At 38.7% G+C, this 144,179-nt stretch overlaps 1 protein-coding gene across 2 annotated transcripts; it reads left to right on the top strand.

Moving 5' to 3' along the window:
* Positions 1–43,832: 43,832 nt before the first annotated feature.
* On the top strand, positions 43,833–130,760 carry RET (ret proto-oncogene). 2 transcript variants are annotated; one of them, XM_065638515.1, is made up of 21 exons: positions 43,833–43,889; positions 44,971–45,314; positions 91,868–92,119; positions 93,700–93,993; positions 94,475–94,716; positions 96,443–96,644; positions 97,104–97,303; positions 101,734–101,992; positions 103,323–103,448; positions 104,306–104,416; positions 108,196–108,315; positions 109,884–110,140; positions 111,282–111,429; positions 115,027–115,134; positions 116,669–116,883; positions 116,992–117,114; positions 120,033–120,103; positions 124,413–124,550; positions 126,439–126,538; positions 128,102–128,249; positions 130,174–130,760. In XM_065638515.1, the coding sequence occupies exons 2-21, from the start codon at positions 45,269–45,271 to the stop codon at positions 130,329–130,331; spliced, it is 3,318 nt and encodes a 1,105-aa protein (XP_065494587.1). In that variant the 5' UTR covers positions 43,833–43,889; positions 44,971–45,268; the 3' UTR covers positions 130,332–130,760. The 2 variants fall into 2 exon arrangements, with proteins under 2 accessions (XP_065494587.1, XP_065494586.1); XM_065638514.1 differs by having other exon boundaries at positions 43,889–43,927.
* Positions 130,761–144,179: the final 13,419 nt, after the last annotated feature.

The raw sequence follows: 144,179 nt of genomic DNA, 5'->3' as shown, positions 1-144,179 counted from the left end.
CAGCTTATCATTTCAAAATGGGCCCTCATAGAAGCGGCTGTTGTCAGATCCTTCTGTGAATTATGTGTTTTTCAGATTTGTCATTCTAATAATACTCCAGACAAATCTCAGAAATTCAACAAAGCAAAGAAGAAAATGGAATGTGGGCCATAAATAGGTCAAAATCTAAGTACCTTCAGCTTGCATTTTGGTTCATTTATCAAAGCAAAATCAATTGTTATTATTAGCCTATTACCATGATCCTTCCAGTGAGCTGGCTTCATTTTAATCGATATTTCTAATTAGGCTACATCAAATAAAGTTTTAAATTGTAGCAACCTAGCTCAATGTAGGCTAAACTTGTATGCCTATCTGTATCCATTCTTTTAATTCTGTCTTCACTAATAAGATATTTCTTTACAAACAAGTAATAAGCAGCTGTATTTCAAACAGATTTGCAGCAGTTATACATCAGAGTCAATAACAGACCACCTACTATGTTGAAATGCTGTTTGTCTTTTACTTGTATGAACTATATGCTTCAAAAAGCTCTGAAGCCGTCATGGAATTTTCAGGTCACAACAGAGAGAGACTGAGGACCAGTGCTCTGTGCCATGGTTTCCATTGGCTCCTTTTGACTTGTAAACTAAGTGTTCATGGAAGTGGACACAAATCCCCCATTTCCCATTCCTTGGCAGTTTCTTTTCATCTTGTAAGTATCTGTTCTGCTCCTTTGGGTTTTGTCTGATAGCCACCTAGCTCTGTGTGTCTGATTTCCCCCCATGAAATTGATGTTGCTGCTTTACATATGCAGTGCTAAAAGCAAAAGCAGAATTAGTCCGTACTTGGACTCTCTTGCCCTCATGTCCAAAGTAGGGATTTCATAGACTCTAAGAGAGCAACAAAAATGCACTTCTTTAAATTGTTGGGGTATTTATTTATTGCGGCTGCCTATTAGAAAGCTCTGCAGATGGTCCTCTGCTTCCCTCCCATTAATATAAATACAGTAACGGTGATACGGCTAAGAATAATTGTTTTCCTTCCCTGCAGGGATTTAGACACTTGTTAATCATGCAACAGCACTTTCCATAAGATGTCCTTTCCAGGACAATGATGTGGTTCTAGTTCAAACATTCACGACTCAGGAGTATTCAAGATCTCTATGCCTGTTCTGATTTATGACAGCAAGAGAAGGCTTACCTCCACTGTTTTTCCAAAGCACATGGATACGTGGGTGAGTGTTTGAACACGTTTATGTATGTGCACGTTTGTACATATAAATCAGAAGCCTTTCTTTGGCAGTCAATGAAAATAAGAGACGGTTGAGAGAAGTCTAATTCTGTTGACTGTGTATGGAAGTCATTTTGAACAGCGAGGCCAGCAGGAGCACACTTTGTACTGCATCTTTCCAAATAATTCTGTTGTAGTTTAATTGATGTGACTCTGGGGCCATATTTTGCATTTAAAAATAATTCTAATCCTTAGCCCATTTACTTATGTATAATAACTGGTCACCCGAACATTCCTCTTAGCAATGGACATATAAACTCAGAACAACCAAACCTTCCTTGACTCTGGTCTCCTAACTACACTTGTGCATGCTGTCATTTAAACATGAAGTTTCTGTGTTTTTCACTCTGACAGGCTATTTTGTCTGGTTTGAACCCCATACTTTCTCCAGTACATACTCTGAAGTCGGCCTCAGTTTTCAGTAATACTTTTAACATAAGGGCTGTTTAAAAAGCATAAAACCAAAGTGACCATTGCCCTAATGAAAACTGAAGTGCAAGTAACTATATCAAAATGTTGTTATCTTCACTTCTGTGCCAGTCATATGTGTGGCCAGCATATATTTGTGGAGTGCAAAGTGGAAAGTAGTTTTAGAACTGAAACAGGCAGAATCTCTAAATGTTTTGAGGCACATTTAGTTCTTTCTTCACAAAGTTTCTCCATTATCTTTCTTTCTAGGAGAATGTACAATCTAGCATACCCACACCCTAGATTAGGCAGATCTTGTGGAAGAAAATGTATGGAAAAAGTATATAATTAGAGACTTGATCACAATATATTTCTACACAGGACTAAATCCGAGTTACAAGTCATAATAGTTCTGGCATTTCCTAACTTTTCAACACACAATTTAGCATGTTTGTTTGTTTGGTTGGTTTGTTTTATTTTTTTGTATGTCTGATTGTGACTAGCTCTCATTTACATGGAATGCGTGTACTATGTGCGTATATAAGGGCACAACAATGAAAGTTTTCTGTTGTTCATCCCAGAACCATACATGGATAGAGAGAGTACTTGGCTACTAATGCACGTTTTGCAGGCAGCTCTTCAATTTGAAGCACACTGCTATTTGTGTGAGCTGAGCAAACTGACCTGCTTCACCTCTCTGGTGTCTCTTTCTTGGTCTATGCATTTCTGCTGCCTTTTTCCATGGCAAATACATAAACCGTTGAGAGAGGCACGGTGTTTCCATTAGCACAAGTGAGTTCCGTATCCTAATGGGCTGAAGTCCTTTAGACACCAGTGAAATGTACTAGGAAGACTATAATCTTTTGTAATAGATTTCTATGTATATGCTGAAATAGATGTATTGGAGTTAAGAATAATACGTATTCAAACACATGTACATTTTTATCCAACTGTAGTATACTCTTATTAGGACAAAAGGTTGAAGTAATTTTTGAATATTAATTCTGTCACAGGAGTCCTTTGAGTCAAAGAAATAATTATTCCACAGATGGTGAAACTGATGCTCTGGAATACTATGGTTGAGACTTTTGAAGTGTAAAGAAGTGAGATGCCCTTTTATCAGAGAATTTCAGCGGAATTTCCCTGTGGAATTCCTTTAGGCTCCGTTACAAATCTCATCTCAATAACAGGCCAATGATCACACAAAAGTTAATGGAGGAGCCGGAAGGAGAATCGGGTGTCTTTTCACCCAGATATCTTAATCTGAGACATAATTATTTGACGAGTTCTTCTGAGGCTATAATAAGCTTCACAAACTTTGAAGTCAGACAGACAGATAGTATGCATATTTAAGCACGTGAATACTTTTCACAATATCTTTGAAGGTACCTGTTTCTGTGCCTCCCGCCACCTCTTTCTTTTTGAATGTTTTAGAGGCTTTATTCAGTTCTCAATTAAGAATACTTCTCTACATGATATAAAACATTTCTGTTCTCTAGTGCCTACATTTAGTCTGGTACCATAAGTGTTACAGACATTTGTTAAGGATTGAGGTCTGTGATAGTGATTTTAGTGTTGGATGTATTTTAGAGCATTTTGTTCATCCATAGACATGAAATATCACACTTTCTCGTGTGATATAGTGTTCTGTAATTTAGAAAGTTTCAGTTAGTTTGGTGTATATTAATCTTAACACTCAGTACTCTAAACCAGAATAATTAAGAATGGTAAACTAAACATGCCCCCTGTAGAAGTTGGTAATGATTTTCTCTAAGCCATGTAAACACTATTCTGCATATTTCCAATATATTCCTTATGCTGTTCTGTGTATTTTAACTGAGAAGTTGTTGATTTGTTGTATACGCACCAGAATAGATCAAAAACTATCAAAATCCCCTGAAAATACTGGGGGGACTCTGGGAGACTCTGTGAGGACTGATTGAGCATATTCCACATAATTAAAGAGATAATGGGTACCAGCGTGTTCAGGCCTTAGCTTTTAATCCGAATTTCAATATTGTTGCACACACTTGGACTCCTTCCTCCCTTTTACTCTGCTGATGGGATGTGAGATGACTTTTGTGATACAGAAAAGCCATGGGGTTTCTGATAAGTATAACAACATATAGTCTTCTCTGTAGTGATATCCTAGCAGAGTAACACATCACTTGTAGATCAAAAAAAATGTTTTGCCACTGGTGGCTGGTAGTGTTTTCTGCAACAGCTTATCCCATTGACTCTTAGCCCTACATCAAGGGAGTTCCTTAGCACGTACAGTACAGGTGACTGAACCAAATGGAGACAACATAAAAGGCAGTATTTACTCACTAATTTTTTTTTTTAATGTGAGAAGCTGTTCATATTATAGCTGTGCAAAATAAATCACTTTTTTTTTTTAATATATAGATCTTACAACACATTCAGAGAGAAGTTAACACAACTTTTCCTAACTGATGTAGTTACAAAAAGGTCGTGGCATTGGGCAGATGTGGCAATAAAGGCAGCAGTACAAGCACCTTTTAAAAATAGGTTTAACATAGGACAAAAGACATTTGGTGAATCAATCTTTGTTCAGTTAACCATGTGCTAAAACTGGTGGCCTGTTGATGTACTTGTCACAGTAATCAAGACTAGGTATGTCATCAGCTGTCATGCACTTCACAGTGCACAGACATGCTACTGTGTGCACAATTGGAATCCTGTGTTTGTAAGAAAGCTTGGCAATAAGTAATATGGACTGAAGTTCATGTACGTGCTGGAGGGAGGAGCAGGGAGAGCAGCTAAAGTTTTAGTACCTCATGTGATGCATATTTCTGGGAAAATAGCAACACAGTCAATTCTGTAGCATTCCCATTCATGTCACAGCTGAATACAACAATGGCAAGGTGGGTGAAGTTTTATAAAGTTTAATTCTGCATCATAAACATAAAAATACTGCAAGCAGCACATAGACAATAATGTAATGCGTATTAATAAGAAAAACAGTTGCTATGATACATGAATATTCATTCACGCCTTTGCTCCTGAAGTTTTTCTTCTGGTCTTTGGGATGTTGATGCAATTTTAAGAGTATCCTTACTTTGGAAGAAAGCAATTTAAATGCAGATTTGTACGTTCATTAGTGGTTCAGGTTAATTAAAGGTCAATATTTTAGGAGGGATTAAGGAATACGTGTAGTTTCAATGGGATGAATCTCAAAAAGATTTTGGTGATTTATCCATTTCATGTGCATTTGTGCGTGCATATGAAGTATGGTACTTAAACATCTATTACAGAAAACAACACGCTGGGGATTTGGGTAATAGATCAATTTAATGTGTGAATAGGTTACATTCCTAACTATTAGTTGGGAAGGGTTAGTTGGTATGGGAAGGGGAATAAAGTAAATGGCCAAGAAAATTTATAGTGTTGCAATTCAACAAAAATATTGACTAGCAGATGAGGAACTCCATTTTTACAAACTCAATCAACACTGATTGTTTGATATTCAGTTAGTAGAGTGTCAGGGAGAAATAAGAGCTATGAGCCTGTGTGTGTGTGGGGAGAAGCAAGCTGGCAATTTTCTAGGAAAAAACCCAACCATACAAAAAAACCCAAACTCAACCAAAAACCCTAATGTAATTTTCCAGAAAATTCGAAGGCTTAATACTTAAAAGGCGGTAGAGACTGTGTATGTTTTGTTTTGTTTGTATTGCTGTATAGTTGCCTGACTGGAAATGATATTTCAACAAGCAACTGCTGTGTTTATTGGCTTATACTTTATTATGCTAATATTCTGCTAGTGTCCTGTATTTCCATAGTAATCATTTAATATTCCGTTCCACAAAACAGTAGGTCGCCGAGATCCATTTAGAGCTGTGAGTGCCGTGGCCAGAGGTCAGTGCTGGGGAAGCTCACCCAGCGCTGTGCAGGTGCCACTTGCGTCACAGCCGTTAAGCACGAAACTAAAATCAATTTCTCTGCATCTTTGCAAGCTGGCAAACACAGTAGTCACCTCAGCGGAAAAAGAGACACAACTTGCATACATGGTGTGTCTTTATAAAGAGCTGGGCAGAGTCTGAAAGAAGTTCTAAAGAGCCTGTAATTCTGGTTCTATTTCCAAAACCAGCTGTTATGTTGTCTCTGCTGCCACCATTCAGGACCTCTCTGCTGCATTTTTATATAGTGTTTGAAGTGACTTGCCAGTGACGGTCTGTTTGATAGATTTGCTTAATGCAGTAAGGTTTACAGTGGTATCCGAGAGAAAGTGTTTCAGAGTATGGACTTCTGACTCTGGATTTGAAATTATGAAGTGTGGCTCCCCCTTGGTATGCAATCCATCGTGACTCTATGCTTCCAGGCATTTCTGTGCTAGAGATCTTGCTCCGTCTCCTCTTTTGGAAAATTGCTTTTCCTTCTCTCAGTGGTGTCACAGAAGAGATGAACTCTTGGAAAGCTTTTCCTCCTGAACTTGACATGATTCATCAGAAGAAAAGTGTCACAGTGTCTTTCATTTAGTGAAAGGACACCTGAAAAATGGATGTATCAATTAAAAAAAAAAAATAAAATCAGTCATATGTCAGTTAATTGCCATAAAAATCTTGGTTACTTTTGAGTCAAAATCTAATTCATGGTGAATTGAGCAAAAGGGAAAAATAATCCTAAACTTGTTTGGCCCATGAGTGCAGTTTAAGTTACAGGTATAGGATTAAGTTTTGCTTGGTTCTTTACCCGAGTTAGTTGTTATTTATTTCTGCAGAGTTTTCACCTTGTCTTATCCATATTGCTTTTATTCATCAGTGATTCAAGCACAATAGTATAAGGCACTGAAATATCAGTGACAAGGGTCCACCTACCCGGATTATGTCACACAGGTTCCAAGTACTCACCTTTTAGCTCAAAAGCTCATTTGCTTTCAGGGCCGCAGGCTGAAGGCTTCATGCTTTGGTACAGCTATCTGGAGTGAGAAAGAAGTTGTAGTTTTCCCTGGAGACCCTCTCCCTTTTAGATAGTCCTTGGAGTGGAGAGGGATCCCTGGCTCTGAGGAGGGCTGAGGACCTGCTCCCGTGGTGCGACTCATAGCTCCTAGGCTCTGTAGGATGCCTGTGCCTGCCTCGGCTGCCGGGAAAGCATTTCTCTCTTCTCTAACCTGCTTTCTTGGTTCTGAATTGACCACTGGATCACTCTGGTCTTTGTTTCCTTCTGTCAAACTTGTTTGAGCAAGATGGCCACTACCAAGTGCTCTTAATTTGGCATTTTCTTTAGAAACTTTCAACATCCCTGGAAATAACATCTGTCAGGGAGGTGGCAAGCTGGGAATTGGGTGCCTGCCCAGCCATAGCGTAACAGGGCTGCAGGGCACAATTGACTAGAGTGAACAGGAACATTTCTGAGCCATTGATTCACAAGCTCACATAATGTGTGAAATTGAAAATGTAGCCTGTCAGAGGAAGCTAGCCACATATTTTTAGATTATCTTCCAAAAAACTACCCTTAACCATTGTTCAATAGAAAATGTTCTTTTTATTTTTTTGGAAACTATTTTGTGTTTGGTTGGTTCATTCTTTTTTAAAAATTATTTTTATTTTTTCCTACTGGTAAAGATTGTAGTTTTTCTTTTAAAAATCACTTTAGTAGGCCAGTTTTCTTTCCTGTCATGTAGCTATATGTTTAAGCAAATATACGCACACAGTTGTTTACATAAATGCTTTTCAGAAGCAGCACTAGAAAGTATTTTGCATTATAGCTCTGGATGGTAGGAATAAGCACTTGGCAGGACAAGAAAGAGTGCTGAGACCTATTTAACGTGTATCGTCACTAAGATAAATGAACATGTAACTACGTCTTTAGAAGTCTAATGCTCTTCCCATTTACTTTCATATTATCCTTATAAATATCAGTTAACTTCAGTACAATTATTTCTGATTAGCTTGTATGTGAACCAGCCCCAGAGACTGTCATAGATTCCTCTTCTGTAATTTTTCCCTCTTTTTGAAGAGTTACTACCACACCAGTACTATGTTTCCTACATGAGGTTTCCTAAGGGATCTGAAAAGTTTGTTGGAGCCTGCAGCATGTCTGCTTGAAGCAGTTTCTCACTCTCTGAATGGATTTGGATTTTTCTGTCTCATTTGCCAAAAAAATATATGAAATAAGGTGGATGGGCTAGCACAGCACAACCTTTCAGCACATCCACTCCCACTGAGCTGTGGCAATTACCTCTTGCAGGAAGCTTTTTGTCTTATTAGGTATGAAGTGGACATTAGCCATTCAGAAATTGTAATACTGCAGTCTCTTCTTTACCTATGGAGGAGAAAGTGATGGCTGGTCAGACACTGACTGCATTTTTGTGGTTTTGCAATCCTCTTTGAGTTTGGGAGGTTATCTTTTGTACTACGTGCTGGTCTTCTACCATAGCCATTTAGAAAATGAAGTTCAGCATTTTGGTTATTTTTCAGCATAAAACTGAAATAATGAATCTTAACCATAAGTTCTCTTTTTTCAGCTACATGTAGTTTAGAACTAGATGCTTCTATGTGTACAGATATGTACATACATTTCACAAACTACTGCTTAGTGCATCTGTCTCTCAAGGAAAATAAAACAGCTTTACTACATGTTTAGTGTCAGTTATGGTAATTACACAGGATATTTAGAATGTAGGGTTTTCTGTGAAGCTCACTAAAGAGATAGATCATTCCTGTAGGATTTGAGAATAAATACACAGATTTGAGAATAAAGTACGGTTAAAGACCTTCCACTTGTCTCTGAGACAATGAGAAATAAACTAGAGTTCTAACTTACTTGATGGTTTATGTAGTTGGCCAATGTAAAAGGAAACTAATAAACTGTGAGGTTGTTTTGGGAAGAATTAAAGAGCGAAGCAGATTATAAGCACATGTGGCTTCTCCTACCATCTTTTATGAGTTTCCCTACTTCTGATTGCTGAGGGCAAGTGTTTTTAAACTGTTAGGCTTGCAAATATTCTATATTCCCAGCAGCAAAGTAATTAACTACAAAAAAATAGAAAATTATGACGTAATGTCACATTTTTCCTTCAGTGCTTATCCAGGGCACACTAAAAGCAGTTTCTCAAGCATTGGGCCAATGCAGTTTGTGTCTAAAGTTTGGTCTGAAAAGCAAATATTGCTGTTTCATTAAAATTAAGGATTTTTTTAAATTAAAAAAAGATATTAAGAAAAAAGTCAAGAAAATATCCTTTAAATATACTCATTCATTCAACTACTGAACTTCTGTTTTAATGTATGTTAAATTAAGAAAAGGAGGAAGACCCTTTGGTGAGGAAAGTTGTGATGTTTCCTTCCTTACATTGAGTATCAGTTGTACTATTTTACACATGGAGGGAGAAAGGTTGTGGTTCCAAATCGATTTACTGCAGTTATAATCTTGATAGAAAATCAACTAGATACCAAAGGAGTTCCTTATAATTATTTTATTTAAACTCTATCTTCTAAATTTTTTTTGTGTAACTAAGCTGAAACTTATTTGTGCACATTTCTAGCCTGTAGCCTTCAGTGCTCCTGGACAGATTAGTCTTAGTATTATCTCTGTGTTTACAGTATTGCTGGTTCACGTAGTAATTTATGCTTTTTATAAATGACATAATTTTTGTTACTGCAGATAAGTAGATTTGCCTGGATTTTAAAATGTTCAAATTTTGCTTGAGAAGTTAAGAAATCATAGTAATTTTTATTATCTATCCACTTCCCAAGGATTATGACATTTTGCAGATGCAGAGCAAAACTGTTCCTTGCCTCAAATATCTTATAACTTGGGCGACTTTATTTTCAGATGTAAGCTTCTCTAGAAAATGTTGACATTGTTTTTCCAAGACAAAGTATTTTAAACTTGTGCTGCAAATTCAACTACGGGCTTTCTCAGAGCTAGCTGATTTCTAACGGTAAAAAAAAGAGGTGGCACAGGAACATGTGCAGCTTTTTTGTGTGTGTGTTTTATCATATTATCTATCTGAATAACACTTCTATTCAGGTGGTTAACAGGGCCTGTTAAGCCTTTGTTGATGGTTTAATATATGTATTGATTGCATCATCCTCGTATCCCATGGCGTTCCTCCTTGAAGGGCAGAGAGAGTCAAGTTCCAACAGTTTTACATGAAGAGTGTCTCATATACGTGAGAAGTCAGATAGAGGAGAGAGGCATGGGGGACCCTCACTAAGATACTCATTTTTTGTTGTTGCGATGATTCATGGATCTGTATGATCTCGCCCTTTTAGAGTACATGTCATTAATGAACATTGTCATGACACAAAATCAAAACTAATTTCATTTTGTAAGAGACACCCACAGCTGTGACTCTTGCTGTAAATATGATCATGTTGTTTTTCTGTCATAATGATGAGTAGACGTGTGTAATGTTAATAAGATAGTTAGCATTTCTAACAGTGATATGCGAGAAAGAGTTCAAGCTGTATTGTGTAAAGCTTAGAGATTATATAAATAGACTGATAGAGATATTTCTCGCTATTCATATTAAGACAGTTCACAAATCAGGTGCAGTGTCTTTTGCTTAATTTGAAACTGTTGGATTCAGTATTTTAAAAACCTAAAATCAGTATTATATATCATGAAGGAAGCCTACTACAAAGCTTTTCTACATCAGAGTAGGAGGACAGCTCTGAAACAAAAGTTCTGGACAAGATTTACCAGTTCACATCAGTTATTTTTTCAGTACTGTTGTAAAATAAAGACAGTGCTCTCTGCCATCTGTCACAACTGCAGGACAAGCAACTGAGAGGTTTAGAGGGACAGATCTTGTATCACCTACTACACTTGCATAAAATCACCACTGAAATATGATAAAGGGAATTTATCCCCCCAGTTCTCAAGGTAGTTTATCCATTTCTGAAATCTGCTGTCATCAATGGACGTATTATTACGTTAAAAATGAGCGACTGCTCCCAGGATACCACAGTCACAGCTAGCCATCACTTTTTTTGTTTGGTTTGATTTGTTTTTTTGTGATAAATCTACGTGGGAAAATCTTGTTGTTGCTGTGCAAAACTTGTTCTCACATGCTGCATGACAGTTGTTAATAGTAACTAAGTAATTTAGAGATTAATATAACACAGTCAAATCTGAATCTCCCTGTTCTTTCACTGGTGCTTTTTGATGACTAGTCTTGAACTCATACCTAAATTCGGCTATTTGGACTTCTCTCTAATAGAAGCAGATCCATTTTTCCTGCTTTTTTTCTTGAAGATGATGACTTTATTAATTTTTTGTGGTATTATTTTAATGGTTCTTTTTGTTTTTATTATTGTGATCTCTACTTCTGACCCCACAAATCAATGGCTTGGCACATAGGTCAGCTGTTAACTTGGCATTGTTTTGAATGTGTGTGCATTGTTTTGAATGTGTGTGCATTGTTGACATATCTACACATTACTCACCCAAGTCAGAAAGATTTTTTTGGTTCGCTCAAGCACCTTACGGCTTTGTGCCATGATATTTCATTTTTTTTTTAATAACAATATCAGCACTAGCTGAGCTACTCCATATTGTACCTTTAGAGTCATTCAGTTTGTCCCAGTGATGTGATCTCAAGTTTCAGTTTAGGAAGGCAAGCTCAGGAATTTGCTCTGTATTTAAATATTTAATTTTTAACCAAATTGTGACCTACATACTAAGAACATAATGCATTGAGAACCACATTTAACTTACTTGACTATTATATGTTTCTACTAAGAATAAGGTCATTTTCAGAAAGATTTTTTTTTCCCATACCAAAAAAGAGCTTACTTTAATTGACATTTAAAAACAAAGAATAATAGCGGGGGGAGTGGGGGCGGGGGGGGGAAGCCAAAAAAGAACCCCCCAACAGCAACAAAAAAACCCCCCTCATTTTACCTCTTCAGTAAATAGTCACCTTTTTGGTCCTTATGTGCTTTCTCATTTGCAGGTTAGTTTCTGTTCATTATCTAATTACAGAACATTTGTCCTCTTCCCTTAGTTGTATTCCACCCAAAAGGTTTAATTTCAAAACCATTATAACCATTCTCAGAACATGAAAATATGTCATTTCAACAGGTCAGTATCAACCATTCCAATCACAACCCCTTCATATTTTCAGGCTATTGATGCAAATAAAAACTAGCATAGTCTCCACTCCGCCATTAAAAAAAAGAAAACAAAATACTGGAAAGGAAAATTTTTATTGTATTTTCCTGAAACTGGTAAAGTTTAGAATTCTCTAATATAATAGAAGCAATCATTAAGGTCTTTTATCTGGACCACATAACATGGTTTTGTTAAGCAGTTTCACTTTCTCTTGAATGTGCTATGATGATCTTGACAAACAGGTTGCTGACTACCACGATTAAAGAGACACAAAGTAACTATTCAACTTCCAATATAAATAGTCTGCAATTATCCAGTAAGTTTATGAGATTCGAAAATTAACATTAAAGCAAATGTTCTGGATCTGAGGTTGTAATATTAGTGTAAATTAAAATGTACTGTTGATCTTTAAGTGCTTAAGAATTGGTTTTATAAGTCTAAGCTTTCGAATATGCCTAACAAATAATAGAGTAGGAAGAAAGAATGATAAGATGATAAGTGGCAGGCATAACGGTGTACAGAATGCTTAAACTTTCAAAATCAACTTTAAAAGTATGGTAGATGATGAAACGTGAAGGTAGACTACCATCGTGTAACTTTTTCAGCTCTGTACTGACCCTGTTCTATTAGACTGGCTTCTGGAAACTCTTAAATTTTAAGCCTGACTCTGATCATTATTTTGTTCATCTCAGGGGATAGATTACCTGTCTTCACATGTTGCTGCCTATAAACCATGAGGATGCAGACTGGGAAGCTGGGAGGCACAGTATAGTTACCATGTCCAGGCACCTCAGTGGAAAAAGAGATGCCCATCTCTCCTCCCACAGCTTGATCATTATTATTGTCCATGCACACCACCACCACCACCAAGCAGCACTCTCAGTAAAATAAGGGTGGTTTTCTATGCCTTTTATTGTCTTTAGTAGTTAGTGTTTGGGCAGATGCTCCTGAGAATGTTTAATATGTTACCACTGTTTATCCTAATTTCCAAGGCCAGCTTTTAGTGAGAAGGGGAGATGAGTCCCAACCTTCTAGTGGACTCAGCCTATACTCCACAGGAATCATTCCCATTTGTCAGAGCATGGTACCTGGATGTGGGCATTTTCCAGATTCCCTGGTCTTTCTTTCCCATCCGATTCATGTTTTGGAGATTACATTTGCTACTCATCAGAGCTTGATGGCAATTTTCAGAGAGAATTGAAAAAAACCTTAAATCCAGCAGAGCATATGGAAGGATTTGTATTGCCTTCAGTATAGGGACCAAGAATTGCCTACCACCCTCCCATTCTCCCACATTGCTGCATCATGACCTAAAGAATAAAGCGTGGAGCAAAGCAGCTCTGGCATTTTCCAGCAAGCTGCCAGCACCTCTGCCAGCAGTGTGCAGCCCCATCTGCGGTAAAAGCGCTTGCGCGGGCTCCTGGCCACAGTGGCCATCCTGCTCCTGGGAACCTAGCTGGCAGCCCCACCTTACGCGCAGCCACAAATTGTTCCTGAAACAGTTCCCAAGGCACTCCCGTTTTCATTCGGGACATATTGACTATTTAAAATTCTTTTAATTTAATCTTTTATCTCCCTCCTTGTTCGCTTTGCGTGGTGTAAAGGTGAATGAAGAAGTTTCAGTTCTAGCTAGCCTCAAGCACGTAGTGCTCTGTTTGAGGTGCTGCCTGCTCTGAGCCAAATGCACATTGCTTGTTGGTACTGGAGCTTGAACTTCAGAGGAAACAATTACCCTTGTTAAAAGAACTCTGTTTAATGTACAGTGCATAATGGGAGGACAACAGGGAGGATCATTTCACTTGTTAATGGACTACAATTAAACTTAAAGCCAATTTTTGTCCTCACTTCAACCAGTGTAATACAGGCCATGATTTTCCTCCTATGAATGAACGAAATGTGAAAGGTACAGTTCTGCAGCTGCTTTGTTTTCATGGAAAGTTTCCTCACAGTGAAGTACTGTGCAAGAAGCAGCTGCAGAATCAGGCCCTTTGTACACATGCGCTTGTAGTAATCTTAAAAGAAATAGAATAGGACCAGCAAAATGGCACTTGAGCTCAAAGAAAAATCCAGCGTCTTCCATCTGCTCCCTGCTCTTGCAGCTGCAGTGAATTATGATGTGCTGTCACATTTATAGGGTGATTTCATCAACAGATTTATTTAATTAATTTAAATTTAACTTTGTACAAAGGGTACGTGATAAAGTGGTGTAACTCTTTCCTCAGCCACTGCATCAACCAAGATTTATTTTAAGTATCCTCTGCCTCACTGTGTCCTCTCTTGTTCTTTTCAAGCTGCAGCCAACAGTGAGTTTGAAATAGTTGATTGGACATAAACCTGCTAACTACCAGTGCTGCCATGGAGCAGAACTGGCAACTTCAGTCTTGTGTTCTGATGCTAGAGTTAAAACAGCCATGTATTCTCTCTACCAAAAGAAATCTATCGTATTGATGTGTCTGTAGTGACTCTTGAATCTGCACAATGTTTCATGTAGAAGTATGGATGCGTCTCTGGTCAAATTGGTATGTGGGGTGTTAACAATTTTAAAAATATGCTTCTTGAATACCCTTCTTGGATATGATCTTGAAATGACATAGACTACCCTCTTTTATTTCGTTTGTGTGGAACAACGAAGTCTATGGGTGCTAATAGAGAAAATTGGTAGTAATACAAATCCCCACTTGTCTTGTGATTTGGTGTCATGCTAGCTGCAAAAATAAGAAATTCTTTCCTGGTGATGGTTTCAAGAATAACAGTCAATTTGCATTATGCTAATATATAATGCCAAAACAGGAAAATTAGGGCCTGGTTTTTGGTAGCAGCTGTATGCAGACATAGGAAGTCATGATTCCTGTGATTAAAAACTTCATATAAAGTAGATAAGACAAGTTAATAGAACAGAAGTATTGCAAATTGAATATATTCTAATATATATAGGTGTGTGCACATGACAAAGAGTGCAAGAGAAAGATGTTTATTTACTCTTCTTGGCTGGGTGGGCATAACTCTGAGAATCCAGAGAAAGTCACAATTTCAAATTTTTTTCTCTTAATGTTTCTCCAAGCCTTGCTTAAAATGGAGGCAAGGGTTATGCTGAGTAAATCCCAGTAAAAGACCAAGCACAGGTTAAGTAAGTCATTGTAAAATATCTATGTTTGTAATGCTTACTTTGTAGTGTTGATCATGCTACAGTTAGGAGCCAAAAGAATTTGGTGATTTTCATTTATGAGGAAATAAAAACGATTATTTTCAGTGGAAGAGAGAACGCAAGCAGTCAAAAAAGACTGCATATTTATTACAATGTGTACATAGAAGCGATCCGAGAATCTTTTGTATGCCCTTGAATAATGGACTAGGCTTTATGAAGCCAGAGATTGTGGAAATACTTTCTGTGTTTCATCTTCATTCATCTTGCTGTGTTTTTCAAAGTTCCGAAAAACATTCTGTCTTCTGAACTGTATTTTCTTGTTTTACTATCCCATAAATGAATATTTACTAAAAACAGTCTGTTTCTATGGAGTGAGACCACAGAAATAAAAGGTTTTTCACCAGTAGCAAAAGTAAAAGCTCTGTTAAAAATACATGTGCTCTATCTGAAAAGCTTCAACGTTCTGTACTGTTGGCTGCTCTAATTTTCACAATATTGAATAAAATCAATACAATGGGAAAAATGTTATTACAGAGACCAGGCTATTCTTGTGATCCTAGAATTCCAGGCAACATTCAAAAAACCAAAAATGGAGCAAAACTCTATAATTTAATGTGTTAGATAACCATAAAAGCAGTATTCACATGGTAGTTTGAAAAAAAAAAAAAAAAGTCAAAAAAGCATAGGAACTATCTTAATTTCAAAAGCAACTTGGGTAATTAGAAGTTGAAAATATCATTGAGATACAGGCTCACTCAGACTTTTTGGTAGTTTATTAACTTCAGAATCAAAAGATAGAGATGGGAGGGGAAAACAGCACATACTGTTCAGTAGTACAGGATCATGAGCAAAGATTAAGTTACACAGAAGATCTATTTTTGTAATAACACCCATTTCTAAATAATTTTTACCTAATGTCTACAACTAAATATACGTATTTGTGCCACGATCAAATAAGATTTGCTTTCTACATCAGTGTAGTTTGTTTATCTGATTTGAGTAAAATTTCCCCACAAAAAGAGTTTTTGTAATTCTTATGTTGCAATAGAAACACATCTAAAACCAGAGGTGGTTCCCTGTCACTACTGTATAGATTAACTGCTGTTCTTATTGAGCAATTCACCTTTTGATTATCCAGTAAGAACACTTACAGCTTGGCATGGATGCTGATGCCTTCCTTCTTCTCTCACTGTTTTCTGTGGTTTCTACACTAGATATTGCTTGTCGTGGACCTATGTCCTGGTTCTTCTCCCTGAGGGGATCATTTTGGCTACCCTAGCTGAGTGCATGTGAAGTCAAGGGTTCATTCTTGTCAAAAAAAAGATTCGTAAGTGCTTTCAAATCCAAAGCAGCATGCGAATTGCTAGTTATGAGGAAATATAATAGAAAATATTATGTTTAGCTAGAAGTTGCATCTATTAGTGTTGAATGGGGGGTTGATTTTTCTGATCATATCATACTTGCCAGATTCCTTCAGGGCCGTGTTTAGTCTTTTTTCAGTTTTGTGGGGGGTTTTTGTTGTTTTGGGTTGTGGTTGTGTTTTTGTGTGTGTGTGGTGGGGGGGTTGGTGTGTTTGTTTGTTTTCCCTTTTCTTGTTCCTGCTGATGTTAAAGTTGAAAACTAGCACCACCCACATCAATTCCAGACCAAACTGTGGTTTGCCTAGGAAGTGAAAATGAAATGCTTCTGAATCAGAAGTCTGATCTCCATATGAATTCTCTCAACATTACTATGAAGCTAACAAAAAATCATCCTCTCCTGTCAAAATTGGAATGTTTGAATTTCATATCCACTTTTTAGCTAGAGAAACATATATGGACTTGAGAGAGCATGCTGTTCACAGATATCAAGCTAATCCATCAGAGGTCTAACAAATCACCCTTTAAAAATAGCCTCAATACTATCCTTTAGTCTCTAATGAACTTTATATTATTATTATTATTTTGTTATTACTGTGCTTTTACTACTAGCAATAGTAGTCATCCGAGATGTCTTCATCAAGCTGGACATGATTTGGTTGATGAAGCTCGCCAGCAGAAGAGAAAGTGGCTAAATATTTTTTATTTATGCAATTCAAAATAGTCGTGAGACTTCTTGTGGACAAATCAAAATGTTCTCGGTTAGACATGTTTACAGATTCTAATTTTTTTATACTAAACCACTGGAAGAGCTTACAGAGAAAAACTCCTTCAAAGATTTCTCTATAGGGTTCATTACTTACTGTTTGATGGGGAAGGAATAATAAATTGCTTCCGCTTCAAACCAGAATGTTAGTGTAGCTATTCCAGCAGAAGACAAGACATATACATAGCTAAGAAAAATATCTAGAATTACTGCAGTGAATATTACTGAGAATCAGAAAATATTTGAAACCACTGCTCATTCATGAGTGCCGGCATCTAATTAGGTGGCAGATTAAGACCTTGGTCACAGTAAGATCTTCTAAGTTGAAGTAAACGATGCAATGTGTGCATACTATGCAACTTCTTGCCATCCTCCTCCGAAGTACATGTTGAAGAAAAGATTCTTGTGGATTACTACTTGAGCCCTCTAGTTCGCCTTTTCTAGCAGTACTTATCTCTTCAGAATCATCATTTGTGGTCATTCTGACCACCTGGGTTAGATTCCTTTTTCTACTACCAGAATTTTCCTGCCCCAGGTAGTGTTTATCGTGGTCTTCCTACTCCTCCTGCATTTTATGCCCCATAGCTTTCGCTTCAGTGTTTGCCCCTGTACTGTCTGATCACTCCATTTTCTTTCTGCACTCAAAAATCTCATCCCCTGTGCCATACGTTTTAATTCCTTGGCTGGTTATACATCAGCAGTGAAGGGACTATCATTTTCCCTGAGAAAAGTACAGCTTTAATGCTTTGTGGCCATCTGAGATAGTAATATCCTTCTGTGCACTTGCCTAGGCTGTATGCGTGGTGTACTTCAGCAAAAGGAGTCTGTGTAGCACAGGGATAACAGAAGCTTGCACTAACGATTTTGGTCATTTGAAGTAGATGAACAGGAGACCACAAGCAAAAATGGCCTTTAAGTAAAGTCTAGAGTAGACGCTGTGAAAATTGCAAACTGTACATTATTGGTAACTCTCGAGCATTCCAGCTGTATAAATCCTTGTACTTGTTTTTCAAAAGAAAGGCAAAACACACACTTTGTTTCTAGTGATTCATGCAGTCTTTGTCTTTCTTCACTTTCCCTGGCCTTCCTTTGACTTTTGTGTTTGAGTCTTTGGAAGAGTACAGAATAAAAGTCATCCAAAATTGTTAAGATTTGCCTGGATTCACATTAAATGATACAAAACGTTTGAGTTTAGCATCATTTCCACCCAAAATCATAAATCTGCTCACAGTCACTCAGCCTGGGATCATGGAGAAAGATTTTAAAGAGTCCAAGTGTTTGGATTTCATTACAAACAATATGTACAGTTTTTCTTTGTTTGTGTGGGTTTTTTGTTTGGTTGGTTTGTTTGTTTTTCCAAAAGCATGCATGAAACTGGGAAACTAGCTAAAAGACAAATCACAATTGAATCATGAAGTCACCAGAATAAGGACCTGAATTTTCCCTACTGATCATGAAAAAACATGCATGTAATGTTCACCACTGTTCTTTTTTCGGACAGAGCAAGTCATCTTGTGGTGCTCAAGATTAGAATTATAGCAGTCTATGTAGTCTATCAATGCAAAAAAGCAGACAATTTCAAGGCTTTCCGAAAGTAACCAAATACAGAAGGTACCTTGTAATGTAAAAAGTTGCCTAGTCTACCAGAAGGTCAGAAATGCACTGTAAGATATCAAATCAGGAGCAGTTGTCTGATAACTGAAAGAGGATAGTAGGTTAATGTGTGTTGGAGAAACACCCGCCTACAGAATTATTAGAAGGCATAAAAGCTGGAGTTCTTCTGCCTGAATGTTCATGTCTCTTGGATCAGTGTTGAGGTAAGCATTAAAGAAAGCATAACTCTAAAGGTTTCTGTCTGCTAAGAGTCATGCTGCCATTTTTAAAAATTAACTTTTTAATAAAATGACAGGACTCTGAAGGCCAAAATAGCTGATATCTTTTAAAAATGGGGAAAATATTAAACCCATGAATAGAATTTGAGAAATTGTCATGAAACTACAGCATTCTTACAGACATGCTCCATGCTCAAGATATATGACAGGACTCTGGGCACCTATGTGTAATATATCTTAAATGGCTTGATAGAAAGGTCTTGCTAAAAATACTGCTGTCTGTCTTCATAATTGAATGGTTCTAATATGTGCCTTTTAAAATGCTTATGTCCAGAAATTGTAGTAAGGCTACTGTACTTCTAGAAGTTCCTTAAATGAGTAAAAAAATCAGCTATTTTTAAGTGATATTGATTAGAACATGATATATTAATTCACAGTGTCCTCCAGAATTTTTATTTCTTTCATGAATAAAGGGGATTTCATTTAAGATATTGAATTTATTTTTTATTCTTTATGAAGCATAAGGGAATGCATTGCTTTTAATGGAGAGTTAACTAGTCTTAAGATTTTACAAGTTTCTTTGAAAAACTGTGTGTCTATGTACTATCTTCCAGTCCTTTACACTGGGTGTTTAAGAAAAATATTGGAAGAAGCTGGTTTTAAAGGTGAAGCAAAAATCAATAGGCAGCTACTTAGAGTATTGCAGTATGCAGATAAGCAGCTTTGCTAAGGCTGAACTTTGCACACCAACATCAATACAACTTGTAGAACAATGAACTTCAATGCAAATGCTGTGGAGGGAGAGAGGAAAAATACTTCTTATAAATGAAGCAGTAAAAGGTGTTAATGCATGTTGACAAGAACCTACTTGAGTTATTTACTGCGTTCAAATACTTTGCAAACGAATTCCTAGCAATAACTGCTTCAGAGAAGGTGGTAAGGAATTGATGTGGTCTGTTTGTGTGAAATGCAAACTTTTACCAACACAAAACTAAGATGTTGTGGAAGGCTTCGTTTCCACAGGCTGTATCAAGACAATAATAGATTACTTTTTAAAATTGTGTAGAACCTAAATGTCTATATACAAATAGATATTTTTACATGCGTATAAATAATATTTCAATGTAAAAGATTTGAAATATTTTGTGCATCATAGTTTCTTCACTGTGCACTATTAGGATTACATTGGCATGTGTCCTGAATAACTGCATTACACTTTTGAGTGCTGAAGGCATGAATAAGTTATTGGTTACACTAAAGAAAGGATGTGGTGAGGTGTAAGAGTTTTAAGTATCCACTCCTTATGCCTCGAGAAAATAATTCATTGCATACCTGGCTGTTTATTCAGCTTTCTAAAATGGAGTGGTGACAATGATCTAGCCTTCAGACTTTCCAAGCACTGAGTGGGGCCTCAATAGTAATTCCAGATGTAAAAGACAAATGCTTTTGTGAAAATCCTAACTTTCTGGGAAGGCTGGCTTCTAGGAAGTTCTTGGTCAATCCTTTGAAGAACTTCAAGTGATTGTCTGTCTTTATGCCTGTGTCTATGAGGTCTAATAGTCTGCCATACCTCTGGTTTCTTATTTTTCAGGAGCATCTGATAGTTGCCTTGCTGAGTTTTTCCTGCCTCTTAACGTGCACGTGGAGGATGTATATAATGCTGGAGACTGATTTGGGTCAGTCAAAAAAAGTTGTTAACATAGCCAGTGGCCCCTGAACTAGTTGTCCAAAAATTTGTCATTAGAAACCTTCTAGGGTCCTTGTGGCTGCTGCCTCCCTTCTCTGCACCTTGGACTGCATGTGTGGCGTTAGGTGGGCGCTGCAGGAGTTGTTGATTTGACCTTCCCTGATGTGTACATTGAAGATTTATTTTTAGTAAAAGCTGCCCACAAAGGTTTAGGTCCATAAACTGAAGCACCTCTGAATAACAAGATTTCTCCTTGTCCCCAAATTCTCCTGCTGCTTTATAATATGAGTACACACTAAGCGCTTTCTTACTCTTCAGATCCACTGTCAAAATCAGATGAGAAATCAGCCACAGCTTATAATTCCAAAAATTTATTTAGATCATAGGAAGTCCTGGACATTTTGGTAATGATGACATTTAAAATGTATAACTAGAAAATCTAAGGAAAAAAGTTAGACTTAGAATCATGAAACAGACAATATAAGCATGGGAAGCAATTACCTGGCGAGTATACGTCTTCGTTTGATTCCCAAAGTATTACAGACCCTATAAGAGAAAATATACCTTCTCAACTGTTACCTAGATCAATTACAAGCAGGAAAAGTAAATGTGTTTTTTTCATGAAAATGTAACAGCTAAACATTTTTACTGTTTATCAATTTCTACCTTTTAAGACTGTGAATATTAGAGCAGTGGGGAAAAAGTCGAATTGAATGTTCTTTTAACTAAAAACATAATGAAAAGTGACACTTCATTCTGGCATGAACAATTTCAGATACTCACATTTAAATGTTCAGAACAATTTAATCTAATATCTCATTTATAGATAATTGTAACTTTCTAAAGATTGCAGAATTTCATGCATTGATCTTGGCCCAGAACAGAAAAAAATCTTTTAGCAAGTAGTCTTCAGTATAAAAGAGAAAGCAAAAGGCTATGTTGCTGTAAGAAGCCTGAGATCACCTTTGTCAGTCCTTGCAGATCCTATAACGTCCCACGGCCTCAGAGAGCACGACAGACTTAGGGCTTTGTGCCCTGGTGCCTCCTGGATGTCCCCTGAAAGTTGCGCTTTGCCCAGAGTACTTTAATTATGCAAGCCCCAACCCAAAATGTTCGGTTTTTTCTTCTTTTATTGTTTGGAACAATTCCACATAAGACCTTTAAGATAAGATGACAGTATTACACAACAGCCAGCTACAATTTCAGGTATATCTTTTGGGAAATGATTAGAATACTGTGATACTTCTGAATCACACACATTAATCCTGCATGAAAGTCAGCAAGAATCAAGCTGTTCTTGTCGCTGTTCTGCCTTTGGTGGATACCGAAAAGTCTGTCCAAACTTTAATGCATTGAAGCTTTTCTTGTTTTGTGATTGTTTATAAAATTATGGGCTTATCAAGATCTGAAAGATCTGATATGGTTAAAATAGGCAACCAATTTTTCTCCTGCATTGGGAAAAGTAAATCTAAATGTTCACTGTAAATGATGGTGGCTTATCAGCATTTTCTGCTATCAATCCGATGGGATTTTTTTTTGTTTGTCATATCTCTGCCCTCTGCGACTAAAGTGATTTGTTTGTTTTCTGTCCTTTTGAGACTAATGTTGATTTGAAAAACTGGTAGAGTGGCCAGCCTTCCATTTATCTCAGGAAGGACGCTGAACTAAATCGTTACTCTGTTGCTGAAGTAAAAGAATTATGCAGGAGTTGCTCAACAGTGAGGATCCTAAATTTGTTCCCAGAACAGTTTGGCTTACTGAAAAATAACTGCTGCGTGAATAACCCTTGTTCCTCATCTCATATGCCACAATATCTACCCAAATAAGTGAAAGGCTGTTCTTTGGTGTATTTTAAGTGCTTATTAACATGAACCACTTAGAAAATAGGTTGTATATTTCCAAGGGAAGTCAGGAATAAATCACTCATCATTTTTGCTTAACCCCAAATCTCCTCTGGACACACTTGGAAAAACTCTACTTAACTGTATATTTGTTCAGGGATATCAACTTGTAATTTATGAAGCTGGGATGCCGAATGTGCTGTTTCTGCAGTAGATCATAACTCAAGACTCTGAGTACACAGCAGCATATACTGTTGATGCTCAGCCCCAAGAGAGGAGGTGGGCAAAACATTTGCAAATCTGATTTCCAGGACTGATTTCAGCAAAGAGGAATTCAAATAATCTATCAGTTTTCATGTCTTTTACAATAAGGATTGCTTCCCTTTTAATTCCCATATTCCTACAAGAGAAATGGGGCTTTATCTGCAAATTGCTGCATTCCATCCTTTCACATTTCCGTTTCTAAAGATATTTTTCCTTTCAGAATTTTCGTCTATGATGTTCGTGTGCGCAATATTATTTAATCCTAAGGAGGAGCTAAGTGGTTGATTTTCATAGTTTTAAGGTATGGATGTTGTTGTTTTGGGGCATCTACTTAACTTTGGACTAGCAAAGGAAATTTCAAAACTTTACATGCTCAACTCCTCTTTCTAAACTTACTGGGCAAATTTCTGTCAAATGCATATTTTGAATAACTACTTCATACTACGGGTGAGAATAAACAGCAAATACCCAATGATGTATTTTGCTTTATTAGGCTTTAGTGTTTGAAACCATTTGCTATATGGAAACAATGACTCGGGTAATGTAACAGGAATTACTAGTGGGTTATAGATGATGGTAAGCTCTTTTTATTCTATATTAATAAGAACTCAAATGACCTATGAGGCCTTTGACAAATGTATAAGCACAAGTTTAATGCTCTGAACTTCATGAAGAGTGGTCATTCACGTTTGACATATGAAGAAAACATTGAAATTGGGGGTTTCAGTGTCAGAGGATTAAAATTACTGCTTTTAATAGTGGAATATCTCCTCAGCTGTTTGGAAAATGGAAATATAAATATGTTAAATGTATTTGAAATATGTGTGCACATATTGAAAAGATGTGTTTCACAGTTTTATAATTAAATGCAAACCTAATACACAGACTTGGTTCACAAATACTGGTTTTTGCATATATCAGCAAGCCGAGTCAGATTTTGGAGAGATTTAACTAATTTATGCTTACATGTTTGAGGTTTTGAGGGTTGGTTTGGGGGAAGGAGTCAGAATATACTATCTGTTCATTCTTTTAAAATATGTGGTTTGAATACTTTAAATGTTTTAGGATGTAGGGCAAGTAATTTTAATTTTACTTTCCAGATTGCACTAAATAGCCTTTTCCATACTGTATTTGCTAAGTAAATTGTATCTGTGATAAATGTAGGCAACATGGAATGAAAAAATGCTCAGAATTCGAAACTTGTTCTGCAATGATTTCCCACCTAATCACCATTATGTTTTTTCGAGAACTGCCTCTGAAATGGAACTCCCTATATAGACAGTCACTTATATGCATTACTAACTCATATGGTACTTGTTTTCTGTGATTTTTGCAAGATAAGCAACTGGGGCAGGGCCATTGATGCTTGAATTTTATTCAAACCAATCAGGACAGAAAATGAAGGCATTATTAACATTCAAACTGCATTTTCACTTCCCACAGAAATGTTTTTTATTATTATAGCTAACTGTGTCAGCAGTCAGACTAGACATAGACTCATTGCCAATTAATATAAAAATTCCTTTCTCTGATTTCCTAGGAGAGAGCGATGGAACAGAATTGTTTTATTTTATTTCATGCTTTTCCTTTACCAGGCTTCACCTGATTGAGGTATCGGCTCTCTGTGGGTCACTGTACTTAAAAGTTATTAATTACTTTGCTTCAATCTATAATACCTAATTAAAGCTTAAAACAAAAATAAATTGGTTGTGTTTGGTAAAAATGTTGTCAGCCAGATGGGATTTTAGCAACATAATAGAGCCAATAGGTTTATTTTGTTCGTAGCGATACTGGATGACCTTGAAGTGTTCGTCTGGCCAATGTGGACTCTTTAAGATAAGAACCCAATCTCTTTTCTTCTCTTTACCTAGGTTAGGATTAACAGTTTGCGTTATCAAAAGGATATTAGCACATGACAAGCCTACAGATATTTCTTACGTTATTTTGCTTGCTGTCACTTGGAGCCAGCATGAAAGCACTGTCAGCAGAACTCGGGCATATTTGACTGCAGCTCTGGCTGTACAGAGGAGAAGGTAGCTTTATATTCACCCTCCAAGATTCGCTGTTGCGTTTCTTAAAGTCTCCTTTTGTGATTGAGCAAACAACACTGTTGTTTTGTTGTTCTGAGAGGCAGAATTTAGAAATGCAAGAGTTATTAGATTGGAAGAGCCATTTCCCTGCATTCTTAGAACAGAAAGCAACTAGATTAAGAGCTAGGCATTAAACTCTTCCAACCCTTCTCTCCTTTGCTGGAATGATTAAAGTCCAAAGGACTTTAGTATCATTTAAAACCAGCTGGGCAAGAAAAGCCTTTTCAAAATGCCACAAAGTATTCTGCCCTGTTCCAGACATCCGTGATAGCTGCTCTGCTATTTCTATACTTTTCAGTTGCCAGTCAGGACTAGCAGCACATGTTCTTTCCATAATAAAAACAAAAATCTTTTCAGTAATTAACTCTTGCATTTTAATCCCATATTTCACATGTATGCAACATACCATGATGCCCTAGCTTACATCCAGCTGTTTCTTTAAGATCAATTATCTGTGAAAAGAACCTGCTTTTGATATCCTAGAGAGATTTTTTACACCTTTTAAATAACATAGATGCTCTGTTTTCTTTTGAATAACCACTATGGCCTTGTGAGGTGCCTCCTGCCATCATCCTCCCTTCTGCAGTACAAAGGCAGTCCTTTAAAGGCAGCAGCTGGGCCAAAGTTTTCTCCCACTTATATAAAAACAAATGTTAAAAATGAATTTTAAAAAGGTCATTGTATAGGCTATGAGTGCCAATCTGATATAGATGTTACTCAAAACTGAATACAGACAAGTGCCCTTTTGGCTAAGATCAAATTTAGCTCTGGTTTGATATCTGATATATCTTACATCTAGCGTTTTCAAGGGTCATGCTTTAAAAAATGGTATGTAATTTCCATTAACTTTTTTTTTGCAATTGTATACTCTTAAAGACATAGGATCCAATTTTTGTAATGTCTTTAGGTGTACTTGTTCACTGGAAGTGGAACACTTTTACAATACACTCAAAATTTCGCCCCAAACTACTCCAGCACTCACCAGTCCTTAAAAAGTTGCATAGTAATATAGGTTGCTATCCTGCCGATTCTAAAAGACAAACCTTCTCCTTCTACGCTGCTATTTTCAGTGCGTATAATCTTCACACCCAGAGCACTGTGAAGATTTGGATTGTCAATACGTACCTTGCTGGTTGGAAAACGCTGTCTCCTGTTTCCTGGGATTGCTGATGCTCAGGAAGCAGGCTGAGCTGAGGTGCTAATAGGCACAGAGGAAATAAAAGGGAATAACAGGAGTTTAAAGAGGAAATGTACAGAGAGACAGAAAATGCATTAAAATCTCTTCTCATCCTCCAAGTCTCATGTTTCTGTCATGTGGAGCCTTTGCTGCATAGATTTGGCAGCCCCTTTAGTGGAACCCGTAGCTATCTGGCAAGAGTAGAGGCATAACGTCGATTTATCTCAGTCAAAGAAAGAGCCGGAGTTTACTGACGCATGAATTTGCAGTGTACCTTAAAGGGTAGGCATTGATATACAAGCAGAACTTCATGTTTATATTCCCATGGCATAAGAGAGATTTTCACGGATATTTTCTTAGAGGTTTTCTCTACAAACAATGTAATATTCAGCAGACATTCTTAACATGGCAAAGACCTACACAAGGAATGCAAGTCCATGCCTTCCTTGAACACCTGGCTAAGTTACTGAATATTAAATCTTGTCTGTGTACAAGGAAGCACTGAGAGAAGATGTACAGAGGAATATAAACCTAGGTATATATTTTTTACTTCTGCAAATTTTTCTTTGGGGCTGAGTACGTCGTCAGCTTTATTTTTCTAGAAAATACAAAGTTGGGAAATAATATAAACGTCATATACAAATTAAAGGCAAACAGCATCCAGCCAGTCCAGAAAAATGAAACTCCTGATTATGATCAATTTTTTAAATTATGAGATATTTGTGGTGGTTTAGCCTGTGCAAAATAGATCAATAAATTGAAAAGATGTTGTTCAGAGAAAGCTTAATCAGGTCAGGTTTGCAATTGCCTTTGACTCTGTAATTACATAACTCTGGATCCCTTCTCCCTGTCACATCCCCTCACAATTACTTTATTTCCCTTTAGTGTCACCATGTCATATCTTAAATTAGTTGATAATGACTTTTGTAGGGTCATATCTTGCATTTTATTACCTGGTACCAATTTTGATCTCAAGTGTGGACATCATAGTACTGTGTAACGTTAATAAATTCACTTTGAATTTAGAATCTCTAACTGTTTAATACTTGGCTTAGACAAAAGAGGAATTGCTGATCTGTTGGTTAGACTATGCTGCTGTTCTTCAGTGTCCTAACCTGAGTCATCAGGTAACAGCAGAAGAGATACAGGGGCTATAAAGCATTTGGTTTCGTTTAACATCTTGGATGCTACTGGGTTTTTTTATTTGATGCAAGATCTTTCCAACAGCTTACTTTAAAATGCATGTAGGTAAATTTTCTTAGTTGTATTCATTTTCCTCATGTCCATGCAGACAGTACTTCAACTTTCAAATACACCTCAACCAGGGAAAGAGTGATGGGCTAATGGAGAATATTATCCTCAGCCCATCTGAGAGTAGCAGAGGGCTTTGGTTATTTTAAGCCAATATTTTTGTCTGGAAATATTAAACCTGCTGTGAGAAAGTTGATTATTCCAGCAACTGGATGCCAGCACAGTGGCCAGCAATGTGGATCAAGGTGTCAGCAGAGCTGCGTGGCCAATTGCTTCCTGCGTGGCCGGAGCCCAGCGGCAGTGCTGTGGCTGACCAACAGCTCGAGCTGACGCTGATGTTACTCATATTCTGATTCCCAGCACTATACATCACGCTGTATCGACAGAGGGGTCAGTCCTCTGAAGGTGTTGTCATACGATAGGGGATGCTGACATTACCAGTGTTCCCCTAGCAGAAGGCAATATGCGGGTGCGAAGAAGGCTTAGAGAACATAAGCTTTGTACAAACATCGTGCTCTTTCTGCAGGTTAATCAGGTCTTTAATAAAAGACCGTGGAAATGTCAGCACTCTGAACAAATAAACCGGAATTGTAACTGAATGGTCATTCAAACAAAGAAATATAAACCCTTTTTTTATTAATGTTCTTCACACAGAGATGAAACGGATTAGAATTATAATTAGGAAATATATATTTTTCTAAATATTACCTATAAGATTCAGTACATACTTGAATATACATTATACTTTAATCTTACAGCTGTGATCACACTTTAAGGCCTGCAGTCCAAATTTTTTAAAACGAAAAATCTTGCTTGGTAAATAGATTAAATAAATGGAAGAATTAACTAATTAAGCAACCCTTGTATTGGATTAATTAAGATATGATAATGACAGGAAGAAATAAAAGATATTTTTTGTATCAAGGCAAAAAGCCAATCATGTATCATTTTAGTCAGAAATATAAAATGCTCTTTACCCAACCTTTTCTTGCAGATAGTGGTGAAATACAGCTATCTAGGGAAATATATTTTTCTGAATACTGGATGATGAGACTGAAGGGCGACTAATAATATCTGCTCTTAAAGATCCCATTATTGTATCTTGAATCCTAGATTAGATATAACCTATTATCTTTCTGGGTTGTATTATTCCTATGACAATCTTGAGGAGGGTTGGGGTGGGGGGCGGGTTACACATGTTGGGTTTTGTGGGGATTTTTAAACACGAAAATGCTGACAAGTTGGTTTGCTTACTTGCTCTTCTTATTACAGTTCTCTCTCTACTCTTAAAATACTGTAGTAAATTTTTCTCTGTTCTTTTTACCTGCAAAACATGATCAAAATAATGACAGATCTCCTAATCAGTGCAATGTAAATATTATACAAAGGAAAACTGTACCTTTTGCCTACTGCAGGTAGGTGGGAATACAGTTGGTAAAGCAAGATAGATGAAGCTGCAGCAAGGAAGATTTATATTTGGTATAAGGAAACACATCTTCTGTCTTCCAATATTGAGGATATAAAACATTGGAACAGAAAGCCTAGCCAGGTTCTGGAATTTCAATTTTTTAAAGGAATAGTTAGTTAGAAATGACAGTCATGTCTGATCTTTCTCTGGAACAGGGGAACAGACTGTGTAACCTTTGTAGAAGAATGAGTGTGGAAGGAATTGTGCATTACCTATGAAAGAGACTGATGAGAAAGTCAGTATGCACCTCATCCTTTTTCACCATATGGAATGGTATCTGCATTTTTTTTTTTCCTCTTTCATTTCATTGTTTCCAGGTGAAATGGAAGAGGTTTTCCTGAAAACATACCGTGGCTTTTGCCGATGTTTGATCATCATACCTGCAGAACCATGACCCCAGCCTTTGGATCCTCCCTGTACTCTCAGATTTGACTCTATTTGCGGTTCCCAGCTGGAGAGAAGGTTAAAATGAAGATTTAAACTTAGTGATGCAAGGTAAATTCTAGCTGACATTTAGTTTTGGCAAGGTTTCTCCTCTTTCTTATGCTGAGCAATAAACTCTGGTGTTTGGGCAGTTTTTGATGCAGGTGTGGTGTAGTGCCATTGTGTGGATTCAGGACAGGTAGAGAGAGGAGATAAGCTTGAAAGATAAAAGTAGGTGTGGGGCAGGTGTGCAGGTAGTTCACATCACCACAGCCAAAGAAATCAAGGGGTAATTCTAGATTATCAGCTTCTGAACAGTCAGTCCTCCAGATTTCTTGGATACTGAGCATCATTTAATCCAGACAATTGCAGAAGCAATAAAAGTATTTAATTGTAATCCAAAATTTGTCACTAGCAAAACAATAGATAAAGAACAAATCTGACAGCATTCTTCTCCTTTCCTAGATGCCTTTTTTTTCTTGCTTATCTATCGTGCCTATTGCAAATGCCAGTGCAGGTTGGTCTACTTGCAAGAAATTTTTGCTCTAACCATAGTAATAACCTAACTAAGCTCAGTAGCAGGAGTAGTGTTGATGATGCCAGGACAGTGGAATCCAGAATGAGACAGAAAAACACAGATACACAGAACAAACTATAGTATGAATATGGCTATGGCAGTAGGACTATAAACTGTTGTATATATGGAAGAAACTAAAGCTGTAGTGGGGCTTTTCAAGGAGTCCTCTGAACTAGACCATGTTTGGAGTCACTACTAAAGAGAAATACACAGATGAGATCACCAAGCAGGATCTGAATTGAAATATAGTGTGATGTATGGTGTTGCAATTGCCCATGTAAAACATGCTTTATTGTTTGTTATGTAGAAAATAGTAGTGCATACTTTGAAAATTTGTAATCAGTAAAAAAAATAATCTGGATTTCATGCAATAACAGATTAAGATCCCATAATGACTACATTGTTGGAATGGTATTCTACTATTGGGTAGCTGATCCAGCTTACTGATTTTAGACCAAAGCTTATTGAGCAGCATAAGAAAACTTTCATCATCATTAGTCTTTGCAGAAAGGTGTTAGAGTGTCTAACAGAGTTCCTGCTGGGTACTGTCCTTGTCACTGAACATATTATCCAGACGTTAATGCTAATAGCTTTGCCAGTGTGTTTATGAGAAAGGCCAAAATCTGAAGAGGCACAGACTAAACTAAATCCTTCCTTCCTTCCTTGTCAAGGCCTTGATACTGTATGTGGATAGGAAACCTAATATTACCTCTGCAGTGCCTGTCTCATGGATTAATAGCAGAATTTAGTCTCCCTGCATGTTAACATGCACTATTCTCTCAGCAGCAATAAATTCATATAAAAGTACCAGCAGTTCACCAAAAACATTGAGTTCTGTGCTCTCTTGATTCACCTCAGGTGCACTATGCCTGAGATTTCATATGAGTAAGTCTGCTTGATGACTAGTGCATGAGAAAAGGTATATTACTGCTTTAATTACTTATAAGGAAGGATCATGGGATGGTGATGTCATCATTTTAAGACTTGCTACATCTAAGTGCACTGCCAGGAAAAGGAAGGATAAATTATGATTTATGTACCTTGGACAAAATTCAGATAAAAACCACTTCAAAAATGTTAATTATTTGAGGTCAGTTTCTATTACATAGGATCTGTTCTTTAGAATTTCTTACAGGTTAATAGAGATGATTCAGGAGTGTTCACCCTGGGTTGGTTTGACAAGAAAAAGCAGCAACTGTGTGGGGGAGGGAAAAGAAAGAGACAAAGAGTGTGATTTATCGATGTACACTTTGCTATTTGTGACTAACAAAGAGATGGTTCACAAATGTCTCAAGACTCAAAGCTGTGATCTGTCAGAACTGCTGAGCTCGGGAAAGACTACCATTAAGTAAAAATAGATTGGTCAGCAGTTGCAGACTTATCTGTAAGCAGGTCACCCCACACTATCTATGTGCAACAGACAGATCATTTTGCTGGGTTAGGAGTAAGATAACTTTGTTTCAGTGTTGTCTGTTATCAGTCAATGGTTTTAATTAGTTACATGATTGACTAATAAAAATCCTCACTGATTTTTTTTTTTTTTTGTAATCTGCTAACACTTTATTATGAGGTGATTTTTCATTTGAACTAAAAAGTTTATTATGAAAATGCAGAGGGTTTTTATGATTTCTGAGAGAGTGAAGGAGTAAAACAGTGCAGAGGTAAAAAAGATATTAATGGTACTACTGATAATGTGATAAAAATTATTTGGAGGCTCTGTGAAGTAGGTGTGAGGGTACACACATTTCTTTGAAACCTACTGCCATTTGCCACGAATCAACATTTTTATAATGATGAAAGAGATAAGGTTTAATATTATAATACTTCTCTTATGCTTACTTAATAACACTGATTGTGTCATCATCCACAGATACTCTTATGTTTACTAAATAATAATGCTAACACTTATTTACAGTTTTCTTAGCACCTCAACTCAAACGCAGTTATATATACACACAAACATTCTCTCTGTTTCGAACACGTGAATTGTGTTATCGTGGGTAGTTATGTGCATGTGAATTTGCACATTTTCCATCTGAGGCAGGCTTTGCTGCAGCTAGCAGGACCCATCACAGTGAAGAACCGATGACATTGACTTGGCCCATAAGATCCTGATTAACCACACATGTATGTCATTATATCTTGTGGCAGTGTATGGAGTGGCAAGTATGCGAGATATATATATGGATATAGATATATAGATATCGGAAACAAGTTTGCAGAGTGCCTGGAAATACTGAAAGAGCAACAACCCAACTCGTATGGAGCAGTTAAGTTGCCGTTAATATTAGCAAGCTAAATGCATACTTAGAAAGTAACCTGTTAAACTAAGTCTTTCAAGGGGAATGGACTGAGCTGTACTACATGTAGACTTGTAGCACTCTTGGGTGCTGGGCTTTAAAGAGTGAGCCTTGAATAAAACAGAATCTAAGTAAATCAGATAAGTAAAGCAATTTCTCCTGGCATATGGACCAGGATTCAATCTTATTTTTCTTCATCTCGGTGGCTTATGCTGTTCTAACATTGAATACCTTTTTATTTTATGTTCCAGTGTCTGTTACTGGCCATGTTAGCTGTTTCTCTTGATTGAGAAAATGATCATGCTTACTTGTTTCTGTCTTGAGATGTGCATTTCATTAGACTAGTGACCCAGAACATTAACACAGTAGTGTGACTGAGATCCTCCAAAGATTATTGTCAGTTCATTCACAGGCCTAGCAATCTGATTAACTCCTGCAGCATCAGAAAGAATTACATCTTTATGATTTTCAAGGGATGGAGGCTTAAGGAGAAGACATCAAACTGGCTCAAGATGAAGCAGCCTGGTAACTGATTTTCAGCCTTGTCGAGTAGTGGGTGATTTGTGAGGACTGTGAGTCGCAGGGAAGGAGGAATGTACACAGCAAACTTAACCTGGGGCTCCCCGCCAACTTCCAGCAGCCAGGTGAAACTTTCCTTTGTCTCCTCCTGCCTGCCAAATACTGTGGTCCACTCAACAGGTCTGTAGATACTGACTTTGAGCTCTGTTCCCAGCTATGCTACTGACTCTGGGCAACTCACTTTATATCACAGTCCTCCTTTGTGGTCTCTAACAGCAAATGTATTTTTGACTGAATCCATTTTGAGGTGGGAAATATAATTCTGCGAACAGAGAGTAATGTGGTTAATGTTCATGAAACACTAAAAGCAATGGACATGTGAGTTATTTCCATGAACGATACCGTATTTGTATTACGGAAAGATAAATTATAAGCTTTTTCACTTAGTAACAAAAGCAAAATACATTGTTCTAATACTTGTAGTGAGCTCTTTCTCTGGCATCGAGATAGGAAGTAGTAGAAATGTTTTTGCCACAGCAACTATGTAAATGAGAAGTACTTTGCCTTTGCTAAAGCATTTGAACAGGCGAAACATTCTGCTTGGGAAATAAATTTCTTGACTCTGTTCCCTTTGCCTTTAAACTTGATTGTCACTCCTATCGCAAGTGCCGCAGGCTCTAACACCTGTGGCTGGCTTTAGATGCTGACTACATGGATTGCAGGCTGATGTGAGCCATATGTGAGCTGCTTGCCAATTTGTACAGGGTAAGGGGTGGCAGCAAAACCACTTTCCCTGGCTTGCTGAGCAGCTTGGAGCAACAAGGCCACTCTCATGGGCTCTGTCAGCAGGCTCTGGGCCGCTCTGTCACGGCTCTGTGACTTGCAGCCCGTCTGTAGCCACCCAGTTCTACAGTCTAGGAGACAACGTGGACCTGGGACTCTTAACTTCATCAGGAAGGCAGGCCCTATGCAGGTAAGAAGCCTGAAGTCAGTCCTGATGTTTCACTCAAAACTGGTGCTAGGAAGGTGGCTGTTGGACAGGATATTGGCAAGGACTGAGCTCATCCAGTTGAATGGCATTCACCATTTCGTTATTCCACAATGCATATCCTTAGTTCAGGTCCCTTCACTGTGCCTCACGTCAGCCTTAGTGGCCTTGTGTTTGTTGTATGCAGTCCTCAGGGAAGCACCTGAACAGTTGTTAGCAGAAGACTCATAAAGTGGAGAGGTACAATAAGATGTAGACAAGCAGAAAGAGTATCTTGAAGTTCATGGAGGAAGCTGGAAGTATGAAAAAGAAAAGTTCAGAGGACAATCTTTTAGTGTGATCACACAGTAGAGATATTTTGAGTTCCTATTCATGTAGGCTTTCGTAGCAATGTTAAGTCACACTGCCAAAGCTAAGGCCTGAATGATCTTTATGAAGTCACTGCAGGTTTCTCACGGCAGTAATCAATAGAAACTTATTTTCGGTCTTGTTTCAAGCATTTCCTGGGGGTGGGAAACTATTCTCAGGAGTTCTATCTTGCATGTATTCATGGGAAGTTGAAAGGGATAGACATGTTTCTGACCCAGGGACAATGGCATTTCAGGATGTATTTAAAAAGACTGGATTGGATTCACAATGAATACAGAACACACAATAACTTTGTCCAAAAACATCTAGCAGATAGTTTGATTCTTATTCTAGAGCAAGACTCCTAAAGTAACACAAACAAATTCAGGATCTGTGGAACACTATCAGGTGATGTTAAAGCCTTGAAATCCAAGATGGAAGATGCTCAAGGCAGTAGATCCTTTAAGATGATTTCTGGTTTGTGATTTTGGTGTTGTTGTTTTAATAGCTTAGAAGAAGCTATTAAATAGAAACTCATCAGCACAGAATATTATGTACCTCACGCTCTGATAGTATGGTTCCAGTTCATTTGTGCTAGACCCTTTTGTCATTTTCTGTCTATTTAAACTTCTTCAAGTCCCCCGTGACTTGGAAATTACTTCTGACAGAGCAGGCATTCTTGTTTTCAGTTTTCTACTGAACAAAATGTCAGCAGGTGACAACCAGTGTTACCTTAGTGTAGTTAACAAGGTTAAAGAGTCTTAATCTATGGCCTTTTCTTGTGAATATCTTATTATTCTGATACTGTTTCCTACTAGCCTCTTAGATGGTGGGTATTGAGGACCGTCAGCTTAATGTCTGATGTTCTACTTCCATGCGAACTGCTTAGTTTTGTGTCTTATCTGTGGAATCTACTTAAGAATTATTGTGTTAGGTGTGTAAAATAACAAAAGTGGATTCACCAAAGGCATTCTCCTGTCTGTCTTCTTAGAAGATCCTATCAAGCCAGTCTCAGGTGCACTAGCCCATGCTCTTCTGTGTTTTCTGGCCAGTGGTATAGAAAGGTATGTAAGCTTTGTTTCAGATTGGTAATTTTTCTGTGTGCCATCGATATATAATTTTTTGTTTAATTTGGTTTGACATTAAGCATCTTTTCAATGTAGACATACAGCACCCCTTGAAAAAAGGCAAGTACAACACCTCTACAATTTTCCTGATAGAGCTGGGATTGTGGTCAGCAGAGTGCAATTAAAAGTCCATTCAAAAAAATATTAAAATAGTTACTACTATACAGGGAGTCAAACTGTATTATATAGGGAGTCCTTGTCAGTTCAGGCTGCTTCTGTGGCCCCACCGCAACTTGGGGCCTCCCCCAGGAAAACGAGCCTGCCAGTGTGAACAGGGGCCGCATTCCCTGGCTGCCAAAGTCTATATCCTGCATGTCAACATCCCTACAACTCTGCTCTAGGATTTTATTTCTTACAGTCTCCGTCATCAGTAATTAAAGGGATTGCAGCTTTTTTTGTAAACCAGACATCCCTTTCATTCAGAGATGCCTCATGCAAAGCATTTGCTGAGGAACCAACATAAAAAAGACAAAACCACCTTCCCCATGGGAGCACTTCCTCAGTACATGTTGATGAAACATGTCAAGACTCTCTAAATTGACTTCTTAGGTTCACTGCACGGTTTCTCTTTCAATTGCAATCTTGTCCTGTCTGTGCCTTAGTTGTATATATTGTGTTACTCCTTCAACAGTTGATTTATTGGGGGAGAGACCAGCTGTGCCTAGTTTACATGAGATGTATTGTAGGAGGGCTGGAAAGGTCTGGTTTAACTTAGAAATATTGGAGCTGTAAAAATGTTGATTGCAAGTTGATAGAGGATTGATTTACCTGATTTCTGTTTACCTGGATCAGTCAAACCAGTTTCTCCCAGGTGTTAACTGAGTAATGTTCCAGTGTGGTAAGTGTAATGGAAAAAAAGATAATTTCAGATCGTAACTTGTTAATTTTGTTTGTTAGAGTTTAAGGAACTATAGCCAATATTTGAAAATTTTCTCTTCCAATTAATGAGTGGTGCGCCTGCTCCGTACCTATTGTGCTGCATCAAACACCACCTGTGTGGCCTTACTTGTGTTCACTGAGCTCTTAGTTAAATGTTGCTGTGCCTGCTAACAAACTGGAACAGCTGTGTTGATTGCTCTGAGTTACCGTGTAGTTGTGAGGTAGAAACAAGAAACTATTTCCTTCATATATGCTGCTTCAGAGGCATTCCAAGCAAGGCACATTTCTCTGAGCTAAAATACAGGATGGTCCACAGCTCAAACAAACAGACTTTAAGTAGCTGAACTGACTGTGCTAACTTTCAAAGAGAAGCTGCCTAGCCATTGATAATAGGAGACACATATATGACTGTCACCTCATCTTGTAATATGCATAAATTAAAAATATGAAGGTAACCTACTTTTGGTTATCTGCTTTAGGCATTGAAAGTTCCTCTTGTCTTTCTCCTCTGGGCTCTGATTCCTGCTCTTTAAGTTCATGGAAGTCAAGACACAAAGGAATAGTAGAATGAACTTCTAAGGGCTTATATTATTTCTATGCATGTGTGTAAAGGTAGGCATAATTTCACTAAACCAGGAACATTTTCTATCTGAAAACAGGAAGAATAAATATGAAACCGTCCTTGGTGATTTGATTTGCAACACCAAGACAAAAAATACTTACAATTTTATAATATTTTTATAATATATGTATTACAGACAGAGTCTAGTTTAAAGTTATCTTGTGCTGTTGTTGCTGTTTGTACTAGAGAAACTGCAGTCAGAGCCTTGTGCTAGATAAGGGGTCACTGTGATGGAGACCCTGTCTTCTCTCCCAAAACCACAACTTGTACAGTATTTTGTACTTTTATATACATGTGGCTTTTCTAAAAGAAATGGTAGGAAATGCTCTTCCAGTATATACTCTGAAAACCTGTCATGACCTGGCATTTTGAGTAGGGACCTGAGGGAAGAGAGGACTGGGTTTTTCCCATGTCCTTGAAAATCAATCCACATCTGCCTGTATGTTAAGCCTCTAACTAAAGGAACTTGCACAGTCAGCACTTTCTGAAGACTTTCTGCTAAAATCCCAGAGTGGTCCACTTGTCTGTAATGTGTTCTTCGCTCTACAGAGCCTTGGGGACATGCAGGATGTCAGAGGGTCAGGGACCTCTCGTCTTGAGGTGAATCTCTACTGGGCTGGCCATGACTTAGCATCTGTTTCTCCTTTTATTGGTCATGATGATTCTAAGAACTTTCTAGTCCTTTTTAAGCTCAAATTATGATCAAATTCCAAAGTTCAGTGGCAGACACAAATCATAGCACTTTCTCATTCCTTTTATGGTAGTTGTTGTTTTGGGGGTGGTTTTGTTTTTAAGGAAAACTAGGTTATACTAATATGCTTGGCATCTTGTATATGTATAATACAGAATGTCTAGCTACAGTAACTGGTCCAACAGATAGCTATTTTCATTTGAAATGGTTATTTTCAGCCATTTAAACTCTTGTGGTAACTTATGCAGCACTCAGTGTGGCTCTATATGATGCAATCCTGAAACTTTGATTTTTAAAAAAGATTTTAGGAAATTACATACTGGAAAAGATTAAACTCAAAGACAGTGTTATAGTATTAAGCACTCAAAATAGGAACAAAATTTAACTTTTCGATCTGAGTTCACCACCTTTGTGCAAAGGATTTGTTAGAGTATGTGTCATTGTATATTATTGCATTTACAGGACTCAGGCCCTACTCAGTGCACAGGAAAACCAAAGCAGAGTCCTCCGTTCATCACAGGTATATTATTTTGAGGTTACATCTTTGGGCTGGACCACAGGAATTTAAAAGTTCCGGCACTACTTCTGACACTGATTTCTAGCTGTTCCTGAATGAGACTTAGAAGGCATATTAGTGAGCAAATAAAAAATGTATGGGGCAATCTCCCTTCTCACATTTCCTCATAGGCAAGATCTTGATTTCATTTTTAATGTAATGTTCTTTAAATGTACAGACTGTGTACACTGTAATAGAAAAATACATCCTGTTAGATCGATAGAATGCCGGGGCCAACGTGCCTCTATAAACCATGGTGTGAATGAAGATGTGTGACCTGATTATCTGAGTGCTTTCTTTTATGACCATGATACCGTATATTTAAAGATACATTTTAGTATTAATCCAGATCTCTTGAATTAGCCTAGGATCATATTTCCTGGTTTCTAATGATTACAATTTAGTAACATATGGTGCTGAAAGTAAATCAGATTATGTAGATCATTTAACCCAATACAGGTTAACTTAGAGGTGAAGTCCCTTGTAAGTCCTGAATCTGATATTTTTATACTAATTCCTATAGTGACAAAATTAATTATTATTCCATTGAATGTGATCTTCTCTTCATTAATTTTATTGTGCCTTCATGCTTATATTCATAGCCGAATAATGGTCACGATTTTGTCATCTCCTCTCTGGCAGAATTAGACCTGATGATGCAAGAAACTGAAAACTATCAGGTTCCTCCTTGCAGTATTGGGGCAAATCCCTCAATAACATAAGTTATTGTAGCTTTACTCTGAACCTCTGAAAGTTTACAACAACCGAGGACCTTACCTGTTATTACCATAAAGCTGTTGTGTTACAAAGACGATATAAAAGATATGCCTTTTTAATTTTTTTTTTTTTCTTCTGGTACTAGATCATACATAGGAACAGCGGAGTCTAGCACTTCTGCTGCCAGTGGCTTCTTTTGTAGAAGACAGAATTATTTGAGTGTACATGCCTTGCACCTTTGGCCCTGGGCTCTGTAGAAGCTCTGTCATGGATTTTGTTCAATTTGTACGGGAACTCTGTAAGGTCCTGAGCCAGCAGCCACCATGCCTTTCCAAGCCCCCGGTTCCCACCGGTGTATCCTGTGAGGACTGAAGAATGTTGACTCTTGCAGAACCCCATCTGTGATTGTGGGTGACATTGCCAGTGACGCTATGGCAGGTACCAAAACCTACTGCGGGTTGCATGGCTGGAAACTCTCTCTTAACTCCCCCACGCAGAGATGTCTGTGCAAGGAGAGTGAGGCCTCTTCTCAGGAGCAGTGTGGCAAAGGTAAGACTGAAAAGATTTCAGAGCTTTGTTACTGAACTTAAAGCAAATCAGATTTTATACTGCTCAAGGAAGGTATGGTTTTGTCAGTCCAATTTAACTACATTTCATATTGAACCCAAATAATTTGTATATTTTGAGTTAGTTTCTCTACATTATTAGTTATTTTTTAAATTATCGTATTTGAAACTCCTTGGATTTTCTTGTCAGGTTTTAAACCTTTAGGGCATGCTGTGGTCATATTTTCAAGTTCTCAGCAGGCAAGTGTACTATTTAATGAAGAAATTTAAAAAACCTGAGGTTCACAAATATTTACTGGGCATTTAGAAAGTTATCATAGCTTTATCTGGCTGTTACTATTTTTATTCAAGTTGGTAATGGAGTATTTTCTAGGGTCATTTACATACTTCAGACATGGTTTTGGTGAGCTGCGAAACACGGTGGGTGGATCTGACTGTACATTTAACAGAATCACTCTCTAACACATTCACGTCCCCCAGGTCGCTGTAGAGGTACTTCAGCGGGCAGTGAGCAGGAAGCCTTGACCATAACCCGGGCTGTGTAAGTTTTTTATGAATAAGTAGGGAATTGAGGTTTCACATCTCTCAGGTGGACTATTATATTTAACACCAAATTCTAAGAAACAAGGATGAAAATAACCTTTTTATCATTATGATCATAGTAGTACATTATCTACTGGAAATGGACCTGGAGAAGAGTCAACAAAGGATGTTTTCTATTTTGTTAGCTGGTTTTAATTTATCAGCTGCCAGTTTCAATATAATTCTCTAACTGGTTGTACTGTAACTTCTGGAAAAATATCTACCCCCTACCATTCCAGTTCTGATGGGGGATGTGTAAATGTGCTTGTGCGTGTTCATAATGTTTCCAGGCAGATTCAAAATGTTTGTTTAAAAGCTAGAAAAATCTGGTCTTCAAAGTTCAGAAGAACTGTACTGCTCATACTGATGTGGAGAGATTTATCACACTCATGTCTGTTAATACCTTAGGGAAATTATTGCTTCTTGAATAATGGAATAAATATTGAGCCTCAATGCCAAAGTGCCTGTTGGTTACAACTGTTGGGATTATATTATAGCATGGGTCCAGGCAAAAAGGATCGTCCGTGCAAATGAGTTAGTACTGAGTCATCAGCCCTGATGCTGTCCCTGATGCTAGCTGGGGGACGTTCCAGCGGTGATGGAGTGGCAGCGGCTGGCACAGCTCTGCTGGATGCCCCGCACTGTGCACCTCACCCTGGTGATGCTGCGGACTCTCTTGCATGGGGCAGCACACGTCATCGTAGTGAGAAGTTCACATCCTGTTTTAATCACACTCCTGTAATCCAGCTGGTCCACAACAGTATACAAAATGAAGATCTGGATTTGGCTCTGAGTTTGGAAACTTATGCCTACTGGAAGTACAACAGTTGAGTGTTCGTGTGTATCATGGTGAACACATAGTCCATGTGCCTTTTAATGGGGAGCATTCATGGCACTCCCAGGACTATCCTTAGAACAATGATACAAGAACTGAGCTGTAGTTTTCTGTCAGTTTTGAGGGCTGAAGTAAACAGACAGGTGCAAGACAACATGACCTTCTTAGTGGAAATGAAACAAGAAAATACCTGCTATTCCCAAGTATTGGGAGAACTTGTTTCCTCTTTGTATGGAAACATTCTAGCATCATCATCCCATGCTTCATATCAACCTGCAGCAATAAAATCAAGCAGGTGAAAATTTCAGAAAAATCAATGGTTTGATGGTATCAGACATGGAGGTCTGTTCTGCCCCCCAAAAAACAGATGGCAATAATTTATTATCTCATTATGGTTTTGATACTTAAGTTTATGCTTTCAGTGAAATAATCCAATGGCCATTAGTCAGGCATTGTCTGGATTAATATATTTTCAAAAGCTCTGTATTATACTTTACAGTGACACAAGCTACCCTTTGTTGGAGGAACTCAGAATCTTATTGCCAAGAAGCAGCACTGGAGTCTGATGACGGCAGTCCCTGTGGCAGTCACCTCACAGGAGGGGCAGCTTTGTCAGGTCGCCAAAGGATTTCGGTTCTTCCTGGTCTCGCCTTGGCTCGTGATCTGCTGTTCTGCTTTCCTTTGCACAGCATCTTTACTTATGCCAGTCCCTTGTCACTGTTTTTGCAGTAATCCTGGTTTTGCCATGAATTCTATGTATTGAACAATGCTGAGCCCTTGTTTAAACTTCTTGTGATCAGGACAGTTAGTGGCATTCTTTCTCCACAAGAATGATTTATTTCCTCCTGACATGAAAGCAACATCTTCTTGGTTCTCTTATCTTGGTGCTGTGATGTAGACATCCCTAACATAGTTTTGCTGCTTTCTCATAGTAACAGGTGCTTCTGACCATTTCATAGCACTTTTGGATGAGTAATCCAGGAAAACATGCTGCTCTTTGCTCTTTCAATACTCTCAAATGGACAAAAAATAAATAGATGATGTGGATATTGTGCAGTTTAAATGTTAGCTTGTATGTAACAAGTGGGGAAGAAAGCAGTAGCCAAAAGGATAAGAAAATAAAGCCCATGGGTTGTGGAAAACCATGTATATAACAACTTGAATTAAGGATGCCAAACACATAACTTCTCTGTAATTGTCTTTGTCCTTTTACCATTAGATCTACCCCAGAAAGACTATCTATTCAGTGTCATCCTAGTCATAACTATGACCGACAATTTGATCACAAACTAGTGTTAAGTGTTAATAAGCACTTTCTATAATTTTAAAATCAATTTTTCTAACATGATCATCAATAGCACTTCAGATTCTGAGACTCTACAACAACCAATCTCATAGCATGGAGAAAAAAGTGTTTAAGTCCTGGACTGATCAACAATTGGATTTCAATCACAATGTTCTAGGAGGAGTTTTGTCTATGAAAATATTTCAGCGTTCGTGTGTGAATGTTTGGAAAACATGGAAAGGTGAAACAGTCCTTAAGTGTCCTTCCCTGATGCTAAATTAGCATGACCTAAGACTTCTGATGAAACCAAGAAACAGTTATCAATTAGTATCAGTTTCAGGAAGCATTATCATATCAAGACATCTCAGGGTGCCTTTATAAAAGAGAAAAAATACAATAATTTAATAGCTCAGTCTGCTGTGCCAAATGAATGACTCAAAGCAGAAAAAAAAAAAAAAGAGTATGAGCTATAGTTTCACAATTGCACCAGCCTACAGGAAAGCACCAATTAATTTCTAAAGCATTTTTGCTAGGAGAGTGATGGGACATGTCACCATAAAGCTTGAGCTTGTCTGGAGAATTAAGGACACCTAGGTTTTTGTTGCCCATTTACTAGCACTGATTTTCATTCAGTGTTCAAAAGGCCTTCAGACAAAGAAACCAAGTGAATGACATGAGTGTGTGTTTTATGCGTATTGGAGCAGAAGTTAGCTGTTGGAAGGAAGAGGTGGTTGTAGGCTTGTATTCCTCTAGTAACTTAAGGGCAGATGCTTTGCAGTCTGTGTGAGGCCTCTTTAGGGGTGTGGAAACAAGGCTGGGCAGGAAGTGTTTCTGGTTTTCCCCCTAAATTTTGAATTCTGAATGAAAATTTGAAATGTCTCCATTTTGATTGGCTTTTGCGGGGTTTCTTGAGATGCCACAGTTATTTTTGTCTTCCGTATGGTAGGCTATGTTCCTGGATGAACAACGTTTCCTTGGTATACCATCACTTTTCCTTGTTGAAGGCTTCCAGTACACTGGAGACTATAAAGGAGAACAGCTCCAGGAAGGGTGGTGACTACATTAACATTAGAGTGATGATCACAGCAGCTGGAACACCAAAGACACCAGTATTTAGTTCCTTTCCCATCCAAGTTGGCAACTTTTTTCCATGTGTGCTGTGCATAAGCTATAATCCCCTGAAAACATATAAATCTGCTTAACTTAAAAGCCAGGAAATCAAATGAAAAAAATTATTCTGGTGACCTTACTTCTGCTACTTGTATGACGAACATGATGGCATCTAAAACCAGTCTTAATGCACTGGAGCAGAGCCTGAAGTTGGCAGAAGAGTACAGCTTTGGCTTCAGTTCCTGAGATGCCAGAAGAGATTGGAAGTCCTTGAAATTCTTCCAAGAAGTCACTTTGTCCTGGATGGAAACTGGCATTTATCAGTGCAGATGATAGTGGTGTATAGATGGCATCAATATTGATTTGTATACTGTGCGAGCTTTTAAATATGATTTAAGATAAAGCTCAGCTTAACGTTAAGACATTTCTCCACAAAACATTGATTTAATGTTAATGTTTTTTATGTTCCTTTCTTTGCTGTAGCCTTTCCCTTGGTTTATGGAGACGTCCCAAATATGCGTCTTGGTTCCCTCTATTATCAGGCATTTGTGAAAGCCTCACAAACACTTGTGAACGCAAGTATTCAAACATTTAATTTATATTATCTGTCAGGCAGCTTCAAATGCAATCAATTTATGGTGGTCACTAGTGTTCATCTCAAATTCATTATTACCCCTTCAGGTGCTTGCACTTGTCTTATTGCTTTCCTAAGCCTGATGAAGAACATAGGAATGTTTGATGGAGATCTAACAAAAGTTAAAATAGGCTGGCTCTTTTATCAGTTCTGTAAGGTCACTTCTTTTATGTTGCCTCTTACAGTGTTGGGTATTTTAAGCAGAGTATTTACTGGACTAGAGAGAGAATTTCCTGTTTGATTTGTGTTGAAGTAATGTATGGCAGTTCTTGCTAAGTGAACTTCCACTGAGTATCATTCTGCTGTGTGTGTCTCCTTGCTCTTGCTTGGGCGTTTCAAAGTGGCTGAGCAAGATCAGAGCTGTAGCTGCTGATCTGTGTCTGAATCCTGACGTCTAGATCGCCAGAGCAGCGCGGCTGTGTGGAGGCGACACCAGCTTTGGGGAGGGAAGGGGAGCAACTACATCCTCAGCAGGTCGAAGTGGCCTGGGAAGAGAGGTGAACAGAAAGGGACAGGGTTTTCCCTCAGCCGAGAGGTCGGTGTGCCTCTGCGGGCGGGCGGGGGCCGCTGTCTGGCGCTGGGGAGCGCGGAGCTTGCGCGGGGGCGGCGGGGGCTGCGGGGCTGCGCCCGCCCCGTCCCGGGGCTTCGCGGCGGGGTCCTCCCGGCTGCCGCAGCCGGGCAGAGCGGGGCTGGGGACCGCGGCGAGGGGCGAGTGCCGGCCCTGCGGCGAGGGTTTGCCGGGCGGAGGCAGGTCCGGCAGCGCCGCACCAAATGTGCTGGGCGGTGTTTGCTAGCGGCGGCGTTTTCGGACGGCTTTTCCCAGCGAGCCTGACCTGTTGTTAAAGCGTAGTTTTGGTCTGGCTTGGCCAGATTGCCTTTTTTTTTTTTTTTTTTTTTTAATCGCTCCGCTTGCGGTTTTGAAGTGGCGTTTCGCCGCTAAGCGGGATGCTTGCGTTCCGGGTTACTTTGGTTGCCTGCCAGGTAGAGCTCATCTCTTACAGCATCCTCCTACCATCAAGCAAAAATTGTCTCCTCTCCCAAGGATTAATTATTCAACACGTTTAATGTGTTTGGGGCGGGGGGGGGAGGCGGCCACTTGGATACATCCTGGTGCCGCAGCGCCTGTCCCTGCTTTGTCTCGCACCTGGTGTGTTTGCGCGGCTCGCGGGTCTTCCTTTCCCCCCGGCCGCCTCCTCCTCCCGCCCGCGCCCCGCTACCTCCCTGTGGGGGCTGGGGGACTCGGGCCGCTGCACCGGCACCCCGCGGGAGGCGGCTCCGCGCTGCCGCTCCGAGCCGCCCGGCGCCCCGCACCTTGTCCGCGGGGATGCTCGGGGCGGAGCCGCCGCCGCGCCCCCTCCGCTCCCCTGCGCGGCGGCTCCGCGGGCGGGGCGGGGGCTGCCGCCGGGCGGGGCGGCCCCGAGTGGCCCGGGTAGCGCGCACCGGCAGCCGGGCGCGGAGGAGGGGCCGGGGGCTGGCCCGAGCCGGGTGGTGCCGCCGCCCGGGCAGCGCGGGGGGCTTAGCGGCAGGCGCGGCGCGGCAGAGCGGGGCTTCGCCTGTGACTTCGGCTTCTCCCCGCAGAGCCCGAGGGGCGCCGGCACCGCTGGGAGCACAAGGGCGCGTTTTCCCGGCCGGTGGCAACGGGGCGGGACCCGGGAGGACCGACGGAAGGAACCGGCGGAGCGGCATCTCGAAGAAGCATCCCGGCGCTGTCCGTCCCGTCCCTGCTCGGCTTGGTGCGTCCCATCGCGGCCCGCTGCCGCCGCCCTGGGCCATGGGCCGGCCCGACTGAGAGCCCGCGGGGGCCCGCAGCGCGCCCGGTGCCGCCCGGAGCGCCGGCGGCCGAGGCGGGGCCGCAGGAGTCCCGGCGCGGGGGAAGATGCCCTCGGCGGGGCGGACGGCGGGATTTCTCCTCCTCTGCGGGGGTAAGTACCGCCGAGACCAGCCTCGCGGGACGTTTGCCGGGCTTTGGTGATGGATGACACCGGCGGCTGGGTCCGGCTTAGAAAATCTTTCTCAAAATACAAACAAGATATAAATAACCTTAATACTTTTTCTTTGCTTTTTAAGTTCTAAGGTTAAGTCAGAACAGATGTGAGTCTCCTTGTTCTTTAAATTTATGATGTGAAAGGGAAGAATATATTCAAGTGTATTCCTATTTCAAGTTTCTAAAACATTATTCCTTCTCCGTTGTCCCCTTCCCAGAGCTTTTTGCATCATCAAATTAGATGGGGTTTGGATTGATAAATGAAAATGACCAAAAATATGAAAAGTTATTGGATCGTAACTTAGATGATACTATCCACAGATGTCAAGTTTCTAAAGCAAACAGAAAATCCATTCTCTCTCTTTTTCTTCCATATGGCTTTGTTTGCCAATGCATTTCTGATGTTTACATGAATAAATCAAAGTTGTTGTTTGCTCCAGAATACAGTACAACCTTGCACGCCAAAAATGTATTTATGAAAAAAAGCAAATCCCAAACCAGACCGATAGTTCATTAGTTTGTATAACAGAGAGTAAAGTGCAATATTAACTCTGTACTTGTGATTATCCGTAAACAGTGCAACTTGTTCCTTCTTGTTATTGTTTCAAGTTTATTGTTATTAGTTCACACTGGCTTAAACTACTCTCTCTAACTTGCAGAGACTATGAAGTATCTATTTTATTTTATTTTTTCTTTAGTATGCTAAAATACTTCAAGTTGTCGTTATTCTTTCTCTTCCTAGTACATTATTGTTAAGGCCTGATCTTACATAAAAACTCACTGGTACTCAAACATAGGATGTTTGAGAATAAAATATGTGGATTATACTACATCTAACCACTTATTTAAAAACAAACAAACAAAAGTCCCCAAACAAACAACAAGAACAACAAAAAGTGAACACACAAACCCCAGAATGGATTGTATCCCGGTTCATTTCACTCTCCAGAAGAATTAGCCATACTTTTATTGCTAATGGATGATCTATCACGCCTACTTTGCTTTTATCTTTGGCAAATCCATTTCCTTTAATGTTTTTGGCAGAATTGGGAGAAATGTAATTTACCTAAGTTGTTCAGTTTGAAGGTTATGTTTTCATTAGCCAAAATGAGTCACATGCATTTGCTTGAAAATTATTTTCAGTGATTTCCATTTAAGCTGGACAGATGCTTACTGTTATTAATGCCGTGATGCCCCAGAATGTTGTGTGTACTGAACTAATGGGTGCTTGGAAATCCTGAGCCGCTTTCTCGTACTTTTTTTTTTTTTTCCATTGTTTCCGTTTCAGTTGGGCTATTATTTGGTTTTACTTTTAGTTGTATAACTTTATATGAATTTCACTCTGAAAGTAATAGATGGGAAAGGGAATTGTCTCTGTGTGTTCTCCCCACTCAAGATAGATATCTAAAGCCTCCTCCTTTAAGTATCAGACCTAGGTTGTTAGAAATCAGTTTGAAAGACTTTTTATTATTAAATGTGACCATAAATTGTTAACTCTTGGATCTGTCCATAGCTTGGAGGAATATTATAGGAGTTGATTTATTTGAGCAGGATAGACTGCCAAGTAGACTTTTTTTTTAATACCACTTGCTTATACTTAAAATTGCAAATAGTAATTTTGTTTATGTTCTCAGCTTTGACTGGTGAGCTTAATATTTGATTTCCTTTAATTTTTAGTAAAACTATGGGGAAGAAAAGTTGTATACATCTAGAATCACACTTTAGGGTAATTGTATTCATAGTTATTTCCAGAAGTCTAGCATATTAGCAATGTCATATGGGTGTCTGTTGCTGGAGAATCACTGTTTCACGTTGTTTAGATGTGTGACACTAATTCCTATTTATGTAATAAAAGCTGAGTTGACAACAGGGGTAAGGTAGTCGTTATGTCTTGGAGGTACTAGCAAAATCCCTGCGTGCATAAGAGTCCCTGTTTAGAAACAGAGCTACCTGATGTGTGATGCTGCAGTTCACTGGCAGGAGGAGGAACGCAGTGAAACTTCAGTGGGGCTCTGTCCCAGGGGAAAGCCAGACATTGTTCAATGGGAACTGCGTCGAGCTCTTGCTGGGTGTCGTGAAGGAGTCTCTCTCACCCGGGCAAGACCTTGCCATAGAGGATTCACCACCCAAAGTTAACATGCAGTGATACGCTCCTGTCGGTGCATCTTTGATTTATCTAATGGTGGGTTTTGAAAGCTTAAAACTGCAGTGGTTCTTGAAACACGTGTTCAGAACTAACCCAAAGGTTATCTCTAACGTAGAAAGAGATTGCCTTTTACCGAGTGAGCTGGGTTAATCAATCTGGTGAGTGTGCTGTTAGCTGAAGGGGTTAGATCTGGTTGTTTTGTATTGGTAGGCTTCCAAAAGCACACTGGAGCACTTGTTCTGGAGCAGAAAGGCTGCAGCCTTGCTGCTTTTGCACCGTAAGCAGTGCGTGAACCTCCTGCAGGCACTGGTATCAACGTGCCGCAGCCTAGAAAGAGAGAAAGTAAAAGGAATGTTTCTTCTCAAATTAAACATTCTTTTTCATCAATATCAATTAAAAGAAATGCAGATTTTTATTATGGAGTGTGCACATGTATTTTTCAAAAGTTTTACATCTTGTCAGTGGTAGGGCTTTAGGGTGTTTATTTGCACACCATGCTGCATGGCTGTTTGGCACTGGAGTTTTGATTCATTTCTAAAAGCTCATTGATATAGGAGAAGAACGTTGTTCAGTTAAGTATAGAAAAGAGTGCCTATGGGAAAGACTTAGGAGGATTGTCTTATCTGGAAAATAATTTTTGTTATTAAAGGGAATACTTTTGAATAGATAATTGGTTTTCAGTTAAAATAAATTTTGTAAGTATTACAGTATGCATATTTTGTAAAATCAGAAGAGAAACCTGCTTCTACATGGAAATAATAAGAGATGCTACTTTAACAAATGTGCTCTTGAATATAGACTATTCGAACTTTTTTCTTTTTTTATTGACTGTGGCATGAAACTACTGATGAACATATTAGTTCTGATATTCATTTAAGCAGGGCGTCAATTCTTACAGTGCATTTTCGTGCTGCTATGGTTACTGTTAATGTTTTATTTTCACTAGTTACAATTTACAAGTCCTGGCTCAACTCATGCATCCAGATCAAGGACAGACCAGAAACCAACTGTGTAAATATTGACATTCTTCTCAAAGTTTATATATTTTGTGTAATATTTGTATTTCATGATAGAAATGGATGTTTTCCCTAAGAAAAGAACACCTATGTGATTCTTCAAAAAAAGATGATCCCCTGTACACAAACATCTTTAGATTAAAACAGTGCTAATGAGACCAAATGGCGGGGCACAGACCATGACTTGAGTCAGGGACCAGGCTAAAGACAGACATAAATATCTTTGCATACCTGTTATTTTGGCAGTGTTCTGGTTCGACAACATGTGATTTTCATTTTATTTCATTAGATTATAACCCTGGCTGTAGGGCAAGGACAAAGGGAATCTGTGGAGACAGGTGAGAGGCACTTCATTAGATCCTATGTGTCTTGTTTAGAGAGGGTCTGAGTGTTATTCTGAGGTAAAATTCAAATCTTGCTGATCTTACTGGTTGTAAAAAGGGTATTAATTACGACAGTTTGGTTCTCTCCTACTTTGTTGTTTTTCTCTGCCCAGATATTCAGCATCTCATGCACTGGCTCTTCCCCAGGCAGCTCACAGCCCTGCTGGGGCCAGTGCTTCCCCTCGCACCGCTCACCTGCTCGCTCCTGAGCCGGGACGCGCAGACCCATCGCGGGGCTCATCCCAGTGCTCCTGCAAACCCCCAGGGAAGGTACCTGGACCTTCTGGGGCCCTCCCGTCTCAGTGTCTCTCCTCACTTTATTCCTATTCCCAGGTCCTTCACCTTCCAGTTCCTCAACAAATGAACTTTTGCACTGAAGTTCACGACCTGCAGCATTTTCCATTTCACAGAAAGTAATGTACCGTGTTGTTTTTTTTTTTAACTTGTGCCCATAGGATCTGTATTTGTGTTATATTTAATTCCCTTTACTTCTCATCATTATTTTTGCTGTATCTTCCATATCTTGGATGCCTGTCCTTTGCTTATCTGCCTGTCTTCTCATGGTATGTGTCAGGGGAATATTCAGTATTGGTTTGATTAGTTCTGCCAGTCAGCTTGTTGGTCTTCAGCTTCATTCATGAGTTTTGTTACTATCATACATTATAAAGGAAATTTATGAAGATTACAAAAAGCCAGCATTTTAATGCTGAAAAAATCATGCATTAGGCTTTGATTAACAGACAAGATTTCTTATAATATTAACATAAGCAATCAGTTTGTATGACAGCAGCGGTACAGCACCTGTAAACAAGATGTACACTCAGTAGCATGCCCATGTTTAGTTTTCCATCTATATGTCGTATTATAGTCTTTGAGTGTTTTGTGTGTTGTTGGTTTTTTTTTTTTAACGTAGCTGAAACAACAGACACGACTGGTGTGAAAACCTGTATTTTATTAATCTCGGTTTCTTCCCCTCTCCCCCAGTTTGGCCCCTGGCAGGAGGGAAAGGATTTCCTTGCTTGCTGCTGTACTTGCATTCTTGGCACCGCTACTCAGGCTGGTAACGAGGCGAGTACTAATTCTGGGCTTTTTAGAATTCGAACTGAGGTAACTGGTTTGAGGGAAACCAAATAGTAGCTCTCTACTCAGTACCTCATTTGGCAACTGTACTGTTGCAACATGTCGTGTATTTAAAGGAGATATACTAACAGTAAACAAGAATTCATAGCTCCTGCTCTTCCTAGGCTGCTGTCTTCCCCATGGTGCAAAGTAGCAAACACAAATGTGCCGTGGGTTGGCAAAAATCCATGCTATAGGAGCTCAGTGTTTTCTAGAGGGCCTTTTTGTGTAAAGGTCACTTAGAGTCCGTCTGCGGTGAGGAGAAGGTATGCTTTATTCACGGTTGGCATCCTTCAGCTTTCCCGCAGAACTGAGAGTGGTGCCAGCTGGTGATTGACTGGAATTGTCTCTTGGTTTTGAAACGTAATGATCTGCCCGACACTTCTTCTTGGGTGTTTGTGTTTCTGTTAGTGATGTTGCAAAACTTTACCACAAGTGCTGATTCCGTATCTGAACAAGGTGTATGTTAAGAACATGCCCTTTCGGGATTGAGGCACATTCATGGCACAGAGTCTGTTCTTGGCTGTTTTTACTTTTGTTTGGTTTGGCAGAATCAGAGCTTAAAAATTCACCAAATTATTCAAAAGAAGCTTTGGAATTGTTTATTTGCCAGATGATTTTTTTTTTAACTGTCTATTACATTTTTGGAAAGCAAACAACTGAAGCATTGCAAGGATAAATAAAGCAATTACCGTAGGAGAAGGATAGATTTGAGGTTTGCATATTAGTTTGGTTAGATCAGGATTCAAGCTCAGTTAACAGCTGTGCTACAGATTTGCTCGTTGTCTCACACTCTCTCTTAGTTTTCTGTAAAATAGTACCATCAGGAACATTCGCCTTTGCATGTCATATGTTGATTGCGTATCACATAACCCCATACTGGAGCTTACACAAAGTGGGGAAAATACGCTGGAAAACTTTACAGAATCTCTAGAGTGATGATGCATCAAGAATAAAACAACATCAGAGAAGCTGTTTGTAGAACAAGATCTGTTTAGAGGCTTTATTTTTACAATGGCATCTTGTCCTTCATCAGTAAGGTATATTGGCCACTTCCACAATGTTTTGGTAAAGTCATGAGCCTTTTGACAACTTTTATGTAGATACGTTGCTACTTATTAACATTATTAAGAAAGTTTTTGTTAATAAAATAGTAAGTCAGCTGAGATGTGAACAGTCAGGTGGATTTTGCTCCTTTTGGAGATCTGTTGTTTTTAAAAGGACAACAAAGGTATCTAAAGCCATCTTATTCATCAGGCGTTTTATCTCCTCTCCCCCCTGCCAGAAGAGCACAAAATTGTTTTCTTAAAGATTACTTTATAAAAATAACTGAATAGTTTCAGATTTCTGCATCTTGACATGGGACCATAAACATAGCAGGCACATTTTTACCTAGAAGAGGTGCTCCTTAAATCTGCGGAAATGAAGATGATCATCAGCGCTTTAGAGTTTACGGGAAAATTACAGCGATTGCTGTGAAAAAAGGGAATTGGAAACTTTGCTGGGATAAGACTGCCAAAAATGTTTTTTGACTGAATTACATTAGAAATTTGCCTAACAAAATCAGGTGATTGTAAAAAAAAAAAAAAAAGGGTCTATTACTCCTAATGGTTGTCTAATGGCTTTTCTGTGTATGCATTTAGGAAACTAATTAAACGTTATATTTAACTGATACATACGAAGTTGCTTGTGTTGCTGGAATGGGTGGGGTTTTTTTCATGTCCATTATGGCTTTCTTCTAAGTGAGACAAATTTATCTCTCAGATAATAAAATTAAATCTGGGCTTTTCCCCTAATTCAGAGACACCAAGTTTTCTGATATGGACAATTCCATTATCTTTTCTTTTCACATGTCACTGAATTAGAACAGGCATCCCGTAGTCCTGTCAGTGCATTCCAAAGCTGACCTGGAGATGAGACTAAATCTCCTGGGAGCTTAAGGACACAGAGAAGTTTGTCTGGTTTTGTGAGGAGTAGATGCATAATTTTGGGTAGTTCTTTACCCCACTGTTCCTACATCAAGAGCTGAGACTTTCAGATTGTTCCCTCTAATGAGGATATTGCAGAGCAGCTCCCTTTGGCTCCCTTAAGAGGGTCCTTCTGCACTGATTAGCTTATGGATTTTTTTTGCCTTTGTTGGTATGGTGGCCTTCCATATCCTATTATCTAAAGTAGACATTGAAAAGTACTTCTGTGCAAAGAGAAATGAGGATGTAAGAAATATGAGGCCGACTTTGGCCTTTTCAAACAATTGCTGGAGGAAATCCCATGGGCAAGGCTGCTTGAAGGTAAAGGGGCCCAAGATAGTTGGTTAACATTCAGGGACTGCTTCTACCAAGCTCAAGATCAGTGCATCCCGATGCACAGGAAGTCAAGGAGGGGAGCCAGGAGACCTGCGTGGTTAAACAGGGAACTGCTGGGCAAACTCAAGTGGAAGAGGAGGGTTTACAAATCATGGAAGGAGGGGCTGGCCACTTGGGAAGAATATAAGGCTGTTGTCAGAGGATGTAGGGAGGCAAGTAGGAAAGCTAAGGCCTCCTTAGAGTTAAACCTGGCGAGAGGGGTCAAGGACAACAGGAAGAGCTTCTTCAAATACATGGCAGATAAAACTAACAGCAGAGGCAATGTAGGCCCACTGATGAACGGGGTGGGTGCCCTGGTGACAGAAGATACAGAGAAGGCAGAATTACTGAATGCTTTCTTTGTCTCTGTCTACTCTGCCGGAGGCTGTCCTGAGGAGCCCCGTACCCTTGAGGCCCCAGAGGAAGGCCGGGCAATGGAGGAGTTTGTCTTAGTTGATGAGGACTGGGTTAGGGACCAGTTAAGCAATCTGGACATCCATAAATCCATGGGTCCAGATGGGATGCACCCGTGGGTGCTGAGGGAGCTGGCTGAAGTCATTGCTGGACCGCTCTCCATCATCTTTGCCAAGTCTTGGGAAATGGGAGAGGTGCCTGAGGACTGGAGGAAAGCAAATGTCACTCCGGTCTTCAAAAAGGGCAAGAAGGAGGACCCGGGCAACTATAGACTGGTCAGCCTCACCTCCATCCCTGGGAAAGTGATGGAACACCTTATCCTTGGTGCCATCCTAAGACGTATCAAGGATAAGAGGGTCATCAGGGACAGTCAGCATGGCTTCACCAAGGGGAAGTCGTGTTTGACCAACCTCATAGCCTTTTATGAAGACGTAACAAGGTGGAGTGACGATGGCAAAGCAGTGGATGTGGTCTACCTTGACTTCAGCAAAGCATTTGACACCGTCTCCCACAGCATCCTCACGGCTAAACTGAGGAAGTGTGGACTGGATGATCGGGTAGTGAGGTGGACTGCAAACTGGCTGAAGGAGAGAAGCCAGAGAGTTGTGATCAATGGGGCGGAGTCTGGTTGGAGGCCTGTATCTAGTGGAGTGCCTCAAGGGTCAGGTCTGGGACCAATACTGTTCAATATATTCATCAATGACTTGGATGAGGGAATTGAGTGTACTATCAGCAAGTTTGCTGGTGACACCAAGCTGGGAGGAGTGGCTGACACGCCAGAGGGCTGTGCTGCCATCCAGTGAGATCTGGACAGGCTAGAGAGTTGGGCGGGGAAAAATTTAATGAAATATAACAAGGGGAAATGTAGAGTCTTGCATCTGGGCAGGAACAACCCCAGGTTCCAGTACAGGTTGGGGAATGACCTATTAGAGAGCAGTGTAGGGGAAAGGGACCTGGGGGTCCCGGTGGACAGCAGGATGACCATGAGCCAGCACTGTGCCCTCGTGGCCAAGAAGGCCAATGGCATCCTGGGGTGTATTAGAAGGGGTGTGATTAGTAGGTCGAGAGAGGTTCTCCTTCCCCTCTACTCTGCCCTGGTGAGACCTCATCTGGAATATTGTGTCCAGTTCTGGGCCCCTCAGTTCAAGAAGGACAGGGAACTGCTGGAGAGAGTCCAGCGCAGGGCCACAAAGATGATGAAGGGAGTGGAGCATCTCCCTTATGAGGAAAGGCTGAGGGAGCTGGGTCTCTTTAGCTTGGAGAAGAGGAGACTGAGGGGTGGCCTCGTCAATGTTTATAAATATATAAAGGGTGGGTGTCACGAGGATGGAGCCAGGCTCTTCTAGGTGACAACCAACAGTAAGACAAGGGGTAACGGGTTCAAGCTGGAACACAAGAGGTTCCACTTAAATCTGAGAAGAAACTTCTTCTCAGTGAGGGTGACGGAACACTGGAACAGGCTGCCCAGGGGGGTTGTGTATTCTCCTCCTCTGGAGACATTCAAAACCCGCCTGGACGCCTTCCTGTGTAACCTCACCTAGGTGTTCCTGCTCTGGCAGGGGGATTGGACTGGATGATCTTTCGAGGTCCCTTCCAATCCCTAACATTCTGTGATTCTGTGATGAGTAGTTTACAAACTGTTAGTGAGAATGGATTTGTTTGTCTTCTCCACGCCCACCACTGTGTTCCTCAAAAATTACCTATCAGGTTGAAAGTAGCTCTTTGTGTTGCTGCTGCGTGTTTGAGTGAAGGACACTGACCACCAATGTGCCTGCAGTTCCGCAGAGCAGTGGTGAGGAGAGGGGGATAAAGAATTTGGATTAATACAGATAAAATGGGACAAAGTCAAAGGCTATGGCTTACTGAAATTTAGTCCACAACAGTCATCTATGGCTTTAAACAGCTGACTTTTTCCGTTAAATAAATTATGTCTATTTGTATGGGAATACCCGCTACAGAATAATTAATACTTACATTTATGATAGTTGATAATCTCAAAGCAGGAGAGGCTTTGAACTGTGCATGTACTCCAAGGCTGCAATCAGGCTTTCTTTTTCAAGAATAAAATCAGACACTGGCAAATTCTATGAAAATATTTCTAAATTATATTGCCATTGCTTTGTGGTCTGCAAGACAAAAGGGTGGTGTTGGTGAAATCTAAATAACAGGGAGGCGAAAGGAGAGGATACAAAAATCTCATCAGGGAAAGGTTTAAAGTTTTTATTTTACTAGAAAAGGGAGGAGTAAAAATTCAAACTGGGAGCAGGAGAATGAGAGTGGATTTGAGTGGAGGACTTTGGCTATTTTGATTCTGTCATGTGAAATCACACTGTGATAACGGAGAAGTTCTGATAGGACCTTTGGAGAAAGTATCCAATGCTTATTATTCACAAAAAAAAAGTGCTGCTTTGATGCCTCCAGTATGAAGAACATCACTTTGTAAAGCACTTTAGTGGAGCCTTCTCACATCTCTGAGTACTTAGGCATATGCTTAGGTTTATCCCATATTAGCGAAGAATTTTAGGCTGGGACGGCTGAGTAAAAGCGCTCTAAAGAATCATGCACAAGTTCCCAACGTTAAAACTATGTTAGTACATTCAGGTGGCAAATTTCTCTGTTACCCTTTGCTGTGCTGTTCCCCTTTCCTGGTGTGTATCCAGACTAGCGATTGTCGTGGCTCCGAAATGTGGGTTGTGCTGTTGTGTGAGAAACACGTTACAAGTAAGTGTAACATCTCAAACTTCTTTTGCTGCCTGCAAAACACAAAGATCCATCTAATTTGGAGGCAGCACATTTTATTGCTCAGAGGTAGGTGAGATTAGCTTGCCTTGAGCTCTGTGTTGCCTTAGTTTACAATATCTGGGCTTGTATGTTTAGAGCTAATTTGGATCTCTTTGTCCTGCCGTGTCACCGGAGGGTTAGGCACAAAGCTCCTGACCACTTTCTCAATGCGATTAATACACCCATTTGAGATACTTTTCACTGACAGCATGAACAAAGTTCTCTCTCTCTCTCTGTGTGTATGTATTGATTTATTTAACCGGATAGTTTTACCGAGAAGCCGTCTTAATAGTCTAACTTCCCTGAGTTAGACCAGGGAAGAGCTGCCCTTAAACCTTCCCATAGGCCTGTAGTTTCCTTGAACTAAAGACGTTTGGCAACAGTTTCTGGTGCTCTCGTACCTGGGATCACTTGTGCTGCTTTTGAGCTATGAGTTATATGCTTGGTACCCAATTTGTATTTTGATAGTCGAAGTGTCTTTGGAAGGAAATACAGTAACAAATATAAAGAAATCATGATTGCCTCTTATTGCTTTAGAGCAATTCAGAGTAGAGGTTTCTCTGGCTGAGCCTGTGGATGTCATTGAAATAAAAAGGACTGAGGAAGATTATTTCTGTACAGTGGCTCATCCCAATCCTAATTATAAAAAAAAAAAAAGGCAATGAGAGTGTTTAAATTTGGGGTTTGAACATATAAGTTTTAAAGTAATGAGGGGGGAACAATATGGCTGTAATATAAATTTTATTGCACATTTCAATGCAGCATTGCTGACATGCTCTGAATGAGAAAGCATTTTAAACAGTTTTATTGCTTTGATAAACTCGTGCCTTTGTGAAGATCAGACTTGTCCTAAATTGCTTTGCTAAGGATTTTTTGAATAGTGAGCAAGTTTATAATATGAATTTTCCAGATTATTTTCTGTTTTAAAAAAAAGAGAGAAAATAATCAAAATATTTAAAATTAATTTCTCTAAATTCAACAGCAAGCAAGATCATCTTAAGAGATGGGGATAGGTCACTCAAAAACCTCTGTAAGAAGGGAAACATTTATAAAACTACTTTTGTCTCATAATATTGAGGCATTTAAGTGAGCTTGTTATTGTTGGGGAAAGGGTCTTTAACTCTTTTTCTTCTTAGATTTTAATCTAAAATAAAATTTTAAATAAAAATTGAAGCAAAAGTTTCGGGGCAGAAAATACCTAAAGAAAATAATTAAGAATAGAAAGCCCAAAGTTTTACTTCTTGCCTTTTTTTTTTTTTTTAATTGTTCGGCTGCCATGGGCTCTATATTTGTTTGTATTTTTACAAATTTTCCAGTACTCCATTAAAGCCTCATCTCTTGGCGTCATGCAGTTAGGTGGGATTTTTTCACTTGATTAAAAAAGTTCTGTCCTTTGTCTCAGCACAGGAAATCTTGCTATTATGGCATAGAAATCTTAAGTACCTGACAATTAGAAAACAAATTAGAAGAAGCTATACAAGCCTCTACTTTAGCCTTTCAGAATTTCTTTGTCCACAACACAACTTCTAGGAGACAATAAGGGAAAGACACGTTATTTAAATGTTTATGTTGGTAATCACAAGCTGAACTTAGCTTGAATGTAGTACTTACATATGGCAAAGTAATAAGGAGACTAGTAACAAGGACTTGACCAAATGTGTTAGTGTGTTTTGTTTGTTGTTGTTTTGTTCTTTCTGTTAGTCCTTGGTGGTAGTGATAATGTAAGAATTACTACATGGAATCACACTAAAAGTCCGTCTGGTCCAGCAGCCTATTTCCTGATGATAACCGACAGTATCCAGTTCTGAATGGTGCATTTTAGCCTTCATAACTCTTGGAATGCGAAGGATAATAACAAGAAGTTTAGGAAATACTGTTTTTAGAGAAAAATAGAAACATTTGGCAATATTTATTCATAACGACAACTGAGAAAACACAGTTCAAATTTTTCAGTTTATGCAAAAGTATTATAAAGATGGATGTAATAGTGAAAATGGAGCAATGGTGGAAACGACACCTGAGACTTGTATCACAGCAAGTAAGAATCAGGAAACATTTTGGTAACAGAGCTACAGGAATCAGTTGTGTGCCGTCACTGTGGGATTTCTATCACTGGAAGTAGCTGAAAAACAGGTGGGACAGCAGTCTATTGGTGTGGGTTATGTATAATGGGTCCTACCTTCAGTGAGTTGATGACCTGTGTTGGAAACTTTTGACTTCATCTTCCTATGGTTTTGTGCTTAGTGTGCAAGAAATAGGACAAATGGAGCCTTTGTATGTCTGCCGAAGTTAATGCCTGCCGTTTGATCAATCAGGGCTCTTTAAGAGATCGTGATAACAAGTCTGTGGTCAATGCAACTTGAGAGTTGATATCAAAATACTTATATTGTTAGTCATCAACAGCTGAATAGACAGGAGCTAGATGCCTTTGATGTCAAGATGAGCTTCTGGAGTTTCTGGTTTCCAGAATATCCCCAGGGATATATTTGCTATATGGTGGCCTTTGTCTTTTAAAAAATCAAGTTCTAATACCATGCTCGGCATTCTCAAATCGCAGGCAATGAGTTGGGGACCTCACACTGGCACTGAGCATTTCCAGTTAGGGCCTCGAAAAAGTCTATGTACGTATGACCTGACCTTGTCACCCAGAAGAATAGAGACAGTGCTGTTTTCTTCAGACAGAAAAGGAAATGCATTGGAGGGGTAATATTTATTGAAGTAGACACAGGATTTGAGGATCCATTTTCTTAAGACTTAAACTGGATTTATGGTTTGGTAGGCAGTTCTTATTAAATGAGAATTTAATGACAGCAGAAAGACCATGAAAAAATCAGCACTGGGATTATAACTCTGCTGTCAGTATTTTCCACCATGAATCCTAAATTACAATTGCCAGGACCATTTATCTGTCTCTGACTTCTGCTGCTGATAGCTCTCCTCTAGTTTTCGTTTTTATCAATGCAATGCTTTGTTAGATTTTAATCTTTGAAGAACTGTAGCTTGCATTTCTTCATTGTTGGTTTTGCTTCACAGTTAGTATCTTTCACTGCAATAATGCTTTCATTGTAATTCCACAACATTTTCGTAAGTGTTTATGTTTAAATGTGCTTAGTTTAAAGTGAGGTTTGAGGCATGAGTTACTTAACTGCTGTTGGTTTGCAGCACTGATCTCGTGGAAGGAACTGATAAGTTGTTTTACAGATAAAAACTGTGGGGGAAAACAGTGCAATCCTATAATGTTATTCCATTTCCTATTTGTTGGAGAACATTTTCTGTTACCCTGTATGTGCCAGCATGGCATGACAATAGGTTGTATCCCATTCTGAATGCAAGACAGAGGTAGGAAATCACTATGAAGAAGAAACAGACTATTATTCCTCCTTTCCAAGGACTGAATTCAACCCTAGTTAGTCTTGATTTAAAGCAGAATTGTTACCTTGACACCTTTTCTGGCATTTGGACAGAAACCTTCAAACGTGTGGAGCTACCATTGAAAACTAAATTACATTGGGCTACCTGATCACCGTTCCAAACATCCTGAAAAAGAGCGCAGACACTACCACAGCATCTGTGATTCTTCAGACGTGTGATTTTTGTCTGGGAGGAATGTTTTGTTTGGATTTTTTTTTCCACATCTAGCTTTTGAATAGCTTGTGAGTACCATCAGTCTCACAATAGAAAAAAAACCTTAAGCCTTAACTATTTTTTCATTAATTAAAAAGATAGGAAGGAGCATTATCATTACAGAGTTGACTTGGAGAAACTGCAGAACACCTCCTCTTTCCCTTCTCACAAGAGATACCTCCTTTTAGCAACACTGATTACGACTGCCCTTAGATATCACTAGATAATAGATGCAGATACAGTCATATGTCATCGAGTATATTGCCTAAACTGTTAACAACACTGAAGTTATTTGTGCAAAGATCTACCTGTACCTTTTTTTTTGTTGGAAGTCCATATGTAGCCAGGGTTGACCAGAGCCCCCAAATGTGGTGCTGCTTAGAAAGAATGAGCTTTAAAAAAAACAAGTTGTCAATGAAATAAGAAATTAAAAATAAAAAAAAAAAAAAAGAAAATATAAGAAATTAATTCAGGTACCACACTCCAGCTTCTGCTTCTGTCTTACTAGCTTGGAAAAGTTCCAGCCAAGTTAGTGTTAAAATGCATGTTTCTTTTCTTTTGCTAATGTCAGATCTACTTAATGAGGGAAAACAGACCAAACTGTAGAGGAAATTGGGAAACTGTCAATGCTGCAGAACGGACAAGATTTTACTATAATGGTTCTCCAGTGCATTTAATGGGGTCATAGTCTTTTCTAGCTTCACTTAAAGAAGAATGTGTTTTCCCCTAGATTTCAGGTGACCTGTAGACTGCAAAATAATTAAGACAATAATGAAATTGCCACTATTAATTATAGCGGGGTGTTTTTTTCCTTTTCAACTTGCTATAGTTGTTCCTGAGGAGCGCATTGCGACTAGTTTCCATTCCATCTGCCAGGGTAACTTTTCCCATCATCAAGTGATGAAAGCCAAATTCAATTTGGTGACAACTTCCAGAGTTTGCACATTACTTTGGAATAAAAGTTGTAAAAGGGGAGGGTTTGCTCCGTTTATGTCAATGAGACATTAACACTAAAGACTTAAAAAGCCATTTAAATGTGGCCATTGGCAGCTCTCTCATTGCTGATTGTTTTAGCAGAACTGTCTGGATAAACAAGTTATCAATTTGGATTGTTGTGGGAAACAAATGGCCAGAGTTAGGTGAATATTTAGCAGGGTCTTCAAGCCCTTGGCAAAGACCATCTAGCAATCATATCAATGGAGTAAGACACAGAAATTTTGCAGCGTCTCTCTTTTTTAAATATCTATGGTTGTTTTTCAATAACGAGATGTTTTATGGTAATAGATGAAGTGGGAGGTTGCAGACTGACATGAAATGAGTACACTAGAAATTAAATACACCACATGGACTGTTTTGCTGATTTTATCTCACTAAATAATATTACTGCTATTTTGAAAATGCTGGAGGAGAATCAGCGCATTTAAGGTGCTTTGCATTTGGAGGAGTCTGGATTTCTCATTATAAAATTAAGTGTCAACTTGTTGTCAAGTACACGGAGAAATATCTGCAAGTTTATTTGGTTTTACTGTTTCTTAAGTTATGGTTTAGTTCAATACCTGATCCAGAGATGTTGGTGGTCTTTATGTCAGTGTTCTGTGTAGTGCCTCCAGCAGCTGAATATCCACGGGAAAAAGTGTTGCACTTTTATCACTGGTTCTGATGTGTGGGCTTCATCCTACTGATGGTCTGTCAACCATAGTAAAGATCCAAGGAGCCATATTAAACGACTATTTCAGTAGTGCTTGCAATTAAATCCTTGATAATAAACGTGTGTATTGTTGTAAAAGAGAGGATGAGGATCGAGGGACATATAGGGATACAAAATGGGTTCCCAGCATTTTATAGGTGACGATATTCCATTACAAAATTTTTGTTAGTTTCGAATGCAGAGCTGCCCCTCCTCTTTTTTTGTTTTGTTTTATTTTTTGGTTTTTGTTATTATTTTCTTTTGTGGGGGGAGTGTGTTGGGTTTGTGTGGAAAAAACTTGTGTACATATTTAAGATCAAGAATAACAAGCTAATTGAAGAAAAAAATTCAAAGCAAACAAAAACTTCTGACTATCAAATGATTTGAGGGCATTTGTTTGCTGCTATTCTTAAGGCACAAAAAAAGGGCTGTAAAGTAGCTTTCTGAAATAACCGGCATTTTCATTATAGGAGGCTTAAAATAGATTTAAAACCAAATTTAGAATCAAGCTTTCTTCCAAATAGTACAGGTTTTCTGGTCTGGCTGCAGCCATCAGGTTACTTGTTTTGTTTAAATAGGAAATCTGTAAAGTAAGGATTAATCCGATTGATCTGCGAGGTGAGGATCTCCTCTTTGTACTCTTAGGCCTGTCAGATCTGGACCAGGACAGTTGTGGGCACTGATGTCATACAAATATATTATATTTTACCAACGGTTGGTTAACACCTATTCCTGTCAGCAAAGCTGCATACATTTGTTGAGTGAGAAAGTGAGAAACCACCATTTCTCGTCATACTGTCACATCTCCCAACAGCTGTGGTATTAAGCCCCGCTTCACTTGATACGCCGAATGAGTGAGGCTGTTTTAATGTCTTCTGTTTTTATAGTTAACTGGGCTTTGAAATAGTCTCCTAAATCATCCTTGCCAATAGTATTAACTACCCCTTTGCTGGTAGTCAGGGATTATTCTACAGTAAGTTAAAGGGTAACTCATCTTCTTTTGTGATGACAGGAAACACGGAGGGATGTAAAAGATAATGGCTAATTCAAAGCAGATCACTTCACTCTGCTTCTGGAAATTCATCAACTCTGTTCAAACACAGATCTGAAATTTTTGCAACAAACTTTGAAAGCTCTTTCCCTTTCGCTGCTTCAGTAAATTGTTATCTGGAGGAGGATGATGCAGATGCCCTTGAATTATGATGCCTTTCATTACGAAGCAGGGAATTGCACATTAGCCTGGCACTCAGAAGCCTGAAGGATTCAGCCACTGTGCTTTTTCTGCTTCAAAAAAGGCAAAGGAGGGAGGCAAACAAAGTAAGTGATGTGGTATTAAGGAAAGGTCTTTATCCTTCCTTCTCCTTTTGCAGAAACAACCCCTGAAAATACATCATTTAGCAATGTACTTGTGCAGAGATGAGTCATCCCAGCTGAGCGGCTGGACCAGGTAGTGAGGCGACAGGGGCAGGTGGAGCAGCGGAACAGCAGGTGAATTGATCCTTGAGTAAACACCTGTTTGCTTTTTCTATTTTTTTTTTTTTTTTTAAAAGACAGCTGCTGTGAAGGAACAAGAAAATCTAATGTAATAACAAGCCATAGAAGGATATTTCAGAAAGGTAATTTTTTTAGAAACAAGCTGTATCTAGCTCTCCTCATCTGACAGTTCCATCCGTACTTCCTTGTTCATCACCTGGAGTTGCTTATGATCCGCAAAGGCTGGTTGTTTTGTTTGACAGGCAGATTGTTGCTGTTGTCGTTAGCTGCTTCAGAGAAATGATGTTATTTACTGCGGATGTGGGGGTAGATCAAGAAAACATTCCTGCTAAGTTTGGACCCGGTCTGGATCAAGAGCATTACTCCTTGGTTTGCTGTGCTTTTCTGAAGCAAGGCACCTTGCAAGACCTAGAGTGAAGTGTGTGAAAATTCAGAATCAGACTGCTTGCTCATGGGGAAGCATAGTGGTGAAAAGAGTGCTTTTACATGGGAGCAACCCACTCCAAATGCTCCTAAGAACCTCAGAAACCCTAAAAAGAACCACCTGTTCTGAGAGGCTCTGTTTAAAGACAGGCAAAGACCAGATTCCTCTATTACAACCACTCTTAATCTTTGAGTATAGAAGTAATTTACTCAGGTAGCTTTTAGGTATGACAGTCACGAACACTATAAAAATTATGGAATAGTTTGGTTTTGCTAGCTTATGATTATAATTACTCACAACTCTTGATATGTATTGTACTGTGAACCATTTTTAATTTCCTGAGAACAGTGCAACTTAAGATACCTTTCTTCATCAGGCTATTTGATTTATTAGAAAACTGCTAGATCCCTGTATTGAAAACTCTGTTAATAATTGTTGCGTATCATTCTCACTGTGGAAAAGAGAAAAATGTGGTAGCTTGTGTGTGTTAAAATGTGAATGTACATTTTAACATGCTATACATCTCTATCAGCTCTGTCAAAGATAAGCAAAGCAAATTTTCAATGCCATCCCTCAATAGTCATTGTAAAGCAGAGTAGGAGTTGTCTTACTAAAGTGGTCTTTCTTCCAATACTACCACATGCAAAAGAGATTTATTGAAAATAGAGAAAAAACCACTAATGAAATAAACAGATGTACAGTGAAAACCATTATCACAGTATAGCTACGCTGTTTAAAAAACGCCTTATGGAAAACAATACAATACGCCAGCAAGGCTGCTTTTATCTTCCAGTATTTTATTTACACGCTAATCAACAGTGTTCTTGATAACATTAATCTTGTTACGATAGATGTATTTCTATTACAAGTACATTTTCCTAAATGAATTAATTTGTTTTACTTATTCCTTACAAAGTCAATATGTTACTTGAGAATCAGGAAGTTCTTTGATGCCTCTATGTTAAATGATAAGGAACAAATAGATAAATAAATGAACTAGTAGGAAATACGATACCCATCCACCAAAAAGAGTTTAAGTTTTTTCCAAACATTGTGACAGGCTCTGCTGCCTTTCAAGGGCTTGGATCTATCCTTATGACTCACCCCCTAAAAAAAAAAACCCACCTCTGAATGTTTTCATCCACAAACTTATAATCTGTTTTATGATTAATCAGGAAAGGATATTTTTCACAAAGTTGGCTATTGTCTGAAAAGTTTATAGCTGTTTCATAAAACAAGTAAATGGTATATTTTTGTTGCAAGGCTGTACTTGTTTTTTCCAGATAGTACGCTTGCGTGCATCTGACTTGTAGTATGGTTCAGACGTCTTTTATTGGCAGCTTTTGTGATTTATGGCTTGCTGAGTGACATTTTATTTCTTATTCAAGGTAGTAACAGCTCACATTCTTCAATTAATCACTTTTATAAGTAAAAGTGATGCACTGGATATTTATAGAGCAATTTTCAGGCCAGGGTCTTTGAGATACTCAAATTAACATGAAAACCATGTGGACAAACACAACCTGGCGCATGCAGATATGTATGACTCAGAGACGATTAAAGAAGGAGGCTGTAGCTGTAATGTCTTGACTAGCATTTGTGACTTCTAATACACTGCTAATATGGGCCCATTTTTTCAAACAGAGGTGTTCAAAGGGAACTTAAGGTCTGTTATGAATTTTCCCCTTGCGATAGAAATGAAATAACTTTGGATAGGATCAAGCTTTGTGTATTTCAGCGGCAAAACTCTCATTAAGTTCAATTTCACCTTTTGTGTTGGTTTTGAGACCCTGTCAGAATTCAATTTGGCACAGAGCAAGTAGTAAATTCATTGAGGAAATACAGGGTTTTAGAAACCATGATTGCTTTTGTCGTCCCATGTATGCAACCTGGCAGGACAAGTGTCTGTGCCCAAAGACGCTGTCGTTCATATGCCTGTGTTCGTGATTAGATTTAATTTCTTAACAAAGACATTAAGTGTGGTTTAGGGAAAATACTGTGGTGTCAGATGATTAGTGGTGGCATGAAAAGACATGCCCTTACTGGAAATCAAGTGCTTTCGTCTGATTTTAAGGCATACCATGATGAATATGATGCTGCTAATTTGCATTTTTTGCTCTTAGCGTTAGAAGAAGAGGAACGCTTAAGAGCCATGTGAATATAAATGCCTTAGAAAGAAAACTGACATAGGTATCCGAAAGGAGGTTTGTTCATACTTTGGAAAATAATAAGAACTTTATTGCCAGAACTTTTGCGTATCAGCATTCTTTACGTGGAAAAGAATAACCTTCATGATCTCATGGGATTCTGGCTGCTGAGGGGGCATCACACTGGCTTGTCAAAAAGTGCTTGACAGGCTGCAGTGGACCAAATGTCAGATAAGGAGTCGGGAAAAATGGTTTCCTTGTCATTTCAGTTCTTGGCCAAATCTCTTCCATTTCACCCTTTTTTTCCTCCTCCAGTTTATGGCAATAGAGATCCAATATTGTAGAAGCTCTCTGTGGTCTGCGAATGGAAAAGTACTCTTAGTTCTAGTAACTAAATATTACAGTTTTCTTGTTTGCTATTTGCAAGCATTGTTGTCAATTTTTAACCATTTCAGTATACAGCTTAGTGGAAAACCTTGTCTTTGTTTCTCTTAGAGAGATATTTCTTATCGATTTAATCGTGTGAGAGACTGCAACGTTGTAGGAATGGTGGAAAAAGAGAAATGCTGTTAATTCACTCCTTGGTTGGTTTAAGTAGGATTCTCTCTTGGGTATTTCTTCCATTCGGAAGAATCAGGCAGTACTTGTGTCTGTTGTAATATGATGTTTGTTTAAAGGCAGAATTCCAAATACATTTGTTGGCTTTTCTCCTGAAACATGACTAACAAGGACATGGATACCTTAGAGAGCTAAATATCCTGCAGTCTGGTTTGCTACTGATGTGCATACATAATTTCCACTGACAGTAATGGGAGTTACATGTGTATTGAAAGCAAAACAGACCCTTAAAAAATGTTGGTCGAGTAATAAAAGCTAGTTTAAAGAGAGTGGAAGCAGGGAGTGGAAGGGTGACATTTTTTTAAACTTGGTTTCTCTTTAACTTATCCTCGCTCAACTAATGTTAGTTTAATATTATTTTTATGGATCCACTCCTGATTTATTATGGCATGAGAGGTAAGATGAGATCCATGTGGAATAGGTAAGCAGAAGATGACTTTAAAATATACTTATTCTAAAGAGAATGAGAGAGAAAACTAAAGAGGCTGGAAAAGGTTTCCCGTTCCCTGCTCCCAAAAGAATTACAAGTTTTCCCATGTAGCGGTTGTACAGTAGAAGAGTCTGCAGTGCTGGTGCACTGCTAAATGTCTTTTTCGCAGCAGCAGATAGCGGTGCTGGGTCCGTAGTGCTGAGGCTCTGTGCGTAGCGGGGCTGCACAGAGCCCCCGCAGCCCTGGGCTGCTGGCACCGGTGTTCCCCAGCCTGACCGCCGGGAAGGAGCGTGAGCATCCTTGGGCACCCCGGCTGTGCGCCTCGCTCCAGGACGGGGCCTTGCTCTGCCTCTCTAGGTCACAAATGAAAACTCAAAGCAGTAGCATCCAGCATCCAAAATGTAAAACTGTCTATCCTGGTGTATTGTTGTGAGCTTTACTGTCCTTCGCACAGTAGATGCTATTTTGAACTCTAAACAAGAAACGTAACTGCCATGGATGCTGTCAGGATTTTGAGTGTTTCCCTCACGCTTCAAATGCGAAGGGAGAAGCAAATTCCTGGATAGTTAGACCTGGCAATCTGTGGTGTATCCCCTAATTAAATTCTCTTCTACCAGCGTGTTTTCATTGTTAATCAATGGACATTTGTCCTCAGAGGAAACTGACCCTGGGGAGAATAAGAAAGGATAAAACCGTTGAGAAATCTAAATGTTATACAAAAGGCATAAAAATCAAATTGTCCTTTTTCAAAATAGCTGAACACCATGGCATCATAATAAAAGGAGTGCTAGAATATGTTCTCCTAATAAACCTCAGTAAAACTTCTAAAAATAACTACACAGTTATATTCTAAGTTGATTAGCAGTAATTGAACTGACTTAATGTAGTTGGATGATGTCATGTATAATATTCCTCTAAAGTAATTTCTGTAGACAAGCCATTTGAAGTCCTCTTGCAGCCAGCATAAACATCTTCATGTTGCTAAACTAAGGCACTCAGCGGGAGAGCTCTGACATCTGCCTGGTTTATCTTGTTTCTTTGAGCTACTCTGGCTTGCCTGTAAGAAGCAGCTTCGCAGTGACAAATATCTTGTCCTTGTTTTAGTGAAAATGTGGAAACTACATAATTGTACAAAAATTTAGACCTATTAGTTGTAGAGTGACAATAGAATAATAAATATTAAAGATGGAAAGGACCTTTGCAAGTGTCTGGTCTCAGAGTTTCCCTGCAGTATGCATTTCCACCATTCTGTCCAAATTGGTTCAACCTGTCCCAGCGATGGGGTTCTGTTCCACAGTCTAATTCATCTCACTAGCAGGAAGCTTGGAAAACGATTTTCCTAAGTTTTGGTCTTGTTTTTTACATCTGCTTATACATTTTCTTCTATATCTGCTCTTGTATTTTTACAACCTTTAAAAGCTTGTAGTTGGTTAATGCAGGTGGTATCTTATTCCAGAATTTTTGTGGCTTGGATTGTTGCTTTTGTGGAAATGGTTTTGTAGGGTTGTGTGGGGTTTGTGTTTGTTTTGATTTGTTTTCTGAGGGTTGAGACATCCATAACTGATTTAATTATTTAGCGTGTGGTACAGGGTATAAATGGAGTTTATACAGAAGGAAATTGCTGGGTCCTTGCTCTCAGGTTTTGCTATTTACTGACATAGATTGCTTTAATTTAGAAGCACCTCTAAGTTTTTCTTCATCAGCTCTCTGTGTTACTGACAGTTTTCTTCTTTCTACCATGGGGTATCAGTCATTATGATTGGGGCACCAGTATGTCAATTACTGAATATTTGTTTTGCTGATATGGTGGAGAAATTCAATTATCGGAGATTTGCAGCCGCTACTCTGTCCTTTACCCCATCTAAAGGTCAGGACCAATACCTTGTGAGAAAATTTCATAATTTTGCTGATTTATTTCTGAAACCACAGAATTTGTTTGTTTGTTTGTTTTCCAGAATGATTGGTCAGTGATTCAGTAAAGGATCAATGTGCAAATCCTGTCAGAAATTTGCACTAACCTCCTGCAACTGTCCAAGTGCCAAAGACACTGTTACTTACAATGCTGCCCTTAATCAAGAAGCCTGGTAAGGCCAGGGCCGTAGCTTCTGTTCTTGTATTATTAAATATCGACAGCTAATAGCGTGCTTAGTTAGTACTAGTTGATTCTTTAAATGATAGCTTATGGGGGGAGAACACATCCTGTGGATGAGGGGAAGAGTCATTAACTTCCTCTCAATTAATGACATTTTAGGAGCAGGCTGCAGCATGCCCATATTTTGCCCCCTTCCCTGTTAGCTGGGGAGGAAAACATTTCCTTTTTCTCTCATACGTGTTTTGCCAACTGTCCTGGGTTGTCTGCCCAGAGCACTGAGCAGTTCCGTGTTCCCAGAAGGTTTGCAACATGTTTTTCTGGCTCCTGCTGGAGCAAGGACTTCGCTGGCTGGACAGGTATCTTTTGTAAAACCTCTGTTCTCTGTGCACTCGAGTGACATGTCGGTTGTGACCTTCTACAGAATCAGATGAATGTCTTATAGGTTTGAGAGTTGCTGGTGAAAGCTGTTGTCTTCCTAGGAGTGGAATGTAAGCAGGACAAGGACTGAGAGATTTTGGAGTCTTTCTGTCCCTTAAAGACAAGTCTTGGTCATATAAATCAGAATCGAACCTATAGCATTTTCAGAGAGGCTGACAATGCCATTTTTATTTGCAACAGTGCACTCTCTATTCATCAAGGAAATGACCACAGAAATGTGTACCCAGCTGTCTCCATATCAGTAGCATCTATGCATAGCAGCTGCTGATGTTTGCAATGATCATTTCCAATCAGATCCTTCTTATTTTGCTGGATAAGCATCAAAAAAATCGGTTAAGAACTTGGAACTCAAGGACACCTAAGAGCCAAACTCAGTACTGTTTCAGTTACACCACTGCTGCCTTGCCTTAATCCATGAAAGGCAGTATTGGATGATGTTCCCTACATGATAGGGAGCTGAGCAGTACGTCCTGCAGTCCTTGTCCTTGAGTGTCTCCTGCTGTAGCCCTGATCTCAGGTCACAGAGACCAAGGGAGCATCTGGGGCCCCTCAGCACCCTGCAGACCCCAGGTTACTTCCACGCACTGAGTGGGAACAGGGTGCCCACATCTCCAGCTTCTCAGGGGGTGCCTGCGGCGCTCAGGGCAGAGCGTGCCTTGGCCGTTAGCAGATACCATCTGAGCAAAGTCCTGCTCTAACGCTCTGATTTTTTGTTAGTTTAAAATATTTTTTATCTGCTTTCATAAAGAGACTTAAAAAAAAAAACTTTTTGTACAATTTTACAAGAATCACAGCAAGAGAAGAGATGATACTGTGGCCAGGGCTTTAATCTATAATTTATTAGTCCTCAGTTAAATGAGCTGCCTGTGACAAAGCAGGGTGTGTGGTTTTGGTTAAGTCCCGTGGGTCCACTGGTATGCAGTATATTAGGACTGTCAATGCAAAGTACTTTTAGAGAGGAACTTTGTAGTTGGATCATAACCCCCCTTACTACTTCCAGCTCCTCTTTGCAAAGGAAATTATATCCTTAAAGGCACAGATTGTAGATGGATTACGTCTGTACTGAAAACACATCTGTGTTAGAGATTTTGCCTGATGGACATAGTTTTGCTAGCAAACCCTATTTAGATATGGTCCTTAAGCTCTCTGTGCCCCAGTTATCCAGGTGTAAAATGGAGATATTCTTGACAACTCAAGGAGGCACTGGGAATACATTTAAACATGGTGAGACTACTTAGTACTACAGTGACAGGGAGGGATTCTCTGATGAGAAGGTATTATTTCATGTTTCTGTTTTTAAGGGCTTGGGAACACTAATCCACACAGAAACCACACTCTCTAATTTGTGTTCATTATTCTATGAAAACCTGCTGCAAGGGAGAAACCTTTTGCATCTTAGAATAGCTTATAGTTGTTGTAGAACTGCACATTCAAACTGTCCTGTGCTTTTCTCTTTGGGCAAGTAAATATTTATCAACCTAGTGCTGGAAATGCTTTTTCTTGTCCTAAGTCAGATGTTCTGAAAAGAGCATGAGGTCTCTAAAAAGGGATGAAAGAAATATGTTTGGGATTTTAAAACTTTGTTTACACTACCAAACAAATATGAATGCATAAACAAACACGACGACTTTTTTTTCTTACTGTTCATGTGTTATTAAACCATAGGAGTACTCATCCAGTTGGCATGAAAAGTATTTGATGATTTTATGCTGTTGGGGGTCAGGCAGGAGGAATTGTGGACTGGGAGATCTTGGACAGTGAGATCCTTTGTTGATGTTTTGGTCCTCAAAGTGGCAGTACCCCATCGGACACTTGTCAGAAACCTTATTCCTTCAGAAACCTGAAAGCCATCTTTCAATGAATGCTGCTTCTTTGAGAACAGAACTAACATACTGAATACTTACAGGAGATTCTTGGGCCAGGAACGACATTAAAGCTCAGATTTACCTTTTTTCCAAACACCTAACAATGTACACAACCAAAGGAAACGGAAATTATCTAGCCGACAGTGCAGTATGATCCAGGAGGCCCCTCTAAGTGGGTGGTTTTTCAACCAGTTTTTAGAGCTCCCGGTCCAGGCTTTGCTTCCCCAGCTGTTGAAGCCTCCTCTGTTAGATCGGTGACGTGGAACAGCGATCAGTGCAGCGGGCTTCTCGTTTGCGTGGTTTCTGGGCAGGAGGTAGATTCCTTTATTTCTAAGTGCTGATAAAATCAGGACTCCATCGCCGGGCTCCCAGCCTGCGTCCTGTGACAGCCATGTATTAGTGGGACACCTTCATTTTCTAAGGTGTTCTTAGGTTGACACTAGAATGTGTCCAGTGCACCTCACATATCTTCTTGACAAAAATCCTAATAAACTACTCATTTACTTTGACCCTTTTTTCCCCCCCCCATTATTAATATCTAACCAATAGCAACAGATTATTTTAGTAATTCAGTTTCACTGTTGGTTGGTTTTGTTGTTTTGTTTTGGCATTTTTTCCCCCAGTTCTGTGAACAACTGTAGTATTTGTCCTTACATGGAAAAATGGCAAACTTGTAGTCATTACAAATTTACTTCAGTGATCAAAACCTAAAAAAAAGGGAAAAGTTCAGCAGAATGTGTCTCATGTTTTTAAGAATGTATAGGAAAACACAGAAAGAAAAATTGGGGAACAGTTATATTGAAGTAGTACATACTAATTAGGCAGAGAGACACTTTTCTATTTATGTGGACTAGGTGATGGTTTGTATTTGCAACCGCCTAACAATACAGCAGTATTTTTTGTATGATACCCTGCTAAAACTGTAATCTTTGCAGCCACCTAAAAGGTTTAGGGAAAGAGCAAATTCATTGAGTAGCATGCAGAATGTAGCACTTGCCTGCACAATCTGATATTGTAGTATAATTGAAGATTGATTTAATGATATTTTCCTCATAAGAAACGTTCAGGAAAGCAGTTTCCCGTTTTTTCCTAGTTTGTTGTCCAGGAAAACGGAATTGGAATGAATTCTGTTAAAGTTATTGGAAAAATCAGGGCTGCTCTCCTCCTGAAAAGAATAATGGCAAATTTCATTGGGACATCTGTTTGGTTATTTGAAAAAAAAAAAAAAAAAGGCATTAAGTTCACTTTATTTTTTTCAGAATGGTTATTTAAAATATTATTTGATTGAAAATAAATATTTTGGATTTTAATTAAAAATACATCCAGTGCTTTTCTGGGTGCACATGTACATGCAGGGTAATAAAAGGTCATGGATGTCTTATTTAGCTGTTCCTTTGTGACACAGTTTTATTCCATTCATGGGAGAAGAAATAGAGAAAATGTAATAATAAATCAAACTTTATTGTGGTTAATGCCTTAAACATTGGAAATCATCTGGAATCTGTGATCAAATTACCATCCCACTATTATCATTATTTTAAGTACCCATTTGCTGTTTCCATATAAATAATGATGAGCAATAGGGAACCGGTATGTTACTTAGCACGTTTGTTAGCAATTTTTCCTTTCACTGGGACTAAAAAAAAAAGTGTGTGTGTGGGAGGAGTTGAATGTCTGGATGTAATGCTGACTTGGATTAAGTTAATAATGTTATTTCCATTTGGAATGTTTCAAGGAGTGAAACACAGACCCAAACTAAACTATATGTAAATTCAGCCTTTTTTAAGGCTGAAGCAAAACAGGGTCAAGATTTTTTCATTTCTCTCTCTTGAATTGTGGTAATTTCATGAAATTGCTCTGCAGCTGATCTGGGCAGGAAACCAAACCTCTCAGTCTGAAGTCTGATCCAGATCTGTAACTCTGAGAGCAAATTTGTGTACATGTAGTCAGTATCACCTCTTCACTCATTCCAAACATTTTTAATTAAGGCATCTTTTTTAGCTCACTTGTAATTTCAGAAGTTTATTCCTACTAGTTTGCTAATCCGCCTCCGTATCTTGCCCTTACCAGATTTTTGTCGCAAATTACGCTTAATATAAAAGTATACTAAATCATTTGAAGTATTATAAATTTCATGTAATCTGACCAGCCAGAATAATTTTAGATTCTTAGAACGTGTTTTCAAAAACCGCTTCACAAAAAAACCCCTAACAATCTCCAAACCTGCGATAGTTTGGAGCGGAGGTCTCTGTATATTGTAGAGACAGTGTTATCGGACCGTAATACAGATAGTTCTGTAATACAGAAATTATAAGAGTGCAGTCAACCTACTAAAATATTCTGTGAATTCCTCCTTGGAGGTTTGCTGAACACTTCTACTTTAAGGTGAGAAAGGCGTGCGGTAGTTGTGTAGCCTGACTTTTGAACAGTCTGTGGTTGCAGTTTCCCTGAATGAATTTCTGCTTTTCAAGGCTCATTGTTATGGTGGAGTTTGTTTTAGAGGAACTACTAGTTTAGATTTTTAAATAGTCATGATGGACAATTTACATTATACCCAGATAAGGCTTTCCATTGTTATTTTTGTGCTAAAAGTTTTAATCTTATTTCTCTAGCTGTGCACACCCCGTTGTTGTATGTGCTTAATCTTGGTTTACTAGTTTCCAGTATTTTGTTGTCTTGTAGTTTGTGATGGTTTCTGTTGAGTTATCCATTAATACATCTTTGACATAAAAGCACATTCATAGTTTTTCAGTGCAGCTGACTGGTTAAATGTTTCATTTCCTCCATGTGCTGCTTTGTAGGTATCCAAACAGACTGTAGAGTAGAGGATTTGGGTATTTTGTCTTGTCGTTCGAAGTACAAGAGCTGTACTTCGCTCATTAGGAGCATGAGGCTTGGGTTTGCAGATTAACCAGCTGCACTGCCTTCATTCATGTGGTCACAACCTTCCAAATTCACCCCATCATGAGAGGAAGAATTAATTATAGTCCTAATTGACTGTTTCCTTGGATATAAGCAGGAAGGAACTGCTAGGAGGCAAAGTGATTAATCAGTTAAACTAGTTACATCAATCAAATGTGTGAGAAAGTTCATCATCCCAAAGGCAGAACAAAATAATGTCACAATACAGAAGCCATCAACCCTTTCACTGGGGTTTTGCTGTGGTTCTTTTTGTTAGCTTTCAGAGGAATTGCAAAAAAATAAAAATAAAAATACATGCAGTTGACCCAGCCTGTGCTTGGCAATCTGTCTGGATTATCATGGAAAAGGTAACACAGCAATCTGTTCTCTTATCAGACATTGCATGTAGTCCTCATTAGAAGACCACAGCATACGTTTTCCATGCAGATGGCCAAGTCATATGTATCTCCCAAACAAATAACTCAGCGACGCTATCTCATCAACCCTGTCAGTTGTGCCAACAAACTGGAGTCTCTTGGTTGCTGCTGCAGGGAAGTGTTGCCCAGAAAGCTTGAGCCTGGGAAACCACAAAGCATGAACTCGCAGCTGGCAGTGCCTCGTAGTGCTCCGTGTGCTTCCCACAGCTGCTGGCCTGGCCTGGCCCAGGGAACGTGTGGCAACTGAAAAACTTCTGGAGAATCCCCTTGAACCATGATCATCGTCAGTTCAGGATATTTTGGCTTATTGTATTGTAATAGACTGGGTCGTAGGCAGGAGCTTGGAAAGAAGAGTTGTTTTCCTGGCTTTGGCTAGGGAGAAAAGAAAGGATGGGTAACCACTCTTCTCACTTGCGCTGGAGTGCCTTGGTACAGGGCTGGGCTCCACACAGCTGGGTTGTCCATACAACCTTTCTTCTGGGCAGAGTTGATTTAAACCCAGCTTGCTCCTCTGGTCATATGCAGTTCCGCAGCGCGTTGGCACAGCTGAGGTGGTGGTGCGGGAGGGGCAAAGATGAAATGTGGGTAGGAACTGCTTTTGCTGGCATTGTCAATAGCAGCACAGGTCTGTGGCACTGAGTTTCCAGAGCCTCGAGGCGCAAGCTCAACACAGAGCATCTCCGTAACTTTCTTGACATCAGGGGAGCCACTCATGTGCCTATATTTGGCCACATGAACTGTGTTTCCAGGACTGGAAACATCGTAGTGGTGCATTATTTTGGGAAACAATCCAGTTTCACTCACTTTTATCTGTCAATTAACTAGAAGCCCAGTTCAGATGGAAATAGAAGGCTTTCTGCTTGCCTGAGCTCTGGAGCACTGCAGGTATCAATCTTGTGACAATTCAAAGAAAACTTGGGAAGCCGTGTAGGAGTTTAGGAGTGGTATGAAACTATAAGAAAAATAAGGCTTCTATAAAGTTAACATTGGAAAAACTAATGATGATTTTATAAGGTTCACTGGATGTAGTCATGTATTCAGATATAAAATCTGTGCACACTAAATGAATGCTCTATCTAAAACCAGCATATGAGCAGTTACGCTCAATAGCTCTTGATTGTAGCCAAAAGATTAGGGTTCAAAGTCTATGTGTATCTGTATTAGGACTTTTGTTTGATTTCCCCAGATGTGTATTCATGCTTATGAATGAGCATGTACTAATACGTAGTCTAGTCTGTGGGTAACCAATATGAAATCTAAGTGTGAGATAGAAATGGTTTAAATCAGAATAGAAATATGAGCAGTATCAATCTTGTCCTTGCTTTGTTTCCATAATTTAAATGTCAGTCTATGTACTGATGGATGTGCTGAATGTTAGCGAGCAGCTTCATTTATGAACTTTCCAGGGTAAATTAATTGTTTTAGAAAACAGGGTATTCTGCATCAGCAAGAAGAAACAGATTTAATCCAGATTGCTCTAGAAGAAACATGATAACAGTTTAAAGAAGCAATTTTTTTTTTCTGATTATAATTAAGATCTATGCATTGCTGTTTGTATTAGCATATATATTTATTAAGTGTGGATTTTATTTATATATGTCTGCTTTTATAAATATCAAATCCATAGCTGCATTACAAAGTTGCTACTTCTCATATTTTAGCATGATGCTACCACATCTTTGGCAGATGGTTCTCATTTTGTAAAATGAAACATTTCTAGGAAGGTCATCTTTCACTTGTGTACAACTTTTAAAATTTTCTTGAGTCAAAAGCAAAATCTAGGAAATAATATTGAGACTGTAAATGCCTGTGTGATTAAAATGTCTTTGGGCTAGCATTCTTTCGGTCTCAGCATAAAATAAATTATCTTAAGTAACCGGGCAACTGGCTTGGGTGGTCCTGCTTGAGCAAGGGGTTTGGCCCAGATAATCTCCAGAGGTCACTTCCAACCTCAACCATTCTGTGATTCCGTTGTGCTGTAATGCACTGTTTTTCAAAAATCTATAGCAGAAGAGAACGATTTCTGAATAAGTGCCATCTGTTTGTGCCTTCTCAATTTTCCTTTAAAAGTGGGAAAGATATTGATAATTGGATATGCTTGAGAGACAGACAAGGTGTCTCAAAAATGGAACCATGTACCATGACTGGGGTAATGCTGAGGAAACGGAAATATAGTCTGCAGGTGAGAAAGCCACTTTACTCTGGATCCGAGCCCTGTGGCTACGGAAGTTGCCCATTCTATTTTGGACCTCAGCCTTATGACCATAGAGGTCTGCTGTATAACTCTACTCGCTGTCTGTTGCTCCAGAAGAGAGTTATATTTTGCTCATACAGCTGTATAAGTTGATTTACTCTGCCTTTATTCAGAGAAAAGTGAATTAAACCCATAATGAATAAATCTAATTTTAAAATTACATTGTTGGTCATCACCGCAGCAGCATGTGAGATCCCTTCTGAGGTTCACCAATCCAATGTATGAAGTGCAATGCAAAATAAAAGATATGCAGCTAGGCATTCCCATTTTGAGAAAGCAATGTGATCTTTGTAAAAAGTGGTATTTTAGCAAAATTGGGTCAGCCAAAGAGCTTCGAGTTGGCTAGGTCCATAACATCTTTATGGCATCCAATAAAAAATAGTGGGTTTAGTGATATGTAGACTGACTGACTCCACTGAGCTTTTTGGTGAAGTAGCATTCATTGAAATGGATGAGGATCATTGAAGAATTACAGTCGATATGCTGCATTAATTTTGGTTTAAAAGGGAATATTGTCCAACCTTAAAAACAAAATATTACTGAATTACAGCTACAGAGAAACACATTAAACACATTAAACTCTTAGGATAGTGCTAATAGTCCAAATACTATTTTGAACCTAAATTCTGGACAAAGAAGTTTAAAGCAACATATAACATTACTCAGGGAGTAGGCACTGAGATTTTAAGTATGTTTTCCTTAGTATAAGTTCTTGAAACGTAGCACTTCCTCATTCTTCATTTTTTCATTTTCTCATGGACTGAACATTTTTATGGTGAAGTCCCCAAGCATACATCTTTCTCTCCTGAGGTGTAACTCGTACTCTCACACATTTATGTCTTTGTGAATACACTAAAATTTGTCTTCTTATGCTGCCTGCAAGTATTTGCAAAGTGTTACTTCTGGTCTCAAACCTGGTGAAGTCTATGGGGTTCTTGACCTCAGCCAGTTTGGATGAGGCCAGTGATTGTATTAAAAATACATGTTTTTGCAAGGTGTGCTTGCACTTTCAGTTGATCTGAGTCTATAGTTTGGTACAGGCTCAGCATTATTTACACAGCAGCATTGTTTACTGATGTGCATTTAACCTGCGGTGTCCGAGGAGGAGAGCTGAAGGGCTCTCTGTCCAGGCTTTGCACTGCGAGGTTTGGGCAGGCTCGGCACAGCAGTGCCAGCGGTGCCATCTCTCAGCCTCTGCCTTCCATCCACCCTTCACAAACTGTTTCCAATCTAAGAGCCAAGACTGCTGATGAAAAACACCTGATCCTTAAAGCTCAAAGCATTTAAGGCAACTTGTGAGCCCACTGTGCATCCTTTAATGAGACAGTTGGCAGCCTGTGTTTTCAAGGTTCTCCTCTTCCAGCAAGACTGCTGAGATAGTGGGCTTGAAAATTAGTCAAAAGCATTGGCAAATAGCAGGTCTACTTTTAGGATTATTACTCTCATATATTGTTACCCAAATTTCCATCTTAAGTTTGACACTAACTATAGCCTACGTAACTAAACATCTGATGCCTGTTAGTTTTTTGTCTTTCTGAAACGCTCTGTTCTGTACACAAGTATGTAAGTGTATGTGGAAGGCCACGCAGTGAGGGAGGTAAATTGCGTTTGCATCACAGGGAATGGGACTATGGGCTGAGTGCTCCCTGCACCCTTGACTTTTCATAGTGTAAAAATGTTGTATGTGTGATGCTATCCCTAACAATGTTAGTGGGGAGGACACCTTTGGAGCAGATCAGATAGTCTTCACCTAAATTGCTTCCCACAATTGTCTCATCTCAGTGGACTACTGTATTTGCAGCATTAAATGGAACCGATAGGCCGAAATACTTGGATCCATGTTGAGTACCTCCAGAGGAATGGGCAGAGGGGCGTGAGGGTGCCCAGTTTCACTGGCAGTTACTTTGTACCAGAAACCAAGGGTTTTTTCAATTGTACATTGTGTTCCAATTGCACAGGTCGATTGAGTTAGCTAGCTGAGGAAGGTCTTCTCCAGTGCGTGGAAAAATATGGGAGTTCAGACCCTTTCTAATAAGACATAAAAACCAGGGAATAATGACTGGAAACAACAGTGCCTTCAGACTGGTTCATGCAAGCCTAAAGCCAGAATCTTATCTTGTTCCTTGAAATCAATGTTTATTAAATTGGTAATTGCTTTAGAAGTGGCTTAATATGCTAGGGACTGATACTTATTTATTTTCCTCCTGACCACTTTCAACCTTACCAGCCGGTGTATGGGAGCTCACAGTGAGTGCCAGCGGAACTTGTCAATATTCATTCCAGACCAGAGCAACAGGAAAGCCACAAAATCTTATATTTTTAAGCACTTCTGCCATCACTTTTCTCACACTGAAGTCTCATTAGAAAAGTGAGCAGTTGTCCAGTACATTTTGCTGTGCTTCACTCAGAAGTGCATCAGCAAAAGAAGTGTGCACCAAATTTGTGTAAAAACTGACACCTGTGGTTGGTTAATGGTCTGGGTAATAGCATTAGTGTTCATCAGAGAACCTCTGAGACATGAAGATTGGTTTATACATTGGACCTCTTATCCTGCAGCCTGAAACTAGGAGAATATTATTCAATGAAGTTCCTAGGTACCTGGCTTAGTCGATTGTTATATGCATTTTGCATCATACATGTAGCAGTAGTGTTTAGAGTCAATGTTGATCCACGTTAAAACTGAATTTCTTATTTTCAGTAAGGCCTGGGTTACCTAACAATGCTTTAGGTCACTTTTTTTTTTTCCAAAAGAATAATCTCTGGAGTTTTGCTCAGGTTTGAATACAAAGATATACAGATAACATGTTGTTATGGACATTTCATTGTTACAGAGATCATGTCGTATTCCCCTCTTATTCTTTTTTTTTTTTTTAATTGCAACTGCAAATTGGAACATTGATCTGTAATTTCCTAATCCAGCCTTTTTTAATCCCATGTAGTATGAGAATCCCAGGAGTTTAGTTCAGCGGGCTGGTTTTTTTTTACATTTCTTTCTGTCGCACTGACTTCACAAATTCTGGGAAAGTTAGTCTTGAGTCCTGAACCTGGCAGCAGAGGAGATTTATGAAAGGAAGAGTACACCCTACTGTGAGTATTTTATTGTCAGCTGTAGAATAGAAAGCAATCTGACAGTTATAAAGGTTCGTATGTCGTGGTCTTGTTTTGGCATGAAATGCAGTAGTTATCATTAATGATAAAATCGGAATAAATAAGTGTATGCCTTAAGTTTGAGCTCTGTTAAGTGTTTACAACAAAAAATACTAAGCCAGGCAGCTCTTTATTCCTGCTCCACGGAAGCTCTATTTCATGAATAGCACTCATGGAAAAGTCAATGCACTTGAGTCTTAGCCATGACATAAACCCCTGCTTGGTTTGTTGATGCCGGTGTGTTTGTGGTGGTGGTTTTCTTTGTTTGTTTGTTTTTAAGGCGCAGGTAAGAGTTTCTGAGCAGAGACACTAAGGCTAAAATTTTGAGTTTACGTTTCTGTGGTATTAAATTAAAATCTGAACTTCTATTTTCATTATGCATTATAGTCTTTTCACCTGTGAATATTACTGTCTCGATAAGGAAAGAGGGGAAGCAGCGGAAATTAGTTTTTTTGCTGACACTTGAATTTAAAACATGAGGTCTTGGTGAAATGATGCAGCAAGCACCTTTGTGGAGGAGCTGAAAAATCAAAATGCCTTGATAAAATGTGCATGGAGATAGTGTGCTGGAACAAGACCTGATTACTTTGCAACTGGAGATGGCACTGGAGGTGTTTTCAGCTCATAAACAGAGCAGAAAGCATCAGAGAAGAAGCATCAATTTCACTGTCTGAGAAAAATGTAAATGTATAAACTTTGTACTTCGATATTCTTTTTGGGTCGGGTTGCCCAGGGGCTAGTTGCTGCACAACGACAGTACTTTGACTGTGGGACTGTCACTTACACTCTGTTGATACATCAAAAACGTGTGATTGGAATGACTCCTCTGGTAGTCTTCCAATTCAGAATAAATGACAACATCAAGGACTATTTATGTGCATCAGTGCAACCCAGGACTCAGTACAGACCTCAATGTAGTAGAAATTGCTAGCAATTAAAGGCATAGATGATCAGAAGTTACCCAGCAGAAATGCTGCTGCTTTCTGATTAGTGAAACCTTTATCAAAAGTGACTGACTGAGAGATCTGAAGGAATTGCCTTCTCTTCTATTGGCAGTAGAGGATATAAACAGAGGGCAAAGATTTAACTTTCTTGTAAAAACATATTTGAAGTTAAAGTGTTGAAATAGCTATGAAATATGTTAAGCAAATTCAGTCTTTAATAATCTGCGGAGGATTGTTTTGTGTCTGTGATGCTTTGGCAGCCTGTGGTTGGTTGGTGTGCCCTGTAGCCAGGGACTGGGCCAGAACCCAGAAATTCGCTTAAAAGAAACAAAACTTCTGTGAACTCCTGTTATGGCCCCTGCTATTCCAGGTTTTATTGCTGCTTTTATTACTGTTTCTTTTTGACTGCTCTAGTTCATTCCTATAGCTTGTCAGGAGTACAAGATAGTTCATGTCTGTCTTAAAGCTAGTGGGGAGGAGCTGTCTAGAAAAGCCGTCAGTGTCAAATGCATATTATTAGTCTTATGTCAGCCTGTTCCCAAGCCTTGTCAATACAATGTCTGCCATTTTGCTGACAACATTTATGCTTTAAGACAACAGCATCATGAGTAGCTACTGTGCAGTAATGACTAAAAGTCCCCAAAGGAAAAGCTCTTCTGTTTTACTGAACAATGATGTTCACAGCTGGGATGGGGGGTTTATTTATTTTTTTTTTTTTAAATGATGGCAGGTGTAATATAGATTTCTATGAAAATATTTTAAAAGCAGGTCTGTATTGTAAGAGCACTTAAGAAAACGTATCATTTGCCAGGGCGTCTTAAGGCATTAGAGGTTCAAATGCAGATATGTTACAATAGTATTTTAAGTCTTCTCATAGATTTTCATTTGAAGCATATACATTTATTCCTTAGGAGATGAATAAATTTTAAAAACAAACAAACAAAAAACCCCAACCAAAATAGCAAGACCTTATCTCCTGCATTTCACTTCATTGATCACATAAAATATAATAAACTGCACCTTAAATATAATAATCTAAACCAAAACGCTTTGTTAATTCATGACAAAACTTTAAATAAACAAATAAGCTCACAATTACACTGAGATTTCACTTCCTGGATTGAAAAATTGAATTGCGGGCTCATAGCTCCCTTGAGTGTTTGAAAAGAGAATAGCAGCTCTTAATAATAGAGCACTTTCCTGTTAGAGGTGGATGTTCATGTCGTTATCATTTTTCTGGCAAATTTTCAACCACCAGCAGCAAAAATTTTCATTGATGGCCTCCTACTGTAAGGCAGTAATGGTACCGCTGTCTCTTTCTTTCATGAACTGCCAGAACTGGAGAAAATGAGGGAAGCTGGAGATACCAGATACAGATAAAAACCAATTCAGGCTGAGCTATTTACTATGTCACTATGCAAGGTCTAGCAGGTTAATTTTTACACATCCGCACTAAATACAGAAAATAGGTTTTCCAGTGCAACAGTGGAGGATACAAAATGAAAATTGATCAAGATGTGCTAAAGTCATCCACTCCCTAGAAAACAGCAGGGTGCCACTTGTGCCCTTTCTGTGAAAATCAGACTCCTCTTGCCATGACTCGGGTAGAGAAACTGCTCTTGTTGATCAAGAAGAACTGGACATTGTGCAATTATTCCAAACTGATACTGTGTTACCATTTGGTCAAGGGTTACCGTTTTGTTAAGTTTTGCAATCCAGTGCTGATGAGAGGGACAAAAAGCTGTTTGTGAGAAATATTGGTACATATTTAACCTGAGCGTGTTTGCCCTATGGAGATGGCCTAGGTGTAGGAAATCGATGCAGGTGTTTGTGGTCATTAGCATCAGAATTGCACTGAGCTGTCAGAAAGTGATCCCTGATGTCTGACTCTGTCTGCTTATAATTGACAGGAAGGCTTGTACTTGTTTTAATGATGCAGAATCAAGTGCAGCTGGGGCAAAGGAAATAAGGAAACTCGAGCTAAAGTAGTAATGGAACACAGGAGTTTGTGTACATACAAATCTTTGTCATAACAGTTAATTGTTTTCCATTTATTTTCATGACTTGAGATTGTGAAATTTTAGTACTTTATTACAGAAGCAGCATGCTGATCTAAATCCGTATCTTAATGTACAAAATGCATTGTGATACCGATGTCCTTTTGACTAAGATAATGAATTCAAACTTGTCTTTACCTTTAAAGATCCTTTCATCTTATCAAGTATGCTGAACAATTTCTGTGGATGAGTGTCTCATGATGTGGTTTTATTTTTTGTGAGATATAAATATATTTAGTTGCCAAAACCTTGTTCTCCAAATCACTGCTATAATGTTTACCTTGCATATGAGCTCAGCACTGTTGGAGTAAATAGATGTGAAAGTTAATTGAAGTATAACAAGAGTTTAGAGCACTTGTATGTCACTATTAATTGAGGATTTTATGGTTTTGAGATTTACAACTGGTGTGTCAGTTTTAGCACAGAACAGTGATACACATGTTGCTGATCTTCTCTGGCTTCTCATGTATCACAGTTTCTGCATATATGTAATATATAATATTCTATAATAAAGCAGAGAGAGAGCGTACACAGAGGGTGAATAGAAAAATAGGTTTTATGTAAAAATTAGAAATAAACCAGCAGATTGAGTCCACTTTTTTGTCATCTCTTGTCATAAAATGCAGAATAATTCTGCTTGCCAGTGATATGTGCAGCACAAATGTATCTCAAATGTGTTGGGTTGTCAGGGTTCATTGCAACTAGTGAAAGAAAATGACTAAAAAGAAATGGTAGATCAGGGTGACCCAGCAGTTGCAGAGCCTGTCTGCGACAGAGCTGCAAGTTTTATAAATGCGGTATTGCAACACTCTCAGTTTTGCCTTTTTTCTTGATCATCTCAGCCCCTTTGTACAAACCTCTATAATACAGAAGAGAGAGAATTGTTTAAAATGTAAGACGAACCTTTGATTACTTGAATCTCTTATTTGTATGTCTTCAGCAGTGCTAGGTTAGCCCCTAGCCCTATCTAGTTCCTGCTGGAGGGGATATGTTGAGAGAATACATGTTGTGAACCATTATTATTCCAATTTACCTTTAAAACCATAATGAAAAATGGTACACGGAATTGTACAAGATGTTTCCAGTGATATGGACATACTTATAGCAATCACTTCAGAGATGCTTCCTGGTTTCTGATGCTGAAACTGTGAAACCTTTATCTATCTCCAAAGATTTAGCTACTATTTTTAAAAATAAATTTCATTTATTCTTAGTGTTCCTTTTGCTTTAGACAGATTCACACTGAATAAGGTTCTATCAATATTTCTTTTATGTTTACAACTATTGGCTTTATGATGCTGCAGATGACTGTTGAGCTGAGATGTATGGAAAGCCTCTTCTATATGGACATCGTAGTGTAACTTTTTCCTTTTGCTTCTGCATAAACAGTCCAGGTAGTCCTGATGGTTGTTTTAGCTGCACTATTTAAAGAAATTGCTGAAAATACAGTTCTATGCGTGTATATTTTCACAAATTCATAATCCAGTTGGGTTTTTTTTAGCATCTTGTTTTAATCTTCATACATACCTAGGTGTGTATGCGTACACACACACCCTCTCTGCCTTCACAAGTTTTAAGTGAAGATTTTTACTTGTCAGCTACTGTAAGCAATCCTGAACAAAGTCTCAAGCTTTGCAGCTTTTAGCATGGGCTCTGTAAGATCATTTCTCTGATGTTTGTAAACTCAGGATTAGTTGTCAAAGCAAAATACAGAGAGGTCATTGGAAATACAGAAGTATGGAACATGATCAATTGTGTCTGTACAGAGCTGAATTGGAGTGGCATAAAAAGGAAACATCATATTATCTTTTTTTGTTGTCGTTGTACGCTCCCTTGTAAACACCCTACATTTGGCCCAGATGTGGATTAATTCTATTAAACATTTATTAGTGTACTTTGTGCTGCAATACAATAGTCAGTCAGTTTCCTTGTCTTACATTTCAGCTCTGTGCTCATACAAAGCAAAATTATGTCCAGTTATTCTTGAGCATTAAGCCATACTTTGAAAGTGAAGGAGTATTTAATCACACAAATCAGGAGGAGGGACAGAATCAGGATCTGAAGAATTTGCAGAAACTCCTGCGATCTTTTACAGAAGCTTTCTATGCACATTAATTTCTATGAGAGATGGCTTAAGTTTCAGTGACACTACTATTTGGAACAATGAAGCATCAAAAACTTAACTTCTTGCTAAAGTGAAAAAAAAAAAAAAATCATAAGAAAGCAAGAGAACAGAAGCTGCCAGCCTTTTTGGACTTACAGAAGTTCAAAAGTGAGTTTGTACAACTAACTGGAAGTACAGACTCTGAAAGGAAAGTGCAGGCACAGGTTTGACCTGGGTCTGAACTGGGCATCAGTGAACTAGTAGTAGAGCTTTAGTAGGAACTTTGTCCCATTCTCTGGTAGGTACCGTGCTGCATGGATTTTTCCATTCTTGAATTGAGAGAAAAATGAAAATCTTGACAGTTCTCATAAATACATTTTTTTTTTTTAATTTACAAATTTAGGTTCTGTCTTTAATCTTGACTTTTAAAGAATTCATCTTCAAAATCCCTGATACAGGAAGCTAACTTTCTTTTTGTCTGATACATCTTTTGGCTTTACCAGGTCTGTCTTACTAATGTCTTGTGGAATTCATTCTCATTTTCCTTAATAGCAGGTTAATACAGGTGGTTGACTGAGATTTTTGTCTGATATTTGTATCTACTTAATTTCTATGTTTTCAGTCTAAAATTCAGGATTGTTTTCAATATGAGCACAGGAATCTGGTGAGGAAAATCACAAGAGAGGCAATTAACTTAAAGCAGACCAGTTTAACAGGTCTGGAATATATTCTAGTTAAGTATTGTTCCTGCTTACCGTCACTTTGTAAGGACCTGTTCCCTCTGGGAGTATCAAATTCTGTAAAATATATGTATTCCACTGACACTGCTGCTATTGAAATTCATTCTATCATTCTCTAACAATGGTGCTACGTTTAAATGTGCACAACAAGTGAAACTTAGTAATTATCCAGCTCCATAAAGTCTGGACATACTTTCAGAAAATCCTGTATGAATCTACGGTGATCCTACCCCAATCCACTCTAACCTAGGGTCCAGAGGAGCAGCTTTATAAAAAATGAATTAATTTAATTTTCACTTTAGTACAGTTTCTTATCACATCTGTTACAATTTTTGTATTGATCAGCTTAAAAGTAACACACCTAAAAATAAATAATGTCATGCCACTGAGTCATGTTAATGGCTCGCTAGTTACTTAAGCATATGCCAGTTACTTGTATTTGTCATTCTTCTGGTGACTCTGAAACGCACTGGGAGTTATACTCAGGGCACTGATGCTGCAGCCTGAGCTCCATGAGCTGATGGCAGAATTTGACTCAACTTCTCTGTATAAAACCAGGAGAAATTTCATTCTCCCCTGCGCGGGGGCCGTGCACCCAGCACAGCCGGGGGCTGGCACACCCCAGTGCCGGGGTGTGCAGACACCAGGAGGGGAGCACAGCAGAGCCGGGGTCCCTCCAGCGCTCGTGTCCCCATCTGGCGCAGGCTGTCTCCTGCTGCGACCAGCTGAGCGCCGTGGAGAGAGACGACGGGTGAGCGGTGCTGCCTGGCACCAGCTCTTCCCCAGCCTGCAGTTTCTGACAGGGGATTTCTCACCCTGGCTTGAAACAGGAACGTGTCAGCTTGTGCTCTGCTGTGAGCCGTGGGCACCGGCTGAGCCCAGAGCAGTTCCTCGTTGACGGGTCCCTTTCGGAGATGTTCAAATAGCTTTTCAGCCTGCTTTGTTTAATCCAGGCTTATGTTTTGCCTCGGTGCATATTAGTTCTTTGAGTGGTTATCTCTGGTGATGTGCAGCCAGGTCTATTGGAAATAGTTCTTCTTCTGTGATTACCTTTTAAATGAGTCCCAGTGTAATGATGGATAGTGCAGTGAGGAGTTCTTAATTTAAAATCCTGCTGCTGAACTGAAGGAGAGGTTGGAGCGATTCCCTGTGTAATGTGTAGATTGTTCTCACTGTTAAATTGTCTCTGACTGAAGAAACATTTATCTAAATGCTAGTAAAAACATTTTTATTCTTAGGGGATGAATCAACCTGTGTTAAATGGTGGATATTGTCTTAAATACCTTGCAGGGTGTTGAATCCACATAGTGTTGTTTCCAGCTATGCTGTTCCATGCTACGTTTCCATTAAGTGACAGTGTTATTTCTAAATTACTGACTTTTTGGTTTATGAGGGCGAGTTTATTTCTTAATTCTGTAGGGGCTAGAAGGGCATTAAGTGGGCAAGTCCTTTAATTTAAAATAAACAAGTGCATTGCTGCTCTTGCTCTCTGAGTCATACATTGGCTATATTAATACTAGTAATGGAACATAATGGCTACTCATCAAAAGTAAAGATAATTATTTCAGGAACACAAAATTAACCTTGGCAAATAAATTCTTGTTGAAATCTGATGCTGTGCAACAAATGGGAGATTATTAACAGCAAACTCCCATGTTTGTCTCCTATGTCATTAAATCCTGTATGTTACAATGATAGGGCTATCGTTGCATTAAAAGCAGACCCTTTTTCTCGGAGATCAATGTCAAATCTTGATTAAGGATTTTGATTGCATGAGGGCTGTTCTATTCATAATAAATTGTTGTGTTGTCCTCCAAAATTCTAGGGAGCTCTGAGCAAATGTTGTCAGATGTAGGTTTAGGTGTATATTACTTGCTGAATGAAAACCAACCCTCATTCCATTTCCGTTTTGCTGACTTTTTTTTTTTTTAAATTATGTTTTCTTAAAAACACAAACCAATCCTTGTGTTTTTAAATGCATGTTCACCCGGCAGGCACCGTGAGATCTGTGAAGGCTTTCATCTACTGGAAAAAAAGTGTAACTTACAACATGAAGTGGTAAAAAGAATGTGGAAGGTAGCAAATGCATTCAGGCTAGAGAGACAATTTTCAGATTACTTGAGTAATGAAACCCAAAATAACTTTAGAGAGATATGTTAGATTTCAGTTATTTGTAAGTCTTTAAATCAAGAGTGAGCCTTTTGTTCAAATCCACGGTGTAACTCAAGCCACGCAACGGTCATTTAAGCTTTGAGTTTTCACTATGAACTACATAAGACACCTACTTACTTAGCTTGAGGCAAATGGTTTTGCTGAAGGGAGAGCCTTGAACTGGAGCAGTGCTCCGCTTTCACTATTTCCACGGGTTTAGCTATTAGGTTCTTGGTCCCAGGTTCAAGAGCGAGCTGCTGTGTTTTACTGACTGGCAGCTCACTGGCTGCTGCAACCTGCACCGGCTCCTCTTCAGAAGAGGGTGTTGTGGATTGGTCTCGTGTCTTGTTCTCTCTTCTCCCCATCTCCAGTGTGCTTTGAGACTCTGCAAGTGTTCCACGTAGAGCTCAGATGGTTTTCCAGTTATCTAAGCACATCCTTTCACCAAGCAAATCTTGTGACTGGGATAATTCGCTTTAAAACAGGTTTTCTAAAGTCTGCAGTTGTACCTCGAAAGATAGTTGCAAACATGGTTTGAGAGAATTTCTTACAGTGAAGTCTTCTTCTACAGTAATAAAAAATGTCATGACATTTCATTTTGTGACTAAAAATTTAAAATATGTTTTTCATCACGGTGGTTCATGGTAAGAGTATGATGTTGCTATAGTCAGTTCAACAGTTTCCATCAAGATTCCACCAATGCTATTCAAGATGGTAGTGGCAAGCTTAAAAAGCACTAGAACTGTGTAAAGTTTTCTACAACAAATTTTGTAAAAAAAAAAAAAAAAAAATCAGATTGTGTCAAAAAAGGCATTATTTACCTAATCATTCATGACTGAAAAATGCCACATGAAAAATTGCCTTATTTCAAAAGGCAATCATGAAGACTCCAAAGTATATATAATCTCATTTCTCCACTCTCGTTTTATCTGCCTTCTCTCCCTGAACTGGAAAACCGCTGTCATAACTGTATCTATTTCCTTTAGGAGCTATTAGTCGGTGGCATTACATCCGCTTAAACGTGATCACTTTTCTCTTTTATATGTTACTGATATGCTATTATCACATAATATTGCTCATCGATCAGAGATTGCCGTGTTTTCTGTGCTGGTTGTAGAATAGAGGAAAGCTGAAGCATCCTCTAAAAAAAAATTCAGAAATTCAAAAATATTTCGATAACTCTCTCTGTATATAATGTGTATATTATGTTACTCTTATATGTTGCAGAGCACAACCTTATTGTGGTGTATTTCAAGAGTGTAGTGTGAAATGTTTGTCTGCTTTTAATTTCTAAGCAAAAGCACTTTAACCATTGGTTTTGAGCGTAACCATCTCAATTCCTCTTTATTTAAATGGCAGATTCAATAAAAACTCCATCTGGCTTCCATAGGAAGCTTGCACAAGTCTTTGGAAATTGATTTTTCTTTTTTTTCCCAGGACACAAAGAACTGTAGCCAGGATTAGAACCTCTTCCTCCTGCGGCATACTTGCCAGATGGCAAGTTTATTGAATCTGGTTTTAACTTACTAGGGCTTAAAGGAATGAACGCAGCTCAGAGAAGTGGGTGCTACATTTGTACTTCAAAGGTCTCCTTCAAAATCAGCCTCCAGAGATTTATATGCAGAGTGTGGTTGTGACCTGGGCAGTCTGTAGCTTACCTCTCGTCTCCTTCAGTGCTTGAAATGGGGTTAGAGAGTGACACAAACCACTTTACAAAATCCCAGTAATTTGAAGATCAGCCCCACCAGGTGAATCTTGTTACATGGCTAAATCAAATATATATAGAGATTTTTTTTAAAAAATTTACCATCTAATTTTCTACAATGTTGTGCAGTCTCTTCGCTTGAATACTTGTTGTCTAAGTAAAGCGTGAAAGTATGTCATATCCACTGGTGTCACATAAAACTATCCTTAGGTGTTGCGCTTAATACAGAAGTATGCTCTGAACTAAAAACTTAATGCTTTTGATGGACAGAATTCCTTTTCATCAGCTTTTAGGATTGAATCAGGGAGAAAAAGGTCATGCTTCTACTTAAATTTCTTGGAGCAGCTTTCCCTCATTTTTTAAAGTAGCTTTTATATTTGTGAAGAACATTTCAGGTTAATTAGCGATGCAAACTCTGAATTATTTTATGAAGGAATCCTTCTATTTTCAAAACACAAATCATTGGTTTGCATTTCTGTTATCTACAGAGAAATCAAATTCTTATATTACAGTATTTTTTTTCTGAGAATGGATAAGACCGTTCCTGTGAACTGATGCCAAAGGACTTCAGAGTCTGTAGCATAAATGCAATCTGGTTTTTTTTCAAATGCAGAGCAGTTAGGAAGCTGAGCTCTGCTGAGGTGTAGTTACATGCAAAGTTTCAGACATTTGGCAATGTGTATAATAATTATTTATGTGTTTTGTTAAACACGACTGTGTATATACTGACATGCAGTGTGGTCCCAGATTTGTAAAGCAAAGCATAAAAGATTAACACATTTGTTTAAGACAAGGAAATAACGTAATTACAACTCAAAATACCCTGTTACTCCTTTTCCAGTTTCACACTTTATACATTCATACTGTTTATATATACTCTACTTTCTAGATGCTCCTTTTACTGGAGGCGATTTAATGTCTGTGCTATGGTGCTGGTTCTTGCACCATGTGATGTGTCGGTGATGCTGAACACACAGCATCACTCGCATTAGGACTGTTCACCCCGGTCTTAGACATAAGGAAATAAGTAAAGATTCCTCTGTCCTGTCGCTAATGTTGTATAAGCCTCATTTGTATGCATCAGTGGGTTAAAAGTCATTTTTTGACCTTAAGCAGTGAATTTTCAATGTTGAATTTCTCATGCTGAAGTTTTCATAATTCTAGAATCAAGGTTTTACAGAAAATACCTCAAGGAAATCTATTTGCTTGCACTGGGACTGGCCTTGCTCTTTGGTTATCACCTTATCCCTCTTGTTAACGAACCAGTTTGTTAGGACTTCTAGCGATGCGTATTAACCTGCATGTTCAGGTTTTCCTGCACTTCAAAAAAGACAGAGACATTGGAAAAATGTTTGAAGTTTATTACTAATGTTCAGGAATCTAAATTACAAAAAAGATGATAGCACCAGAGTCAAAAGTAATAGTTTTCTTCCAGGCAGAGGACATCAGGAGTTAATGCTTTTCTAAAGCTCTCAAAAAAATTATTGTTGGCTTCCCTTAGAATTAATTACTTTGGAGCAAATTCACCTACTGTTACTTTACCACTTTATACATTGCAAAGTGTATGTATGAAAAATAATGGGCCTTTTTAAATCTCATGGCTGGAATTGCATCCAGGGGTACTGGTGATATCATTAATTATTGCAAAGTACAGTGGTTTCTGTGGTATTTCCAAATTAAATTAGAGATCCCCTGTTTACAGTTTGTTTGCACTCCTCTCCATTCAATAGAACAGTGTATGGATCCAATAATAAAAAAAATTAGTATGTGCTATAGCCTTATGCTATTTTGAAGATGTTTTGGCATTACATCTCTAATTTTACTGCTGTATTACCATCCTTTCCATTTGTATCTGGCTTGATTTAAGCTAAGATAGTCTTGTATTAGTAACATATGGAAATAATTATTTTTTCATTTGTTCAGCAGATGTGTGAGCCTTTTATATGCCTTACTCCTTATCAAATTAGATTAAATGATGCAAAATTCTGCAATATGCAAGTATTCTTTTGTATGAGATCAACTTCTGGCTGTCAGTACAGGTGAAGTACAAGAGTGACAGTTGGAGTATTTCAGTGTGTGTGCATGCAAAGAGCATCACTTCGTACCTTCCGTGCTTATCGAGCATTCCACTGTGATCATGTTTGCAAACAGTAGAATTGGAAGGGAAGAAGTGGGAAGAGGTAGAGAGGCCATTGCAAAGTGACCTGGTAAGATAAGGTCAGCAGAAGAAACAGGCGTGAAGGGGCGGTTGAGTCCTGCTAAATGTAAATGTATTGTCAGAGGGGAAGAAGATTGGAGAACAATGGGTTAGTCACAGCCATTGTATTAAAAAGAAAGGTACATTTCCCTCCCCGCTTCAGGCAGGTCAATTCTCAGCTTTCCCATCTGTCATATTTAAAATACCTACGAGACTTTCATATCAATTTCGTTCAAACCACTCTCATTTTCTGTACCAAAAGTATCATGCAGGCCTGTTCAGAAAGGAAGGGAGCCACTGAAGACTCCTATGTAAGAGAGGTTTTATGTAATCCAAGGAAAAGTGTGTGAGCCATTGATACATTTCTGTGTTTTCTCACAACAGAGAGTGTGTTTAGGCTTTTAAAGTGTGTGATTTCATCAAAGGTTTTTGCCTTCTTTGAATATCATCTGTGAGACAATGGAATTACAGCTGAGAGCTCCAGATATGAACTTAACTAAAATCTGGCAAGCAGAGCTTCACTAAGTGTTCTGCTCAAGCTGGGTCATGTTTACAGCAAAGTAGTTTTGCTTTCAAAAAGCAGATGATTTTATAACTTGAACATAAATTATAGGCCAAATTTTTGGTGGCTCTGTCCCTGGCTTGGGTGCAGTAAAAACCACATTGATTTCCACTAGACGAGGGATCTGCCTTTTTCCACGTCTTTTTTTAATGCTTCTTTAATCCTTAGAGAATGAAGCCTTTGCTTCTTTGGAAATGCATCTCTTAAGAAAATGCCAGTGCAAAAATAATTTAACTGGGAGCACCTCTCCCCTTGTGTGCCTTCCTTTGCAGTGGCCTTTGGCCTCTACTTCCCCAGGAAAGAGTACTCGGAGAACGTCTACGTTGATCAGCCGGCAGGCACGCCGCTCCTGCGCATCCATGCCTTGAGGGATTCACATGGGGAAGTGGCCCACTTCCATCTGTGCCAGAATCTCGTCATTTCTCGGGCAAGATCCCACGAAAATAATTGGTTTCAAATCAGAGAAAAAACAGGACTTCTCTACCTCAGCAAAAGTCTGGACAGAGAAGACTTTAACATGCTGTGTAAGTATGAGAAGACTAGCTTTTCTTGTTGGTGTCCGTTGTTAAAGTATATTCATATAATGAGATTTATCCATCAGCATATGAGCATCAAATTTAGAAAAAACCACATCTACCCTTTTAAAACGAGGAAGCAGACCCAACAAAACCCACAGCAAATGCAGGGACTCATATGCCAAAGCAAACACTGGCCTGGAACAGATCCACATGCTCACCCTGTGGACTCCAATACAGTGGGTCAGTTGCATTACTTGAAATGTGTTGTTTTTTGGTTTTTTGGGGTTTTTTTTGCATTTAACACCTGTATAAGTCACAGCTTTACATAGAGATTTGCCATTTGCGAATTAAACCAATTCTGCTGTGTTAATGTTGGGTGCTTAGTGCCCAGGCCAATGCAGTTAGTTTAGTTCAAACTTTATATAATGATCCTGAAACTCTGGTAATGTGGATTCACAAAGTACATTTGTATTGTAACAACAAACAGCTCTTGGAAGAAATGGTTAAGTGTGCCTCTCACCCTCTCTTGAGATTTGGCTTTGTTAGAGTAGCTTACTATTGAAGTACAGAAATGAATTATCTCAGGTTTTTTTTCCCCTTCTTTTATGATCTAGCAGTAAATTGGTTTTGGTGATTTTGATCTATGAGGAAATTAGGTATCATTAGATGGTGGAGGAGGAAATGGGTGAGGAGTTAATGGCATACCGCTGTGATCAGTTGCAGAAATTCTGCTGTTGGAGAGTCTGTAGTAACTGTCTTGGGTTTGTAAGAGCCATATATCAACACTACCCTTTGACTTGGGTGCATTGATGTTTGAATGTTCAACTTCAGACACTTACTGCTTTATTTTTTTAAGTGCTAAGTCCTTGATGTCTCACCCGTTTTAGCTGCATTTTGGGTACTTTGTGTTCATGAATATCAGCCATTCTTTCTTTGTTCAGTTACAAATAGCTATCCAGAACTTGAGTGTCTTGTTTTGTTCATGTGGATCAAAGTGACCTAGAGCATCTTTTCAAGTGAATTAGATCTATTACAGAGATGCTATCATTCTGTCTGTAGTCAAACCAAGGTAATCAAGATAATTAAGGCTTGAGGCTGTATTAGTAGATGCCACAGGTTGATTTTAACTTCTGTGTTATCTTTCGAGCAGCTCTTTATATTTTGAAATGATGAAGCAATTTGTCCTCTAAATGTAAATAATTTGGCCTGTGTTCTCCACTGATACAAACTACTGGAATGCTGTGACTTAAATGTCAGTTAGTAGCTGTCATGGGTCTGTCCTCAATATTTGTTGCCATTTTCTGCACTCTTTTTCCCTGCTGCCACCGTGCTCTAGTCTCTCCAAAAAACAGTCCTATCAAAAAGCTGATTTCTAACAGTGACCTGTTTTATGTTAGTATCTTACAGACAGAATGTTGATATTGTTCTTTGAGGTTCTACAATGTAAAGTTGCTGGTGACACCCACAGTTTTTTGGATTATATATAGTTGTTTTCTGGAGTAATGGACTGGAGCACAAAACGGGTAAAAGAAACATTAGCTTGTCTTTTATAAAATATTTATTCTGGCTTGTTTTTTTCTCTGAAGCTGTAGGAAACTGGATGCCGTTATCAAAGCTGATGCTGTATGTCTTCCTTTCATCCCACCCTTTCCAAGAGAAGGAATGTGACTCTGCTACGCGCACCACAGTTTTCCTCTCCTTAATCAATGCTACTGCCCCAGCTTGCAGTTCCCTGACAGCAAGGCAGCTTTGCTTCACAGAAATGGATCTCTCCTTTCACATCAAAGAGAATAAACCACCTGGCACATTTCATCAGCTCCAGTTGCCCTCAGTTCATCATCTATGTCAGAATCTCAGCATTTCCTATAAACTGCTGGCAGGTAAAACTGGAACTGAACCACTCGCGTACCAACAATAAACAGTTGCACTGTTAAGATCTCTTGTGTAGTAGATCTTCTAAACTGATCCTATGAAGGGATCTATGAAGGGATCCTTGCAAATGTGAACTGAGCCTGAAGATTTTACCTTTGAGATATACAGAGAGGATGGGAAGAAGGAGTATCTCTTTCCCTAAGGAAAAGATTTGTTTTAGAAGTCTGCACCTGCTAAGAGCAGATTGGGAATATCCTGAGCTTTAAATCGTGCTGCTTCCAGATTGTAGATTCTTCCCATCAATTCCATGTTTTCTGCTTGCCCTAATATAGCCCCACAACTTCTGTTTCACTTCTGAGTCTGCCTTTTATCATGCAGTCATGACGTCCAAATGGATTTACTTGATTGCAAGAGTATTCAAATAAAAAACCTGTCAGAGTCCTATAACGGGAAGTGATTGCCCCTTTTTATACTGTGTCTGTTTTTCAGCTGAAGGTATGCCCTTTCGCTACAATGAGAACACCACTGGTGTGAGTGTGACGCAGCGCTTGGATCGAGAAGAGAGAGAGAGATACGAACTGATTGCCAAATGTACAGTGAGAGAGGGCTTCCGGGAAATGCAGGTGGAGGTGCCCTTTCTGGTGAATGTGTTAGATGAAGATGACTCTCCTCCCTTCCTTCCCAATGGCACTGATACTGCAGATGCTGTCGTGGAGTTCAACAGGAAAGAGGTAACGTTCTCCTTTATCTAGTCCCTGAAGCAGGAGTGCAGCGGTGGGAGGCATGATGACTGGGAAACACAATGCTCTGGGTAATGGGTCACAACATCAAGCACATGGCCACGCGGTGCCCTTCAGAGCTGTGGTTGTAAAATGTTGAGTATGTAGAATTCCTTCCCCTGACGAGTTCTATCTTATTCAGACTCCAAATTAACAAGAGTTTGGGTTAGGAATTAAACAGTGTAAGGAAATGTGAGCATTTCCTGAGGTCAGGATGGACCATTGCTGAGACTCACTGTATCTCCCCATATCTCCCCAACCCCTGTATTTGTTATAGATTTGCTTTGCCCAGCTGACTAAAATTGCATGTTATTAGAGTAAACATATGAGTGTGTCCTTCCCATATATGCAAATATATAAGATATCAGAACTACATGCAGAACATTTATTAGGATGCTGTAAGCAGTAGCAGAAAGTTAGGAGAAGTGGTTGTCTTCTGCCAACAAACATTGCACCTGCAAAGGTGTTTAAGTTTCCAGTGTCAGCCTGTTAAGGGAGCTCCAGGGTCTTGCTTTAATTGTGCCCTCCCACTTTTGTCTTACTGCCCCAAGGTGATCTGTCAAGAGTTCTGAACCTCCGGGTATTTTTGTGTGAGATCCCTGCACACGTGCACCCCTTGCTTCAGAAGCCAAGTACACAGGTGGGCTCTTTGGCTCTTCCCACTGGAGCAACAACCCTTTATAAGACAATGGTATAGAGAAGACACTGTTTTGGGGGCTTAAATGATACCTTTTTCGTGAGAGTACTTCTGTTTCATAACAGCAACATCCTTTTTTTTGGTAGTCAAATTTCCCTTCAAATAATATTTTGCTCATTTTTGTGTCTGGAAGGGAAAAGAATGATTTTGGGAGTTTGCTGCCACCTCCCGACTAGAACAAGTATTGACAAGACACCTATGAACACATCACAATGGCCTGGGTATAAAGGAATTCCTTTTTACTGTCGAAAATTTTGAGATTTAGGAGTTTATTTAGCTCTGGATGATAGAAAATGAATGTCTCATAAAACTGTTTAAAGTAAAATATTCCCTTTGAAATTACATGCCTGCAAAGCATTCAGAACATGGTGAATTTTGCTTCCAATTTGCAGTGTGAAAAAAACATATTTGGAAACTTTCAGTCTTTTCTAGTAAATGAACAAACTTTAAACAACCAAATGGCTAATAAAAATCTTAAAGGCCTTGTGGCCTCAGTGTACAGGTACAGAACAGCAGTCTAGTAGACTAAGCAGAAGACAGACAACCTGGCCACTTCTGTCATTTGGGTAAGAAGTTTGACCCATCTGAACGTACTTCTTGGCTTCCAAGTGCGCATATTACTTATCTGCCTTTTTAAGTAGTGTCGTAGAATAACATTGATTTTAAAGAATGAAAAAAAATCCAGCACTGTGCATGTGCACTCATTTCCTACTTCAAAAGTATAGCATAGTATAGTATTTAGATACAGACTCAAATGATTATATGGCAAGTTCTTTTTCACTGCCATCTTCTTTTGAGCTTCTAACTCAGATTCAAATGGGTGTGAAATTGTGGTAACCTGAAGCTTAAAATGAATTTGAATGAAAGTGGGCTTGAGTGAAAGTTGTGAGATTTTATTTGACCAATATTTCAATCTCCCAAGCACGTCAGAGGAAGAATGCTTCAGGTCATTCAGCAATGTCATTTAATATTTCCTTCTAGGGCACTGTCCTTGCAACGCTAACTGTATATGATGCAGACACGACACCTATTTATCCCCTTGAGAGCAGCAGAAAGAAATACACAGGAACCATCATTACCGATGATCCCTGGATAAGTGAAACATTTCGGGTAGAGCACATCTTTGATGAAATCCACTTCAGCCCAAATGGCAGCCAAGTGAGGGGAACTCAACATGAATACAGTAAGGTCACTTTCTTCAAATAAAGGAGAAGTTGCTTGTTAGTAATTGACAAGTAAGCTCTTGAACTTTTCCCAACATTTTGTAAATATTGATCCAAAGAAAGCTGAGAAATTTCAGGTTAAACAAATGCTGAGTTTTAAACATGAACCGGAAAACTGGAGTTTGTGGCACCTCTGGGATAGGGACTGTACAGGATGATGTTGCGTATACTGATAAGAGGTTCTAATGGTGGGGTTCTCAGCACGGTAGGTAGAAGGGAAGAAGACCTCTCCAAACACCTTGAATTAGAGCATAACTCCATAGGAGCATGTTTTCATATTTAACTCATCTTCTGTTTCCTGTTGGGAATAACTGTGATATGTATAATCTTGATATGTATAATTTTGTTGGGATTGCAGTATCAAAATATACGTTCGCAGATAGCATGAGTCATTAATAGGGTAATCTTTTCCTTTGCAGAACTGGTACTGAATAAAAGTATTTCAGTCACAGAGCATCGTTCCTTCCAGTTGGATGTTTTGGTGAATGACACAGAATTTCATGGCCCAGAAAGATCAGTGATGCTTCATTTCAATGTCTCCATCCTGCCTGTCAGCATTCAGTTTCCAAATGTGACTTACCAGTTCACGGTGAACAGAAACGCCGAACGTTTTGCACAAGTAAGAACTGTGTTAATTATACTTTCACTGTCTGTTAGAGGCAGAACCTAGTAGATAGATCACTGGGGAGAGATGTGGTAAAGGATTGGTGGCTGCTGTTTTAAGTAGAATCAATGAAAAATGTGATATCAGTATGACTCTTGCTGGATGCAGTGGATAGCAGGTAGACTGGACACTAGCTCTCCCATCACATGATAAAAGAAGAGGGGCTACACATGGGAGTACTAATAGAAATAGAGACTGGAGGACTTGCAACCAGGAGTTGCTCAGGCATAAGTAACTGGAAAAATATTAAGGGCAAAAAAAGAAATTTGTTCCAGATATTGGAGTCCCAGCTCTACAAATTCCAGCATGTTAATGGATTTTCTCTAGATAATGGCTAGTTGCTAATTAATGTGTTTCCTAATTTAACCCTCGTTTTAGCTTAATCACTACCATTGCCATTAATAATGCCTTCCAGAAACACTTTCCAACAGGTTGACATTAATCAGGAGAAAATTACAATGTAATTCCTTCGGAACACGTACATTAATAAGGAACTAGTTCAATATAATTAATGTTATGAAAGTGAATATTAAAAACATCAGTGATGAGCCATTTTGGGAGAGCTGCTGGAAAGTATACCTCATAACTAAATAAAGCTATAAAACTGCCCCTGTATTTGTAGCAGAGAGGACTGAGACTAAAGTATGATCATCTCAATTGCAGAGAAAATCAATTCATTAGAAGACTTCTAAGGAAGAATTCAGTTTTATTAATCTTTAAGCCTCTGGCTAATTGTAAAAAGAAAGTAAAAGGGAAGTTAGATATATTGCGTGTTCTTATATTTAATCTGATAAAATGCACTGTGGCCTGATAGCTCTTCAGAGTATGGAACGGGCCTTACACAACCAATTACAATGCTACTATATAGTCAAGGGACATTTTACCCGTAGTCTGCATGGAATATCACAAATAAGAAAAAGATACCAAGTGTGCTCACACAGCGGGCTCCCTGCAAAAAGCTACTTCACATTTTGTGATGCCTTGTGGCTGCAACTTTGAAATTTGCAGACCATTAGAAACTTCAGAACACATTCTGTGCCTTTTGTGCAGATCGCAATATTTTTTGATGTTAGGTTGGGATTTTTTTATAGCATCACATTGTGAAAGCTCTGTTCTCAGTGGCGTAAAAACCTCATGCCTGGAGATAGGGTGAAATCAGTGAGCTTCCCCCTAAAAGTAGTAGCAGCACAGGTATGCAAGATACTCATAGTCTAGCTCTTAGCATCTAGAAACAGTCCCCAACTGTATGTATGTCACAACATTACTGTGACTGTAAAAGCGTGGAAACTTAACTGTTAGGGGTGTATGAATATATATGAATTTATTTATTTTTATGTGTGTGTATATATTTGTATATATATACACACAGATTTTACATATGGGTGTATGCATGTAATAATATTATGAACTAATTAATTAATTCCAAATTAAATTTGGTTAAACCATGTTTATCTGTGCATGTGCTGGATTGCCTGAATGCATTTGTTTAAAGTCTAGGTGTATCTGGTTTTCTAGTTCCAGAATGCAAAACCAAAACAAAACCAAACAAAAAATAGTTAACTTTTAAACTTTTAAAGCTGCTAATTTTGCACGTTCTCAGGACAGTCAAACATCTGAAAGGGAATTTTAGGGTTTCTGGAAACAAGGACGCTTCCTACTAACGATGTGGTTTCACTGGGTGGCAGTAGTAGCCGGGAAAACTGTTCTGGCAAGAAGGATTCCAAGTCTGTGGGAAGAGATCTCTCTTTGTGGTGCCTAAACACGAATTCACAAAGAGATTTTGTTCTGGTTCTTGACCAGCAAAATGCAAAACTCAAACTGGCTCTGGAGCTGGTCTCGATCAGTTAGTGTCATCCACTTACTTCTGAGGTTGGGTTTGAATTTACAGTGTGCTCAGGTTGGAGCACAATTCAACAGAAGGAGCTTAGTCCCCAGCACTTCACATTATTAAAGTCGTCTGCATAGTTAGCTGTGATGTGCCAGAGCAGTGAGGAAAAGTACTGGGCCCAATCAATATGAAGGCTGAACTGTCTCTTGCCATAAGGAAAACACAAGAATGTGAAGAAATTATTAACTGCTGGGCTGATGCCATTTGTCTATTTGAGCAGCTAAATGAATTGAATAACAGAAGCATGGCCTGACGGTACAGGCTTGCCCAGTGGCATTTAACTTATCAAAGGACTTAAAGCTCTATTGACATTTACTGAGACAAATGATGAATAACATTGGCTGAGATTTTTAGAGAGGTTATATGTCCAAATGTCCCTGGAATTCAGTGAAGAGGAACATTATCATTATCCAGACTTTATTAAACTCTGGAGCTCAAAAGATGGATTTTTCCATTCTTATTTCTGATAATGGTTTTTCTGTGTTAACTATTGCGTGTCTTTCAAAAAGCACCCCTGTAGGTTCTTCCCATGTATGTTGGTGTTAATCCTGATTACCAGCCTCTTTTTCACCCTCCTCATGAGAAAGAGGAGCTGGTTCCTTCTCCCTCCTTGCCCTGGTGCTGTGCTCTGCTGCATCCGAGAGCTATGCTGGCTCCAGAGCCTGCAGTGCAGAGCCAAGTTACAAGCTTGGGCTTCACCTAGTGGAATCAGCCAAAAAGAGAAAGCCTGTCTTTCTTGTAGAAACTTCTTGAGGGGGGAATCTTTAGCTTCTCCTCAAATTATGCAGAGAAAGCAAAACTGGCCCATGTGCTTCTCTAAGGATAATCTGCTCTTTAGGGACCCTGAATTTATGGGGAATTCTCCATCCCCTTTGCAGGAGATTTCTGTTGATCAAAAAGATGCCTGGAACAAGCAGTTATGACAGAGTAGGCAGAAAGGACAGTTTAATCTAGTCTGTCTAAAGGCTAATGCCATGGAACATCATTATGCTCTCCTTCTGCCTCAGAGAAACACCGTTTAAGCAGTTGCGAAACACTGCCAGTTGCAACACAGCACCCAAGCTAAGATGACGTGGTTCTGGAAGGGACCTGTCTAGACCTTGTGTCTAGACAAAGTTTGTGAACAGTTGAAGTCTTTATTTTTCTTTCTGCCAGTCCCAGCATGCTGTGGAGAGGAGACAGCATGGAAGAAATGGCCTAGCTTCCGATTGCTTTAATAGTCTTTGCATGTTATCCTGCCACCAAAATCCCACCAAAAAACCCCAGCAAATGGTGCCAAGTAACCAGTCAGAGATGTCAATGGGAATAATTTAGATGAAGCGGGACTGTGCTATGACAAAGTATGCTTCTAGGACTGCAAAAGCTTCCTTTATGATTTTAAATAATCCACAGGAAGAGGTCTTAGTACAAAAACTCTCTTTTTTTCCTTTTTTTCTTTTTTTTTTCTTTTTTTCTTTTTTTTTTTTGTTTTTTTTTCCCTTTTAAATTTTTTTTCGTTTTTTCTTTTTTTTTTTTTTTTTTTTTACGTGATTTAATAAGAATGCTAGACCAAGATGTACAAATATGCTTTTACCAGCAGTGGTGTTACTTGAAAACACATCTTAACTGCAGCATTTGAAAAGAATTCATCACCAAGTTCCCAAAATAACACTCCACCCTTCACATTGTGGTTTTCCCTGCAAGGAAAGCCAATGCCTCTGGACCTGATCTGAATCCCACTCTTGTAAATGGAAAAACCAAAGTGAGCTTTGGATCAGTTCCTGTAGGAGCTGGACAGGAGACAGGGCTTTACATTCCCATGCTTCGTAGATAAATTGTTTCAGACTGAAGAATGCTCTAGCATAGATATTCTAGAAGGCAGAAGTTAAATATGGCAAACCAATATATTTTCATTTTTAGATTAAAATGTTCAAAAAATTGCAAATGGAAAACAGTGAGGTTCTTATTTCTTTTATGGCTTTCAGAGAATTCTGCTGGCCAGAAAAGTTTCAACTGTGTTATTTTGAAAATTATGTATTAGCAATTTCTATTTCTGTCTTATTTGAAAAGAGTCTCAGCTTTGTTCACACTGACCTGTTTGCTTTCTCAAGCAAAACCAAAGTTTTTCTCACTGGCCAGCCTGGGACAGAGCAGGGACTGAACTCCGACTTTCTCAAATCACAGGGCCTTGTTCTCACCGAACACTGCTGACCATCAGCAGTAGGTGCCAAGTATCACCGAGTCTCTGGGTCAAGGCTTCTTGCACATTTCCACTGTTAAACTGAAGACAATAGTAATGCTTTACCTCTCATTTTTCCTGAGAATAAATCCCATTTGAAGCATTCACGTACTGCGTTAGTAGTTCAGCATCAACTCTGTAAACCCAAGGTAAATGCTGAACTCTGCGAGGTGTAATATGCTCAATTTTCCTTCAGACGTTTTTGGGAAGCACAGAATATTTGTGATGTATAGTTTTGTTTCTGTTGTCTGTGATTTCTTTGTTGGTGTTTGAGCCTAGATAGGAAAAATCTGCATCGAAAACTGTATGAAATTCCGTGGTGTGAACATCACCTACAAGTTACAGTCCCACAACGCAAGCTGCTATGCTGTCGGCGTACTTCAAGGCCGAGAAGATAAATATGGAAGCCTTTATGTGAATGATTCCTCTGTGCTACGCAGACCCGAATGCAAGGAAATACAATACACCATTCAAGCTACAGACAAGCAGAGCAGGAAACACACCAAAACCCTCCTCACTATTGTATTGGAAGGAACTCGTAAGTGCCTGAGTCAATTAAAGCTATTTCCTATTTAAAACTGTTACTGGTATTAGATGATGCATTAGTAGGGTGATCTATAAAAGGATGGCATTAACAATGAAAATGAGCTTGAGCTACAACATACCGATTGCAAAGATTGCATTTTGAGTTCTGATTCAGACCTGCCTGTAGCAGATATTTATTTGAAGAATTAATGCACAGAGAGATGGTGTATCATGTGCAATTCCTAATGACCATGATGACATTGGATGTAGATGAATCTTTTTTGTGTGTCTGTGTGACCTTTATTTTCTATTTCACATATTCCTATGGGGAAAAAAACCCCATATATATATATACACACCATATATATATATATATACACACCACATATATATATATACACACACCATATATATATACACACACACCATATATATATATATACACACCATATATATATATATATACACACGCACCATATATATATATACACACACACTATATATATATATACACACACCATATATATATATATATATATATGAAACCACAAGTCGCTGGCCTAAGTATAGTTATTCAATCTTCTTTCTCCTCGCTTCTCTCTCCAATTTTTACTTTTTTAAAAAATGATTTTGCTTAACATTCACGTAGCGATTGAGTTGATTTCATTTTATGGGAAAGTTCACAAGGGCAGAATGTAAGAAATATTCTACAACAGCCACAGCAGAGGAGGATTACACTGGAAACATAATCATTTCTCTCCAAACCATATCACACTTTGTGGAGAATCTTACAATTCTACCTGACAATTGCCTCCCTTTCCTTGTATCGGATCACAACTCCTATGCCAAGAGCGAACAGGTTGAGGAAGAAGAAACAAAAGCCTGTAGTGGACTTGGCTTCTTGCAAGAGCCTTGTGCTGTCAGAAATCACACATTTCTAGCTGTTGCTCTTTGGGCTACTATCACGTTAGCCCGAGTACTGAGTGTTTTCCCTTAATTAAAAATTTTGTATGAAGCTATAAGTACTTAAGTTCCCCATTTTTCTGTTACCAGTATGTTAGCAGGTTTCTACAGTTCTAGGCATTGACAGTGCGCTATCAAGCAGAGATAACTTGTGCCATCGTGTTTATATTTTATTTCACAGAAGAGAAACACCTGGACTTCTCTTTAATTGTTATTTAAGTTTCCTGATAGTTGGGTCAGTCGGTGTTCAGTCTTTCTCTCCTTTCTTCGTCTTTCCCCCATCTACCCCTAAGGACAGAGTTTTCCTTCTGATTAGAGCTGAATTGCTTGTGTATTCACATCTCTTGTCCTGAACTGACGGCAAACACTCTTCCCAACAGTTATAAAGAAAGAGGAGGACTGCCCTGACTCGTGTGCTGTGAGTAAGCACCGTGCTGAATGCGAGGAGTGTGGTGGCCTGGGAGTGCTGGCAGGACGATGCCAGTGGAGACAGGGCAGTGGAAAAGGTACCTTTCTGTTGTGTGAAACAAAGCTTCTGCTTAGTCATAATTGTGCATTTGACTTCTATGGATATAAGACAATTTATTCTGGCTGGACAATGTGGTATTGTAAACTACACAGAAGATGTGGCTAAAAAAGTTAATCATAATACCCAAATGAAACATGCATTAAGAAGGAAAATGCTGTTAAGTTGGGACGGTCATTCTTGATCTTGTCCCTGGTGATGTTGAACACGATACATAAAATGCAAGGTACTGAATTGGTTTTGCACCAGTGTAACTGCAACAGGCAAAATAATCTCTGTGATCATGAATCAATGAGGCACTGAGCAGGTATGCCCCAGCAGGCTGTGAGCACAGATGCAGTGTCTCTCTTGTATCTGTTTCCTGTGGTCTATAGCATAGATCTGGTGGGTGACAGCATTCTTAACTCTTCCAGAACAATGCTTCTGTGTTCATGCTTTATCCCTTCAAACTGCATGAGTACCACAAATTATCTTTCACTACTTGTAATTTCATATTCAAATATGTGTGAAATTGTGTAGAGGCATCCTTAGTTGTGAAAGCCACTCTTAAGACTCAAAATGGTCAAATAGCTCTTTTTCAAGTAATACTCACTGTAACTGCAAGTGACATGCTCAAAGGGCTGTCAAAGGCACAAAGCAGAAAACATAGTGAAAAATATAGTCCTTCCAGTTGCTTTTGGCTGTTTTCTTGCCTGTTAGTTCAGCAGATGGTATTTATAGATATTCCTAAGTGTTTATTTTAAAAAGAAAAGTAACCTGTTTTCAGCATGTGAACATACACTAAGATGCAATTAGCTTTCCTTCAAAGCCTCATGGTGTCTGTGCCTGTGTTCACAGGGATCACAACAAACTATTCCACGTGCACCCCGAGTATCAAGACTTGTCCGGATGGCACCTGTGACGTGATTGAGAGCAAAGACCCAGCCGTGTGCCCCCAAGACTGCACAAGTACGGAAGTGTTTTAGAATTGCCTTTTTTGTGTCACCGCTGGTGGCTGTTCAAGTTCCACTTTCTTGATCCCAAATAATTTTACAGGCTCAACATATTTACCATCTCTGCATTGCCATACCGGTGTTTGAATCATACAAGACAGTTAAGGTTATGGGGACTAATCTCGTTCTTTATTAAGCTAGTCAGCCAACAACTCTTGGCTGATAGTGCTGGAAAGATAAGATTTTCTCAGTAATTCTTGTTCTGTTCCCTGTGTTAATTCACAGGTAGTATTTTTCAGTGGAGGTATTTACTGAAACATGTATAGGTTTTAAACAAGTTAATGCCATATTTCCAAATTTGAGCACAATATGATAGAAACCATGCTTATTTGAACTCAAATTTAAATAAATAAAAAGAAACAAATTTCAATTTAAAATAAATGTGCTTGCAAAGGATCATTTGGGGAAATGCACCTGGCCTTATTTGACAGGTGACCATCAAAATGATCCAGTGCCTTACCTATTTGAAGATACAGGCAGAGATTCATATGAACAGCATTTATGAAGGAAGAATTGAAATGCCTTTGTGTGTTTTCATGAGCGCATCTATCTACATTCCATTCACTCATACCTGCAAGTTCACAAATCACCCTAGAAGATATAAAGGTTAGAAAAACAGCATATTGCACTTGAGCAATTTCAGTTTTCTTATGAGACAGTAATTTTTGAGTGGATGTCTTTATACGGCGTCCAGTATCTAATTCAGGAATAAAGGCATAGACATTTCTTGAATAATTCTCCTGAGTCTGGCATTCTATACTCCAAGTTTACATTTTGAAATTGAGTCTTAGAGGAACTAGTTTGTTCTTACAGGCTAGGACTTATGTTCCTCTATAAAAGGAATGAATTAAAGAGGTTTTTTGTATTTCTTACGTGCAAGAATGAGATTGTGTATTGTAAATGACTTATCACAAAGCTAATTATTTCATTAGAGTGCATAAAAAGCAGTCAAAGTGGCAGAAATGCTAGAAGTGAATGAAAATAACTTCTCTAATCATCTGGAAAGAATTCCTTGTTGGTAATAACCAGAATCAGTTGTCATTCTGAAAGTGGAAATATTTGTGCCAGAGGCTGCAATGCTAAAACATGTAATATGCAACATATGCAGCATCAGATGTTTTGCTCAACAGAAGTCTGAAAGAAATACTGTCTTATTAGATAATAGATGCAGGCAAGTAAGACAAGCTTTCAAGATATTATATATGCCTTTTTATGCCCGAGTTGGATAATTTTATACGTGATTTGATGCAATTCAGAACGTGGGCTGGTGCCCGAAAGCAGTATACTTAGAGACAAAGAAATGAGTGTGTTTTGGGAGCTCAGAGGTGCAAAAGTACAATTATATTGGCTTTTACTCGCAGGGGACATTTCTTTGGCAATGGAAAGCAATAAGTAGAAAAACCCCAGATGTGTTAAGTTCAAGGATATTCTTTAAGCACAAACAGTTGCTAAAATACTTATTTTTATGATTAATCTATCATTATGATGGCTATGTACCTGAGTCCCAGAATTGCTTTCTCACACTAACATTATGAATATTGCATTTAAGGGCACTCAGCTGAAACAACTGTGGCTGTGCCTGTCAAATAGAGGCAACCTAACTGCATTCTAAGCAAGAGACTTTCTTTTAGCAAGTAACTGCTGCTTCAGGTCTGTTTGCAGTGTGAGAATCTAGCTAAACATTTGTAAATGAGCTTTGTAGGTTCCTCTGAACTTTGGCTTTCTGATAATGGAAAAAAAAGCTCCCATACTGCTTCTCCCTTGCTTTGCATGTCATTGTTTTCAGTGGTAGTTGGACATGATATTTAGTTTTGTCCAACAGCAAGTGTGTTTACTTTCTGAATTTTGATGTGATGTGGGATATGGCCACTGTTTTTCCTTTTTTCAAACAGTCTTGAAACAGGGAAAGATCTTTCCCACCACAGGGCGATGGAAACAGCTGGTGATTTAAAGCAGGAGCATGTAAAAGACCACACAATTCAAACCAATATTGATAGCTCTTGGAATTTCCCTACCAGCAATGCATTGGCAAAACATACATTTTTGAGTCTCTGGGATGCGTACAGGAAGCTCTATGTTTCCAATGTACACCTGCAGTGAATGTGTACTCCTTCTTTCCATGCTGTGTAAAAACCCTTTGTGTCCAAATCCCTCCCTTGTGAACAGTTTAGATAGGACCTGCTCATCCCCCGCTTCCCCCTTCTTCCATATCCAAATATAGATATCCAGATATATCCAGATATATAACATATCCAGATATAGATAAATACATATGATTTTTCTGAGGCTAATGGAAACTTCATTTCATCACCTCTTCATGATAGAGTTGGCTGGTGGGGGGATAAGCAAGAGTTTTTGGGAATACCCACACTTCTTCAAACACGTGCCAGCTCAGAGAGCACTGCTCAGCACAGTCTCTTCCAAAATTAACCATCCAAGCTGCACATAATTCAGTAGATATGGCCTCTCTGGAAAGATGGTCAAATCTGTCTATTTTGTATAAATACTCAAGTCCTCGTTTCACTTCTTCTAAAAAAGGATGTTTGCCTTGCTGTTGCCAAAAAATATCTTCTTCCACAATTCATGTTACACATCCAAAGAAATGTAAAAGAAATGGTCATTCACTCTGCTATTGAATTAGATATAATGGAGGAGAATGAGTTGAAATAAAAAGAAGACTATATTGAAAATAACTTGTTCGTCTTTTGAGTCCCTTTATGGTTTAGGCAATTTTTCTGAAAGGCAGCTAAGCTTGCAGAACTTGATTGGTTTCAGTCTATACGATGCTGCTTGTGATTAAAGGCAGTTTATGAATGGAAAATGTCACAACTAATGGTCATTTTTATAATATATATATAGGAAAAAAGTGACTTACTTGGAAACACAGTTGCAGTCACTCTGCATGAAGAACTTCTGCTTGAAATCAAGAGTAGTTCTGTATGAGTTGCTGCACTTTTTTTCCCAACATTAAGCAATACATTTTTAGATAATGAAAGATTCATTTTTTATCACTTATACTTGGCACTTACTCTTAGTGCTTTCGCTAGACTATCCTGTGGCATTTTAGAAACGTGATTAAGTATAGTTATCTGCACTGGACTTTTTCAAGGTAAGAGGAAATTGGCATTGATACCAGGAATAGAATTGAAGTCTGTAGACTGCTGGTCTATACCCCTGGTACATCACCCTGGTACATCACCTCATGTGTAAAAAAAATACATAAGATGATGGTAGAGAGAAACTAAAATAGAGAAGATATTTTACATAGAATTTTAAAACGTAAGACCTCAGTGATACAGAATCATAAAGCTTTATGAGCTAACTGAATCATGACAGCCATGAGATGATCATTTGAGGTGCATGTTTGGCATAAATAATGGGATTCTGTGTAAGGTTTTAAGGAGTATGCAAAATGAGGAAAGTATCCCAACTATGTGGTGTAAGGAGAACAATTATGTATTTAGTATAGATAAATTTTAATCCAGAGTTTGCTATAATGGGAAAAACTGCTAATCAAGTCTAATGTTCAAGCATTCCAAGATCCCCTCATCTCAGGATCTCAGAAATTCCAGAATTTAGACACACCCCTAATTCTCAGGAATCCCTGTCATTATCACTGTGCTGCTCCGTCAAATTTCAGATGCATACTAGGATAAACTCATGGAAAACTTTAAGCCTTTTTTTTATTCCTTTGACTACATGTGAGAATCTTGGCTTGTGTCTGTGTTTGATTAGGTGCAAACATTATTGGTGGTCATGGGAAAGGCACTGGAAATCTTGGAATTAGGTCAGGACATGGGATTTGTTACTGCTTCCCAAGACAGAACTGTTATTGTGAGAAAGATGATATCCAGGGTAAGTGTAAACATTATCTGCTGTTCTCATATTAGTCTTTTCCTCTGTTTGTATCTACCTTCTGTACGTATACAATTATCTAAATGTGTAAGCACGTTAATAAGCAATACCTTTGGTGAGAGACTGCTAATATTAAATTAATTAAGAACTGGCAACTTCTACTGTGTAGCATGAAAATCTCCAGAGGGAGGTTATTTCTGTCTTTGGCTAAAGAATCCTTTTTATCGATTACTACAGGACAAACAGGTTGGTCGTCCTTGGCTTTCCAACAGCATTTGCATTTCAGTGAGACTCACCTGGTGTTTGCAAAGACAGCTAGCAGAATTAGAGTAACGACTTCTATTACTTTCAAGTAATTCCAGCCTCCTAACCATTTCTGGAAATCTCAGCTTCCAAATGTCAGAGACAGCCAGCACCAATTGTGTTAGGAGGAGGAGTGGATTAGTGGATTACTTTTTTCATTGACCTTTGTTTAAACAGGAAAGCTCTATACAGTTGTTTAAAAAAGATTGATGTGGATTAAATACTTGCGGTTTGTTTGTTTTCTTTTGTTTTTTAATAAATTTTATTATTGCTAATAATATAACATGAAATATTTCTCATCAACTGAATTGTTTGGTATGTATCTCAGTTTATTCTTTTGAGTAAATTTTCTGTAGGCATAAGAAAAAGAGGAAGCATAAAGCTTCTTGCTTTTGCCTTTCTTTTTTTTAAAAAATTGTGGAGGGATATTGTGCTGTTTCCACTTCTGAGGTACAGGTTGCAGATGTAGCTAAGTTAACTATGGAGCTGAAGCCAGGGTTGTCTTACTTACAGTGCAAGGACTGTATTTTGGATCTCTCAGTGTCTTCAGGAAGTGACTCCCTAGGAATGCTGTCTAGTGGCACACAGACTTAAATAAACTCAGTTTCCTAAGCAAGACACTAAAAGTGCTTCGGCAAAAGGCGAAGTAGGAAATGAGGAGGAGAAAAAGGCATATTGCTTTAGAAGCACTTGCAGCATTAGGCAGTGTTTTCAGAAATAATTATTTTGTTAAATACAAAGCAGAAATATTCTAAGTCTCCTAATCGAAAAAGTTGAAGAGAAATATTATTTAATGTCTAATAAGTGGAATAATAAATTAAATTCACATTTGAAGATTTTATTTGATGAGTCAAATGACTCTAACATAAACTGTTGTCCACAAGAAAAATTCAGTCACATGTCTCCAGAGATGTAAGTGGCATCAGATGATCAATATATGGTAGGCCGGGTCGTAAAGAATATTGTCAGAAGTAGCCTACATCTATAAAGATCAGGAATATGGGGTCAAGCTACCTGCGCTTACATTTAAACAGTTAGGCAAACAATTACCTGTTGGTGTCCAAAATAAAAAAAAGAATTGGTAGGTACAGTGGGCATATTTGCAAATTCTGAGATTTCATTGAGAATTAGCTATTAGGGTTTCCTAAGTTTCTAAATGATTTTGAGTTCTGTTTCTGTCACACCTACGTGTGTGTCATGTATGCTGCCAAATCGGAAGTAGGAGGCAACAAGCAAAGTCCTAAGAAGTTCTTCTTGGTCCGCAGAGCAACTGTGTGATGATGTGTGCAAGACTGTGATAGCAGGGGCAGTGCTGCTGTCCTTCATCATCTCCGTGCTGCTTTCTTCCTATTTCATCCATCGGTACCACAAGAATTCTCCAAAGCCACCTATTGCCTCTGCAGAAATGACATTCCGACGCCCAGCCCAGTCCTACCCCATCAGTTATTCTTCCACTAACGTCCGCCGGTCTTCTTTAGATTCCATGGAGAACCAGGTGTCTGTAGACACCTTTAAAATACCAGTAAGTCCGACGTCATTTTGCACGCTGTTTTTCTATGTCTTTATTGTTCCTGAAGAATATTTATGCATGCAGAAAATCTTACACAAATGCAGTCTATTCAAAGAAATACCTGATTCAACTAACTACAATAAAACAGAAACCATGTGTGCGGGCAGGGAAGTGAAGATAATTAATGGGTAATTGTATAAACCGTATATTTTTATTATGTTTTAATACAATGTTATCATCTTAGGCCTAATTTGAGCCTTTTTTTTTTTCTCTAAATATAACTCTACATTTGACAGTAGCGTGGTTTTGCTTTGTGCAATTAAATACTAATAATCCATAGGTTTATAGTCTCTGTGATGAACCATAGTATCACAACAAGGGTAAGTTTAAAACAAAACAGGCTGTAGGTGTCAGTTGAAGTGTAAGTTTTACCCACGTTTTGAGGATTCTCTCCCAGTCATGCTATCATACCTTTAATCTATTTTTTTCTGCGTTGAATCACATACTATCCAGGATGCCTGCTGGCTGGTGCACTTTCATGGACCAACATGGTAGAGAAAGAGTGCCACTTTGAGACATGTGGCAACATCAGATCTGTTTGGATATTAGATATGGAGGTCTTCACAGACCTTGTGCTCTGTTTGCTTTCATTTCTCGTCTTGTTTGTCCACCTGTCATTTTTGCAACTGTAAGGCTTAATAACACTAATTTCATAAGAGAAGGATTGTTCTCTCTGATGAACTCTTAGGGGAAATCCTTATTCTGTGAGTAAAACTGATATACTTCTCAGTGAAGTCCAAGATCACATATTCATAGTTATTCTGAAAGCAAGCATTTCTCCTTTATGGTTTCATTTTTCATCTGTATCCAATTTTTCCAGACCTGTAAATATAATCCATTATCCATAGACTACGTGTACAGCTTGTTTTGAAGTAGATGATTTCAAGTTAATGGAAAAATGCTTTCAAAATACCTAGGGTTTCAGAAGCTTTCGTAGGAATACACTGATACTGATCAAAAAAGCGACCAAACATTGTACACCAAGCTGTACCGATTCCTGAAGAATGTTTTCCTATTGAACATTAACGCTTTGGGAGCAGCTAGCTGCTCTTTTTCTTGCTTCACCTTATAGGGTTCTTTTTCTCTCCCGCAGGAAGATCCAAAGTGGGAATTCCCTCGCAAGAACCTGGTTTTGGGCAAGACTCTTGGAGAAGGAGAATTTGGAAAGGTTGTCAAGGCAACAGCATTCCGACTCAAGGGAAGAGCTGGCTATACCACTGTGGCAGTAAAAATGCTAAAAGGTACATTCACATTTGGATCTGAAATGATTTGAAAACTAGTTCTTGTAACCTCTGAGTGGATTTTAAGAGGGGCTAGCATGAGAGTAAGAGGTCAGCTAAAACCAACCATTGCTACAACCTCCATTTTTTTCCAGCATTCTGTTATATTCTGACAGATTTCTTACTTTAGGAGCTAGCATCATATTTATCCATATAAGTAATTTCCACAAATTCTAATTAATTATGTGTGAGAAGACCCTAACTTAACATAGAAAATGTATTTAATTTTGTTTGGCATTGATGGGAATATTGCAATGGCTTGTTAAAGCTTTCGGATTTTTTTTTTCCTTTTTCCTCTACCCAGTTTTCTTTGACAAAGCTTTTTAAATGAAAGTGATAATGTCAAGAGACATAGTAGAACTATTAAGTTACTTTTCTGATTGAGAATTCCATCTACTTTTATACTTTCTGATCTGCTTTTCAATTACTAGGAGCTCTGCCAAACTGGCTTGAATAGCCCAGTGCGGTCTCCTGGTCTTCAGTTTTTCCTAAGACTTTAAAGTCAGGGAAAAAAAAGTATGCCTCGATAATTTTGAGATGGTAACTTTGAGACCTTGACCATTTGTTCCTGTTTTTGTTAGTAGTTTCAGCCCCAAATGTACCTGCTTCTTTCCCGTATAGAAAAATAAATTGTTCTGAAAGAAAACCATGAAGAAATCAATGTTTTTGCTTGGTCTCTGAAGTAGGAAGTCTCCAGTATTACTGCACATTTCAGGTGGAAGCTGTTGTAATGTATGGCTTTTGCCACCTTTACAATTATATATGTGAGTATAGATTTTACGTATCTAATGTCTGAGCCTGGTTTCTAATAAGGACTTCACTAGACATGCAAGGATAGTGAAAGAGGTCAGTGCTTAAATCAGTTCCTTCAGAAGGCCATTTATTCACCACAGCCTGAAAGATGAGATAGGTATGAAAAGAAAATTGTGTCCTTCTCTACCATCTTGTGTACTCATTCATATGTGCATGTAGTCCCTACATGTCAGGCACCTAGAGATATATGAGACAGAATAGAGAAACAAGCTTCAGAAAGGCTTAGGGACCTCGTCTGCTGCTTGAGAGCAAAGATGCTGCCCATCTAATGATTTTACTACAGAAATAAATGCATTATGAAGTGCATGCCTGCATTGCAAGAGGTTCAGTGGAGAGTAGGTCATGCAGAGGAAATCCAGGAACTAAGTCTGTTCAGAAGTGAAGACTAGTTAACAATTACTTGTAATACTCAAGTAATGACCTGTATACTATTATCAATAGAATAGTCTTAGTAATAATTTCATTTCATATTTATTTGTGCACTTAGTGTCACTGATTTTTCTAACACATTTTCATCAACAACATGCGTCTGAGTTAATATTCCAAGATGCAGTGGTAAAAACGTTGCTTTTACTTGCAGATAATTTAACATTCAGCTTCCCCTACCTCTTAAGAAGGAAAGAGTTGACAGAATTGATAATGTGAAGGAGTAACCCTTTATTTTAAGCACCTTATTTTAATAAATTGATCTGATATTTACAGTAATACTTCGGGCTCTCATGAATTCCTTTGTAATGTAAGTTACATTGCAGATAGTCACCTGAAATTCTACTTTCCAACTTGGCTGGGGAGAACATTTGTCATTCTGCATATATTTATCTGTTGTTATCAGTTTAACTTTACTGTTAACACATAACAACTAAGTATAAGAAATGCGTTAGTCCACAGTGGTCTTTATGATACTGTCAGGACAGTTATTTTGGATCAGGCCAACATCACCCATTCTTTCCCTATAACAGATACAAAAGCGGTAATTTGTCCAAGTATTAGGGGCTTTACACAGCCTGATTTTTAAAAAGGAATGGTATGTAAACCAATATATAATGGAGAACGCCCCCTTCTTATTGCATAAAAGCTATCTCCTATCTGAGCTGTGTAGATGGGCATGATCTGTGGTTAAGAACAGACCAGGATGGGATGTTCCCTACTTTTGCCAACTTGGCATTAAGTACTGGAGAGAGAACAAGGAGCAGTAAGTAATTAGCTGAGCCAAAATAGTCTTGGATCTATGGCTGGAGGTTTAAAGTGGCCATTATTGGCACTTTTCTCGTATAAATTAGATCTGACCTCCTGTATGATATGAACGCCATCATTACAATAAAATTAAAGGGGAAAACAGCAACCTATATGTAAACAGACACTATTCAAAATTTGTAAAAACAAGAGGCATAAAGCTTTAGAGGTAATTGTCTCCCTTTGCGCACTAGCAAAGTTATTTTTTCCACCAGACAAACAGGTAAGGTACATGGGGAACTTCGTTCTGTTGTTGCACATGCTACACAGTTTCAGAGCTAGAAAAATAGGACTTCCTCACAGGCATTAAATTGATGTTCATTTTTGTTTTACCTAAATGGGTATTTTTGGTAGTCACTATCAGCAGTGAGAGACCATTCAATCTTGCATTCCCTGGGGTAGAAGACTCTGAAGTCTGAGTGGAGGTTCACACTATAAGTAATATATGGCAGATACAAACATATAGTACCAATACAAACATATAGCAGAACAGAATAAAAAAATATCATGAACAGGGCAAACTATTAGCACATGTATTTTAAATGGATATGTAAATAAATCACTTGGTGCTTACAGCTTTTATGGAAAAACATACAGTGTGGTACCAGAGATCAGAAGCTGAACTTGTTTTTTATTAGCTTTAAGTAAAGGTGACCACATACTTGTCAACTGTCCCTTAATAACACTTTGTAGGAGCTATCCAGAGAGGTTCGTGTGTCAGAGAGATTAAGAATGAGGTAGAAAAAGGATTTTCTCTGACCTATGGTGTCTTTATGACTGAAGGTCTCCTTCAAGCCTCAGTGCGTTCAAAGAGGAAGTTTGTTAGTCAGAAGAATTCTGCAAAAACAAAATGCTTGAAAGGCTGAGAAAGCCTCTGGGGGATACATGGTCACACGATTCCACTGACATCAGGAAAGCCTGCATACATGTCTCCCAGTAAAAACAATCTGAACTGTATGTTTAGCTTCTAGATCTGGATATGTCCTACAAGTGCTACTGGCTTGCGCCAGTAGATTAGCGGATTTTTATTCTGTCGGAAAAAGTATTTAGGAGGAGGAGGGAGTTAACTGAGCAAGTTGTCTTTGTTTGATAAACATAAAATCTTGGCTTTTTATGCTTCTGAAGCTTTCACTGCACCGATTCACCCTAAAAAGTTACTCTAGAACACTAGAAAAGGTCTGTGATAATTTCATGGCATCTTCAAGACGTTACAGACTCTGGTCCTGGTTCTTAGCTGACCTGCTCCTCCTGTAGCCATTTGTATCCGGGAAGAGCGATGATTAGAGCAGGTGACCGAGCTGGAACAGCAGCAGCCCCGGTCGCTTGGTTCCGATGTGAGTGACTGCAGGAGAGTGGAGGTGGGGAAATGTCTCTCCAGTGGAGAAGTCTGGAGTTTTCCAACCTCTTGCTAATTCCAGGAGAAATAGTTGATCTTGTACTTCAGACAGTACATAGAGAACTCCTGAGTAATGCTTTCCTAACCACAACTGTGTGTTTGGACACTTTCTGCAGAAAATGCTTCCCAAAGCGAGCTGCGAGATCTGCTTTCAGAGTTCAACCTTCTGAAACAGGTGAACCATCCTCACGTCATCAAACTTTATGGAGCCTGCAGTCAAGATGGTAAATATTAGAAGCTTGTTATTAAGATGAAAACATCAACCAAAGAAATAAAAAAGGAGGTCATTGAGTTTGGACCACTGCTTAATAATTGCTGAGCATCTTTTGAATTTGCTGCTGGCTGAAAAAATGAGGGACATATAAAAAAAGCAATGTTTAAAGGGAAAGGGAAATGCAATTCAGTGTAACTAAGCATCCTTCCTGTGATTTTCTTCAATATACATTTTGATTCTGAAGCCATTTTAAATGTAACTGATCTACTACCAATTCTCTTCCAATCAATATTTCTTTTTATATTATTGTTTATATGTACATTATTGTTTCCAAATATGGGTTATATTTAAAGTTTAATAGGGTTTTCATTATTGTTGTTATTCATACTAAAACAATGCTTTGAGGCCTGAACCAGGGACTGAGATCTCCCTTTGAAAAAAAAAAAGAAAAAAAAAAAAGGACAACTACAGATCCTTTTGTTGAAATATAGCTGGATAGTTAGATTGATATTCAGTTCTCCTCCTCTGTCACAAAACCATCATCTCCCTATTGTTGCGAAATATTTGCTAAGAGCCACAGATATTGAAACGTTTATTTCAAGGTGGGAGATTTTCAGACATGTGTGTTATAAACTACCAGGTTTTTTCATTGTTGTGCATAGGAATTGATCCGAATAATTTCTCTTCATATTAAATGAAGTTGCATGGCAACATCCTCTTCCTTTTGCATCTGTAATTATGCAGCCTAAAATCACAGTATACATGTTGTGACCTTGGGCAAAGTTCTGCCTTGTCTGCCCACCCAGTGCTGTTGCAAGTTGTAGACAGAAAATATAACTCAGGATTGAGTCATCTCTGAGTCTTAGTAAAGCAACGAACCAGTGGGGCAGGATGTATTTTTTTTTCTTTTCAGTACAATGTATTTTTCCATCCCGAAGGAAGTGAATTGTTTCTGACTCATAGGCTTTTAATAAATATCAAGTTAATTCATTAGCGTATGGGGTGGGAGGGCTTTGATACGGCAGACAAATGTATTTAGCATTAAAAGCACTGAGTGGATATTATTCATGTGGGTAATGAGGAAAAGAAACTAATGGATTGAAATGTCAGAATGTTTCTTAGTGCTATGAAAGGCATCTTACATACAACACTGGAATTAGAAGATGATTTGTGAGCTCAGTATCACATACTCCAGAAAAGTATTTTGATTTTTTTTTTTAAGTTTCTCTAAGTTAGGCTGTTTCACAAATCTGATTTGTAAGAAGGCTGTCTATTTTATAGTTGCAAATTATCTAGGTGAGAGCATATATAAGAGCCTGAGTTCTGCTTTGACTTAGGCTGAAATTCATTCACTTTGCATAGAGGATGTAAGCTAAAAATATCCTATGATTCCATGTCTGATTCAGTGCCTTTTACGTAAAGGCCAGAGGTGTCTGGAGCCTCTGACTGTTCAAAGCAATGTGTTGATTAGAAGAGACTTTTTTTGAAAAAAATTAAATGGTTATCTATTAATTGTTTACTTATCAGTGTGTTTGTCATTTCAGGCCCACTATATTTAATTGTGGAATATGCTAAATACGGCTCCTTGCGCAGTTTTCTCAGGGAAAGTCGAAAAGTAGGACCAAGCTATGTGGGTAGTGATGGCAACAGAAATTCAAGTTATTTGGATAATCCTGACGAGAGAGCCTTAACAATGGGAGATCTGATATCGTTTGCATGGCAGATATCCCGAGGAATGCAGTACCTCGCAGAAATGAAGGTAGGGCGGTATAACAGTGATCTGAGCATGTCCTTGTGATAGATGGATGTGTCAGCAGTTGGTCCCTCCACAAGAAGCATAAACACTATTGTTGGTTTCTCCCAAAAGCTCGTCCATCGTGATTTAGCAGCCAGAAATGTACTGGTGGCAGAAGGGCGCAAAATGAAGATTTCAGATTTTGGCCTCTCCCGTGATGTATATGAAGAAGATTCATATGTCAAGAGGAGCAAGGTACAGTGCATATTAAATACAGTAGCGGGAATTATTACCTAATTAAAAGAATGAATTTATACTGAAGCATTGAGCATAGAATAAAAAAAAGAAAAGATAAATAAGATAAAAAATTATAAAGGATAGCTGTTTTTATTAACTTAGAATAATTCTCTATTTTAAAGAAATAAAGTGAAAATGAAGCAAAATTATGAGCTTTATCAGTGGGACAGCAATACATATATGTGTTAAAAATGTATCATATTTAAGTCACGATTACCTCTTCCACCTCTTTTTGTCGACTCATCAACAAAACTAATTTATTTCTAATATATAAAAGTTAATAAAAGTAAAAGAAGGGTCACTATGATGATGAAGGCCTCAGAGCATCTGACATGCAAGGAGAAGCTGACAGAACTGGGTTTGTTGAGCCTGGAGAAAAGAGAGCTAGGGGGGATCTTACTGATATACCCGGTGGGAGGGAACAAAGCCACCAGAGCCGGGCTCTTCTCAGTGTGGCCCCGTGACAGGACCAGAGGCAATGGACGCTATTTTAAAGATGAGAAATTCCATTTAAAGAAAAGGACAAACTTTTTTACCCTCACAGTGATTGAACACTGGAACAGGCTGCCCAGAGAATCTCTGTCCCTGGAGATATTCAAAACCTGGCTGGAAATGGTCTCAAGAAACCTGCTGTGGCTGACTCTGCTCTGAGCTGAGGGGTGAGGTTCCTGCCCACCTCGGCAGCACTGTGATCCTGTCAAAAGTCGCAAGACAATATTTAAAGAATAGGATGAGACCTGCTGTTTTTTAAAAGCAATATGTCAAATAACCTGTAATAAATTATTTCTTTTTCTTAAGGCTAGAGAGTTCACACAGGGTGCTTAAAAATAGCATGTGTTTTGTTAATGTAAATATGGCAGAACGACACCTTTTTCATTGACAGAGCTTTTAACTATTAACGTTTTTACAGGCAGAGGGCAGCCCATTTTTAAACAAGGTGGGCCCTCTCATTTATCCAGTTCCTCGTCAACCTGCTTGAAAACACAAACAAAAAACCCCATCAGTTTTCTCCATCTCTTTTCCTATTTATAATTAAAAATTTTTAAAAATCCCAAGGAGTTGAAAAAAATGCAATTTCTATAAAGATCCTAATTTCAGGAGTTATCACATTTATGTAGAAAACTTGAAGCAAAGGCTTCCTACAAATACTTCCAAATATATGAAAGATACCAAATCTTCATCAAAATGTTACATCACAGGTCAGTGTAGATTAGGAGCTAATGCTACCTACCAGAGGTTATTTAAAGCAATTCTATTTTGCCTGCCCCAGTAAATTATTGTCAGGTGCCTGAATACAGTTCTGTCTGCTCGCAGTGCTCATGCAGGATTCAGCATATGGTAACATTTCAGCTGTAGGACTTTACAAAGGAAATTTGATAAAAAGATGAGTTGCTGAGTCACATCACTACTTCCCTGAGAAGAAATGCTTCAGCATAATAACTTTGAGACTAAGAAGATAAGTTAAGGCTTGTCATTTAGTTATGTTTGTAAAAAATATTGCCAACTACGGCAAGCCAAATCCTGCTTTCTGCCTGTTTGCATCCACCTGTCACTGACCTCAGCAGAACTTGTACAAGTCAATCCCAGGCCAGACTGTGACATTCGCTAACACAGCTTTCAATTGACTCTTTCTAAGATGAGCGGCATTGGTTCACTTCCCTCTATGACTTAATATGAAAGAGTTGCCAGCAGAATTTTTTGCATGTGAAAATTTTAGAATTTTACAAAATTTTTTCCATTAATACTGTGAATTTTAAAGATTAGTTTTCCCCGTTTTTTTCAGGCCAGTTTGTGTGAATGTGTCTTAAGTCAAAATAAGTTGCAAAGAAAAAAAAAATTGCCATTTTGGAAGACATGATCATGTGTAAAAGGGGCTTCCCACATTCATTTATTTATCTTCTGGTATATGTGTTTAACATGGATCTGTACCAGCTGCTCTGTATTTTAAGTATGATGCATTTACGTAAAAGCAGTTTAATTTTATTTGGCGCGGTGTTGATGTACTGAATGGATATTTTCTCTTTACTTCTGAGACACTAGTTGCTGTAGTATTATTTATTCAGAGCCTAACAAGCATCTGTCTGCTTGCATAGGGAAACAGGGAAAAGCAAAAATTGAGAGGAAGGAAGAAGGATAAGTTTCAGACCCTACTGAAACAGTTGTTGCATATATGTGTGAATTTCATGAGAACAGGAAGTAAGGCATATGAATGCCAGTGGTATTGTGAAGGTTATGAAACATCTACGAAATTTTGCAAAGCTAGATTTTCATGAATATCGGGGGAAGATTTCTCAGATTTTATCAGTTAATTTCTGCTACTGGAAAGTAGCAACTTGTAGATTCAATTTAGTAACAAGTAAGCGAATATGACTGTCCAGGTACAGTTCTGGAACCAAAGATACCTTAACATCTAGGTGCTTCCATTTATGCATCATCCCTGATATAAATGCGATAGCTCTTCCTCTTTAATCACCATTCCCCATCATTTTTGCATTTGCACATCTCCCAAAAGCAATGAGACGACAGACATTCATGTCTGAAGAATATAACTCTTTGGATGAAACTCTTTGTTAAGAGGAGAGTTGAGTTTATCTGACTTAAAATGGTGCCCATCTGGAAAAAAACACACCACCTTATTATACATAATTAGATTGCTGAAGTGTGTGGAATGAAATGAATGAGTGATTTTTAAAACTCTTACCATTGTTCTCCTTGCTGTTTTTCTTATGAAATGCCAGATCATTCAGTCAATTGGAAAATACTAGAGTATGGATAGAGTATCTGTTACAGTTTTGAAGACGAATAGCTTGCTTTTCCACTTGGAAACTTAATTTTCTGACCAGTAATTATTATATTGGTGGGTTTTTTTCTTCTAGGGCCGGATACCTGTTAAATGGATGGCCATAGAGTCCCTATTTGATCATATCTATACAACACAAAGTGATGTGTAAGTATAAAATCTTTCATTCTTTATGGTTTATATGCTTGTGTAAGGACATGAGGGATGAAGCACAACAAGGTAGCCAAAGCTGTTACTCTTACAGAAGGATGTGAAGAACGCAGCCTGGATGGCATCATCAGCTGGCAATGATACATAAGGTTTTTTTGCCGTTGAATTAAATCTGAATAAAAGGTTATCAGAGGTATTTAGGCACATAATTTCTGTTGTAATCAACAAGGGTTAGATCTGTTGATGTGACATGGTTGCCTTTGAATATATAGACACAAATTGTTGGTCTTTGCTAAAGATAACGGTTATACCCAAAATTCCCAGTCCCTGTTCATCAATTGTCTGTAACACTTGCTGGCAGATGAGGGATGGGGTGGGAAGAGGGGAAGAAGAATTTAACTTCTGGCCTCGCTACTATTGAAATAAATTACAAAACTCCAATTAATTTTAATGACAGTCAGCACAAACCTTAGGCCTTAGTCCAGTTCCAGTGCCAAGATGCAAGTTAATTTGCCTGATTAGGGAAACGGAGATCCTGAAGATGGAGATGCTCCTTCCCCACCTGTGATGATGAGGTGCCAAAGCAAGCACAGCTTGATCATATCTGATCAGCAACGAACCAGGCAGAGAAGTGTTTATATACATTTAACTGAGGAATCAGATACTTGAATTTCGTTCTCTCTGAGATGAATGATGTTTGTGACTAGTCACCAGGCAGACAATGTAAAACTAAGTATTTTTTCTTTAGGAAAAAAACCTCTAAGGGACTGCAAAAGCAGTAGTACTTATGCCTGATTGTCTGCTAGGTGGCATTTTGGGTAGCATCTTGATACCTTCCAGGTTTCCCTTGAAAAAGAATCTGACTAACATAATGTTTTCATTAAACTCAAATGAGTAAAACATACCAATCTCAATGACATTTCACTTTGGAGGAAAACAATTTGATAATAGCAGTATGTGCTAATAGGACCTTTCGATTTGTACTTCTAAAATTACTTTCATTTACTTTTTATTCTCTGTGCAAGTTAGAGCAGTTTTAGTGAAGTAAAATATTTTGCTTGCCTTGGAAATTCCTTACAAAATGAATTTCCAAAATATGTTCATTTACTTTGTTTCATTTGGAGTAAGAAAAGACAAAAAGATTGGGGTGGTTCTTGGGAGAATGTCACTTTTACTTAGGTCTGTTTACAGGTTTTTCTGGGCCTCTTTTATCCTCCTCGGAGTATTTGTTGTGCTGACTTGCTTCCCTATGACCTTTTCCCAGAGAATTATTAGAATTCTTTTAAAAACTTCTCAGCACATTTTTAATTTCTTCGTTTTCTGCAAAACAGATTTCTCACTATGGTTTGGGGCCAGAACAGATTGTGTTGTCATGTAGCTGCCCTTTCTTTGATTGTTGATTGCTCTTCTGGATCCAACACCGTTCCTCCCTGGGTATTTTCCTGACGTGCTGCTATTAAGCTCCTCTGTCATGGTTGAGACGGACAAACGACATAGACGAAGTTCTTAAGTACAAACAGCAGTCTTCATTTATTGCCACAAACGCCTTTTTATATAGTCTATACCAGCTCATCTGTCTTTTTGCTGTTGATGACAATAGCCTAATCAATAGCAGGCTGCAATGTTAACGTATCATTGGCTAATTTTGCTATCGTCAATGTTACTGTTACTCCCTTCTTTCTCACGGGTGCACCTTAATATCTTCAAGGCCAATCTCTGTTCCCATACCCTCCGCCAGGGAATCCACGGGCGCACCGTAGTCCCCACACCCGCCTCTGGTGCAGCCGGTGTGACGGCAGGCAGAGGTTGCCCGGCTGGCCTCGAACAGCAGCCTCAGCGGCGCAGCAGCACGCTGGCGCTGTGCAGGGTTACTGTTCCCAGAGCGGGTCAGTGTCCCCGTGCAGAGCCGTGCTGCTTTACCAGCTTTCCCGGAGGTGCATCAAGTGCTCTTACCAGAGCACAGCACCGGGCTTGGTAGGTCCGCTCCAGCACAGCGGCGTAAAAGGTCTGAATATCTGCCAGACTTACTCAGTGCCTTTGACTCGCTGGTGAGGTCACCTTCAGTATTCGTGTCATTACACATGAAGTGATCTAAGAGTGTTATATAGCCTAATTTATCAAAGTCCCTGCAGAACGGTACTGAGACACACAGAGTTGCAGCGCAAACCCTCTCCAGCACTGTTCCACGAATGCCATTCCAACAGCAGCACACGGAAGAATGAAATACTTTTTTTCAGCACTGATGGTTATTTTAGATACTTACAGTCACTGAAAAGACTATTTTGTGAATAGTCCTTGTTGTTTATGGTGATGCAATTACATTTTAGTTGAAAATATCTATTAAAATACTCAACAACTATTCCAGTATGCTCTTTTTTTTTTTCTGACTTGTTTCTATTTTCCAGCTTCTTCCTTCTAAAGCCTTTCTATATAGTTAGAGGTTAGCAGTGCTTAATAGCAGTACTACTTGCCAGCATTTACAAAATTCCTTTTTGCTTCAGAGGTTGATGACATCACTGGAAAGCTAGCCTACTCTTCCTCTTCACAGTATATTTTTCTTTCCTGGCTTTTTCTGATCAGATTTTTATTCAGCAATAAACATGGCACAATGGGAAATTTTTCATCTCCTGTTTCTCCTCCCATAGTACTTAATTTGTATAGTGATTTGAAAGCATTGCAGCATTCTACAGCCTTCTATTCTAATATGCTCATTTACTAAACAACTTTAATTAAGAAATTACTCATCTGATCCCTCCTTCCATATTCTGTAAAATTCTTCTTAAGCAGAAGAGGTGGATTTTAAAAATAAAACCAGCCACACTACGAAGTTTATTTGAATTAATCCTGGACAGAATTATAACCTGATGGCAGATCATAATTGGCTTCAAAAAGGGTATGAGGAGGTATATTAATAAAGTATATGAAAATGTTATAAGTATTAATTAACTTTCAAGGATGTGCAGAGTGATTAAAAATTAATTCAGTGAATGGCATCAGGGAGAAAAACTGCAGCATATGGCTTAGGACTGCGTGAGACCCATTTTGGCTTCTCTGCCCGTTTTGGAAGTTTTATTGCCGTACTTTTGGGGTTACAATTGTTCTTTAAAATGTGAGAAGCACAGGTGGAATGTAGTCAGACAGGAGGTGAGGTTTGTAACTAACATTTTGAGATGGAATTTTCAAAGGGAATTAGACACTGCTGTTTGTTTTGGCGTTAGATGTGTAACACTTCCTAAAATCTTAAAAGTGGAGTTTTCACAGAAATTACTCAATGGTGAGAGCACAAAAACTAACGTTTGTCATGAATTGTATGCATTTTTGCTTCCAGATGCATCCCTTTGAGTATCCCCTTAGAGTGAAACAGTGTTGGCTGGTTTCCTTCATTTTGAACATCCAAATTTTGGCAGTTCTGTCAGTTGAGCAGATTCAGAGTAATTTGTAGCTTCTTTATGTCTCGAAAAAGCCTACCACTAAGGAAAGAAAAACATTTTTGTCTCTTTTCTCCTGGCCTGCCCTCTGAAAATGGACTAATTTAATCTATCTAAATATTTCCAACCCATTGAGCAAGTTCTTTTTGTTTGATAACCAATCAATAAAGGTAGGTTAAAAAAGTCACCATTTCTTCTGTTCATTTCAGAAAACAGGTTTTTTCTGTCTTCTATGTTAAACTATATTTTAGGCTTTTGGCACTTCCAGAATAAATTCTTTCCTCTTCTTTCATCAACTCTAAGAAGAAAGTTAACTCCTGAATCACTGAAATGGCCCAACAGACCAGCTGAAATCAAAGGGGTTGCTTATGATTGAAATAAATGCATTGTACATATAAAGAAACACAACCTCATAGTCAAGAGAGCAGACCAGTCCCTTGGTTGAGCTAGCCTGTGTAAATTTAGACAATTATTTCTGAATAGGACTGCAAGGGCTAATTAGGAGGTTAGACTGCCTCTGTAGCCAAAGGAACAAGAGAGGAGCACTGTACAAAAGAGGAACATGCCTTTGGGCTGGGCCACCACAGGAAGGACTTTCTCCTTCTGCTGTCTAGAGAAGATGGGCCTTCCCAGGATACAACTGGCTTTTGTTAGTGGATAAAAGAGGGCCATCCTTATCTCTACTGTCTTGGTTGCTGATGTTTACTAAGGAGCAGTATTTGGTAAGGAGGATGGCCTTGCATCTGTATGGCCCGTCTGGCTCATCAATGTCTTGAATTTGGTTGGGTTCTCAAAACACTAGAAGAAGATTCGTTGGGTGAAAGCCAAAGATCCTGAAACCTACCACTCTAAATAAAAGCTTGTTTTCTCTTTTTCAGATGGTCATTTGGAGTTCTGCTATGGGAGATCGTAACTTTGGGAGGCAATCCCTACCCAGGTATTGCTCCTGAAAGACTCTTTAACCTCCTAAAAACAGGCTATAGAATGGAGAGACCAGAAAACTGCAGTGAAGAAATGTAAGTAGCTCTTGATCTGATTACGTTCATAAAACATTTATAGAAAAAATACATTAAAAAAAAAGGTTGAAATAAATACCACATAGATACTATTCTGTGTATCTCAGATGTATAATCAAAATATGTAGTACTCAAAAGAATGTAATGAAATTAGTGAACAGTAAAGTGCAGGAAAAGCTTGCATCTCTATCCAAAATATTTGTGGATATCAAATAACACAGATGCCAAACAATTAAAAAAGTTTGAATATTTAAAACTTTCAAGGGTGGGGTGAGGAGGAGAATTTCTTAAAACAGTGGTAGCTAAAATATTCAAGAAAATGTTTCAGTACTTTTCTCCAAATGAGAGAAGTGTTACATCCACAGTAATTGTCTATTAGTTTTCCTGGCATTACAAGGGAGAAGGGATACCTTGACCCAGAAACATATACTCTAGAAGACACAAATTTTCTGTGACTTGATTAACTCTGTGGCAATTTCTTTTCTATTTGGAGACAGTTCATATTTTATTGGCTGATTTATTAAAATGTTCTCAGTGTGAAGTATCTTGTCTCCGTGGTTCTTCCACAGCATTTGGAGATGATGCATGATTTTATGTCCAGCATACAAATCTGGGCATGGTCAGGATTTTTTCAGAAAGTTACCAGGTTATAATCACTGTGACATCTCTTTTGACTGATTTTTATTATGAAGGATGCTTTGGCCACATCCGGGCTGAGAAAACAGAGTATAGATCATATAATTTGGGGGTTTTTTCATACCATATACAGAGAAAAAACATCAAGGGTTTACAAGTGTCACTGGCAAATATCCTCTAGGAAATACTTAATTTTTTTGTTTGTTTCGTCTTAAGAGGGAATAAAACTTCATTCTTCAAACACATGTTACATCGTTGATAATTATTAGGTTAGGCAAACTGACCATGTCTGAATTTCTTTTTTTTATTCAAGTCACATCATGGCTTTCTGACTGGTTTAGATTTTTTTCTGTTTTGCTCAGAAATTTTTCTGACAGCCTTTGATAGCCAGCACTTTAAGGACTATTTTTCTTAAATTGCATTCTCCAGTCAAGGAAGAGACGGGTCATAGATGGGGGAAAAATGCAGTGCTTTTAATAGGTTGCTGTAGTTCTTGTAGCCAGCTGTTTCCACAATTAGGGCACTTTTGTAACTGGATCACTTAGTCCTGAAAACACTTGAGCTAGAAAAATAACATGAACAGCACAGGTTGGAGAGTTACACATCCAGAACTTTGCCAATGTCTGTCTGATGATAGTCACCTAACTATAAAACTTTAATTCTGCTCTCTTTTATTTCAACACTATGTACTATAGAAAGCAGTTAGGACTAGATGTAGTCAAAATAACTATAACAGAAGTAATCAAAAGAATGTTAGTTTGTGCAAATAGTCTTAGTTTAGGCTTCACTTTGAATAAAAGTTTACAGAAACTTTTCAGAATTTGTACAAATAAAGAACAAAATCCTACTTTCTGATATAACAGCAGAGTTTTCCAGATTTAAAGACGATATACAAATTTATTTGAAGTCATGTGCAGACAAAATCAATTAGAAACATGGCATGCTTCCTATGCATGAGGTAGTCCTTTGAGAAAGTGAAAATACCGAAAGAAACGTACGACTGCAGTCCTTCAAGGACAGCCAAGTGCATCATCATTTAAACTCGTAAAGACTCAGGAAGGTAAAATCCCATTCTTGTGAGTCAGTTGTTGATTCAAGGGAATGTTTAACGGAACACACAACAAAATGATGGATGTACTTGTGGATGGCCTTCATGCCACAGCTCAGCTTCAGTACTATACATTATTTGAGCAGAAGCATGACCCACTTCTAAGAATTTTATTTTCTTTTTCACCCTGGTGGCGGGTCACAGGTACAACCTGATGTTGCGCTGTTGGAAGCAAGAACCCGATAAAAGACCAACGTTTGCTGAGATCAGCAAGGAACTAGAGAAAATGATGGTGAAGAGTCGGGTAAGTGTGGGAAAGCGTGAGTTTTTGAAAGTTTTCATCATAAACTGAGTTTGAATAAATAGAAGTGATGTTTTTTTAAAAAAGGAAAGTACTTTACTTTTCATCAAATTTTGAAGCATCCAGCTTTTTAAAAACGGTACTATTCAATATAGTGGCTTTGGTGAGTTCGACTCTAAATGCAGATGAGTTATCCTTAATCTGGCTAGTTTTCTTAAATTAAAAAAAAAAAAATACTGTGGAAAGTTATTCCTAAATCGCACTTCTGAATAAATAACTCTGGCAAGCCTAGAACTACAAGAATACAGTATTTCCTTGAATCTGAATTAGTTATATGATGATAGCAACAGATACACAAGCTGTATGATTCCACCATTCTGAGTTACTTTAAAACTATTATAATCCTGTATAGACTTTCTTCGAAGGAATGGATACTGAGGTCTAAAAATAAGTTCAAGTTGCATATCTTTATAAAATGTATATGTATCTACTTGCACATAAATATAGAATTTAAAAAAAAAAAACTCTAGTTACACGAAAGGGAGCAGTTACAAATGAAAAATAGAGGAAATAAAGGGACCATTATCAGATTTGATTAGAGAAGTAATCGTGCCACTGTACTCAGCACTGGTGCGGCTGCACCTTGAATCCTGTGTTCAGTTTTGGGCCCCTCATCATAAGAAGGACATTGAGATACTAGAGACAGTGCAGCGGAGGGTGACAAAGCTGGTGAGGGGCCTGGAGCACAAGTCTGATGAGGAGCGGCTGAGGGAGCTGGGGCTGTTCAGCCTGGAGTAAAGGAGGCTGAGGAAAGACCTGATCGCTGTCTGCAACCACCTGAAAGGAGGATGTAGCATGGACGGTGTTGGTCTCTTCTCCCGAGTGGCAAGTGATAGGACAAGAGGAAATGGCCTCAAGTTGCGCCAGGGGAGGTTTAGGTTGGATATTAGGAAAAAATTCTTCCCAGAAGAGGTTGTCAGGCATTGGAACAGGCTGCCCAGGGAAGTGGTTGAGTCACCATCCCTGGAGGTGTTTAAAAGGCATTTAGATGAGGTTCTTAGGGACATGGTTTAGTGCTAGAGTTAGGTTATGGTTGGACTCGATAATCCTGAGGGTCTCTTCCAACTGAAATGATTCTATGCTTACATAATAGCTTTTGTAAAATGATGAGAAGATCAGAGTACCTTTCTCCTTTAGGCACGTATATGTACCTCTATATATATTTCAGTCATACATATGTATCAGGCATAAGAGAAACTGAAGGTCAAACAAATCAGTTAGCGCAGCCCTGTAACTTCTCGGTTATTTTACTGATGTTGAGAATTAAGTAAGGAAAGTATTACTATGCCTCTAGCATGTCTAGTGTTCTGGCAAATCAGATACTTCCAAAGATGCTATAGCTGCAGAAAGAGAGAGCCTGCTCAGGTGCCAGAGGTACTGTCAAAAGAAAAATGTAGTGCAGTCTGTACTTGTTTTAAAGAAACCGGATGCACATTTAGCCTTTTACACCCAACCAGCAACATTGCCATGTACATTAACCCAGCTTTTTATCTGTTCACTTCTCAGGACTACTTAGATCTTGCAGCTTCCACACCTTCCGATTCCTTACTTTATGATGATGGGCTCTCAGAAGAGGAGACACCACTCGTGGACTGTAATAATGCTCCCCTCCCTCGAACCCTCCCTTCCACATGGATTGAAAACAAACTCTATGGTAGAATTTCACATGCATTTACTAGATTCTAGCAACACACAAAAAAATGATTTTTCTTCTGCACTGTTCTCAGACTCTGTAACCCCATTACAGTGTTTCTTGTCTGAATGAAGCCAACCAAAATTTGCTTGGAAGCTTCTTTTGTTTTTTGGTTTGTTTTTTTGTTTGTTTGTTTGTTTGTTTCTTTGTTCTTTTGGTAAATGTCAAAGTTTGCATCAGGATCATCCTTTAGTCATTTTGCAGCTCTGTTTAAAATAAATGTTTTTAAAAGGATGTGAAAATAAGTAAAATGACTAGATATCATACAGCAAAAGAAAAAAAAAGATCAGGGAAGTATTCTCAGGGGAAATATAAAAGGTTAATGAATATCTAATTCAACTACCCTGTTGGGGGGGGCTAGGAACATTTAAAGTATGTTAGATTCTGCACTTCTAATTTAAGCAATAGACTTTTTCTTTTAAAATACCATTTTTTTGCAATAGCTCAATGTAGGACCCATCTGCAAGATTTTTCATTTATCAAGCTGGATTTCTAAATTTCAGCTGCTGTTAATGCATTCTGGAGGCATAAGCTGAACTGTCTATTTAATGTATCATAGAATTAAACCAGAGTATTATATACAGATGTTAGAAATACTGTATATAAGTATTATATACAGACTAAATCAACATGTAAAGTCCTTTGAAAATTGAATTAACAATGGACATTTTGAAAATACACTCAGCTATTTTCACGTCCTTTGATTTATTATTAAAATGTCAGTACTAAACCTTGATTGAATGATGTAGCAAGTGTTTTTAAAAAGAACATATGCTTTCATATTGTTATGGTTAGATGGACAGTAAAAATGGTTCTTGCCAAAACTCCTACATTTTGTCTCCTGATTAAATATTCTACACATTTTTAGATACTTACTAACATCACGGATTTTTTTTTTCATTCTTCAAGCAGTATGACTTTTGAAAAGTTGGATCTTTTACCTTAAAAGTTGCCATTACTACATGGCTTTCAGTCTATTTTTGATCTGTACCCTAGCTGTAATTTTCTTTAATAGGTTCCCTTAACTCATGTTCACTCTGAGGCACTTAGTGGCCAGATTGTTAAAAGAATGCAGTAATAGAAAAAGTTGCCACTGAGGTCAATGGCAGATGCTGAATGCTTAATAAGCAACAAAATCAGATATCTGGTTTTGAAAATAATTACCCTGGTATGGTTCTCTGCTTGTACAGCACGGTGCTAAGCACTCTGCTTCCATTTTGGTGATCACTTGTGCCTAAACTGAGAAGCAGTTACTGTACTCAATGCAAATAATTACATGCCTGAAATACATGTTTAAATGCTGAATCAAGACAAGAGTGCTGAGGACTTTGGTGGACTTAACTCAGTTGTGCTCCCGGGATTTCCTAAAATATTAAGCAGGGGATCCCTGCTGGGGGTGTGAAAGCGTCCCCAAAACCTCACTGAAGCCAAAGGAAAGGTGCCCATTTAAGTAAATGGAAATACTCTCAGTCATTGGAATGGACTTTGGATCCTGTCCCAAATAGGTTTATTAAATCTTGGAGCACTTCCTGTACAGCAAGAACTTCCTCTTGCAAAGCAATATATTGCTACACGATTGTTACAAAATAAAATTATGGAAAGTTGGAGGCTCATCAAAAGAAAAATTATTAGCTTTTCATTATGCACATGTGCGTGTGCGCGCGCAAGTTTTTTTATCAAGTAAGCACTTAATTTTTTCAGGGTTTTTGCCTGCATTTGAATTTGTGCTTCAGGGAGTTTGAAACATCATTTATATGAATTGATTTGGGACAAAATCCAGTGGACTGGCTTAAAATATTGAAGGGAGTTTTGCCAAGGGCCTTACTGTCTGCACATGAAGTTATGGTTCTTCAGTGCAGAAAAAATTATCTGTTTTCATTTTTAGGCATGTCATACCCGAACTGGCCTGAGGAGAGCCCCGTTCCACTCACAAGATTCGATGGCACTAACTCTGTGTTTTCAAGATATGCAAATGATAGTGTATATGCTAACTGGATGGTTTCACACTCAGCGGCAAAATTTATGGACAAGTTTGATAGCTAAAATTTTCTTTGTGAAAGGTAATGGACTCGTGAGGGGAACCAAGATGCAAAGAATGGAAAGTCCATTGGCTCGTTCTTTGTACAATCAACTAACTTTAAAATTGGCAAACCCATTTATTGGTAGTTTCTGAAGTGTGTTATTCATACTGAAAACTATAATCGGTGATTTCCCCTTTCAAAAAACATATCAAGCTGGATAATAGTTGCAGTTCCAGTACTTCTTTCTATAGATTGCCATTTTGCATATGGTTCCATTTGGCAACTTCTTACTGCAAATGGCCTCGTGCTGCATTCTCACTGGTTTTTAGACTAACCATCCTGTGTTACAGCTTTCTTGGATGGGAAAATGTACTTGAACTGCTACTTTTATAGTGGCTGTTAGCATACAACCACTTGTTTTAAGCAGAAAGCACAAACAATATATGGAAGGGAGGGGGGAAATAGGCTCCAAAATTACTTGAGGTTGCTATCAAATGTTATGATGAGGTTGGCACTAATGAAGCCTGTATCTTGGTTTGGAAGCAAGCATTAAGTAACTCAATAGAGGACTTGAGATTCAACATTTGAAGTCTTGCAAAATGTACTGCCTTGTCTTAATGAGAAGAGAGTTTGTTTTATTAGTCTTAACTTCTCTTACCTTTAGCACAATGGAGATCAATTTGATACAAGATAAGCTGTATAGACTGATGGCAATCAAGAGTGTTCATCTGACCCAATTTACTTTCCACCACCTACATCTTACTAATGTTAAAACGTACAATCTTGTTCAATCATAATTCCTATTATGAGTTCAAAATAGGCTGTATGGGATTTTTAGATTGAATTCAAGTAAAGAGATTTTGTTTTCAGTCACGTTCAGTGGGTTGGAGTCCTTCTCTCAGCTCCAAAATGGATACACTGCCATGCATAGGACACTGCCATGACGTAACTCCAAATAAACCTATTACCTTGGAAGTCATGAGTAAGCAACACTTGTACTGCAAAATTGGTCTAAAACTCTACTGTTAATGAAACTATACAAGGAAAATGTCGTTGAAATTTGTTAAGGTGAAATATAACTATGTTGAGCTTACAACACTGACTTGATATTTGGGAGAACGATCAGATTGTGGGCCATGTGTTCTACATGGAAGAGTAAATGATCAGCACTATTTTGTCTTTATTTGTAATCCAGTATGGTTAAAGATAACTTTTTGTTTGCTACAAATGTTGGGACATAAGTCCCGAGTGACTCGTTGTTAGCATTGTGACGGTAATTCTAAATAATCCAGTTCTTCTACCAAAGCTTGCTCCTGTCACTTACAATTCAATTTAGCTGTTTTCAGATGTTGTTTTGTGTATCAACGTTATGTTTCCATTAAAGTCTGTGATTTCAGAAACAAGAGAGTCAGACTGCCAAAACCCGAACACAGATTTCTATTTTTAAAAAAGCGGGATATAAAGTGCTGCGTTGGAATTTAAACACTTTCACTGTTGGATATCACGCTCGATCCCGTCCTAGTTTTGGACTAGCACTAAGCAGAGTGACTCTTTTTTTTGTACAAACATTTGCTGTGTCGTGTAACGCTTATGTACAGTAAACAGATACAGCCGTGTATACAGAAGGGGTTCAGTTGTGATATAATGCTGATCTTCGCTGGCATGACACAACTGTCAAAATGCACACTTTTAAAATACATTGCACTGAAAATTAAGCCCATTATATTGGGCTTTTTTTCCTATTGAGAGATCTATGAAAAAAGGAGAGGAAAAAATGGCACTTGCAGTAACTTTTTGCTTTGTCCAGTCCTTTTCCTATATTTTGTGTCTGTAAATGGGAATTCTTTATTTGCCATGAGCAATCAATTCTTCTTTAAATTAAGAATTTCTTTTTTCACAGTAGGTGAGTGGGATAGTAAGTGATGCTGAAATGGCTAGTGGATGCAGAAAGGTATATTTTAGACTTACTAATGTGAGTCAATGTTGTTTCAGGCATTAATTCTTGTGAAAAATTTCACTGAGAGGTCTTGTCACCTGTGTTACCAGGCATAGATTCTGCATACACAGTTCATAATTATAGTTGATATACGCAATTACCTGCATTAAATGCAGCTTGATGAAACAATCTTAACGAGTGTTTCCTATTCCGACTCATTGTGACTCCTTTCCTCTTCATGAATGGTGGTAAAAAACCAGATTATTACTTTCAAGCAATCATTCATCATGTGAAAGCTTCTTACGTCTTCTGTGTACACTATGTTTGTAAATATTTCCCTTGAAGTGTTTCCTATTTGTTCTGTGTTGTCACTAGTTAGAATGGTGAGAATCTTGTTTCACTTCCCCATTAGAGAGTAGATGTACTTCCCATGTGGGGAAGAAGTGATACTGCACATGATTATTTCCATCAGTGCCAGAAATACTTAGGCACTTGGCTGCCCTGAGGAAAATGAATTTGAAAGGAACAAATGACTCACCTAAATGTACAGGTTGGAGGAATATTTCTAAAAATTTCTGCTGGCCTTTTCTAAATATCTGTGGAGATGACATGGTTTACCTGGTCTGTGCTTTGAGTTGTGACAGATGGGGGAGGGAGCGAATCACATGTGTTCTTCTAGTCATTACAGCAGAGCAAGAAAGTTGTTGTAATATTCGTTTCTACAAATTTTTCCAGAGGTATGACACTCAGAAAAATCTACTGTGAGGTTGCAGATTTTAATCTGCAGACGTTAGCCTGTTTCATATAATAGAAATTAAAAAAAACCAAACCCTCTTGTCCTGTGAATATGAGATGTACAATACTTAAGTCATGTGGTTTTGTCTACCATTTCTCATGCAAAATGTGCATGAATCTCTGTGGTACACTCAACAGGACATGTTTTAAGTAATTTCAAAACTGCGGTAAAAGCAAGTTTCTATTCCTTGATGTTTTATAATCAATCTTGTATGAATAATATAAGCCTCAAAATATGTCTAAAAAGCATATTTCTACTATAAATTTTGAAAATTAAAAAAAAAAAAACCCACTTAGAATTTTGAAATGCTTTCCTTCAAACTTCGCCTGCCTAAAAGCCCTGTGTCTCTCACTGCAGCTACAATGCTAAATTTATAACAGAACACTAGAGATGACATTCAGCAGCATCAGCTCCTAGGTAGCACCGGGCAACGTTCCCCATAAACAAGGTGCAGATTGTCCATAGTCAGATGAATAGCTTCTTTTTCAGACTAAGCTGAAACAGAACCCTATGATTCCCTAACAATGTATGAACGTATGTAAACTCTCAATAAGAAAACTTAAGCTGTTCAGGTCGACTGCATCTAGCTTCATATAATTTCAGTAGCCCCTCTGAAGTTAGTGACATCATTCACGGATACCTTATTCATAAACATTTGGCCTAAAATCAAATATCCCAACTGTCTGCTAGCACAAGTACAAAAGATATTATCAAAATATGGACAAAGTAGCAATACCCCAAGTCTGCCCATCCCAAGCACAATATTATAACTTGTCTATCTAGAAGCAGTATTTAGAAGCAGGTACTAGACACTAGAAGACACGTAAGCATAAATACGTCTCTAGTGCATATCTAGAAGAAACTGTGAATTAAATATTTTTCAATATTTATCGAGTTCTTCAGTAAAGATGAGAGGTTCTTGTAAGCTGCGTTTCGTATTTGTTTCATATTTCTAATTCTTTGGGACAGCAACCTGCCTCTTCCAGTTATGATAGAGAGAGAGATATATATACTCTTAATGCATTTTGAGAAGATTAACAGCTCCTCTATTTTCATGGTGTGTTTTTTCTTAGTTTTACCTGGTTTTATAGAGGGTTGTGTGGTATCTCAGCACAACAAATTGTTTTGAGCTGTTACAAAAGTTAATTTTGCTGATAACATTCTGAAATTAAGTATAGAGGTTTTCCTACCTGAGTACAGACAAGTACACCTCCCCTTCAGCTCATTTGAAATACTTAGCTCCTTACTTTGGGCTTATAAGGTACATTTCATAATACTCCAACTTGCATCTTGTCTGGAAGCTGTTTCATATGGATTACAGGCCAATCCAAAGTGGTATGAACAACTTAAGAGCATTGCAGTTGTACTTTGCATGTCAAGAAATAACTTTCCAAGTTTCTCTATTAGAAAAAAGAATGAAAGAAAAGTGTGTTCATCTCCAAGGTAGTTAAAAAATTAATGACTTTTGAAATCAATGACAATGCAATGAGCGTTGTCGTTAGGTATCAGACTGAAAGTTTGATTCTATGCTTGCTGATACAAGCAAATGTGTATTAACATTTAACTGGTTTAAGTGCATTTTTACTTTGCCATGAGAAAAAGCTTTCCATTTAATCAGCTAAGCACAGAAGTTTGTAGAGGTTCAAGCTATTACACTGATAGCAAGTAATGTGCATATTTTAATAAATAGTGATGTTTACAGTAGGTGTTTGTTTGTTTGGGGTTTTTTATTTTCTCTGTAGTATAAAAATGGATTGGGTTTTCACAAAGCACTCAGCTTTGACCTAGGTCACCTCCCTGATAAACTTCTGCTGATTTTAATGGAGAGAAGGTATAGCCAATGGGCAAATATTGGCCCAAAATACCAATATAAAAAGATGCTTATTTTAACACAATGTCGATGTAGTGGAAAGAACCGTTAGTTGCATGGTCAGAATTATTGAATATGTCTGTATATATAAAGTGTTTTAAAATGTGAGCAGGGTATGAAGGTAAAAGCAATCACTGTTCTTGCCTAGCTGTTAGGTACTTGCAGAAGTCCCTATAGGAAGTGAGGTTAGCCTAGCATTTTCTGTAAATTTCCTCTTGGATTTAGAAGATGACATACAAATAAAGCATAGAGATTTGGTGGGGGGAGAAGCTGATATATCAGCTTCATTTTCTCACCCTCCCTGCAAGACCTTAACTTCAGAAATGTATTGGCATGTCCCAAAAGAGAAATAGAGGTCTCCTGCTGAAAAGCATGTCCATTGTAGTGTGACTAATTTTTTATGTATTTCATGATCTCTAAGTGGAGGACAGAAGAGAATGTAAGTCAACCTATCTAGGGCCTTAGGTTTAGAATTATGTTTGCAAAATACTTTGTTATTGAATACTGCAAGGACATACAATTTTAATCATTCACAACACTGGTGCCCAACTTAGTTGTGGAGTTACTACACACCACACTAGCACTATGTCTGTTGGACAAGGAGTCAACAGATGACTGCAAAGAGCTTTGGAGCACTTACGCATCTCCCTAAGTTTTTGCCTGATGCAGGTAGATGTCTCTTTTAGTACAATTCAATAAACTTTGGACTGATAGACTTGAATTTTTTAGCCCATGATAGAGCCACAGATTTGAATTCCTGTAGAAATTCAGCCTAGATCCTGGTATCAATCAAACGTCGCAGTTTCCAGCCTGATCTTTCTGCATCTCACAGGTCGCTTAAGTACTTATTAAAGCCCTTATATAATTTTTCAACTGTTTAGGGCTTTTCCTCCTGACATGATTGTAGTTGAAGAGTTTAATGTGAGCACTGATTTCCATTTGCAATACGTGTCATTTTTATAGCTCCCTGCCAATGCAATATCCTGTCTGAATTTACTATGCTTAAGGATGGAAGTATTTTAAATATTTTTAATAAAACTAAATCAAATGAACCTGTATTATAAGCATTTAGTTTGCTAAGAATCTTGCTTGCCTACATTTAGGGAAATTTTAATGTTATTTTGGGGATAAAAATAACAATTTCACTTCCTCTTTCAGATTTTGTGAAAAAGTAAGCTATAGCCCAATGAAAATCAATAAAACAGTAGGATACACTGATCCTACTTGTTTACCAAATTGCTACCAAGAACAATAACAGTATCTATCTATTCAAGAGTATTTCACACACACACAAAAAAAAGATTTGGAGTAACTTCATTACAACCTTTCGTCTGTTGGAAAATGTCAGAAGGGTGGAATCCCGAGTAAGTAGTGGCTGATATGACAGATGAGGAGGCTGCTCAATAAGGTTGCTCTCATTCCTCGAGACAGCTGGTTAAGGGGTCATCTTCTTAACATGATCAAAAAGTTCGGAAGAACATTGTAAAGACTGAGATGTGGAAAAAGCCTATGGAAATATCCAGGAAATAAAGACCAGATTTATAGTATATGTTTTTAAACGCGTATGCAGCTTTAAGAATCAGCCAGCAAGTAGCAAGCAGAGTTGACTGTTCTCCAAGATAGTTTTTGTCTGGTCAGGACTGTCAGTGATTGATTTGACAGCAGAAGACAAGAATGATTATTTCTGCTACAGGGTATAAATGATTGAGAGAGATTTTAGCCTTGAGTCAAAAAATAAGTCCAACACTTAATTAACTGTTTTTTCTGTGCAGAGAGGCTTTCTGAACAGTGGCCTGGTGCGGGCATAGCAAATAGAAAGGCATTGATTTTATGCTGATTATAAGGATTTTTATTTTAAAACATGACAGTTGGAAGTCTCACCCAGTGCTGCTCTTCCAGGAGCATTTGTTAAAATGAACTGTGACAACGTGTTGCATACTGAGCAGAAAGAGACGACGTGGGTTTTTGTAAAAACACTACTATTTTATTTTATACTGAACGACATCACCATTTTTACATGCACAAAGATAAATTAAGCAATCAAACTGGATTGCAACAAGTTGTCATCAGAGACAACTTTTTAACGAAGCAGAAATAATGTTTATTGAATCATTTTGACTTGCTATGACTGGGTCTCCATTATGGTCTACTAACGTTACGAAATGTGAAATGAATGCTTTGAAACGCTAGGCCTTAAACTAGAGATTACTTGTAATAGTTAGCATTTCAAATAATAGTTATGTATTTATTAGGCTACACATAACAGAACGCTAATCATGGTATTAGACCTTGAAATGCAGTCATATGAATAGCACATACTATCTTTATTGCTATAAAAGGCATCAAACATATGTTACAGACCTTGTCATCCAAGATTTGAAGACGGCTCAGGGGAGCAGAGGCAGAAGGTGCAGTGCTGTACCTTGCAGCTATCAAGTAGGTTTATTTGCGACTAAGAGATCAAAACTGTAGATGTTTGCCCCACACAAACATACACAAAATAATCAGCAGCCTGTTTGCATTCACAGGTTAAGCTATTTTTTTCACCTGCTATATCAGGCCAAATTTTATAAACCAGTCTGCATTTATAAGAGGGTCCTCATGTTTTGAGTATATTCAGTAACTTCAGCACAGCCTGCACACAGTTTCTGAGATGCCTGCATTGCAGAAACAGTCAATTTTTAAAACTTCTTATCTCTGTCCTTATCTTGTCATGGATATGATTTTGTTTTTTTTAAATAGTACAAATCGTTGCTTGTCTAGCACAGTCAAAGAACTTATAACTGACATTCTTGAAATTTAAGTTAAAGAGGAAAAACAAAGATCTAAAAATGTCATTTATAACTATTCAGTTCCTTCTAGTAAATATTGATGAACCTGATATTCCTTAATTTAAATGAGGCCCAGGCTGCCAGATCAGGTCTTTGTCATTCTTGTTCTAAAAATAGGAGCAGCAGGAACAAATTTTCCTTGCTCTTGAGAAATGGGAACAAATTCAAGTGAATTTCAAAGCGTCTTGCTATTCAGCTGTCCTATGATTGCATTGCTAATGTAAAATCTTGCTTTGAATTGATTTAATTTGAGTCTCCATTCTACTGACAGATGAGAGCCATTGAAAGATCATTAGCAAAGCTTTTTCTTAACAAAGATAAAACAATTGTTATAAATCAAAAATTAAAGAGGAGCTTGTAAGACCACTATGAAGGCAGCACACTGACGTTTGATCCCAGCTTTGCAAATCAGTTCATCTTTACCCACTGGTTTTATAACAATAACAGTGAAGTCTCAACAGCATGCTTTCACGTGTTTCTCAAAATCAGCCGTGGTTTTTATGCACCACAGGAACAGATGCCAATTTCCATGAAAAATCTAAACACAGTGTTTTCAACTGGTATGGCATTTTTTCCTGGTTGTCTGTTGATATTCTGTGGTACCCAGTAGGCTTGCCTCTTGACAAGGGAACAATGTACATTCAATCTTTCTTTAGCCCTGTCTTACACTGTTTCAACACTGTGAGAACATTCATAATACTTTATAGGGAAGTACTACAAATGAAGTCATAATGTGATTTTATTATTATTTCGATGTCATTTTATGGGAAGAACAGCTTACAGATATGGAAAATGTTGCACTTAAAAAATATTTTAATCATGTAGACGCAACAATGAGTGGTACCAGAAACAAGAGAAACAAACATAACTTATTTTACGAATTAACTGACTGGAGTTTGGACTCAGAGGGAGGGAGATATTTTGGGGGCAGTTCCAGACAAGCCTGTAGCTAACACTGGCAAAATAAACTCCAGAACTGGAGTGGAGGAGATAAATATTGCCAAAAATGGGCCAGCGCAGCACAGACAATGAACGCATGAGAAGTTTCTTTGTCTCTGGTCCTGTTTATTGTACAAAGAAATGAACACTGCCTTTGTACTAACTGTTTGCTAATCAGTCAGCATGGATGATCGTGTCTGTACTGTACCTCCCTTCAGCTTTGTCTTTATTTTGTGTGGAAGGTGGTGGTGGTTTTTTTGACTGCTGGACAGGCCCAGTGGGTACAACAGATTATACAGTAAGACATATTATGCATGAGGTTTTCAAGTACAAAAAGGAACCCAACCAGGTAACCAGCCAAAAGACTTTGATAATTTATGCTGTTATCTTCTCAGAAAAGGAGTGCTCGTGAAAGACTGGCTGGCTTAAATCTCATCTATAGAATGATGTAACTTATTCTCTTTCTGCATCCTAGACAGTGAAGTCTACAGTTTAAAAAGTAATTTAATAGGACGGATTTTTAAATCTATTACTTTATAGTTTTAACAGGTTAGTGTTTTGCAATACTAGAGGAGGAAAGAAAAACTGGAATGTGTCATTTTTTGGTATGTTTTGCATAATATCGAGTCCTCTAGTGAAAGTCCTCCTAATTTGTTTTCCATTCTGAACAGGGCTGCTTGGACTTTGTTTCAGAGCTGCTTTATAGTCAATATATTTGTGTCAAAATTGTCTTTTCTTCTCAGTGTCATTAGACAGAAACTATATAGTAAAGGTGTCTTGGAATAGTCAGAAATAAACCAATATAGAATTCCAGCACTACATATGTGCATTACTATCCGTACGTCTTGTCACTGGTTAGTCTGGTGTGATACCTTGGTGCAGTTGTGAGTGAGTGGTGGAGCCCTGGGCACACAACCCGTTGTGCCTGCCAGAAAAAACAAGGCCATGTGGCCAGGAAAAATGATCAGCTACCACTGCAGAATGTTGTCTCTGCTCTCAGCTGAGCAGGGAGCAGAGCCCAGGCACTTAACTCTGCTCCCTGCAACTCCTCTTCTGCCTTCTCCTTCCTCCGCGGCACAAACGCGAGTGATGCCTGTACCTCTTGTACAACAATGCTTCTGGGATCCATTGTTACCATCAAAGTGCTCAGCAAACACTTGTTAACAGCGACTATACATTGATTTCAAAAAGAAAAAGTTATTTTAAGACATTGTATCTGAACAATTCTGATATGTCCTTCCATACGCTTTTCCAGATGCCAATAGTATTGATACAGTCAAACTGAATTATCACTATTCAAAGAAAAAACAAGTGGACTATAATAAGCGCTGTTGTCACCAGAAGAAAGCTTTTTCAGATAGTAGATAATTAAATATAATGTATACTAACTTATAGTTATGATTGTATTGGTTATCTTTTCCAGTGAGGAATGTCTTCTATTTTCATTAATGAGTATAAAAATTACCGAGTCTGCTTTAATGTATGAAAGGACTCATATGAATTTAAGTTGGTTGATACAGTCTCTGCTGCCCATTTTCTAACTGGAATTTCTGAAAGGACGTAATTTAGCAACTGCGATCCCAAAACAGCAGGAAAAAATCTACAGCAGTTCATTTCCCACAAGTTACATAAATTGTATGCTTCTGTGTCCAAAAGTACATTATAATACCAAAAAAATAGGATTTATTTGATACCAAGCCCCTCCATAAATAAATGCAGTCCTTCAACATTCAAAGACGTAGAGGCCAAAAGTCTAAGCGTTGCCAAAATCAAAATGTCGCAATAATGCAAAATAAAGGGAACAGTAACAATAAATGCAGGAAGATTACTGCATGGTAGAGTTCCTGTGGTGTGTTGGTACAAAGTAAAGTTTACATATGCTCTGTCTCTCCTAAACCTATCATAGGTCTAGAGCTGATTTCAGCCTCTAAAGCAGTGAAGTAAAATATCCAGACCTCCCAAGCACGTTTAACACTCATTGTAGACGCCCCACAATAATGATAAGACAGTAATGGTGTCCTTTTTACTTGCAGAGGGACACACAAACTGAGCCCCAGCTCAGCCTTTTGGTGACCTGGTTGATGCTCATGCTACAGCATCATCATCAGAGCCCGAGGTCGAGGTTCGCGGTCCCCAGGCCAGACATCAGTTAACGCTGCTGTAGCGCATCACCTCCCCTAAGGCCCCTTATTTCATAGCCCACAGTAACAAGATGTGTCTGGATACGACCACCGACAAAGGGTTATGGAACGTGGTTTGGAATAAAAACTCAAAATGAGGATTTTAAGGGAAGAAAAGGTAAATCAAGATGATTAAAATACTGTAGGATGGTTTATTTCAGGCTATTAAAATTTTTTTATACTTTCGTGTGGTTTAGTATCTGTTATAAATAATTCACAACAATTAAAACAAGGATAAAGAAAGCAGCTTCACATGGGATCGTGTTGGAATAGTGCCATCAGTAAGGCTGAGCTGTGGTATTTGACAAAAAGCCCTGTGTCTAGTCGAACTAATGGCTATTGTTTGGCAATTAAAGCTCTGAATTTTCAGGCAAAATAACAGACCATTTTTCTTTTTCCACGTACACATTTCTTTTTGGCTCAAGAGGATAAGAGAACAAAAATACCCACTGTTGAAGGATGCTTTTTTTTTTTTCTTTTCTCCTTTGGTCTCATTTACTTTACCCCTTCACTTCATTGTCATGTTCTCAGATCAGCTCCTCTCTTTTTTCCTATTGTCTTTTCCCCTCCAGCCCACACACATGCTTTCTTTTTTTTTTTAAAAAAAAAAAAAAAAAAAGGCAAGAGAAAGAGGAAAAAAAAAAAGAAACCACCACCACCATCAAAAACCACTAGAGGCTGGAGCTAATGCTGTTCTGGAAAACTCTTCTTTTTTGAATCAGCTATTGCCAGCCACTTCCTTTTCCCTAAATGTACTAGTTTAAGGACACCATTTACCAAAGTTTAGCAAAACATTTTTGAAGTCTGTGTCTATGTCTCTAAAATAATCATCCTCTCATAATATTTTAATAAAATTCAAAACTGTGTCACTTATATGTATATGCACCTATTGCTTTCAGATGCTAGGAGGTCTGCAAACACTTCTCTAGGGAGAATCCCCAGCCTGAAATGAATTGTGTCTTAAAACACAGACATTTGGTGAATATCTTACTGCTTGCTTTATTCGCACACAAACTGGTAACAGGCCTCTGTAGGCCTGTAAGACTAACACCAAAAAGGCACTATAACATCTGTCCGTGTAAATTGAGATCTGAGTTATGAAGGAATGTCTAATCTTGGAATAGCTCATTCTGATAGAAGAGTCAGGAAGTTGTACACAACATCACTTCAAAAAAAGTTTTTCCTGTTGTGGCAGACCTCTTACATAGAGATGGCTAGGAAAACCCACGTTGTTGTTACTAGAGTTTAAGAAACCTATTCTTTCCTTCTCTCAATCTGAAAAAAATAATCTTTCTGGAAGTGAAAGAACTTTGGTAAATAGCGGAAACTGGCACTTAAAAAAGTACTGGCAACCAGCTCTTGCACAGAAAAGCGGTACCTGCGAAGCCTGAAGTGTCTGGTTGCTCTCTGTAGACCCACCAGTGGGTGATGCTGGGTTGCCAGAGTTTGTTTGAGATCTACGTTGCAGCGTTAGCTAATGAAATCAGTAATTTCAGTTATTTCTATTCTGTTATCTCCTTGTACTTCCAAATAATATTATGTCTACAGAACCCTGCAGTCTCCAGTATCAGTAAAATAACATGGGTGTCTAGTAAACTCCTACCCTTCTAGCACAACACAGAAGGCAAACAGGAACCGAAGCGTATGCAACAGTCATCTGTCATATGCAACAGTGAAACTTCGTGTGAGGTCAGGTTTAAAATAGCAGTATATTTACATACTGTTTAAAAAAAATAATGAACCCACGTTTACCTAGTTTCAGGAGAGCACACATGAAAATCTAAAACCTGGTAACTCTCTTCTCCATGAGGCTCTTCAAATATATTTCTGGCTGATACCCAACTGATGATCCAGCCTCATGGCAAGCTTCAAAGGACTGGAAAGTGCCCACACGGGCGGCTGGTCACACCAGCCAAGTATGCCTCCCTGCTAATGGACCACAGCAGTGAAGTGAGGCCTGGCAGCAAAGCGTAGTAAGAGGGCTCCCACTCCATATGGAAAAACTCTGTTTAAAATCACCATTTATTTAAGTATTCCATGGAAACACCTTTGTTGTTCGGTGGTTTGAAATCTAAACTGAACAGACCAGGGCCTTGGATACCCAGTCGCCTCCCAGGCTGCGTGGTGTAGCTATTTATGAACAAATGGGTTTCCGCCTGCCCGAAGACAAAGGGCTGCTCTGTGCTAAATGGGGTGCAGACCTCGACAGCGGAATAACGTAACAGAGGAGGCGGCGTCTGCTGCTGAGGCCATCGGGGGCTCCGCTGTGCAAAGCCCTTGGTGCCTTTCAGGCAGGTGAGCAGTCACAGGCAAACCTGCAGAGTGACATCAAGTGGGGGGTGCAGGTCTTCACAGAATAAGCCTTTACTTGCTTTTGAGTGCATGTGACTCCATTTTTGACAAGCAGGGCCAAAAGCATTTGATGTATAGTTATGAAAGAACATTACTAGCTCACCCACTTCCTGAGCTGTTCTTGGCCTTACCCTTTTAAGCTCTTATAGGCCACCCTTCATGCAGAGAGATCAAAAGTGCATGAGATCTTAAGCCTGGCTCCCTTTCAAGTCAAGCCCTGAAGGAAAATAAAAAGCAATATAATGAAACATTCTTCTGGAAATGCAGAACTGTAAATAAATATTTGGGTAAGTAGAAAATAATTATCAGTAAATTTTGCTTGTTGTAGACCCTGTGTCTCCAGCATACGGGCTACTTCACAGTTCTACAGTTTTGTGAACATCTGAAAAATCGTCCTCGCTGTGTGGCTGCTGGACCTCTGCTGGCCCTTGACCTCCACGGCCGGCACAGCAGCCTGTGCCGTCCGCACTTCCATAGAGCAGCGGTTGTACCCGAAGAAAAACACAAGCACGCTGCAGCACGGGGTCAGAAACACCCGTCCGGACCGAGCAGCTGTACGGGACAGAGGGCGGCAGGTCCGTCGCTGTGCAGAGCAGGCAGGGCTCTCAGCAGGGCGGCCGTTTCCGCGTTACACCCCGTGGCAGTTGCCATCACGGGCTGCTGAGCGCGCTGCGGGTCAACGCCAGCCGAGAGCGGCCCCGGGCAGCCTGGCAGCGCTCGCTCCCGTGCCTGGGGTCAGATCGGGCCGCCTCCCGGCACGGCCGAGCTGCCCTGCCCTGCCCTGCGCACGTTACGGGCGGCCTGGGGTGCCGCGGGGGTGAACCAGCCCGCGCAGACGGGCGCTCCCCGGCGGATCTGCGCGTCGCTCGCGGCCAGTCACCTCCGGGTGCGCGTGTCACGCTCCTCACGCCAGCCCTCGGCCACGTGCTTCGCGCCTTCCCCGGCTGCACCACAGCCCAACGTGCC

Source organism: Caloenas nicobarica, chromosome 7 (assembly GCF_036013445.1).
Source record: "Caloenas nicobarica isolate bCalNic1 chromosome 7, bCalNic1.hap1, whole genome shotgun sequence".
NCBI classification, from domain to species: Eukaryota; Metazoa; Chordata; class Aves; order Columbiformes; family Columbidae; genus Caloenas; species Caloenas nicobarica.
This window is presented reverse-complemented; position numbering and strand designations above follow the sequence as displayed.

Excerpts from the sequence above, each read along its gene's own strand:
- RET (XM_065638515.1), top strand. The coding sequence starts at position 45,269 with ATGCCCTCGGCGGGGCGGACGGCGGGATTTCTCCTCCTCTGCGGGG. Across the intron at positions 93,994-94,474 it reads TTCCTATAAACTGCTGGCAG|CTGAAGGTATGCCCTTTCGC; the intron begins GTAAAACTGGAA and ends TCTGTTTTTCAG. Across the intron at positions 128,250-130,173 it reads GATTGAAAACAAACTCTATG|GCATGTCATACCCGAACTGG; the intron begins GTAGAATTTCAC and ends TTTCATTTTTAG.